General features: G+C 34.8%; 9 protein-coding genes across 16 annotated transcripts; 7 read left to right on the top strand and 2 right to left on the bottom strand.

The window, feature by feature from the left end:
• The first annotated feature begins 601 nt into the window (after nt 1-601).
• LOC114719590 (proteasome subunit beta type-1) lies at nt 602-3,897 on the top strand. The gene is made up of 7 exons (XM_028905107.1): nt 602-734; nt 812-919; nt 2,177-2,258; nt 2,756-2,885; nt 3,155-3,297; nt 3,384-3,470; nt 3,613-3,897. Exons 1-7 carry the CDS (start codon nt 688-690, stop codon nt 3,685-3,687), a joined length of 672 nt encoding a protein of 223 aa, XP_028760940.1. The 5' UTR covers nt 602-687; the 3' UTR covers nt 3,688-3,897.
• An 8,783-nt stretch (nt 3,898-12,680) lies between these two features.
• LOC114719587 (zinc finger HIT domain-containing protein 2) lies at nt 12,681-17,294 on the top strand. 4 transcript variants are annotated; one of them, XM_028905102.1, is made up of 7 exons: nt 12,681-12,811; nt 13,159-13,240; nt 13,560-13,916; nt 14,531-14,603; nt 15,298-15,451; nt 16,006-16,047; nt 16,275-17,294. In XM_028905102.1, the coding sequence occupies exons 3-7, from the start codon at nt 13,840-13,842 to the stop codon at nt 17,138-17,140; spliced, it is 1,212 nt and encodes a 403-aa protein (XP_028760935.1). In that variant the 5' UTR covers nt 12,681-12,811; nt 13,159-13,240; nt 13,560-13,839; the 3' UTR covers nt 17,141-17,294. The 4 variants fall into 4 exon arrangements, with proteins under 4 accessions (XP_028760935.1, XP_028760933.1, XP_028760934.1 ...); XM_028905100.1 differs by having other exon boundaries at nt 13,120-13,240; XM_028905101.1 differs by having other exon boundaries at nt 13,114-13,240.
• Nucleotides 17,295-21,330: 4,036 nt separating this feature from the next.
• Nucleotides 21,331-24,161, top strand: LOC114719626 (protein trichome birefringence-like 3). Its single transcript, XM_028905138.1, has 6 exons — nt 21,331-21,769; nt 21,898-22,138; nt 22,323-22,494; nt 22,595-22,794; nt 22,870-23,028; nt 23,694-24,161. Exons 1-6 carry the CDS (start codon nt 21,331-21,333, stop codon nt 24,022-24,024), a joined length of 1,542 nt encoding a protein of 513 aa, XP_028760971.1. The 3' UTR covers nt 24,025-24,161.
• Nucleotides 24,162-26,985: 2,824 nt separating this feature from the next.
• Nucleotides 26,986-42,787, top strand: LOC114719584 (uncharacterized). The gene is made up of 5 exons (XM_028905093.1): nt 26,986-26,997; nt 38,473-38,562; nt 41,933-41,994; nt 42,079-42,137; nt 42,411-42,787. Exons 2-5 carry the CDS (start codon nt 38,483-38,485, stop codon nt 42,444-42,446), a joined length of 237 nt encoding a protein of 78 aa, XP_028760926.1. The 5' UTR covers nt 26,986-26,997; nt 38,473-38,482; the 3' UTR covers nt 42,447-42,787.
• Nucleotides 42,788-44,146: 1,359 nt separating this feature from the next.
• Nucleotides 44,147-47,736, top strand: LOC114719583 (protein SCO1 homolog 1, mitochondrial). Its single transcript, XM_028905092.1, has 7 exons — nt 44,147-44,381; nt 44,557-44,745; nt 45,090-45,180; nt 46,272-46,484; nt 46,667-46,756; nt 46,888-47,020; nt 47,289-47,736. Exons 1-7 carry the CDS (start codon nt 44,226-44,228, stop codon nt 47,395-47,397), a joined length of 981 nt encoding a protein of 326 aa, XP_028760925.1. The 5' UTR covers nt 44,147-44,225; the 3' UTR covers nt 47,398-47,736.
• Nucleotides 47,737-48,605: 869 nt separating this feature from the next.
• Nucleotides 48,606-57,890, bottom strand: LOC114719582 (AMP deaminase-like). Its single transcript, XM_028905091.1, has 20 exons — nt 57,434-57,890; nt 55,854-55,990; nt 55,410-55,611; nt 55,085-55,263; nt 54,936-54,987; nt 54,711-54,838; nt 54,412-54,591; nt 54,025-54,092; nt 53,792-53,934; nt 52,929-52,990; nt 52,207-52,320; nt 51,683-51,823; nt 51,184-51,336; nt 50,732-50,785; nt 50,543-50,653; nt 50,282-50,455; nt 50,115-50,195; nt 49,586-49,684; nt 49,191-49,312; nt 48,606-48,666 (listed from the first exon to the last, which is right to left on the bottom strand). Exons 1-19 carry the CDS (start codon nt 57,786-57,788, stop codon nt 49,247-49,249), a joined length of 2,499 nt encoding a protein of 832 aa, XP_028760924.1. The 5' UTR covers nt 57,789-57,890; the 3' UTR covers nt 48,606-48,666; nt 49,191-49,246.
• Nucleotides 57,891-65,046: 7,156 nt separating this feature from the next.
• Nucleotides 65,047-70,869, top strand: LOC114719636 (chlorophyll synthase, chloroplastic-like). Of its 2 annotated transcripts, XR_003737925.1 has the most exons (16): nt 65,047-65,208; nt 65,444-65,488; nt 65,574-65,662; nt 66,431-66,518; nt 67,240-67,325; nt 67,422-67,508; nt 67,587-67,652; nt 67,723-67,806; nt 67,904-67,965; nt 68,415-68,490; nt 68,586-68,648; nt 68,770-68,851; nt 69,467-69,543; nt 69,697-69,744; nt 70,492-70,672; nt 70,766-70,869. XR_003737925.1 is itself a non-coding variant. In XM_028905148.1 (15 exons), the coding sequence occupies exons 1-15, from the start codon at nt 65,097-65,099 to the stop codon at nt 70,552-70,554; spliced, it is 1,128 nt and encodes a 375-aa protein (XP_028760981.1). In that variant the 5' UTR covers nt 65,047-65,096; the 3' UTR covers nt 70,555-70,832. The 2 variants fall into 2 exon arrangements, 1 of the variants encoding a protein (XP_028760981.1); XM_028905148.1 differs by having other exon boundaries at nt 70,492-70,832.
• A 1,808-nt stretch (nt 70,870-72,677) lies between these two features.
• On the top strand, nt 72,678-76,490 carry LOC114719642 (ERBB-3 BINDING PROTEIN 1). Of its 4 annotated transcripts, none has more exons than XM_028905157.1 (10): nt 72,678-72,779; nt 72,897-73,014; nt 73,217-73,301; nt 73,440-73,589; nt 73,695-73,848; nt 75,076-75,291; nt 75,376-75,512; nt 75,614-75,705; nt 75,791-75,970; nt 76,069-76,238. In XM_028905157.1, the coding sequence occupies exons 2-10, from the start codon at nt 72,924-72,926 to the stop codon at nt 76,146-76,148; spliced, it is 1,185 nt and encodes a 394-aa protein (XP_028760990.1). In that variant the 5' UTR covers nt 72,678-72,779; nt 72,897-72,923; the 3' UTR covers nt 76,149-76,238. The 4 variants fall into 4 exon arrangements, with proteins under 4 accessions (XP_028760990.1, XP_028760989.1, XP_028760992.1 ...); XM_028905156.1 differs by having other exon boundaries at nt 72,680-72,779; nt 72,894-73,014; nt 76,069-76,490; XM_028905159.1 differs by having other exon boundaries at nt 72,685-72,779; nt 72,903-73,014.
• A 4,643-nt stretch (nt 76,491-81,133) lies between these two features.
• On the bottom strand, nt 81,134-96,622 carry LOC114719593 (importin-11). Its single transcript, XM_028905108.1, has 24 exons — nt 96,446-96,622; nt 96,186-96,295; nt 95,958-96,030; nt 95,376-95,437; nt 94,539-94,680; nt 93,397-93,615; nt 93,211-93,277; nt 92,195-92,594; nt 91,339-91,486; nt 91,068-91,228; nt 90,452-90,551; nt 89,756-89,830; nt 89,500-89,634; nt 88,919-89,008; nt 88,049-88,231; nt 87,858-87,962; nt 86,893-87,051; nt 85,447-85,491; nt 85,099-85,320; nt 84,379-84,485; nt 82,570-82,626; nt 82,122-82,191; nt 81,792-82,041; nt 81,134-81,443 (listed from the first exon to the last, which is right to left on the bottom strand). Exons 1-23 carry the CDS (start codon nt 96,584-96,586, stop codon nt 81,880-81,882), a joined length of 3,033 nt encoding a protein of 1,010 aa, XP_028760941.1. The 5' UTR covers nt 96,587-96,622; the 3' UTR covers nt 81,134-81,443; nt 81,792-81,879.
• Nucleotides 96,623-104,287: the final 7,665 nt, after the last annotated feature.

Here is a 104,287-nt window from a genome sequence, read left to right as displayed (position 1 = left end):
AAAGATACGGGTCAAACTATATAATTTAATAGTGAATAATGATTGGGATATTTTTGCTATGAAAATAAACTTTCAAAGCATATAAGAGCTAAAAAAACTTTTAAGTGGTAAGCGCTCTTTCATGAATACCTTTAGGATATTTAATCACCTTATCCCATAAATAAATGCCTGTATTAATCAAAAAAGAGTTTTTTTTGGTAAATAAAAGTTTAGGTAAGTTAAGTCCTGAGGGTTCATTAGGACCGTACATGCCTTCAAGCTTAACAAATGCTTACAAAGGTACTCATAGATCGTTCACTAATAAGATTCTCATATTAATAGTGGAATTTGAACAGATAACCTTATGGCTATGAACCAATTTTTTACCAATTGCTTTAACTATTGTTGGTTATTCTTCCGGTCAAAAAAAAAAAAAACTATTGTTGGTTATTCATTAAAAAAATAGTTAAAAGAACAAAACAAAGCAAGCCGAAATGGGCAAGTTAAGGCCTTTATTTTCTTGGGTGGGCTCAGGGCCCAAAAGAGCCCCCAAGAAAAAAAAACCCCTGTACGACGTCGCTTATCCGTGAAAAGGCAAGACAGCATAGAAAGCAGAGCTCGCGCCCAGGGGAACCTCGGTTTCCTCCTCCTCAAGCCACTTGCCCTATTTTCCCCTTCCTTCTCACTGTTTTTTGCATCCTGGAAATCATGGTTAAGCAGCAAGCCAACTGGTCTCCGTACGACAACAATGGAGGGTACTCGCTTTCTTCCACTGTGCTTGTGGTGATAAAAGTTGACTTCATATCGTTAATCGTGTTCCTTCTTGTTTTAGATCGTGCGTCGCAATCGCTGGAGCGGATTACTGCGTTGTTGCTGCCGATACGAGGATGTCAACAGGTTACAATATCCTTACCCGGGATTATTCCAAAATATGCCAATTGTAAGTGTGTATACTTGCTTAATGCTTTATGACCTCACTATTCTTTTAATGATCGAAATTTCATTTATGGGATTTCGTTTTGTTGGATGTTGTTGAAAATGGGAATTTATAAATTCCAGTGATCTGGATTACCCTCTTCTATTTGAAGATTAAATTGGACTAAGGGGAGGGAATTTTTGTCCTGTAAAATTTTGAGTGATAGTGGGGGATTCTTTTGTTATGACTTAAATTTACAATTTCAATTGGGCAAATGGTCTGCTTGTGGTTTGGCATACTGGAAATTCCTGCTACTTTGATTCTTCGCGATTCGCTATTTGTTAGCAAAATGCAACTAATCCAAAATCATGTTATTTGATTTACCCTTGTATGATTATAGTTTGCATATGCAATTAATTTTAGGTTAATATTTCATGGATTTCTTTCATATATAAAGATTACAATGTCAAGAACGGTTGAGGAGTTGTTCACTGCTGGAAGTCTGCCCTTTAATATGTTAAACAAGCGTATTATTAATCATTTAAGTTGGAGCCAGCAATAATTTATGTCTTCCTAGCTAAAAGCCTAAAACCTTCTTGGTTTATTTTTTATTTGGATTATATGCACAATAGATAGAAAAGAAATTGGCAAATTGTTAGTCATCTATGATATATTTTGACAGAGAAAGAAATTATTTATGAGCAAAAGAAAGCAAGAAACTGATAATAAATCAAGTAAACACCAAACAAACACCAGCTCAGAAGTGCTATTGTAAATTCCTCGTGTTTTTGGGAGGGTTTATTGGAAATAACTGCACTCTTAGAGGTGCTATTGTAAATTCCCTTAACCCTAGGCCTATAAATAGTGGTACTCATTACTTGTAAGAGTGTCCAGACTTATTCGCCGAAATAAATGAATACAGTCCAAAGGAAAACACTTGTCTTAAAGGAACCCAATTACTTCAACAAGATTTAGACAACAAAAACCTTGGCAGTGTGATTTTGGATCTGTACATTGTAAAGGAATTTCTAGTTATAATCTTGAAGAATTCAAACACCAAATCATTCTGTTTGGCAAAGTAGATAGAGACCAATGCTTAGAACTTTTGAAAATATTGAAACCAGAGCTTCATGCAAAAAATGTTAATTGAAATGGATTGGGAAAAAGAACTTTGAACTCTTAGTTCTTGTAAGTTGGTATTGTTTACTCCATGGGTATGAAGGTGTTTCATGCTCTCTGACATGCTCTATCTAATTTGTTTTCTTTCATTTGACATAACAGAGCTGTCAAAAGTGTGATGGCCTCTTCTGGTTTTCAAGCCGATGTGAAGGCCTTACAAAAGAATTTATCTGCTAAGCACTTGGTGAGTCAAGATGTATAGCTAACTGCTGTTTCACGTGCTAAATTTTTGGAGACATATTGAAAGCCTCTTGTTTCAAAAGCTCAAGTTTCTGTTATGTGATATGTCAACTCGTTGCCCTCAAATGATTTTGACTTTTATTCCTTCTCTGTAACCAACGTGGAAACCAATCATGCTTTAGTCTCCCTCTTTAGAAATTAACTTTCTTTTATCATAAAGGGTTTGAGCACTTTATTATAATCAGGGGTGTTATATCAGGATCCAATCAAAGGAATCCTGCTCAGTGAAGTCAAGATCATTTTTTTTTAAGACCTTCTACATTCTGTTCTCGTGAAAGAATTACTTATAATCTGCGCTGTGTGTAAATATACATCCCCAACTATTAATGAGGTTGCAAGCTGAATTTAGTTATTAGGACATTTCGCTTAAATTGATTTGGTATTACTTATTGATTGTGATGTTTCTCATATTCATTGATCTTATTTCTCGCTTGGGAGCAGATATATCAGCATCAACACAACAAACAAATGAGCTGTCCTGCTATGGCTCAGTTGCTTTCCAACACTCTTTATTATAAGCGCTTCTTTCCTTATTATGCTTTCAATGTTTTGGGTGGTCTTGATAATGAAGGTATTCTCGTCTTGAATCCCTGTCCTTAAATTTATGCCCCTAAATTTATGTGAGAATCACTATATGGTTTCAAGGAAGGAATATAATGACAAAAAAGTCCCACAATGAGTGAGTAGCATGTAATGATAAGTTCCAGTGTAGGAAATGACAAGTCTATGTTGCTTACTTGTTATTGAAACTTTTTGGTGATTATACCTTCCTTAGGACCTTGTAGTAATTCTCCCTAAATTTGTTTCCTGATGGACTGATATACTCTACCCAACCAATAGGAAAGGGATGTGTTTTCACATATGATGCTGTTGGTTCATATGAGAGGGTTGGGTATAGCTCCCAAGGATCTGGTTCCACACTCATTATGCCATTTCTTGACAACCAACTGAAGTCCCCCAGCCCACTCCTATTACCTGCTAAGGTGAAATTCTTATGTTTGTGCTTTTCCTGAAATATTTACTGGCTCAACTTTCTTTATGACGTGGTCTACAATATATTATGATGTAGGATGCTGTTACTCCTCTATCTGAAGTTGAAGCAGTGGAATTGGTCAAAACTGTTTTTGCATCTGCAACTGAGAGAGATATTTACACTGTAAGTTTGTCTTTCAGACATGGTCCCTCCCTCCCTCTATATGTTCACACTTGCTTTCCTAGCTTTCAAGTTTACACTTACAACTAGTCACTATTCTACGCCACTTTAAACTTGTGACTTGTTTATAATGGATGTTTTACAGGGTGATAAACTTGAAATAGTTGTCCTGAATGCCTCTGGTATTCGCCGTGAATACATGGACCTAAGGAGAGATTGATGCTTTGCACAAAGTTTATCGTGCTGTTGTACTGGAAATGTTTCAAATGCTTTGAGGATTGAAAATGTTGTGTGGGCTATTCTTCCTGCGAAGAAAATTCAGAGAACTCTTAAATTTAATTAGCTCCATTTTGTATCCAGATTGTGCTGACTTGAAGCTCATAATGCTATCGAAGTCTTTATGATTAGTTATTTCCACGGGCGTTTAAAATTGGTTGCAAATAAATTAGCTATTCGTCTTGGATCAGTCTCCTCAGCTTATAATTGAAATAAGCAAACTTAGGCTTGTTAGTGAGATGAAAGTTAGGTCATCAAGGAAAAAGCATGAATAACCCTGGACACGATATTTTTTTTTTCCCTAAAATAAAATTTTAAGTCGTTATAGAGTAAAATAACTAACGTGAAATGGTTCTGCCAGTAGATTGCCAGATCTTGGGTGGATATTTGAATTATAAATTTCTGAATTATGTATATGATTTTTAAAAAAATTAAATTTCTCTTTTCATTTTGTCCAGAAAGTGTGAGCGTACATTTGTGTAACATTTTACCACGAACAATATGATTTATTCCATTTAAATATCTCCTTTTATTTTGTCCAGAAAATTTCTTGTAACATTTTTATTCTGAGATTAACAAAAAAGTGCAGCTTGAATGTTGATATTTCCATTTAAATAATTAGGGACTTTTTATATTTTTTTCTCATTATTATATTTTTTACTGGAGCAAGGGTTCTAGCAAAAAAATTAAAAATATTTGTAAATATGCCATTTAGCATCATAATGTTTACTTAGATGCAAAAGATTCTAAAATAGCACAAAAATGATACTGCCATTTATTTAAGCAAGTGTTTATTACTTTTAACTGTGAGTTCCACGTCATTTTAGTTCTTAAATTTAATTAACATTTAAATTAGCGGTTATGACAATTTTTATATCCTTTCAAAATTTTACTGACATGAGGAAAGCACACTAGTATTATATAAGGAAGTCGATACAACTCCTTCTGCCTGTAACTGATGGCAGAGTGGGGTTTATATAGACGCTCGGGGTCACTACATGACAAAGTCCTAATAGTACACCTCATTATGACGGGTAGATGTAATAGTAGACGTCATTATGACATGACATTTAATAATCACAACTACTAACTACCAACTACTCTCATAATGACACCTAATAATGGCAACTACTCCACTTATTACAAGAGGACGAAATAGACTACATGACAAACTACTTTAATAAAGTAAAAGTGGATAACGACATAAAGTAGGATTCTGGCGGGTCCCGCATTATCTTCAGAGTATCCCAAAAGGAGATTTTCTGATAATGATGTTCCCTAGTCTTTATAGATAGGCTCGTGGCTAGGGGATAGGTTCATGATGCCTTCTAGGTCAGGGTCATCTGAGTCATAGTGTCTCCTTGAGTAGTAGTAATCTTCGAGCTCTGGATCAGGGTCGTCTTGGTTAGGATCCTGGGATTCTCCTGCGAGGAATGGGAGTTGTGACTGAAAGCTTGGCTGAGGAAGATAGAGTCCTTCAGGCTGAGTGAGTTGAATTTGTGAGTCGTTGTCACCGTCATAAGGGTCTTCGGCGGCTTCTGTCGGTGGAGGGACTTGTGACCTATTTGGTGGAGGTCTGACAGCACTCAGGATGAAATCTCTCTGGAATTCTTCAAGTGTTGTGTTGCTGGCAGACGGTGAGTTTGGAGGGAAAGGTCCGAGAGAAAGACATGAAGTGTCTTCTCCCGTGTCAGGCTGGTTAAGTGCAGTTAATGTCTTCCCAATTTTTTCCATTAGCAATGCTTCCCTTCTTAGCCATGAGGGGGTGGTGACCTGGAGGATCAGACGGTTGTCTGTGTAGAGCCTCTGGTTAGCACTTATTCCATAGTTCCTGAAAAAGGTATACAGACAGAAAAATCTTTTTTGTTTGGGAGTTGGTAAGTCCCAAATATTATGTTCTTTGAGAATTTTCCAGAGTTTTCCTCTCCAGTAGGGAAGAGGAGCAATCATCTCAAAGAGTGTGGTAAGAGGAGAATTTTCATTCCTGATGTCATTCAGGTGATCATGGACGATTACAGCTGAGAAGGCTATGGCACAGGTATAATTGGCTGAAACAGACCAGATGTACCATAAAAGTTCTTCTGGTATGGGTCCTTTGATGACGGGAACAGTGAGGTAAGGAGCATCGGCATCAAAGTGCTGAGGATAAGGGTGGATTCCAGTATCTACAAAAACACGGTGGAGCCAGTAGAACATAGTACTTCTGGCAAGGTTTTGGACATCTGCTGGAGATTCAGGACGGGATCCAGGAGGGAAAATGGTGGCTCTCATTCTGTGAGGCATTTCTGGTTCAGAGATGGTTAGGATGAAAAGAGGTTGAGGTCTGGAGAGTGACAGGAGTTTTGGAGGCTGGGAAACTTTCTGAGGTCTTGTGAGGAAATCTGCTATGATGTTCTGGTGTCCTTTGAGATGATGAACGGTGAATTTATAGCGAGAGAACCAGTCTTTCCATCGGAGTAACTGGCTGTCTGACAAAGTCTTTCCCTTGGGATCAAGCATTCTTGGAAAAGACGTATTGTCCATTTCTACTCTGAATTGATAAGGACTGAGATGGAAGCTGAACTTCTCGATTCCTCTTTTGACAGCAAGGATCTCCTTGTAGGTAGCATGATAATGCTTTTCTGACTCCTTGAATTGTCCGCTTGCATGTCCACAGTAAAATCTCTTTCCATCTATCTCTTCAATTAGGACAGCTCCCCAAAAGTCATCACTGGCATCAGTCTGGAGAATTCGTAACCCTTTGTCAGGGATCTTTAAAGGAGGTGGTTGCTGTGCAATTCTTTTGAGGGTCTTGACAGCTGAGGTCTGCTCTATCCCCCACGCGGGAGGATTCTTTTTGAGAAGTTTGGACAGCTGGCTGGTATGATTTGACACATGAGGGATAAAATCCCGAAGATAATTAATAATGCCCAGAAATTGTTGGATTTGCTTTGTTGTGAGATTATCGTCTGGGAATTTGAGTAATTCTTCTGCAATGTGTGGTCCGGGATAATACTGACCATTTTCAAAATGCATTCCAAGAAACTCTATGTTGTTGACACCTATTTCACCTTTCTTTGCCGACAACATAATCCCGTATTTTTCAATTATTTCCCCGAACTGGGTTAATAAGAGTTTATGGGAATCCTCATCTTTTGAGAAAAGTAAAAGGTCATCAATGTAAATGAGGAGGTTATCAAGCATAGGTTCAAAGATTCTGGTCATGGCCTTTTGGAACAGTGATGGGGCGACCTTAAGCCCAAATGGCATGACAGTCCATTGGTACTGGGCGTTTGGAATACAGAAAGTAGTTTTGGGTCGATCTTTTGGGTGGATACCCAATTGCCAAAATCCTGCTTTAAGATCAAACTTGGAAAAGATTTTTGCATCTCTAAGATGGACTGTAAGTGAACTGGGCTTTGGTAAAGGGAATTTGTCATCTTGAAGGAAAATATTAAGAGGCTTATAGTCAATGACTAACCTTTTCTTCCCTCTTTTGATTTCTGATCTTTTTTCAACATAGAATGCCTGACAAGCCCAATTAGATTTTGTTGGTTCAATAAGGCCTTGTTTGAGAAGTGCAGCACATTTTTCTTTAGCGAGCTTGAGATCTTCTGGATTCATTCCTAGATGAGAGGCCTTTGTGGGACTGATGTCTTCATTTTTCTTGAAGGGGAGTTTTATAAAAAAACTCTTGATTTTTCCATAATGGAAAAGGATGAGAGAATTGTTGATGACTATCAGCACAAAATTTGAGAAGATGATCTCGAATATCTTCATATCCTGGTGGTGCCTGTTGGATCTCAAAGAGATTAGGAACTTCAGTATATGCACTAAAGAAACTTTTATATCTAATTCCTTTAGGCAAGACTTGAAGATTCCTAGTATGATTATAAGCATCAAATCCAATAAGAATGTCTTTTCCAGGGAGATCACTACCAAGAACTTTCATCCATAGAACACATCCTGGAAAGAATTGGATACCAATCCTCCTGCGAGTTATCCATTCAATCTTGAAGGGCTTTGAATCAGCAGTAAGGAAAAGTTGATCACAAGGGATCCATGCTTCAGGGGGAAGAATATCAGGATTCATGATGGTTCTGCATGCTCCAGTATCAATAAAAGCAATAACAGGAATTGGCTTTTCATATCTTCCTGGAAGAATATGAATCTTGACATTTGGCTTAGGAGTAACTTTGTTGTGATCTGGCTGAGAAGCCAAGGTACCAAGGAAAGAAGACGGATGTACAGGCTGTTCAAGAGAGTATAAATACCCTTGAGGACCATCATCTTCTTGAGAAAAGGATTCAGAATCAGTTTCTTCATCCTCAGAGTAAGGAAGAACATATTGCGTTTCTTCATTCTGAGCATCTTGCTCTTCGATCACAGATTCTATATCTTCATCTTCATTGATCATGAGAACAGTCTGCAAGTGTTCCAGCATTTTGACATCCTTTTTTGTCTTGTTAGGACAATTTTTTGCAAAATGTCCCTTTTTCTTGCATATGTAGCACTTATCAGATTTCTTTAAATAAGGTTTGCGCCCCCTGAAGTATCTTAGGAAGGGCTTTCTGGATCTTCTCCTGGAGTAAGAATTCTTTGGATATCTAAATCGACGATAGTGAGATTTTCTCTTGGTAGAACAAGAACAATCTTTATCATCTTTGCACTTTATTTTCAGATGCGATTTCTTGCAAGCATGCCTGAGCTTTGACTGTCCTTTCAGCATTCCTTTGAAAAACTTCTGTTGTTCACAAAGCTTATCCACAGTTGCTAATGCCAACTGATATATTTCTCCAATAGAAATGTCAGCCATATTTCTATGGAGTGTATTGATAGCTCTATGAAGTTCTGGTAGTAGTTCATCTGGAAGAGAGGCAATAAAAGTATGCCTGAGATTGACATCATTGGCTCCTCCAAGCATGTAGTATTTTTCAGACATTCTCTGGAAATGTTTCTGCAAGTCTCTTTTGTCCAAAGAACAACACTTCATCTCAAAATATTCTTGACGATGCCTTTTGTTAATGATCTGGAAGTCACCAATGAATTCCTTATGAATGAGTCCTAGGAGAGTTCCTGCATTATCAACTCTGGCTGCTGCTATCTTCTGATAATCACTGAGACTTTGATACCATTCTCTTAACGTTCCTGTTAGTCTTGAAAGAAATTCTGTAAGAACTTCCTCAAGAGTTGCATCATGTCTAGCAAGCTGTAGGTCAATCCATGCTCCGAACTCATGGAGTCTGTCTCTCCATTTTTCTGGAGGGAGGTCATCAAAAGTGAACCATGGACCTGTAGTAGGTTTATAGTCTGTTCTTCTTGGTTCAGGTATGTGAGGAATAGATGGTTCCTCATCAATAGGATCTTCAACTGTAGGATCTGGTTGGACCATTGCTACCTTAGAAATATCAGCATGATATGCCTCAGAATCAGAACTGTATTCAATAGAGGAATCAGACTCAGGTTCAGAAGTTCCATCTGTTGATGACTGATCTTTATCCACAGATTGGAAAGTGGCTATGGTTTTGTTTGGATCAGCAACTTCTTTTCCTTTTCTTTATCTGGAAGAGAAGTTTGTTTTGGTGGAGATGATGGTGGAGTTCTTATTACAACTCCTTGAGAGGATGGTGTTGGTTCAATAGGTTTAGTGTATGAGGATGATGGGTAGAAAAGTCTTTCAGATGAAGGGAAATGACGTGGTCGTACTGGAGGTTTGGGAGGAGGGTTTGGCTGGACAGGTGAAAGAGTGGGTTGTCGTGATTTTCTCAACTGTCTTAAAATAGGATAAGACATTTTGAAAACCTTGCTGTAATCAGATTCTCTGGGATAAGAAGGAGGTGATGTTGGATATGTGGGGAGTTGAAAACTAGAGGGGTAAGACGGATAAGGGTCATAGATGGTTTGTGAATGATCTTTAGCGATGTCTGACTCGATTCTTTGTAAATCCTTTCGGATTTGTGACAGTTCTTGCTCTTTCCTAGTAAACTCTGGTCCAATGTATCCTTTTTCGATAAATCTCTTCAGATCTGCATCCAGTTGATAAGCCTGAGAAGTTAGAGTCATATAAAGCTGTTTGACTTGATCAGAGACTTGGTCAAGCCTGCTCGTCAGAGTATCAGTTCTAAGAGTCAGCAGGTCAAGCTTTGAATCAATCTTTGTCAGAGTTCTATTCTGGCCGATCGCATTCTGGGTCTGCCAGTTAAGAACTTCTTCTGCTGCTGAGACTGGTCTAGCTTCACCAGTAGGAGAGATTTCTGTTGGAACAGAGAAAGGTCTTGCTGTAACCTTTGTTTCTCTGTTGGTTCTTCTTTCAAGAGGAGGAAAATCCTGCTCATACGGATCCATCATTGCTATACACGGGATGGATTGTTGGATGACAGGAATCACTGGATCTGGCTTCTGTTTAGGGAGGAGATTTTCGTGACCTGTTTCCTTAAGCAGATCATATAGAGATAATCTGTTAGAAGGAACAGTAGGGACAGGAGCCTTCCAGTTTCTAGCTTTCTGCTTAGGACCATGATCATCATCATCATGGTGATGATGGTAATGGCTGTGGGAACAAGGGGATGTATTCTTCTCCTTTTTCTTCTTTTTTATGGCATATCTGATGGGGTAAGACCATCCAGCTTCATCTTCATCGTCTGATGCTTCCCACCAGTAAGGTGTATCACACTCACAGTCAGGATCACATTCTTCTGGTGCATGATCCCAAATGAAGTGGCCATTTATGTGAGACACATAACATGGCTTGGCATTCTGGTCTACCCAAGCAATTGGAGGGTCTCGCTTAGATGGAAGATAGGCTGGAGTGATGGTCAAAATACGTCCAGAAGGTACAGAAGAACCTTCCTAGCCCGGCTTGGTGAAGACAGTTTTGACTGTGCCATCTGGAAGCCTTTTTATTTCAGGAGGAGTAGAAGTATGGACATCCCTTTGAACACCATGAAAGTGTTTTTCATAGTTGGTGATCCACTCAAGAGGCATCAACTGAGCAAGTTCTTCTTTTGGGATCTGTCGAGGAATCTGGATGATGGAGGTATCATCAGCTCTATCAGAAACCACATAAAGGGCATCTTTAGTGGAATTTGGAAAATGAAGATCAAGAGCATGATTCTGGAGTCTATAAATGACTTGATGATGAAGAGTTGCTGCAATAGCTCTGGGATCTTGTTCTGCTCCAACTATCTGGACTTGGATTTTTAGTCTGTCCGTCAAAGTTGGATCTGAAAGCTTGATGTTGAAGTCTGGAGCCATAGTAAGGATGACACTACCGTTGCTAAGAGTGGTCAGTACAGCACCAATCAAAGCATTACTGTAGGTAGTATAGGTAGTATCGACTAGAGCAACTTTAGCAGACAACTCACAGTTAAAAAAAAAAAACTAATTAGGTGATTGTTCGCTTGGTTTCCAGAAGGTTGGAGCAGAGACCCGGAATATAAAAATGCGTTAATATCCACCATCAGATTGATCCGATGGTTGGAAAAAAAAAAGATGCAAAATATGATTGAGGGAAAATAGATTGGGGATTTAGCTTCCCCGCCTTCAGTGATATCGACGGCGCGCAAAGTTCTCCGTGTCGGCTTCCGTTCGACCGCCACCGACGACTGCTAAGAACTATCGTTCTTGCGGAAGGACAGAACCGTTATCCGCCTCCAAGCCATCCTCGAAGGTGACAAGATACGAAGCATCAGCAAAGGCTAAAGCCACTGACAGCAACTAAAGTAAAGAAACCGTTTTGTTTAAACAATCTGCATGTTCCTTCGCAAGAGAGCGCATGAGGGAAGTGGTGAAGAGAGGACCAGCATTCAAAGTACGGGGATTGAACATTAGAAAGAAAGTACAGGGTTGAGTCAAGCAACTGAAAGGCTTCTCATAGGTATCCTTTTATATTCTGACCTTTTCTTCCCCTCAAATTTGAACTTGCTGGTTTGGTTGAAAACTGAGCTTCATTCGTTATTCGCACGATTCAATTCTGTGAGAATGGGCGAGGTTTTCTTTTCTTCATCTTCATCTTCTTTCCCTTTACGCTGTTTGCTCTGGTAGTTTGTTAACTTCCCGAAATATTTTGTCGAAGCAGTCGCATTCGCCTCGCCCGCAATACCGCGTGAGTGAGTAGAATTTGGATAAACCATGTCTGGCTGATGATTCTGTAAATAGCATTTTGCACATTCCTGATGAATTGTATGTTTGTATCTGTTTAGTTGTTAGTTTGATCGCCAATAATTTAAAATAGCTTCTCTTTTAGAGTTTTAGTTGTGTTCGTATTTATTTCCCTTTAGGAAGTGTTGCTCCTGAATAATGAATGTGTTTTCTATTGTACCTTGAGCTCATATCTTTGGAAGAAGTCTTCCTTTTTAAGCAGTGAGTCCATATTTTTTACATAGCGTACATTTTAACATTCAAGTACCAATTTCGAAACGATCTCGGTTCGAGGTAAAATGTCGTCTTCCTTTCCCCCAGTAATTTTTGTCGAGGTTTGACTGATACGAAAAACTGAAAAAGTATTTAATAAACCTAGTATACTAAAATTATTTATGGTGCAATTTTATTCGTGAAGTATTTAAAATGATACATTCATATCCAATGTTAATAGATCCGTTTTATTTGACCGTGAACTGACGACTCAATTTTGGTTTGACCAAAATAATCCTAGCTGGCATGCGTGACAATCAGCTGATGTGGATATTTAGATTTTTTTTATTTTATGTTTTATCTGAATAGGTTTTCGTTGATAAGCCGCCTCGTTCGGTTCTCAGCTTTCGACGGCTCCAACAATCGTCTCTCCAGTCCAACTCCGGCGTCGTTAGCCAACAGCAGCGGCAACTTGCCAAGATTTAAAGCCATGTCTTTCTGAGGAAATAAGGAACAATACGAATGCCTTTTATTGCCACTTAGGAATAAAGGATTGTCCGTTTTACCTGTTGTGGGGATTGGGTTAGCAAGCGGCCTCGCAAATCTCGTGCTGAGTTTCACCGGAGCTTGTATATGGCTAAAAGTTACGGAAGAGAAGATGGCACTTGAAGAAGGAAAAATCTGTCGGCTTATGCCGGATTATTGACCTTGGTGACAATGGCTTCAGAAGCTCCAAGGTATCTTTAGAAGTGAGGTGGGGGCCATAGCCCTATTTTGCCTTCCTTCAGTTGAGTCATTCATTGAGATTTCATACCTTTCTTTTTTCGATCGTTTTGGGGATACAACAGATTTTTTTCTCCTTCCCTGTTCCACTGTTTCCATACCCTTCCCCATTCCTGACTGGTTCTCTATCATAGTTTCTTTTGATTTTGATTCTGAACAGTGTATAATTGAATTTGAAAGGCATCTTCATCACCCGCACCAGTAAATTGCGCAGCTTTTTAATTTTTTTTTTTTTACTGAATTGCTTTGGTGTAAGTTGTAGGATTGAAATCATTTACTAATGGTGCTGGAAGTAGTACAGGGTGATGTAATTTCCTCAATTTTCGATATCGATGTTTCTCTGGAGGTGTTGGGATCATTCCATGGAGGAGTATAGTAACCAGGTAAGTGAAAGCACAGGTTCAGATAAAACACGCTTTTGAACCACCCAAAAAAAAAAAAAAATCCCAAATAGCCACATCAGCTGCTTATGTAACATGTCAGCTAGGATTATTTTGGTCAAACTAAAGCTGAGTCATCAGTTCACAGTCAAACAAAACGGATTTGTTAGGATTGGATATGGGTGCACCATTTTAAATACTTCAGGGGTAAAATTGCACTATAAATAACTTTAGGACATTGGGTGTATCTAGGAAAATACCTCGGGTGCTGGTACACCTTAACCCTTTTAAATGACTGCGTTGTCTTTTTTTTTTTGGGCAGCTGAGCGCTCAACTCCACTTTTTCATGCCATCATTCTTCTAGGGGCTTGGAGGGTTGCAGTTTGTCTATATCTCTGCGCACTCACTAATCAGGCCATTCATAGGAGGTCCAAGACGATTTAGATCTTTGTGCAATAGAATATTGCTATTCCTCAATAGTTTTGCATCGGCATTCGAATTGAAAATCATCGACTTGATCGGGCTATCTAGGGAGTATTTTGTTTCTTGCTTTGTGGATTCCTTTAAAGAAAAGCAAGCGATCTGTGCCTCGAGGTTTGATTATGGAGGATGAAACAATTATTGCTCACAAACCATCTGCTTCTTCCTCGCTGAACCCTTCTCGGATAATCTGTCATGTGTATGTTCATCCCACTTTTAATCAAGAATTATGCTACCAATTTTTGCTCTGATTTCAGTGGTTATTTCTTTTTATTTTTCTAATCTGTTAAAATAAAATTGAGCTGCCAACAAAAGAATTTACTGATGATATATTTCCATGTCTTCTTAATTTAGTGATTGTATTTAAGCCATAAATTTGACCAGTTGTTAAAGGGAATCGCACGGGTTGCTTCATATCGAGAGAATTTAGTTCTTTTCGTTTTATTTCTTTTCAACTAGACAAGTTGTGGACCACGTGGCTTACCAGTAAATGTATAATTTGATTAAAGGAAAAGTTACAAGCATTCCTGAATCTATGGCTGGACATCTTTCAGCGGAAAAATCTAAATTTTCAGCTTCATATAGTTTAAAATATAACCAAATGTGAAATTTGCAGCCTTTGATTGATTTGCATCTTTGAAGTTCCCTGTCGTGTTGGTATTTGCTGTAAAATTTAATCTTCTTTCTCTTGGGTTTATTTACTGTAAAAGTTAATCTTTTTTCTCTTGGGTGTCTTTTCGAAGGTTTCTTCTTTGTATTTGCGCTGATTAAATCTCTTCCCTTCCTTTTTTTTCCTTTTTAAAATTAAAACAGATGTCAGAAGCAGTTTTCACAGTACACATGCCCTCGATGTAATTCGCGATACTGTTCCCTCCAATGCTACAAAGTAAGCAGAGTTGCTCTAATGCCGATTTTGAGCTGGTTCAATCTTATGCTAATAAATCGTGTCAAAAGATCTTTCAATGGCCCTATATTATTTAACAATTGTGGCCCATCTAGTTATATGGCTTCTCAAGACTTTAGATCCTCCCAAATTTTTTTGCTTGAAAAAATTTTACTGGATGGGGAATAATTATGTTTAAGCTCGTTTGTATATTTGGTTATTCACTTTAATGATTGATAAGGTATAATATGAATTCCTTTATCTTGTTTCATCATTCTATTTCTCCTCTTGCGTTTGCCACATCTTACAATTTAGAAGATAGTGTTGGTTCCACTCTGAATATGTATAAGGTTTCTCTAGCCTGTGCTTGGCAGATGCCTATCTGACTAGATAATCGTTCTGTTGGTGTCACTGTTTGAATATGTGCGTATGTATCTGTTTTTCTGAACTTCTTTTACATTAGTGAATGTCAACAAGTCCTTCTTCTCAGATGAGGCTTTTGCTTTGGCAATTGGCTATTCGTTTAATGTATGCATATAGCATGAAATTTAGTCGATGTCCTTATTCTCCACTTATTCTCTCTCACACACACGCGCACAAAACATATATTCATATATGCTGTGACTTTTAATTATTTGGTTTTTTATAAGATATAATTATTGTGATTAGTGATCCTTAAACTTCCTAATTTGGACAGTCTCACAGTCTCCGTTGTACTGAATCATTCATGCAAGAAAATGTAGTTCAGGAGCTTCAGCAAATGCAGCGTGATGATGAAACCAAACGTAAAATGCTAGACATACTGAAAAGATATCATTCTGAAGAGGAATCTGATAGCATGGATGAGGATTGTAAGCCATCCGTATTTTAACTTCTCTTTCAGTCCTTCTGGGTTTGAAAATGGATGCTATTCACTTCTGATTGACAATTCTTGGTACAGGAAAATATATTTTACCAATTAAGCAAAAAGTATTGATGTTTCCAACTGTTTTATTTCTGTTTTTTTTTTGTTACTTAAATTTTTATAGTATGTAGAGTATTTCTTTAAATGATTGATGCCTATACTGCTTTAGGGTTGCAACTTTGTTGCTGATTGCCATGGTTGCAACTGTTTTGCTGATTGATGCACTGCAGCATTTGACTTCATGTTTGATTTCAGGGTTACTAAGAGCAAGTTGGGCAGTCATTTAATCTAAAAAGTTGTATTACTGTTATTACTTTGTGATTGATTAACTTGAAAATATGTTCTAGCTGTTATATTAGTTTTCTTGAGCTATCCTTAGTGCTAATAAAGAATGCTACTAATTTGAAAATATGTTCTATCTGTTATATTAGTTTTTCTTGAGCTATCCGAAGTGCTAATAAAGAATGCTACTAATATCTGATTGTTTTTTGGCTTTGTTAGGTCCAACTCTGTCCGAGGAGATTGTAGAGAAGGTTTTGTCTGGTACTTTCCATTATATTTCTCTATAGTTGTTGATGTCTCTGTTTGTTCATAAGTTGCTTGTTTATCTCCTTGCTGCTTTGGCATTATACTGCTTGTGGTCTGTCTTTCTTGAAATGCTAATATGTAGTAGGATCATCGAAAGTTTTTACTCTTTACAATTATCTTTTCTAATGCATTCCTCAGTGGGCTAAAGCAGTTATGGTTTCTTTTGTCTTCCACATCTACAGGAGGTGAAGTCAGTTTTGATGATTTATCCGCGGAAGAGAAGAAGCGGTTTCAAAGAGCTATTGCATCAGGGGAATTGAGCAAGATGTTTAAACCTTGGGATCCATGGTGGTTTAAGCTTTCTGCCAGAAACATCTCTTTGAGCAAGGAAGGAGCTCAACTTGTTCAACCCCTTTCAGAGGAGAAGGAAGATGTCCTTGGAAGTAATGAATGCAGCGACATCCCTCCTGGCCCTGAAGCCCCACTTCCTCCAGTTAGCAGTCTTAGTTCAAGAGAGCCATCGCCTCTTTTAACTGTTCACCTGCTTGATATTTTGTATAGCTACTGCTTCACTCTTCGGCTGTACAATGGAGACTGGAGGTCAGATGCTTTAGGGTCAGCAATGGTTGCATTGAGTGTTTCCTCTGTCTTGGGTCAAGGTGAGCAGCCGGGGAGTGTACTTGAAGCTCTCTCTCATTGTTTGGAGCAGGTGTGCTCTCCAGCTTATAGACACATGGGAGGGCTACAATTCGGTTTGAATCTTATTGACGATGTGATAAGTTTACTTTCATTGGGCAGTTCAGCTTTGTTGTGTGCCCTTTCTGATATGAACCGGCTGATTCAGTCAGGGGAAAAGGAGCTCAAATCAAGTAAGCCCAGAAAGCAGAGGAGGGATGAAATTAGAAGTAATCTTAAAATGGCACAAAGGAAAATATATTTCACCATGTGTTGGGTCCATGAGCAGCATGAGGAAGCTTGGTCTTCCTTGGCTGCCATTGTGAGAGCAGAAAAGGCATCAGTCATGGAGTTTGAATGGAGTAACAGTGGGGAAGGATTGAAAAGTAAGGCGAAAACCAAGAGCAAATGTTTGATTGAGGAGTTAAAATGACTGGGTTTGGCAGATTGCCGCCCAATTCCCTTCTCTTTCTTTCCTATTTCCCCGTATTTAGTATTTAGAGGATGCTGGTTATTTTACGCATAACCGTTGTAAATACTTACTTGGAAAAATCATATGAGAGGTACCTATACTTTTTTTTAATTTTTAATTTGGTATTTGTGTTTTTTTCGCTTAATTAATTTGGTACTATTGTTGTTTTCGCTTAATTAAATCATTTAATTTTACCTTTTTAGTAACATTAATTCTTATAACTTTATTCTATTAGCATTTTTAGTTCTTATGCAAGGGTAACAATGTTAATAGAGCAAAATTGAATATTTAAGAAAGAGAAAAAAAATATGGATACCAAATTGAAAATTGAAAAAAAGTATAGGTGTTTCTAATATGGTTTTCCTTTCTTACTTTGCCCGTTGAAATGAGATTTCTTGTATGGGTCTGGGCTGTTCGAGTACTCGGGTGAATTTGGCATTCTTGCGTCTCTTGGAAGACTCATTCAATGGAAGGATGAATCTGGACGTAGCTAAATAGTCATATTAGTTTATGATTGAATGAATGGCAAAAGCTGGAATGACCAATATGGACTACATTGTTTGAAAGTCTCACACACGCAGCGCTTACATGCAAAAAGTAATGAGAAAATTACACACAGATCCTATAAAAGACAATTAATTTTGAAAATATCCTTGAAAATCTCCAAATGCTTCCTAAGTCTCCAGGACCTCGGAGCAAAAAATTAAAATTGTAAAATTACCTACTTGCCCTCACCGAATGACAACATGCACAGTTACAGTCACAACCTATACAACAGCCAATCACAACTTACATTTGAGCCATTCACAACATGCACAAAATCCAATCACAACCCACACTTAACTGAATGACAATATGTACAGTTACAGTCATAACCTACACAACAGCCAATCACAAGCTTTTCCATTAGTGACGGCAAACAGGTAATTTCACAATTTTAATTTTTTGCTCTAAAGTCCTCGGGGACTTAGAAAGTATTTTGTGATTTTGAGAGACTTTTTTAGAATTAATTTTCTTCTGTGGGACCTATGTGTAATTTTTCTAAAAATAATTATTTGGAAGCTTTTTTTCACGATGGAAAAAGAACCCCAAGACTTCTCTTTTCCATGCCATACCTAACTTTATAGGTGCGCCTTCTTCAAATTGAGTCTGGACAAAAACGGAATAGATAAGTAAAGCAATTATCATTATATGATCAAAATTGGTTAAAATTACATTCTAAGTATGCTTAGAAGGCCAACGTTAAAAGGAAATTCATAAACTGTTTTTGTCAAAATCAATCTCTCTCTCCCACACAGGCGCGCGCACACAAAATTAAACTTTTAAGCTATGGAAAAGAACATGGTTTCTAACTTCATCCAGTCATTTTTCTTACTTCTCCTTCCATTCTAATTCTTCTGTAAATTCTTAAAACACGCTTGATTTTAACGTGTGTATGGATAGAAAGTATTCTTCCGGTTTTAAATATAAGACCCATTTTTATAGTATAATTTACACTACAAAGTCGGTCTTCTATTTAGGACCGGAGGGAAAAGAAACTAGAAGAAACGATTTTTAATCAGTAATTTTTCTATAGAGGAGAAGATGAGGGAGGAATTTTAATTATCATTCTAATATTCTCTGTAGTCTTTTGTGTATGTCGGCGAAAGTTCTTTTAAGTAGAAAATTAAAAACAATCTTTTTCTGAATTTTGTAAAATCTACAAGGAAACAGGGGAGAGATTTGTTTAATTTCTTTTGAGATATAAATTAATTGGCTTTGCGAGTTGCAACCCTAATTAAAACAAGATTGAGAACAAACAAAATTAAGGGGAACCAAAAAAAAAAAGAAGAAGAAGCCTGCAAATGAAAATTTGACACAATGGAGTTAGGTAGAATCCAGTTCTCAAGCAACAGGACAATCACATTGCATGCAAATTATAAACATCTTTTTTATGATTAGATGATGTTGACCTAGGATTATGTAAGAGGATTTTGTTGCTTAACAGTAATTTATGATGGGTTTGTATCTTTTTCATTCTTTCCAACCTCAATCTTCCAGTGTCCCCCAATAAGGTTGATTAAGGATTTTGTTATACTAATTTTAGATTAATCATTTATTTGTTGTTTGATTTAAGAATGTCAATTTATAGTTGGAAGGGTGAGACTTTGTTAGCGTAACGACTGTATTTTTATTTGTTGGAGTTGTAATGTCCAAATCCTAATTTCAATTCTTTTCAAAGCCAAGTTCTCGGGTGGCTTTCATTGGTAAAATTTTGTATCAAACACCAGAAATAGGTTCAGAATAGGAGCTTGATTGTTCTGATTTTAAATAACTTTTGTTTTGATTATTCAGTTGATATGACTTATATAAAATTATTAAGAGTAATTTTTAATTTTCATATACCTTATTTTCCCTCACTAAATTGTGGATCTTCCCTCTCAAATCTCCTCAATTTTCTTTTCCTGATTTTATTCAAGAACATGTATTTTGATATCTTGTCTTCCCTCACCCAATTCACCTCTTGACCTTATTTTTATGGTTTGGCTGAAAAAAAAAGGCTTTAAATTTTTTTTAAGGAAGCTTTTCTATATTTATTTGTTTATGTTCTTTTTATATCAATCCAGGCAACAACACTTTTTTGGCGTCTTTCCCTTTATTATAGCTACACACCAAATCAAGCGTGGAATGGAGTAAGAGAAGAGAAACATACAAAACATCACATCTTTCTATAGAAATTGGAAAATACTAAGGATGGATATAGCGGAACCTAAATTAAATTTGAATGGTAGAATTTTTATTTAAAAAAAAAAGAGATTGTTAAACTATAGATTATTTATATCTTTTTTATATTTGCAACTCATTTTTTAGAAAATTTATTTAAAGACCTAACTATCATTAATTTAAGTTTTTAATACTATTTCCGGTCCTTATTATAAGACCTAATTGACTAATTTGGAAAGATTAAGAAAATTAGTTAAGTTAGTTATTTGTTATAAATAAGTGTTATCTTTCTTAAAATACTTTCGTTAATCATGTATATTCTCTAGAGTTACCATTTCATGAAACCTTTTATATGTGCAACCATTTTAAGGACTACTTTGGCAAAAATGAATAAATATGAAAGATAAAGTGGATTAGGGTCTTATATTTAGGACTAAATTAAAAGTTAAACAATCTCTTATAACAAGAAACGGAGCTAGTATTTAAATGTCATTCTCCTTGCATGCACAATCTAGATTAAATGTGCATGACGCGCATCTCTGAATCTAGATGGACTTTCATGAATTGCACAAAATCTAATGAATAAATTAACCCACATTTTTCATAATTTTTATAGAATATTGTTTGCTACATCGGTATAAGATACTACTTCTGATCCTTAATATAAGATTTCGTTTGACTTTTATTTTGGTCTTAATTATAAGATTCCAATCCACTTTGTCTCTCATATTTATATTTTTTTTCTTCAAGGTAGTCCCTCTAATAATGATACTTCTAGCTAGTAAACTTGATTAGCAATGATATTTTAGAAAAAACAACACATATTTATTACAAATAACTAACTTAACTTATTTTCTTAATCTTCTTAAATTAGTCAACTAATTCTTGTAATTAGGACCGGAAGTAGTGTAAAAGTTATATTGTTTGTAAAATCAGACTATTCATGAGTTCTCAATAATGAATTTTATTTTTCAAACTTCACGCAACACATGGATCACACATTAGATTTCTTCTCTTTCCCCCCACATTTAATACTCCCATTAAAAGATGGGTATCTTAAGAAAAAAAAAATGCCATGTAATTTTTATATATTAATGAAAAATAATTAACTTAAATAATTTTATTAATCTCAGTAAATTAGCTTAATAGATTTTATATTTAGCACATGAGAGATTAATTCGATTGTAATTATTACGAAGTAATTAAAACAGTAACTTTCCTAAAATATAGAAGTCTTGTAAAACACAATAGTAACTGTGATCCTTAAAAATTATAATTTTAAGATCTTTTTCAATTAAAGTTTTCAAGATCTGGGTCACTAGGTGTAATTCTTCCTCATGAAAGCCCCCCAAATTGCATGTTTTCCTCCTGCCGGCCACCAGCATGTCCTACCTATTATGGAAAGAATGATGACAGGTGTATAATTGCATAGCCTCTACTTCATAATTATGATAAGTGAGAGACAGAGAGAGAGAGAGAGAGAGAGAGAGAGAGAGAGAGGTCAAGATGTTAGCCTTCTAACTTATGCCTCAACCTCCATTATACTTTATCATTACATTATTATATTATCATTCATAAAAACAACAAAATCACACTATGCTTTAACTTCACTCCTACTCCAATATCCCATAAAACCTCCCTCCCTCCTTAAACCCTTCTGTGCATTTTCCTTTATCATTCTGTTTTTGTCCTGCAAACAAGCTTCTCTCATTCTCTTCCCCATAATGAAACCTCCAAGAGGAACACTGTCTTTGCCCATCATTTTTGCAGCAGCATGTGTTCTTGTCTTCATAGCCATTTTCTATGCAGAGGGATTCAGGTCTTTCTCTTCCAGTTCCTTCTTCAAGTTCAAATGCTGTCATAAAAGGAAAGCCACCCCAAAATCTAGTAAGTTGCGGGGCTTTTATATCATCATCCTGTTCTCAGAGAAGACACCTGAAAATGTTTATTTTTGTAAAGAGAGATTCTTGATACTTACTCACGGGTATTTACTGAAATTGGTGATTGTGCAACAGATGATAAGAAAGCAGAGGAGGAGGTCGGGTATTCCTCGTTTACAGATGATAGATTCGAGTTTGATGCAGAAGAATGCAATGTTGCCAATGGGAAATGGGTATTTAACAGATCAATAAAGCCTTTATACACAGACAGAAGCTGCCCATATGTAGATATGCAATTCTCTTGTACAAAGAATGGAAGGAAGGATTCTCGATATCTCCACTGGGAGTGGCAGCCAGAGGATTGTACCATACCTAGGTGATCATCTCTCTCTCTCTCTCACACACACACACACACACACTATAATCATCCGAACATGCAAGTGAGTGTACAACACTTTATTTCTTAAGTGAATCTTTTTGTGTCTGCCTTCTTGAACTCCAAGCTTGACAAGCTTCAGGTTCTAATGTGATCCACATTCTGATATGACTATACTTGGTAGATTCGATCCAAAGCTAGCCCTCAAGAAACTTCGGGGAAAGAGGCTACTATTTGTAGGGGATTCACTGCAGAGAAATCAATTTGAATCTTTTGTGTGTATGGTCGAATGGATCATTCCTGATAATCAGAAATCTATGAACGAGGACCGTAACCATCCAGTCTTCACAGCCAAGGTAGCATACAATGTATTGAACTGTAGATTTACAAAGACGAGATATTGGTGATGCTTATCAATATACTGAATTTACTTGATCCTTTGTGCCTGATATACAGGAATATAATACTACTATTGAGTTCTACTGGGCCCCGTATCTTGTGAATTCCAACACAGATATCCAGATAATTGGTGATCCAAAGAAAAGGATAATAAAAGTAGATTCAATCACAGAGCGTGCCAAAAACTGGACAGGAGTGGATATCCTGGTTTTCAACACCTATGTTTGGTGGATGAGCGGCGTCAGGATTAAGTCTCTGTAAGTTTTATTTCAGCATTTGATGTGTCAACCAAAAGGGACAAAATAGGGTCTCATATATATTTACATTTGTAGATGGGGCTCATTTGCCAACGGAGAAGAAGGGTATGAAGAATTGGATGCGCCAGTGGCTTACAAGTTTGCTTTAAAGACATGGGCTAATTGGGTGGACTCTACTATTGATCCAAACAGAACCAGGGTCTTCTTTACAACAATGTCCCCTACACACACAAGGTTTCTTCTCAGTTTCTCTCTCGAAAAAAAGAAAAAACTACAGCTTACTTTCTCTAACAATTTATCTCATTTTAAGTCAAATAGCTCTGAGACAATGCTTCAACACCTAACGTGGAGAAACTTACAGTTACAATAACATTAACTTCATGTTTCACTAACAAGGTGACTTAGTTGACAAATAGTTGGGTTTCTTAAACATGTTGTTGGGAGTTTAATCCTTGACTATTTGTATGAAAAAGACCTTGTTAAGAGAGATAAAACTCATTTATGTGATTTCTGTGCCAGAAATGGATTAATTTTTGACTATCAGTTGAGAATACCCTTAATACCAAAAAAAAAAAAATCACTTATTTAATTTTTAGCTCAATTCTTAGGATTGTATATTGTCTGTGTCAGTGTAAAACATTACTTATAACTCAAGCAAATGAAATCAATCTTTTGGAATAGATCTAGCTCCAATTAGGTATAAATAATAAGTGTATCCTAAATTTTAGGCCAATTTGCCTATGTTTTGGGCCCTCGAGTCAGTTAGACTTGTGCAAGATTTCAAGCCTGCATAGTTCTGAGACAATTCTTCAAATACCTAAAAGTGCAGTGGCTACTGCCCTAGAAGCTCTTGATTCTAACAATATGATAACACAGATGTGCGTGCCTTTTGTTTACAGAAGTCAAGACTGGGGCAGGAAGGAAGGATTAAGATGCTTTAACGAAACAAAACCAGTAAGGAAGAAGAACCATTGGGGAACTGGTTCTGATAAGACCATGATGAGTGTGGTAGCCAAAGTGTTGAAGAAGATGAAAGTTCCCGTACAAATCATCAACATCACACAGATATCAGAGTACAGGATTGATGCTCACTCCTCAGTTTACACCGAAAATGGAGGAAAACTATTGACAGAAGAGGAAAGACTTGAGCCTAGCAATGCTGATTGCATACACTGGTGTTTGCCTGGGGTCCCAGATACTTGGAATCAAATATTTTTGGCAATGTTGTAACAAATATTAGCATATAGTAAATAAGATCTTTATCTCTCTCTCTCTCACTAATACCCATTTGATAATCTGCGTAAGGACAACCGTATCTGTAAATAATACCATTTTCAGATAGAAATTTATCAAAATATTTGAAATCACCACCGCCATCAGTTTGAATAGATTTAATTTTAGTGTTTAATTGATTTTTAGTCGTGGCTTTAAACTGAAGAAATACTGGAAAGGCATTTTGCTTACGTTTGAGTGAATATAACCAACAAATGCCATGTTTGGATTAGCAGTGGCAAAACTCACTTTTATTCCAACTGACTTTTGTAAATTTAAATTAGAATAAAAGTCAGTTAGTGGTGTGATTTATGTTTAGATTGGTATTTATACAAAAATTAGTTGAAAAAGTTAAAACTCATTTGGATGATTAATAAAAAGGTAACTTTAGATGTAAAACGATAAAAAAGGACATGAATTTTATTGAGGAGTAGTATTTTATATTATATGATATTAATATGATAATTTATTTAGTTTGTTTGATCTCTTTAAATTAGTCTATGGGGGTCTTATATTAAAGAGCAGAAATAGTGTATCATATGTATAGAATTTGATAAATTCAAGAAAAATAATACATTAAAACAATTAAATTTTATTAGGTAATTTTTTATCCTTAAAAAAAAATCAAATTATTGAGTCCAGATTGGACCTATTTAAATACTCTTATTTTTCTTCTCATTCTTGTTATTTTCTCTTTCCTCGTTGCCAACCAAAAAAGCTCAAATTTCAAGTTTGTTTGTAATTGACTTTTTCTCGAAAAGCTCATTTGAGAAAAAGCTTATCCAAACAAGCATCATTGTAAAAATAAGCCACCAATGCTAATTGCATATTGTTCCATGAACATTTGGACTTGCAAACGGTATTTCAAATACACGCAAAATCTTGAAAAATGATCCGTAAAGGCAATGTAATATAGTTTTCCATGAACTGAAAGAGAAGGCGCAGGCCCCAAAGACCAATTGACACTAATTCAAGTAGAATGTCGTAAAAAGTAGTAGAGAGTGGTGAATTCAGTTTGTGTGCTTTGCCCATGCAAAATGCTAAGCAAAAAGTATTACTGCCTTTATTTGAAAAAGCAAGATTACAACCTTTTAAAAGTAAAGGGAGCATAGCAAAGGGAAAGTGAAAGTGATACATGTGGTGCAACAAAGACAGATTTAAAGTTCCAGAAGACTGAGAGATGTGTGATGATAAAGAACTGGCTTGCAAGTGAGTCAACCATAAAGATGTTGAGGTTGAAGGAGAGAAGAATAAGCTGGGATGTCAAGGGTAGAGACCATATATCTACACTCGGTAGCAAAACATGTTTGGGATCCTGTTCATATTTTAAACAAAACAAATATGAATGAAACACAAATACTACCTCCGGTCCTTAATATAAGAATCTGTTTGACTTTTATTTTGGTCCTAAATATAAGACCCTAATCTATTTTGTTTTTCATATTTATATTTTTTTTTCCAAAGTAGTCCTTCTAACAATGATAATTCTAATCAATACACTTAACTAGCAAGAATATTTTAAGAAAGACAACATCTGTTTAGGACAAATAACTAACTCAACTTACTTCCTTAATCTCCTCAAATTAGTCAACTGGCTCTTACAATTAGGACCGGAGGTAGTATGAAATTATTATCAAGAGTGATTTTAAGAACACTAATAAGTAAATTATTAGCAACATAGGCATGTAAGATATCTTTTAAAGTTAAAGAGCCAATTGGTTGAAGAGTAGAGAGATAAGTGTAACCTCTTGCATGATATTAGACGTATGCGGATTGGTATGATGAATAGTGCCAGAATAAGGAATGAGAGCATTGGAAGAAGAAGCATTAGTAAAACAGTCAAGTGAGTCACATGACCAGACTTCAAGCGAAGTTGACAAATTATGGTTGGTTGGTTGGTTATGGCCTCTACTCCATGACCGACTGCAAGTCCAAGGCCCTCTACCACTGTGGAGGGAGCCAAAGAATGAGAAATGAGCCTGAGAGGATTGATTTGTTGATAGCATTGATGCCTGAGAGACATTTGCAAGCTTCAACTCACGAGAGATCAAAAGAATCCAATCTCACTTGAAGAAAAAGGATCTTGTTGGGAATCAACAGACGAAATAATTGAATCATATTCAAGGGGAGCCCGTTTAAAATAATCTCAACTTGATCTTTTTTAACTAACTCAGAAGCCAATTGAAATAAGAGTGTCAGCTAACGATTTTACTCCAAGAATGAACTCAAATATGGTAAGATTTTCCTTCTTAGTATTTTGAGATTGATATGATATAAATAATTAAGAAAGGGTACATTGTTTATTGGGGCATTATGCTTACCCCTATTTGTCATTTCCACTATTTGATCGTTTAGTATTTTAATCGAGTGTATGCACCGCTAATGATTAGGACATAATGATATTTTGAAATCTTCCTATTTCTTGAATTTTTCTCTAGTCCCTTCTTTCTAGCTTGACTGTATCGCTAGTATCAGAGCAGCCGTGATTCTGAGAATGGTAGACTGTACAAGGTCTTAGTTGCAGCTTAAGGAGGTAGAAGACAGGCTCCATTCAGATATTGATTGTTGATTTAGTTAACTAAAGTCCCTCTAGAGTTTCCGTGACCAACTCACTGGCATGCTGAGAATCTATAAAACCAAAGTAGTTATGGCAAAAACGATCATCGTAACAGAGGTTATCATGCATCGACGAGGTACACTAAACTGAATGCAAGCACTATTCTATTTTGGATAAAAAGCCGGATGCCCCAAAAGCCTTGTTAGCAAGCATAACACTAGATGGCGGTACCTATCACTGGTTCCAACACTTCAAGAAAGAGATGGGGGAGAGCGAAAATTTCAGAAAAAGATTTAGAATACCATTATGGCTTAATTATTAGCCATGCATACATTCAATTAAAATACTCATGTAGAAATGACGAAATAATGGAAGTGACAAGGAGGGGTAAGCATAATACCCCAAATGACCAATGTACTCTTTCCTAATTATTTATATCATATCAAGTTGTTTTTTATACTAATAGATCCGTGCACAAATATTTGCATGAAAGAACTTGTGGATGCATTTCCAAGTAGCACTAGAGGTTGAGTTGCCAACCATTTGAGGAAGCATTGAGTCCAAAATGGCAGATTGGAGCCATGAAAGAATCAATTGATTTTGCATGTACTAGAGTGTATACTCAGGTGAAATAACTCTTGGAGCAAGATCTTCAGAGGTCTTGAATCACGCCGGAGATTTGGTCTCAAGAAAATGGAATAGGCCGCAACCTCTAACAGCAGATTCTATTTCCTGTTTCTAGATGGGGAAATTATGATCATCAAGTTTGGAAGAAATTGGATGATTGAAAGAAACGAGATTGCCATTCTTTTCGCTTTCAAGAACTAAAAATTTGTAGGGGGATTAAGGGGGAATGGGAGCATAGCCATAGGTAGACGTACTAAAGTTGTGATAGCATGCGAGGTTTTAGAGGTTTTAGAGAAATGAGAGGGAGAAACGGAGAACTGAGTATTTTATATGCAATATCTTAATGTAAATGACTCATCAAGGCTAAACTAAACGAACCGAATGCTAACGGAACAATTGCTCTCCACTAATTATTGACAACTCATTAGTAACGGATTCAGTTTCTATACTCATCATGTGATGCTCATCATTTTGAACGGCAATAGCATCACTAATTTGAAGCAAGAAGCCTTAATTCAATGAAATGCATGGTTGTTTTAAAACTAGTTTTTTTTTTTTTTTACCCCAATCTTTAAACACTTTCACAAGTTCTGTTGCCCCTTTCTCTTTAGCCTTTACCTTCTCCACTCTCGTTTAAGCAAGGTACTCCTTTGGTCCTTAATATAGGACCAAATAAATTAATTTAAGTAGATTAATGATATTAGTTAAATTAGTTAACTTGATATGTTTTTTTTTCCCTTAAAATACCCTAAAAATATTCATTAATTATTCCTTTTCTATTTGATTATTATTGGGGGAATATCAATAAGGTTAAGTTGAAAAAAAAATTAATAAACATATGAAATAAGTTTTACATATATAACTAACATCAACTCTCCAACTCTTACATATATAGGAGCTTTCTACGCCATGCTAGTCGAATTACACTGGCCAAATCAGTCTTAGCTTCCATACCTTTTTACACCATGCAAAGAACTTTGCTCCCTACTACGTGTTGCCGTGATATTGAGAAAATTATTAGAAAGTTCATATGGAGTTATTCATATGATCATCGAGGAATTAGCCTAGTTAAATGGAGTGAGCTTTGCCAAACGTTAAAAAGTGGTCGTGGGTTGCTGAATCTTGAATCCCAGAACAATGCTTTCCCGTCTAAGCTCATTCACAATACTCTTCCAGTCATTAATATATTGAGAGTTGATATTGATTGTAAGACCTATTTCATGTCTCGGTCATGGTTCTCTTATTTTTGGCGAAATCTGTCCAAACTTCGGCAGATACTTATTTTCACATTAAATGGAATCCGGCTGATGATACAAAAATTAAATTCTGGTCAAACTACTGGATTAATGATTATGGCCCTTTGAAGCACATTTCTTCTGCTGCTCCTATCAGTGACGTTGTTCTCTCTAAGACAACATCAGACTACGTCGATGAAAATGGTTGCTGGAATTGGAACTTATGTCACCATCTTCTACCTTAGAATATTTTGCAGGAGATATCTGAAGCTACTTTGGATAGAAATCCAAAGGAACCTTTGTGCTCTTGGAACCTAACATCAACGGGAAAATTCACAATTAGATCAGCTTATCGAGCATTAGAAGCCCCAAAATGGAACAATGCAAAACATATTTGGACACAATTATGGAAGCTTCCTATGCCTTAATGTGTTCACAACAGAAGACACTGATCACGTCTTTAAAGACCTTGCCCCATGATCTGCGAATTGACTTCTTTGGTCACAACTTAGTGTCTTGGATGGAGAAGATGCTGCTCAACTCAAAACTGGACATCTCTTTTTTTTTTGGCCAAAAAAGTTATTTTATTAATATCAAAAAAATCAATACAAACACTAATAGCCAAGAGGCCAAAGAAACGCTCAAAAAAACCTATCAGTACAAACTAACTCACACCGCACCCTAGGAACAACTAAACAAAGACTGAAAAAGAAAACAACAAAAAAAACCACTAGACAAAACCATTAACAAACAAGCAAAAAACAACAGCTTATTAACCAATACCAACTTTGTTGAATTCCGTGCAAGCCTCTTTCTTGGATTCCTTCCCATCATTAGAGTCACGAGCTAAAACCACACCTAAAGAGGATGGGGCACAAGTCAGCCATTTATGCTGATACATCCTCCTTACTGCGTATGCTGCCAAAAAATCTGCAGCCTTGTTACCTTGCTTTGCAACAAGAGAAAAGGACACATCACTCATTAACTCTTTGAGGGAAAGAACACATCACCTCCCAACTTTGCCACTCACAACCCTCCACAGTACCTCTTCGAACCAAGTTAAAGAGGACCTCACAGTCCATCTTTATAACAATTTTGTAATCAAGGAACTTGCTTCTGATCTGCAAAGCTTCTCTCAGTGCCATGCATTCTGCCATGAATGGAGTAGTCGCCTGCACTTCCTTCCCCATTCCTCCAACAAACTTTCCTTCCCTATTTCGACAAACTATCCCAATACCTGCTACCCCATTACTTCGAAAAGCACCATCTATGTTTATCTTAATAAAACCTTCCTCAAGTGATCACCATCTCTCTTTCCTCATACACACCTCTTCATAAACTCTTTTGTTTTTACCAGGTGCCTTAGCCTTAGATTTCCAGAATTCGTCAACCTACACACCTACAAGCCTTACTGTTTCTGCAGCATTTGGTTTTTCACCTCTAAAAACCCAATTGCATCTTTTCTTCCAGATCCACCAGCACATAGTTGCAAGCAAGGACTTTCCATACTCATCCAGCAAGCTTTCCTTGCATAGCATCTCATAAAGCCAATCCCCACACCTCCTCACATTCCATTTACTGAACTTGAAGCCCAAAATACTCCCAAATCAGCACTGCTTTGCCCATGGACATAGGAATAAAAGATGCTCAATCGTTTCTCTCTCTGATCCACAAATTGGGCACCATGGATCTTGAGAGCAAGACCTCCTAACCAAAGCATCTTTTGTAGCAACAGCCCCTACTGCAATTCTCCACAAAAACTGCTAAATCTTTGGAGGAGCCAAAACCTTCCATAAGCACTTCCACAGTTGATTAGGAGTAGTGATTGATGTGCTTGGATCCTTCCTAACTCTTCCTTCATCTTTCAAAGACCTGGCTAATGCATAACCACACTTTACAATATAGCATCCATCCTTGCTATCTAACCATATGACACAATCTTCTCTGTCTCTTATTGGAATGGGAATTTTCAGAATCATCTCCCTTTCCATTTGTGTAATCTTTCTACTGATGCAACTGAGATCCCATTTGCTATCTCTAATCAACTCGGCAACTTTCAATTTCTTTTCAGCCTCAGTGATGCCATCTGCAAGCAGCTTGTGCCCCTCTAGCCTAAGGAGCCATTTATCTTCCCAAACGGAAATTCTCCTACCATTTCCCACCTTCCAAGCCAACTTTTTGATCAACAAATCTCTTCCTTCAAGTAAGCTTGACCATCCCCAGGATGCTTTCCTCCCCTTTCGGGCTCTCAAAAAATCACCATTCGGAAAGTAAATACCCCTCAGAATGCGACACCAATAGTCATCAAGCCTCATCAAAAGTCGCCAAGCTGTTTTTGCAAGTAGAGCTTTGTTAAAACACAGCAAATCATGAAATCCCATCCCCCCTTCACACTTCCTCCTTGTCATCTTGCTCCAGCTTCTCCAATGCACTACTCCTACTCCCTCTTTCGATCCCCACCAAAAATTAGAAATCAACTTATCTAACTCTGTACATGACTTCTTTGGGAACAAGAAACAAGTCATAGGATAGGTGGGTATAGAATTTGCAACTGCCTTGATTAAAATTTCTCTACTAGCAAATGTAAGAAGCTTCTGTTTCCATCCTTGCAATTTCAACCCAATCTTGTCTCTCACAAGAGCCAACAATGCTGCTTTTGATCTTCCCCACAATACTGGCAAGCCCAAGTAGTTCCCAACTTGGTCTGAAAACTTAATGCCAAGGCATTTAGAAACACTTTCTTTAACTCGCAGCGGAGTATTTATAGAAAAGAAAATATTTGACTTTTCTAAGTTCGCCATTTGACTAGAAGCTTCACAGAAAACATCAAGAATCTTCTTCAATACTAAGTAGTTCATCCAATCTGCCTTCAAGAACAGTATAGCATCATCAGCAAAAAAGCAATGGGATAAGACTAGGGCTCTTCTAGTAAGCTTAATACCTTGCAGCTCTTTTTTATTCACATGATAATGGATCATAAGAGATAAAACCTCTGTAGCCATTATGAATAGATAAGGTGATAATGGATCACCTTGCCTCACTCCACGCTTAGGGGTAAATGCATCAACATTTCTTCCTGCTATCTGAAGATTAAAAGCCACCGAGGTAACACACTCCATGACCCACTTGACCCATTCGTAGCATCATAGCCTCTAAAAAATCCCATTCTACATGATCATATGCCTTATTCATATCAATCTTCAAGGAAAATTTCCATTTACTTCCATGCTTCTTATTCTTCAAATAATGAAAAGCCTCATGAGTTATCACAATATTATCTTGAATCATTCTGCTTGCTACAAAAGCCCTCTCATTTGGAGAAATTATTCTGTCCATCAGCCCTTTCAACCTATTTGTTAAAATTTTTGCAATGATCTTATAAGAAACATTGCATAGACCTATTGGTCTAAAATGATTCACTCCCTCTAGTTTATCAACCTTTGGGATTAACACAATATTAGTATTATTAATCTCTCTCAAATCAGATCTTCCTTCAAAAAAATCATGTACCATGCCACAAACTTCTACACTAACCTCCTTCCATGCAGACTAGTAAAATAATGCTGAAAATCCATCAGGACCTGGTGCTTTATTGGCTCCTAGTTGAAACACAGCCTCTTTAATTTATAAGTCAGAAATTGCTTTCATTAACTGATTATTATCTTCCTGTGTGACCACTACCTCTACATACAACAGAGCTTGATCCATAGATCTTGCTCCAACAGGTTTGAATAGACTTTGATAAAATGCATTGAATGTTTTATCAATGCCACTCCTATCTTCAATCCAATTCCCTTCATCATCTTTAAGTCTCAGAATTTTATTCCTCTGCCTCCTTTGGATCACACTGTTATGGAAGAATTTGGTGTTACGATCACCACACCTTAACCAGTTAATTCGAGAACGTTGCCACCAAAACATCTCTTCCTTATCCCATGCTTCTTCTATCTGCCTGATAATGTCATCTGTCTCCTTTAACTTCTTATCAGTCATCAAACCTTTCTGACATTCTTCTAAACGACCTCTCAGATGGTCAATTAATTTCCTAAAGTTAGGAAAAGCCTTCTTGCTCCACTTAATAAGCTCCTTTCTGCATGCCTCTAATCTTCTCACAAGATCTTGCAACTTATTCTCAACTTCTCCTCTCACATCATTCCATCCTCTTCTGATCGTGAGCAAATAATCATCATGATTTATCCAATTTGCTTCAGATTTGAACTGCTTCTACACCCTTTCCTCCTCATAACAACAATCAACTAATAAAGCATGGTGGTCTGAACCAATTGGTTCAGTATTAAAAATCATTGCCTTCTCAAATTCCTCTCTGAACTCTACATTCCCCAAAGCCCGATCAATTCTTTCCCTCACAATAGCTCCTTGTCTTTTATTACACCATGTAAACCTTGAGCCTTTGAACTCTAAGTCCATCAAATTGCAATAAGATAACAGACTCTGGAAGCTAAGAATCTTCCTCAAGGCTCTTGGATTTCCTCCTTCTTTTTCGGACTGAGAAAGCAAATCATTAAAATCACCAAGCAGCAGCCATGCACTTTTGATATTGGTTGCCACCCTTCTTAATCTCTCCCATACCACTCTTCTCTCTCCCTCCCTTGGTGGGCCATACACAAAAGTGATCAGATGAGGTACAGATATACTTCTCGCAGAAACAGTCACATGAATCAAATTTTCAGATTTGTATAAGACAGTCAGGTCAACATCATCCTTCCACCACAGTACCAACCCTCCAGACAAACCTCTCGGTTCCACATAAATCTCATTGACCATGCCACATCGCCTCTTGATTTTTCTACACTTTTCACTGCACATTTTTGTTTCCATTAGGAAGATAATTATGGGACTGTATCTTTTCACCAAGTCCCTGAGATTTTTAACTGTCAAGGCTCTTCCCAAACCTTGACAGTTCCAAGAAAGGATCTTCATGGTGCCTTGGTGGCTGTTAAAGGCCAGCCACCTATACCCTCAGTCAAGCTACTTCTCTTTCTTCTACCTTTACCTACCTTAAACACAAAGACATCCTTGTCATTTCTCACAGGATCCACTTCTGGCATCACTTCATCTTCACTTCCTGTAACCATAATCAACTCCTCACTACCTCCTTTCTTTCTCGGTCCTCTTCTCATTTTTGCTTTCATTTTCCTCAGACTATTTGCATACAGTGAAATCTCTAGTTTTAGGCAGCATTCTTCCTTCACTACTTTCTTCCGTTTCACGACATCAGGCCTGATTTCCTCCACTGCCTCCCTCTTCAATCCAAGAATCTTCATTTTATTAATTATTTCATTAAACACATTCCCTGAATAAGGAATAATAGCTAGAGGGTTTTTATCATCCATCCACGAGACATCATCAAAACAATCAACGTCTTTATCCTTTGGTCCACCTAAGTTCCACTCAACTTCTTCACCTTTTATATCTTATGTCCACTAGGCCCTGCAATGTCAGATTTCACTGGGCCCTTCTTTGAAACAACCACAGATCTAAAACTCCTGAACCTCCTACTCGTCTCCACAAGCCCAAGCCCAATATTCACATTTTCAGCACTTGGACTGTGATAGTTTTGTGGAGCCTCCTTTGTCTCTTCAATCACTTTCCTGCTTCCACCTGTACTTCTATTCAGCTTGATACAAAACAGGTCATCCCCATTGGCTACTTGTGCATCCTCTCCTCTTTTTTTTTTTACCTTTCTGCTGCTTGTTTATTAAAGATGTCCTCCTTCTTTCTTCTAACATACTCAGCTTCAGGCCAATCTAATCTCACTATCACTAGAGATTCTTCCACATTACGACATATATTGGTCACTAGCCACGTCCTGTACCTAGGTTCATCAAGATTGTATGCAGATTTCATCCTTTCAACTCTGCAGATATGGTGATCATGGCTGATTTTTCCACTCTTCAAACAAAAACTCTGCAACTTCTCATACTTCACTATTATCCACGTGTTACTTCCATCTGGTTTTGGCATCCAAGACCCATACGCAAGTGCCTTTCTTAGATCCAATATCACTCTGGCCCGCAAGAAGCTTCGAAGATACTTGCCATTGTGATAAGGATCCTCAGCTATCACCACTTCTCCTACATAACCTCCAATTGTGAGTACGTTGTCCAAACACATTGCCTCCAACGGAACATTATGAATCTGGATCCAAATTGGACAACGTCCAAAATTGAATTCCTCATATGTTTTGTATCTTGATCTTTCCTGCAAGCTCAACAAATTTCCATTGATCGACCACGGTCGACCACGAAGGATCCTTTCATATTCTTCCTCCTTCGAGAATTTGAATAGAAAAGCATTATTAGCAACATCAATCACATCTAAGCCAGTGGATTGAAGATTCCATGCCTTCCGAACAGTGGACTCCACAGTTGCTCTAGTGTAAATCTTTTCAGCCAAAATTTTGCCAATGAGGATTCTAGCTAAATCTTCCTCCTTCCAAATTAGTGGAGCCGTAATGCAATTCTCTCCTCCAACCGATTGATCCTCCATCATGGAACTTCCTTACCTCCTCCTTAACCTCCGATCTCCTCTCCGATCAAACCTCCTCACCTCTAAGAACTCCAGATCTATCACTCTCACGCTGGGCGGAGAGAACTAGGAAACTCTCACACGAGTGCGTGGAGAGAACTTTTTAGATTTTGTTTTCTAATCTCTTGGAAAATTGGTTTTTGTCTTGTTTGTTGCAAGCTTTGGGAAGTTCGCGATCATTGCTTTTTTGCATATGAATTTTATACAACAGAAGGAATTTTGACTCACATTAGAGCTCCCGTTAACCCCATTGTACAGAGCTGTACTACCTATAGATTTCTTTTTGTAAATGTTCTTAACCTCCTCTGCTTTTGTACAGATTTTGCATTAATGACTCCTTCCTTCCTATTTAAAAAAAAAGAAAAAGAAAAGGATAAAAAAGTAGATTTAATCACAAAGTGCGCTAAAAACTGGACAGGAGTAGATGAGTCCGCATGCTCATCCCCCACACAGTGCCCCTCTCTCTCTTTTTTTTCATTTTCTTTTAAATAATTTTAATTTTTTTTCGTTTTACCTAGATTAAGTTGTATTTAATCTCCTGAAACATTTTATACCAGCACTCAATATTTTAAATCAATTGATTTTTAATACATCCACTGTATTTTTACAGTAGAAACGAGTATCTCAAATTAATTAATATTTAGTACATCTAAAATTCTGAAATATTTTTCAGTAACACCCAATATCCTAATTAATTAATTTTTAGTACATTCAGTAATTCAAAATATTTTTTCAGTACCACCAAGTATTATAAATTAATTATTTTTTTAGTACATTCAATATTTTAAAATATTTTTACAACAGGACCCAGTATTCTAAGTTAATTAATTTTAGTGCATCTAGCATGTTGACGTATTCTTTCGACAACACTCAGCATCCCAAATTAATTATTTTTTACTCCATCTAACATCCTGAAGTATTTTTCTTGTAATACCCTCTATTATAAATTAATTTTTAATGCATCCAACACCTTAAAGTATTTTTCTAATAACACTCACTAATTGAAAAAAAATACTCTAATATACTAAAAATTAATTAGTTTGGAATATTGAGTGTTATTGAAAAATATTTTAAGATGCTAAATACAAGTTAATCCAAATAAATAAAAACGATGTAAAAATTTTATGAAAAAGGGAGGAGGAGGAGGTTTCTCATCCGTAAATCCTGCTCACCGAATAATGAGTGGGGAATGCGGATTCATTGATATCCTAATAAGGCCTATCCAAAATTAGAGCCGGGAAAACGGGCCGAGCCCGTCGGGCCGGCCCTTTTAGGCCCTGAAATTATGAGGGCCGGGCTTGATATTTTTCTCTTAAAATGAGAAATAAGCCCTGGAGGGTCGAGGGCTAAAAAAGGGCCGGCCCGCGGCCCTTTTATAATTTTTTTTATTTTTTAATTTTTTTATATAATATTAATGTTATTAATTTTTTACATTGTTAATAATATTTCAAATATTTAATTATTATTATCATTTTAAAATTAAATTTAGTTTTAGAAAATAATTTATCCAATTAAATTTTTAAAAAATGGGTTAATTTGGACTTTAATAATAATTTGATTTATATTATATGCGTCGATATTTTTAAACTATATATATATTTGGTAATAGAATATTTTTATACTTATATAACTTGTGATTCTATAATTTGAATTAAAAATTCATGAGTTTTAACAACAATGTTTCTCACATTAAAGTAAAATAATAGTTATTTTTATTTTTTTAAAAAAATATGATAAATATATTAAAAAAAAAGTATTTTTTCTTAAATGGGTCAAAAGCCCGCGGGCCAACCCTGGCCCTGTAGCTTAAGGGCCGGGCTTAGCAAATTAGGATATTTTTAAAATTTCAGCCCTGGAGGGCCGGCCCTTTTAAACCCGCCAGCCCTGAAGGGCCGGCCCTAATTCCCAGCTCTATCCAAAATAAAGTAGTGGTACCTTCTCCTAGTTAGGGTCTGATCCAAATTAAATTGGGACTGACTGATATAGTTTTTCTTTTTTGTTTTGTCAGCGGACTGATTAATAACATGAGATGTTGGATGGTTTATTATAAAAAAAAAAATCAAATATTAGATATATTTTATGAATGAAATATAAGTAAGTATATATTCAGTTTTTTAGGAGTAATATAGATTCCGTTTAATATACACATATGAGTCACATTTCTATGAAAAAAATTTTAACTTATTTAATTAATTAATCTGCTTCGGGCCAGGTCAAAAATGTTAAGTTGCTTCTACTCCTCTATCCATAAATATATATAATACATCCCAGTTTATATTAATAGTAATTAAGTAGTAAGTATAATACGTTCTTAGAAATATTTTAGTAAAAAGACGATAATTGCCGGTGTGTACTGTGTAATACACCTCTAGTCTTATTTATAGGATTGAAGAAATTTTTTTAGTCCTATTAACAAGTCATTTTATTAAATTTTTAACACAAATATATTATTTTATCCTAATATTTATTATTTTTAAAAGATGTATATATTAAATAAGAAAAAAGTTAGAAAAAATTATATTTTAATAAAAAATTATTGCAGATTAAAATTTTTCTTAATACATATAAAATATATTCAAAATACTTTATAAATAAGATTAGAAGAATATACATGTTGGTTTTAATAGTATCTTGAATTAAAAAAAAGTAAGCCTGCTGACGTGGCCGAGCAACAAAAAGAAGTAGGGAAAATTGCACCAAAGTTCTATTTAAGAGAATTAAATACAAAAAAGTCTTTTAAATCATCAAATTATTCTGAAGTCCCAATGATCTTATTGTAAGAAAATTTATTTGTTTAATTACCATATTAGCCTTTTTTTTTAAGTTTGTATTGACAATTAGAAGAGTAGTTATTGACAATTTAAAGTGTGAGGATTGACAATTGTTGCGGCAGGTATTGATAACTCATGCATTGTGATGTGCTGAGAAAATATGATGTTAATACCTGCCATGATAGTTATTAATTTTTTCATCTTAAATTATCAACAACTGCTCTTTCAGTTGTCAATACAAACTTAAAAAAACAAATCGATAATTAAATAAATAAAATTATTATAATAAAATCTCTTAAAATTTTAAAACAATTTAATGGTTTTAAGAGACATTTTTATATTTAATTGGGACGTTATTGCAATTTTTTCAAAGAAGTAACTTGCGAACACGATCCCCCAACTCTAACTTCGGGAAGCTTCTAGTTTCTGTGTCTGGGACCGCCAATTCTGCAGCCTTTCTTCAGCGCCTTCTGCCATTTATCAGTCCGATCGATTCTGCTATCCCTGTTGGAGGTTCTCAGCTGATTACTGTGATTCCTAACGCTTTATACGCAGCGAATAAAATTCCGGGACAATCGATCTCTTCGTACACAAGTTTGTGTCCCCGCTTTCCCGCTATAGGGTCGTTCCCTTATTTCTCTGATTTTATCGAAACTGTAAATTGAAGCGAGGCAAACATGGCTGGTGGTGGGAATTTTATGCACAGGGTCATCTCCTACGTGGTAAATGAATTGGTCGTCAACAGTCTTGCTAACAGGTACCAGTCTATCCAATTCTTAATTTCGTTTTGCTTGATACGCACTTTTTTTTTTTTTAATTATTCTAAGCTTCTTTGAAATTGGTTCGTCTCCATTTAGCGAGTAACCATGAAACTGCGAAGTTGTGTGGTGCCAATAGAGACTTGATTGCTTTGTAAGATGAGGGACTTCGAGGGATTCTCTTGCCATCATAGGTTTTTCATGACACGGTGATAATTTGTACTTTGTCTCTTTGCACAAGGTGTTATAAGTTTTTTATGATAATATTCTAATTGCCAGAAAGTTAACAAGGTGGATTTAATTCACGTTGTGCTTGAATTTATGGGTCTGTTGTGGAGTCCAACATGTCTTCGCTGTAAGATTGTTATTTTACGTAATCATCGGATGTTTCAATCGGCTGGAGCTTAACTTTTTGGGGCTCAAGTTAGGACGAACCATTATCTGACCTGATAGCTTTGCTCACTTTAATCACTGACCTTCGCATTGATTTTTCAGGCTAACAATGATCTCAATTTCAATTTTTGAAACTATTTAAATTTCGCTAGCAGTATAACATTTCATTCATGGCAATATATGATGTTTGGACATTTTCCCCGCTTTCATGTTGAATATTATAAGACTGAAGTTGGTACGTGTTTCCAAGTTTTTGATAGCTAAGCCATGAAGCATGTCTTAGAATGGATGTGATGTATGTTTGTGACTTTTTTTTTTTTTTTGGGAAGAAATTAGTGATCAATCAATAAATCATGCTGTTAAGATGTTGTAACGTTATCCTTTTCCAAGCTCTTGACTACTGCTCTCTTGTAAACGTTGCCAATATGTCTCTGGAGGCTTGCAAGACCACAGAGATCTTCCTGCTCACAGTTATCGAGCGTTATTGCGTGGGATGTTTGTTTTTTACAATCAGTTCGTTGATGGAAGCTTCACGAATATCGTTGATGGAAGCTTCAGAATTAGGCTTTCAGGACTGAATGTACCTGAAAAGCTTGCTCCCTGAAGCAATAGTCTCAAATTCTCTAGTTATCTGCAGCGTAATGCACTGCTTCATGGCAATATATGATGTTTGGACATTTTCCCCGCTTTCATGTTGAATATTCTAAGACTGAAGTTGGTACGTGTTTCCAAGTTTTTGATAGCTAAGCCATGAAGCATGTCTTAGAATGGATGTGATATATGTTGGTGATTTTTTTTTTTTGGAAGAAATTAGTGATCAATCGATAAATCATGCTGTTAATATGTTGTAACGTTATCCTTTTCCAAGCTCTTGACTACTGCTCTCTTGTAAACGTTGCCAATATGTCTCTGGAGGCTTGCAAGACCACAGAGATCTTCCTGCTCACAGTTATCGAGCGTTATTGCGTGGGATGTTTGTTGTTTACAATCAGTTCGTTGATGGAAGCTTCACGAATATCGTTGATGGAAGCTTCAGAGTTAGGCTTACAGAACTGACTGTACCTGACAAGCTTGCTCCCTGAAGCAAGAGTCTCAAATTCTCTAGTTATTTGCAGCGTAATGCGCTGCTTCATTCACTGCAGTGTAGAGTTTGAGAAAATCTTTTTTCCTTCATGGTGAGTATTCAAGCGATGAGGTTAGTATGCATTTCCAGGTGCTTGAGCAAGCTAATCATGGAGCCAGTCTTGGAAATAAATATTCGTGGAAGGCTTTGATTTTACAATCAGCTTGTTGACTGATGCTTCACATTTAGGCTGTCAGGACTGACTGACAAGCTTGCTCCCTGGAGCAAAATAGTCTCAAATTGTCTAGTTATCTGCAGTTTAGTGCTTCGTTCACTGCAGTATAGACTTTGGGAATACTTTCTCCTTCGTGGTGAGTATTTAGGGGCAGAAGTAGGCATGCCTTTCCAAGTGCCCGGAATAGCTAATCATGGAGCCAGTCGTGGAAATAAATGTTTGTGGAAAGCTTTGTATTTACAGCTTATTGACTGAAGCTTCACGTTTAGGCTGTCAGGACTGACTCTACCTGACAAGCTTGCTCCCTCAAGCGAAAGAGTCTCAATTTCTCTAGTTATCTCCAGTGTAATGCTTCATTCACTGCAGTATAGAGTTTGAGAATTTTTTTTTCCCTTCGTGGTGAGTAATTAGGGGCCGAAGTTGGCATGCATGTCCACTGGTTTGACAAAGCTAATCATGGACCCAGTCTCGGAAACAATGGAAGAATTGTTTTTATAGTCAGCTCGTGGACTGAAGCTTCATGATTGAGCTTAAATATTTGTCAAAAGCTTGTTTTAACAGATAGTTGACTGAAGCTTCACGTTTAGGCTGTCAGGACTGACTGTACCTGACAAGTTTGCTCCCTGAAGCAAAAGAGTCTCAATTTCTCTAGTTATCTGCAGTGGAATGCTTCATTCACTGCAGTATAGAGTTTGAGAATATTTTTTCCTTCATGGTGAGTATTGCGGTGATGAAGTTGGCATGCATGTCCACTGGTTTGACAAAGCTAATCATGGACCTAGTCTCGGAAACAATGGAAAGCTGGTTTTTACAATCAGCTTGTGGACTGGAGCTTCATGATTGAGCTGTCAGGACTGACCATACCTGACAAGCTTGCCACCTGAAGCAAAAGATTCTCAAATTTTCTAGTTATTTGCAGTGTAATGTTTCATTCACTGCATTATAGAATTTGAGAATATTTTTTTAGGGGCTGTAGTTGGTATGGTGTTTGAGAAAGCTAATCAGTGGAGCCAGTCTTAGAAGTAAATACTCGTGAAAAGCGTGTTTTAACAATCAGCTTGTTGACTGAAGCTTCACGTTTAGGCTGTCAGGATTGAATGTACCTGGCAAGCTTGCTCCCTGAAGCGTAAGAGTCTCAAATTCTGTAGTTATCTGCAATGTAATGCTTCTTCCGCTGCAGTTTAGAGTTTGAGATTTTTTTCCCTTTTCATGGCGAGTATTTAGGGGCTGAAGTTGATAAGCATTTCCAGGTGTTTGACAAAGCTAATCATGGAGCCAGTTCTAGAAACGAATGCTATGTGTTGATATCTATTGTGCAACAAAGAACAGATACTTCAAAAAATGGGTCTAGTTTGTGTTTGGTTACACGAGTTGGCCGTTGAACACGAACAGAATGGTATCTAAATAGCACCTGTATGGCATGGTTTTGGTTGTCTCTACTCCCATGTTCCCTTCTACTTCTGCAATATTGAGCATCATTAAGCATCTTTCTTCTTAGCTTGATTGTGTTGTGTGCTATGTGATGCTATAAAGGCATATCGGGACAACTATAACTATATATTCCGTCATTGCAATCTGGATTATGGAATTCTTATTCCGGTTTTATACGGCAAGTTGGTAATTAATTAGTATTACTTCTTACTTCGTCTCATGTTGATGTTTACTTGTGGATTCTTAGCCCTGCATTTCAGAGATTTGCTGTGAGGACGTCAAAGAAAATCGAGGATGTTGCAAGTAAAGGTATGAGTAATAGCAAAATACCGACCATTGTTGGTTTTTCGCCAGTTGTATTGACTCAAATTCAAATTCTTTGTATTCTAACAGGAACTCAAATGAAGGAGGGTGTAGCTGAGCTGTTCAAGGACGTCTCTAAAGATATGGAGGTAGCTTATATATTGCTATTTTATATTATATATTGACTAGACTTCTGATTTACTTTGTCAAGGAACATGGTGGTTCTTTTGTCTAGTAACAACTAATGTACAAAAGATTCGTTATTCTGAGAAGTGAAAAACCATATTGTCTATGTACTAATATTGGAGAATTGCGTTAAGGGTAAAAACTATATTTTGTGAGTTTTGCTGTTACATAGAGCTTCTTTTTATTTTCAAACCTTGCACAGACCCGTATTAATAATGATTTTTTTTTTTGGGGGGGGTACTGCCAGTCGTTTAAGAAGCAGTAGGTGGTGAAGATGGAACGACAACTTCCTTAACCTCTGCCTCGGATTGTGCTGGTGGAGACAGACAAGCCTTCCTCGCCATCTCTATTTTTTTTTTTTCCATTTTAATTTAAGTTTGGGTTTGCTTATTTCTTGTGATCCTCAAACTCACCAGGAAGTAGTTCATGCTGCCTTGTTTTGTCATCTGAGAAAGAAGTTTCATGGGTATATTAGAAGTTCGGAAGAAGGATATGCATGAGTGATTCCTTTGTGTATCTGAAGTTCCGTTGTGTATCTTGTTCACAGTTCCAATTATCAAAGAAGAGGTTAGAAACTCGAATCTAAATAAATGCGAATCTCAGCTCAGTCACATTTGAGGTCTGAAGATGTGTTTAAAGACAAGTTCCTTTGCTATAAAGCCCACTCAAATTCAAATTAAACCGATAACATCGAGTTTTTTCATTAAAGTTCAATACTATCATCATTTATGCTCTAGTAACTAGAATGACAAATTTTTCTAATATAAACTGGTGAGATTTATAAACAAAATTAAATGGGTAAAGAGGAACGGCAAAACCCAAATGGTAATAATAATATTGAGCATTAAATGTTATATGAAATATAAGTTTGATCAAGTTAAAATTTAACCTCATCAATCAGGTTATAAATTATAATGGCTCTCTTTTAAAAAAGAAAGCAATTAGATGAAAATAAAAAGGGGAGTAGGAGATGATTAAACAACCATTTTTCTTTAAAAATGATCTTCAAAAAAATTGTGGAGTTATTAAAAAATGTTTATATTATTCATTTTTCTGATAAAGTATTTATTACTTTGGTTCTAATTATAAGACCTCGTTTATAGGACCGAAAGTAGTATATGATTAATCAATATAGTAATAATATAATATAGCAATAATAATAGTAGCTTCATAAAAATTTATCAAATTGAGAAAAAAAAAAAAAGAGAATTATAATTAAGTTCTAAAAGAATAATTACTAGCCTAAGCTACCCATAATGACAAGTTCTAAAGTAAAAAATGATAACTTTTAAAACTTATTTTATAATTTTTTTTAAATCTCATTGTAATTCTCTCAAAAAATAATACTCTTCTAGTCATTAATATATGACCTATTTAATTATTTTGATTAAATTAAAAAAATTAGTTAAATTAGATAATAATCATAAATATGGCATATGTTTTTTAAAATACTCTCAGTTTAAAACTTCTTTAAAAAACTGACATTTCAAAAAATATTTTAAATTATTTATTAAAAATATAAAAAGTAGAATTGATGTATACGTGCAATTAATGAGTAATAAGTTTTTTACTCACTTTATAAATACATAGATATATTATTAATGAGTAATAAGTATTATTATGGTATTTAATTATTTAATAGAAATAATTTAAAAAGAATTGATAAATATAAAAAATAAGATTTATATTTAGAATTAAAATTAACCTTCAAATTAAATATTATATCAAGAAGACAAGGAGTATATCAAAAGATAAATAGCAAGATACTACTACCAAGAGGGTATTTGGCAACCTCCAAACCATGGTTTCATAAGTATTTTTTTGTAAAACTAGACAAATTTTTACAGATATTTATTTTATAAACTGTAAAAACATTTTTGAAATCATAATTTGGTTTTTTATCTAAACACCTCGTCCAACACCGCCAACCTGGTGGCCGGTGCCCGTCGAATTATGTTAAACCCTTTCTGTCTTCGAGGCCTGAGGTTTAAGGTGGTGTTTTGTTACGCAGAGAGTTCGACTTCTTGTTTGTCCAAAGCAGAGCACAACTGATGGCGACTATAATATCGAGCAAGTCCAACCAATTTCGCTGCGTTGGTCGCATTCTCTATTCGCAGATTCTTCACCGGAGCAGATCCACTACGCTTTCACCGCCATCTCCATCTCCCAGGCATCTTCATTCTTCGAATCTCCCACTCCATCAGCTGGTTTGATTTTCTCTATTCATTGATAAATTCCTGTTGAAAAACTTTATTTTGATTACTAGGAGGAATATCAAGTTCTCTTCTTTCGTTCTTGGCCGAGTCGTTCTTCTTTGACGTGTATTATTTCAGTTTAGTTGTATTTATTGGCTATGAATCTCTCTTTATCTCGTAATCGTAGGTTGGACCTCAAGGTTATGGTAATGGATATTTGGTGTTATGTCAGAGATTTTTATCCAGTACTGCGGCTGGTAATGCCAATCAAGAAAGCTCATCATCCAATAGCTCCGCGAAAGATAATTCTGACCAAGGAAAAGAATCTGGGGAATCGAATCAGAAGGCGGATGCTGGAAAGCCCGTACGTGGAGGAGTAAGTATCTATTCCTCTAATTCTTCATGCTTTTTTTTTCTGTCATGACCCAATTGAAAACCGGGGGATTTGATTTCTATTGCGAAAGTATGTTATTCTAATGCAGGCATTGTATGAATCTTAATTCTGTGACCACTTTCCTAATGTGTTAGAACTGGAGTATGGCTCTTTCATGCCATCTTCCATTTGTTGGATATCATTTATTTGGGTGATTATATAGTGTTTTATTTTTCATATAATAACAAATCCACTCCCGGACTTTGAACAATCTACAACTTACGCATTTGGGAATTGGGATAAACCGATTTAGGGCACTTATGAGCTGGTTACGTTGTGATTTGCAGCCTGTTTCATGGTTGAGCTTTCTTTTACTGGTTGCCACTGGAGCTGGGCTGATCTACTACTATGATAGGGAAAAGAAGCGTCACATTGAAGGTAGATTACTATGGTGAGTTGAGTGTTTTCTAGTTATCACTGTGGAAGTGAACTATGTTGACATACATCTCCATTAAATGTCAAAAAACTTTAACAAAGCATTTTTAATCGTTGTTTAGCTTGACTTACTTTTCCTTTCTTTGATTGTGTTTGTATTTTGTGGGCTGCTGCAACATGGATTGAAAAGTTTGGATTTAATTGGATGGGCTGATGGGGAAATTTAAAATGAATGTCTGTACTCTGTACAATGCAAATGTTTCCCAAGTAACTCTGCCTTAAGTTTGTAATGAGGATCACTTCATAAAATATTGAATAAATAGATGTAGCGTGCAAGTAGGTAGAAAGAAATATTGCTTTATGAAATGCATGCTTCCTCCCAGTTGAGCTGGAAAGTGTTTTAGTTACAGCTGGAAATGGTTATTCAGCACAGACGTGTCCTCCCTTCTTAATGCCTTTCGTTTTGTCATGTGCGCTCCTACAGATTTAGTAGGGAGAAAATTATGCAAAATACCATTCATTGATGAAGGACATATAATTAAATTGCTTAATTGTATTCATCTGAGAAAGGCAATATATACAAATAGGAGGAGCCTTAGTCATTATGGCTCATAAACACCAATCATGCTATGACTGTGTTCTTGCAACATACTACACTGTCTACAATAAATGAAAGAACATCTCCTATTATCTTTTATTCTAACGATTAAAAAGTTGGAGTTAAGTTGTGTCTCTGTCCCTGCTTTAAAATAAACTTCATTCTTTAACTTGCAAGATCACTATGATGCTAAACCTTGAGGTGCGCTGACTGTTGCAGCTACGCTGTATATGACATAATTAACCTTGGATTGCCCCTTTTATGTACAGTATGCATGTCCTTGCACAGCTGCAGATTATTTGTTATCTGCAAAAAGCATCCTTCTTTCTTGGAACATGGCACACTGGTTGAAAAATAATTAGATCAGTGCATTTTCCATTTTCTTAAAATTTCTTTTAGTTGATTGTGTGCCATACATACTGTGAGTGTTTGAAGAATCATGGATTAATTTCTTTTATTGTTGTTCCTTGTTTAAATTTAACTTTCTTTAATGTAGAAATAAACAATGCTTCAAAGGCAGTTAAGGAAGGACCTTCTGCTGGGAAAGCTGCCATTGGGGGTCCATTCAATCTGATCAACCATGATGGGAAGCGTGTAACTGAAAAGGACTTCTTGGGAAATTGGACACTTATATATTTTGGCTTTACTCACTGCCCAGATATCTGTCCAGATGAACTGCAAAAACTAGCTGCTGCAGTTGATAAAATAAGTAAGTTGTGACTTGCCAACATTTCTATTTGATGACAATGAGATGTTAAATCTACTCAAAGTGTGGCATTGCAATGATTTGTGAGTTTCTATCTTATGTGCTGGCATGAACCTTCGCTTTAGTTGTGATCCTGTGATGCGGACCTGATGATAATTATATTTGTCTCTTATTATTTCCTGCAGAGAAGAAATCTGGAATTGAAATTGTACCGGTTTTCATTTCAGTTGACCCTGAGAGGGATACTGTTGAACAAGTACGTGAATATGTCAAAGGTACTTGGGTCATACGTCATACAATACATTTTATAAAGTTGCGTATAAAGGAAGCTAAAAGAAGAATAAGTAAATAAGATTGGTTAGTTATGCTTGTTTTTCTAATATTTTGTCTTAATTGTATATGTCAGAATTTCATCCAAAGTTGATTGGATTAACTGGTAGCTCAGATGAAATAAAAAATGTTGCACGTGCTTATCGTGTTTATTACATGAAGACAACAGAGGAAGACTCAGATTATCTCGTTGATCACTCCATAGTTATGTATGTATTATTCCTAACTTTAACGTATGCTGGATCACATTTTACATAATTAAATGCCCACGCTTTATATCACGAGTAAAAGTTTGATATTTTTGTTATTAAAAATGAAAGTCTTTCCTGTATCACCTATTCTTAACTGCTGATGGTTCTAGACCTAGTGTTCTACTATTTTTCTCCATAATTAATTGTATGATCCAGTAATGTATGCCTCTTAGTAGGATGATTTTTGTTGAATATTAATCTTTTATAACATGGGATTTCTATTCAGGTACTTGATGGGGCCTGACATGCAGTTTGTAAAATTCTTTGGGAAGAACAATGATGTTGATTCTCTTACTGATGGTATAATTAAAGAGGTAAAGAAGTACCGAAAATAACTTCCAAACCTGTACCACTCTGAAAACGTGGCTTCATGATACACCGGCTTCTTTTCCCTTTAAGGTGCTTCTAGAGAACTGAGTTTCAAATAAGCAACTTACTTGATGAAAAATGTTTTTAGATGTTGCCATTATACTTCAAAATTTTGAGATATAATAAAGATTAAATGTAAAGATCTTGTTACTCATGTGGATCTGGAGATCCAATGGTATCGGAATTGTCATATTCACCATTGTATTGGCCTTGTTTTATTGTGAGAGATCTTGTGGTGAATCTACTAGATGTTACGCGTAGTGAGAGCCTACATTTTAATTGAGAATTACTTTTTGCCCTTTTTCCATTGGATATAATTACTTAATGCAAAAGTACACTTTCTTTCTTTGGAATATGAGGGAAAGGCAACAGCCTTAAGAAAAAGATAACCCAACAAATCACTCCGCCTGTAAGCTTATTTGACAGATCATGGCTCATAACATTTCTACATTCAGTTGTTGGTTTCGACATGGTCCTCATATCTGCGTCTATTATTATGAGCATATAATGAACAAGCCAGTTGAGCATATTTGTTGGCTTCTCTAAACATGTGATCATGCGTCATAATTCAGGAAAAAAAGAGACAAACTTCATGCATTATTTTTAAGAAAAATTATCTTTTGCTTTTTAAAATTTTGACTTAGTTCCTGAATTTTTTACTTTTGAAAATTAGTACTTAATCTTTCTATCATTTATAATTTTGTCCTTCTCGTCCATAATTCATCGTGAGTCAGCACAAAATCATCCTATGTGGTTAAATGACCTGTTTGGTTTTTCAATTGAGAAATGTATTTTTGAGTTATTTCCCGCAATATTTTTACGGAAACGCAGAAACAAATAATCAGAGGAAGTCGTACTGTCACCCTTATTATTGTTGTGGTTACTGTGCTCATAACTAAAGAGAAATTACTGTACATCGATTGTAATAAATATGGGATCAAAATTTTTCAGAGCTATCTATTCAACGCGTGTAATTATTATGAGATCAATTTATTTTGATCACCAAGCCCAAAATATCTCGCTACGCTAAATTGCCTCGTAGCTGTGGGAGTTGGACGATTGATTTAGTACGGTGTTCTCGCGGGTGGCCATGTCCTCCGAGAAGTGCCATAAATTCTTCAGCCTTGGTGTGTGTATGTTTGTATCAGACACAACTGTTAACTTGGATGGGGTTATCTGAATTTCGTCGTCTCTTTTGATGCTGACGACCGGGAGCTCAGTTTAGACCTGTAAAGCTATAACCCAGAACAGATTCAATCAACTTCGGATCAACTTGGAAACTGACAATACTAAACGATCCAGGTAAACAAATACACGAATAAAAGAATGCTTAATATAGTCCACATTCCAAGAACTGCCTCTGATCCTTAATATGAGAACTAATTAATTAATTTGAGTAAATTAACAAATTTGTTAAGCTAATTATTTGTAATAAATATGTCATCTCTCTATAATACCCATACTAATCATATGTATTAGGTTAAACCATTATTTGATAAAACATTTAACATATGTAACTACCATAAGAATTATTGAAAAAAATGAATAAATATAAGAAACAAAGTAAATTTCATTTTATATTTAAAACCAATTTAAATGTCAAACTAGTTCTGTTTTACTAAATTAATAAGTTATATTTTCATTGAAAAACTTGATAATAAAGATTTTGAAAACTGTTTTCGCCCAAAAAAAAAATAGGAAAGAAAATTCCTTGGAACGGTGTCTCTAGTTGGTCCAAAGGGAAGTATGGATATATGACCTGTTCAAAAGTTGGGGTTGCTCGAAGCAAGGACGGAGCACGTGTCTCTAGGCATATTATACGGCTATTTCGGAGGCGATGGCCTTTCCTAAGTGAACCTGTTGCATCTCTCCTCTCCAAATCTGCAAGGACAGAAATCACATGAAGCTGCTTCACAATTGACTGAGATCATGTGATGTGTTTTTGAAATATATGCAACAATAATAATGGATCTTTAAATTTTGCTTCACTAATGTAGTTTACCAAACACACGCACCCCTTTTTCTTTAGATAACTTGTTTCAGCGTTGTTTGAAGGAGAATATAGTGCAAATTATTAAACCAAATAACGTGGGAAGTTGGCAAAAAAAAGATAGATAAATAGTTAGATATGGCCAAGCATTATCAAATCCATACCGTGTCTCGGAATTCTATCCGAATGTGAGGAACATTAGTTTTGTGAATGTCGTTTCCATTAGGCCCCTTTTCGTAATACTCCTTGCCAATCCAATGTGACTGAAAATAATGAACTGACCCATCAGTCTGCATCTATGGATTACGTACAGTCATCAAGCAAAAGTACAACTTCCAATTACTTCAACTATCAACTCTTTGGTTCGCTACACCATAATCTCTTCAACATGGACAAACAGACAATCCAACCTAACAAAAATTTAGTATGCATTCAAACCTGAAAGACACCACATGTTCACATGAGCGTTAAAGCCAGCAACTAACCAGAGTAGCCTACTTTTCTTGTGTTACTCAAATCGTTTGATTGTAATGTTAGGAGGATAAACACTAAAATTTAATCAACTAAAAAAACATCTATTCTCTTGAAAATACTAAAGCCTCGACCCCAGGTTTTAATGAAAGGGAGGGAGGCACTAGTTATGCCTTGGGATAGAAGATTTTATTCATAGAAGATTCAGGATAAAAGGCGCACCTTTAAGGCATGCGAGAAACCAGATTGATACACTGAATTACGGGCAATCTCACATAAATCGCAAGAGCTCAATTTCCACACCTGTAGATGCAAAAAATTGTAAACATTGTAAGTATTGTTCGTTTGTATGCCATGCAAGGAGGGAGATAGAGAACTCAGTGTCTCACAGAAGAAGCTATGCTATATTCCTCAACCAATGGTTCTTTCGTTAAGTGAATTTGAAGTGGATCATCAGTAGAAAGTGACACATTCAGACCCCGTGAGAAGAATGTTGGAAAGGGATTCCGATGGTAGTCTAAAAATAGGGAGTTATTACTCAAAGGAGACATAGCCAACCCAATCTGATAACAAAGAAAACACCACAACCAATCAGTTACTGCCAAAATGCAAAAACCCAAACCAAGTAATCGGTTGAAAAAAGGCCAAACCTGAGCTAGGTAATACAAGTACTGAAGCACAGGAGATTTCCTCAAATTAATTCCATGTGCAATGTTATGAGCAGTGAGGAAGGCTGCAGCTAGGTGGTCGATATCACCAGCCTGTATATAATATGATGATGTATCATATAATGTAGCCATGCAACACTGTCCAAACAAAGAAAATATACTAATAATTACCTCTCCACAATGAGGGCGGAATTTGATTGTTGTCATTCCCTTTGATTCACGAAGCTGAGAAATAAGCGTATCAGATCAATGGGTATACCAAAACTAAGTTATGAAAATCAATAAACGAGTTATCTTTTTTGGGGGGGGGGGGGGGAGGGAATGCAAATGAGTCTGTGGTCACTTGAGTAGGGCGAGTAATATATTTAGTGGGAAAACCCTCAAACAAGAACTACTCAATCAGAAGAAACTGATAAATGAATGATATTAATGACAATATGCAATTATGCTTTATAACTACATTAATAGATATTAGGAAGGGAGCTATCCATTCTGATTTTTCTGTTTGTAATTCTTAGCCCCTTCTTATTTTTAACTGGGTGGTGGCCAGGAAGGAGTGAATAGCTAAACACTTAAAGATAGATACACATATATGAAAGTTGTTCGGGCGAAAAGTTACAGACCTTATTTAAGGTGCATAGATTTGCATAACAGTAGTACACATAGTACGAATATGCTGGATTAAAAGCATTGGTCCATTGAGCAGGTGTAGGCATGTGCTTAGTTGGTCGTCTTTCAGGCTTACTTTCATCATCAACCAAATCCAGCCCGACAACCTACAAGTGCAAGGGGAAAATGCAATTAAATAAATACATGGTCAAATGATGGATACTTCATTGTTCAAGGAAAAAACACAACAAATAAAACATAACAAAAGTCACAATTAACAATATCGCAAAGTCAGAAGTACTAATTCACTCATTTAGGATGCCTCATGTTAGTAGCACCAAGCAAAGCTAGCTGTGAAGTCAACTTGTCTAAAGCCATCATTGAAGCCATTCACTTTTTAGGATGTTTCATACGTTCACAGGTCATTCAACAATGGACAGAATCCTAGTGTCAGCCTTGACAATAAAACTACCATAAACTTATAACAAGTCATATTATATGTGAATGCTTTACCTTTTTCAAGAAAACATGCAACTGAGGATGGGAATCTGGGTCCACAGTAACTTCAAATAATGGAATAAAGATATTGTCAAGAATGTTCTGGAATGATGCCACTATACCCAGTTCTTTGTAGACATTATACAATCGTGGAAGCTGAAGGAAAAAAATTAAAAAGAACTAATGTCAATCACAAACACAACTGCTTAAGCAAATTGAGACAGATGGAAATTCCCGAACAGTTTAGGTGCAGAGCACTTAAGAGGAATATCAAGGGCATAAATTCAGACATAATGAAACATTGACCCTGAAAACTTCATACCAAATGGGTGCACCATGCCTATATGAATTACATGATGTGAAGTTGAAATCCATGATGCCAACATTATGGGCGCTGAAAAAGGAGAGATATTCATGCACAAAGAAAACATGACAATGCAAGCATTAAAGACCATCTGAATTGATAAATAGGGAATAATTCTACGGCATGATTTTGAAAGACAGACTGTTCAGAGATCGAAAATGTAGCAAGAGAATACCTGAATTAACCAAACAACATTCTCACTGTACAGCTCATTGTTCACTATCCAGCTTGCCAGTTGGTCCCACTCACTTTGCTTCCTACCATATATTGATATTCGATATTCGGCCATCTGTGAACAAATCAGGCACAGGAAGACATATAAGGGCAAAAATCTATGCCCATGTCAAAAGAAGTATTAAAAGAAAATCACAATCAAGAAATGAAAATTTGTTTGCACACAATGGAAGTAATAATTGATTGCTTTTTTGGTCAGAAAAACAAAGGAGATTGCTTTTCCAGGAACCTTTTACTAGCATTCAAAAGTTTGAAAATGCGAGTAATTATGGCTGATCCACCCAATAGCCTGAACAGCTTCTAACCAAAGGATGATATCAAAACACAAACCAAACTCAAACAGAAACACCTACTCTTCAAAATGGTTTCATCAGCACTGACTGAAAATGAAGACTTAGGTAGAACATCTCTTTACAGAATACCACAAGTCTACAGAGAAATTAGGGCCCCACCATGACTAAGAAGAGCAGTTTTAAAAAACTACCTTCACATGCCTTTTATGGTAAGACAAATTGAAATCAAGAATTGAACATGCTTACAGAATGGGTGATGAGAAATTGAGGAATTTACTGTTGCAATATGTTAAAGGAGCAGATAACAACAAATTGAATGAGTTTATATTTTCAAAACAAATGTATAGCATGTAAGGATTCAAGAAAGAACCTGATATTTACAGGCATCAAGGTCAGAAAACACTTCTTTTGTCAGCTCAGCAAGGAAGCGACCTATTCAATGCAACAGAACAAAAAATCACATGAAAATAAAATATCCTTTCTTTTTAAAATAAGATGATCTAAATCATAATTCACATATACAATATATCAACATCCCAAGTGACAGTTGTAACATTTAGATAGCACCTATCATAAGTTACTCATCTATATGTCTTTGATCCATCCTCCACTATTTAATTAATCCACAGGTGGCAATCTTTTACCCCATATGTAAGATCAACCCTTATTGATATATGATATTTTCAAGCAATCTCACCCTCCTTCCAAACCAAACTATCCACATTGACCCAAGCCCCAACTTCTGTCTTTTAGTAAAACCTGGCATTTTATTTGTTTGAAAACTGAACAATACGATTCTGCACAAAACTAACAAAAGGGGTATCCTCTTAAGCAAAATCATTACAGTTCTCTAATTATATAATCAGTATTTGCAGGTTACTATAAACAGTCTGTAAAATTCCAACTCATTTTGTCTTCAACAACAAGATTATGCTAACGTAGAGGATCATACAGAAGACACACAAGCCAGGAAAAGAACACATTTATATTGCAGAGAATGGCAAACTAGAATCCAAAAAGAATGTCTTCTGCATCTGAAACTACTAGGTTGTGGGTAGAGTTAATTAAGAATTTAACTTAATCCACGATCCAATGATATTTTACAAAACCCTTGTTTGAAGTAGAATCTTCAAATAGAAATCAATTATGTAAATAGATTCTCCAAAACTATAAAGTTGTTCTACCACTGTAGTTCGAAGGAAACAATGGCATCCATTCTGTTAGAGAAGTTACCTTGAATCAAATTATCCTGCTTTAAGAATATCTCTCTAAGCCTACTTTGACCACACGGATTGTACTTCAGATTGAACTTGTCAAAGCGATGAAATGTACTCTTGTCTGCATGAACATCCAAAAGGTCCACGTTGAGGTCATGCCTGCTCAGACGAATATAAAAAGAGATTATATACTCCAAAATATAGCCAACAAAATTCAATTATTAGCAATAGCTATAGTTATAGTATTACCCAGTTAAATCAAGACTCTCAAAAACTTCTTTCAAGGTCAAATATGTCCCATCTCGAAATATGACAACCTGAATGAAGTTAGAATTTTTAATTTTATAAGGCTGCAGTGAATACTTTCTGTAATCAAAATTCAAAAGAGAATAACATAATGCATATCATATAAACTTCTGCATTTGATGGCAACCCTTTTGATGAAGCGTGCCCGCCCCCAATCAAAAAGTGTGGAGGTTGGCATCTACACATGCACACACAAAACAACAAAAAACAAAAAACAAAAGACAAAACAGAAAACAAAGAAATAAAACTGTTGTCAAATCTTAACAAAGGAAGAGTTTATGCAACATAAACAGCAAAAGTTCCTGCAAACTACAGAAATAAACTGATCACCTCATCTGGTTCTTTCCTCAACTTTGACTTTATAAACGTTAATAGATGTTTCTGGTTCATGCATGCTGAGTGATGTACATGTGTATCAACTTTCCTGACATTATAGAAGTCTCGATGTGGAGCACTTTTCTGGGCAAGAAACTCCCTATCCGCATTTAGCATCAAATGAAGCTTGAATTTCTGAATACGTACAAACACATTTAAAAAAGAAGTCAGACAATCAGGCAATTAATTATTAGTAATTCAAATAACAGTGTAGACTGGTTATAATCATCAATCTATAGTCTAGACATATTTACTTGTTCTAGAAGATTAAGCCGATGATGGCATAAAGTTCTAGCATTTCCTGCTGCAATGACTCGAAGCATGTGATGAAGATCAGTGAAAAATGTAGTAGCGTCGGCAACAGGGAAAAGCTCTTCCTTTGCTGCAAAAATTAAGCAGATGTGCCTAAGGATCCAGCCAGAGTGGGTGTTCTCGAAAAAACAAAACAGAAATAAAGATAATATGAAGAATACCCTTACAGTCTCTACAAGGGTAAACATGAATAACCCCATCTTGCATTTCAAAGTAATGCTGCAGCATATCAGAATATATTAATGACAAAGGAGGGTAAAATTGAGAGATCTTAGTCTTGACTAACGAAATACTTACAAAGAAAAGGATAACTCACATCAGACTTTCCTTCAGGAATGTAGAAGAATGGGTCTGGGTTAGGCTTCGGAGTACCAGGTTCAGATATAACTTCTTTCTCCCATGGAGCAATTGCCTCTTGGAACACATACCTTTTTCGCATTTCCAGGAATTCTTGAAGAATCACATATACTTCTGCTTCATCATGTGATGGAACCTCTAAATAGAAAACAGAAGAATTACAGTTTTCTAGATAACTCCCTAAACTTTCAATTACCTTCAGTGAAATTAAAATTTACTGAGGCCAAGAGAAACACATTGAAAACAATTAACTACATTCACAAAAAATGAACCAAAATTAATACCAATTGGAGTAATATTGAGTCGGGCAAAACTTTCATGCTCTGGCTCTTTTCTCAGAATGTCAGCCGCAATAGGGTGAGGCTGAATACCATGCAAATCACCAGAAACACTATGAGAACGGATCATACTTGAAGCAACAACAGACATTTGCTCTCCGTTAGCATTAACATTAAAACTCTCATATGGGTTTTCGCCCCCAGTGCCCTGCAAATAGGTAAAATTCTAATTCATTACCAGGGATCATTCAAACTTCTTTTTGGTACAAACCACTAAATCCTGGGATGAACAAAGTGCCACAAAAGAGTAAATGGAAAACACTAGTTTTAATTGCACGCCCATGGAAAGCGGCAAGGAGAGAAAGAGAGAGAGCTTTAATATGAATGCATACTTAAAGCCCATAAAAGACTTAAAGCATTCCCATTTGTGTGCAAATATCTAGTATCGACCTTAGCATTGTCAGTCACATTATCTTCGTCATCTGATGCTTCCCCACTTTCAAAGGCACTAGCGCTAGCAACAGGAGACCTGGGGGAAGTTGTTCTCAAAAGATTTTTCTTTCCGTCAACAGCATGCGCAGATTTTCCTGTAAAAGTACATTTAAGATTTTAGCAAATTACAAATATTGGGATTGACCCTTTAACCAGTGTGCCCTTGTGTTTACATGGATGACACATGAGCCAAAAAGGGGAAATGCTGGAGAAAGATCACACTGCAGTAGTCTAATATACATATACACGCACACCTACATAAATATACAAATGTTTGACACAGTGACGGTCAAATGTAAATTCATCGTAATTGCTGGGGACTTCGTAAACGTTAATAAGTAAGAATTCAACAGAACATACAGATTCTTTTACACTGAGTAAGCAATGGAATTTAGAAACTGATAATTTGGATTCTCAGACTGTATCTTGACGTGCATAGGATATCAATACCTGGACCACAACTACCTGACCTTTTCTCACTTCTTTTCTTGTCATTACTATTTCTTGGGTGAGGAGCGAGGGTCGGGAGGGAAGACAAGCTTATACCAAAAAAAAATGAATATGCAATATCCATGGAAAAAAAATTAGCTTTTAAGTAACCCTCAGATTTATTAAAAAATAAAATAAAATGGTTAATCAAGAAGAATGGTAATACTCTTCCCCAACAAAAATTGTTAAGCAAAAGGTTCGCTACATCATTCATAGCCATGTCCGTGCAGGCCACGCTTTTCACAGACAGTTAGGTGGAAACTGAGGTGATGTAGGTGAAACTATACATTTCACACTATCACTGTATGATTCGTCCTTTAACACCCAGTGTACCACAAATTGCTCCGAAATGCATCACCACATGACATCTTTACAAATTAATAATCCTAGATCATTCAGCCAAAGACTAGGAGATCTTGAAAAGAAATCGTCTATGATTATTTAAGAATAAATGAGGTTTCATTCCTAGTAATTTTAGATATAACTTGTATTTTCCAGTTACTTTATCCTTCTTTTTCTATCTCAACTAAATTACCATTCATATGTCATAGAAACTTATGAGCTCAAATCTGTGTCTCCAATTCCCTCAGTTATCAGGGAAAGAAGTTCGACGATAAGCACAATATAAATAGCGCTTCTGGATCTTCCAAGTTCCCTCAAATCAGCTTCGTTTTCCCCAGTTAGCAGTGAGATGGAGAAAATTCCAGCAAACAGCTTAAACAGGAATCCCTCTAGCACATACAATACATCAATCTCAAGTGTTGTTCTCATATTTCCCATTACAGTTCTAATTCACACAATTATTCATCAACCATGTGAATCCTTTATATCCAAGAGTAAGCCTTGAGACCTTAAGCAATTCTAATCCTGTTTTAACTTTAACCTGTACCTTTAGTAACAGCTCTAAGTAGCGTGACAGGGTCCTAAAGTTGCTTCTCCTGGAATGAACAACGACACTACGTCGACTATACGGCATTTATTATATGAAACATAGATGAATCACCGAATACACAGCCATCATCAATCTGACTACTCCAACAACGCCATACCTTCGCCAAGCATATGCAGCCTAGGCAGCCCATCAGGAACACCATTAACCAGCATCGTACCATTGCGCTTCTCCTCTCCATCTTTCCAGCCGGAGATTGCCATAGTATCAGGTGAGGACGCCGAGTCCCGCCGGTAACACCCGCTCCCCTTCCTCTTTGCACGAGAACGCCTCCTCTTGAAATGCTGCGGCGAATCACCGGAGGAAACATCATCTTTCTCCCTGTCTTTATCCACCGTCTTGGCAAACTCAAGAAGTTGAGTTAGGGTCTTCCGGTGCATATAGTAAGCCGACATAGACACCACGGAAGCTCCAACCAGAGCCGCAACGGCCAAATGCAGCGCATACGTATCCATGATCACACTGTCTCTATCCCCCTCACTGAATCATACAGTCTCGGGAATAGCTATATCAAGCTGAAGAGAGTGAATATTAAGAAAGATAAACCGCAGTGAATAGTCCAAGAAGAAGAGAGCAAGAGCAAAGAAGAGCAATGGAGGCAGCTTTGTTTTGTCCCCTCGAGAAGAGTTCGGATATTTATAGGAGAGCCAAGAAGACGACGAGGAGTGCAGCATCTCACTCCCAAATCTCAGCAACAGTACAAATATTAGTGTCTTATTTTTTTGTTCCCTAATAAATTGTTCTCGTCAAAAAATTTAATATCATTCGTAAATGCGTTAATCTTACTTCTACTTAAAAATTAATTATAAATTTCCATAAGAATAAAGAGAATTTGTTATCTTTAATACTTTCTCCAATCCTGAATATAAAACCCATTTTATAATATTCCTCCGGTTCTTAATATAAGACCTATTTAACTAATTTGATTAGATTAAGGAAGTTAGGTAAATTAGTTAATTATAAGAAAAGTAACACATTTTTCCTAAAACACTATAATCATCTTTCTTAATACTTCATCTCTCTCTTCTACTTGATTATGGTTGAGGGAGTATCCATAAGGGTAATTTAGAGAAAATAAAAAAATATGAGAAATGGGTCTTATATTTAAGATCAAAACCAACTTAAGAATTGGTTCCTATATTAAGGACCGGAGGAGTATATTCTAGGATGGGAGGAGTATATTCTAATTTGGATAAGATCAACAAAGCCAATTGCTGGCCAGGGAAAAAAAAAAAAAGAAGAAGGAAAGATCGCACAAAACCAATTAAGAGAAAAATTAAGGTAAATGAGAGACATTTGATTTTTTGTGAATATTATCATGATTTTTTTGGTCATGATTATAATTTTTGGTCACAATTATAAAAATTATTATAATAAATTAACAAAAACCTTAAAGATATTGAGTATAAGGAAGACATGGTTTTCTTATATATGAAATGGAAGATTATTGCTCTCACCATACGGGGCATTTTCTCACGTCCAGTTCGAAGATAAGGTTCTTGAGAAACCATCGACTAATTAAAATCAAGTATTTTTAATAATATCTCTACTCTTTAATATAAGACCCTATTTGATTTTTATTTTGATCCTAAATATAAGACCCTAATCTATTTTGTCTCTCATATTTACTCAATTTTTTCCAAGATACTCCTTCTAATAATTATAGTTCTAGCCAATACACTTAATTAACAAAGATATTTTAGAAAAGACAACACATATTTAGGACAAATAACTAAGTCAACTTACTTCCTTAATCTCCTCAAATTAGTCAACTGGTTCTTATAATTAGAATCGGAGGTAGTATTACTTATGATTACTACTCCTTTGGTTCTAAATATAAGACCATTTTCGTAGTGTAAATTACACTACGAAGATAGTCTTATATTTAAAACCGAAAAATTATTTGAGTATTTTCAAATGAATTCAATCCTATTCTATTCCTGAAAACAAGTTATGAAAATATTATGGATAATTACATAAAATATACTAATTTATTGAAGCCATAAATCAGTTTTTTAGAACAATTTGTCATGGTTAACCATCGCATGTTATACAGCGTTCTGTAGAATATTTCCTACCTTCGCTCTATCTATTTCCTGTTCACAACAACGTGCTTTTGATGAAAACAACTTTTATCTGATAGACAAATATGCATATATTATATGTAATCATATAAATAGATAGAAAAAATTGAAGAAACTAAATAAACAAACCAACATCAATAGGATCTACTGATTTTCTTAAGGGTATGATGTAAATTTGTTTTAAAAATTTTCACTCAGAAATACTGAGTACTTGAAAAAAATTTTAAGCCTAATGGTCATGGTTAGCTTTTCAAAAGTAAGAAACAAAATTATTATGATTTTAAAATTTTTGGAACAATATTAAATTTTAAGTGCTGAATATTTCTAAGTGAAAAGTTACCAGACAAATTTACATCTTAACATTTTTTTAATAAAAAGCTGCCATTCTAAAAAAATATGGGAAAATTATAAAATAATGATTGGCATTGCTGCGTAAAATTCCCGCCAAATTATTATTGGGTCCAAAAGCATACTACTTTTTGCCAGAACAAAGGTGGGACTTTTTCCCCCTTTTTTTTTTTTTGCGCTGAAAACTTGAAATATTGATAAGAAATGTTTTCTCGTCCAAACCAGACAGAGAAATAGTATTAAATTCAATACTAAATATTGACAAGAAAATTTAAACTAACTAAGTTGATTAAAGATTGAAGTTTTGTATTATTTGAAATGTTAGGTAAATTATATAGATATACATTAGAAAATACAAAACCGTTTTAAATAATAAAAAAATAATACAACTATAGTAAGTAATTAAAAATTATAATTGAATGATTTCTTAAAATTTAGTACCCATCTTTTTTTAAAAAAAAGTTATTAATTATTAGTACGTCTTACATGTAAATTTTGATGGCAACTCTATATCCTAAAGTATAATTAATAATTAAGATAATTTAGTGTAATTATCATTAAATAAACAATGATATCTGCGATGGTAATTTGCCTTGGACGGATCCCGTGAGGAATTTGAAATATTCGCACGTAAGAATCTCATGAGATGCGTGCGCAGGTGCTCTCGTGTTTGCCAGCACATGCTCCTACAACCTTCGGTCAGGCTGTTTTATTGTATTCTTATTATTCTAAATATAAGATTCTCTTTATAATATAAGTTATATTATAAAAAAATCTTATATTTAAAACTAGATGAGTACTTTTTTTTTTAGGTTTTTTATACTATTAACTCATGTTTTTAATATAACACTCGTAAATATTGATGAAATTACTAAATTATTTAATTATAACATATTTTATATAATACTTTTAAAATATTTATATATATTATTAAATTATATATCGATTTATAAATGAGACAAATTAACTTAAAGAAAAACAATAAATATAAGTACTTTAAAATAATTTAGTACCTTTTCAAATTAGTCAATTAAGTTTTATATTAAAAACCGGATATAATACTTCTGATTTTTTTTTTAAATTTAAATAACTGAATTGTGCAGTCTTAAAAAAAAATGGTCAATGTTAGTTAAAATAAAGTAATAAACATGTAAGGAATATGTATTTTTCTTTATAATATACTCTTATTTATAAGAAGATAAGCAAGAGAAAATAACTTAATAATTCAAAAACATCAAAATTACTATAAGTAAAAATGATTAGTTAGAGGTGTTTGGTGAATTTGTAAGGATAATAAGTTGGAAAAAAATTATTCTTTAAGTAAAATAATTAATTACTTGGATCTAATAATCAAACACCATTGGCATAAACTTTCAGGTTGCGAGAATCATGCCAAAATTTATAATTATGCTTCAAAATTTAATCTTTGGAATAAAATTCACAACCATTTTTGAAAGGACAGAGATTTATTTGATGCTGACGAGTATGATCATAATCTTAGCCTGCCTCCCCGACTCTCTGAACTTTTCATTAGCGAATCCTCTCACACATGACGTGCTGACCAGATATCATTTATTTACTTATTGATGTTTAACTTATATATTAGCTTGGGTTCTTAATATAAAATTTCGTTTAATTTTTATTTTGGTTCTAAATATAAGACTCTAATTTATTTTGTCTCTTATATTATCTATTTTTTTTTAAAATAGTCCTTTTAATAATGATATTTCTAAGTTCTAATCAATACACTTAATTAGCAAAGATATTTTAAGAAAGACAATACTTATTTATTACAAATAACTAACTTAATTTATTTTTTTAATCCACTCAAATTAATTAATTAGCTCTTATGTTTAGAACCGGAGGTAGTATTTTTTTTTTTTTGTGCTTAGTTGCAATAGTCATTTTTCTCCTTATATATATATTAAGCACAAAGGGCAGGAATAAATCCTGCCTGAAAAAGAGACTTAATTTATAGAGATCATCCAAGAGTAAAAAATGGCTATAAAAAAATTATGGCATCATCATTTAAACGATGTTCCAAGTAAACAAATCAATCAGTATAACTGTTATTTTTTTAAAAAAAAATCGATATTTTTCCACATTAGAGAAAGGAAATAAATCTCATTTTATCTAAGCCTAGCTACTTTAGAGGCTGTAAGTGTTGAGAATTCAAATGAATAAAAAAAACAGAAGAGAGGATGAAGCTGGCCGCTACTTTAAGAAAAGCTCTAGAGGGCATGATCCCAGTGAAAATCCTCTTTGAGGATTCTGATTTTGAGGATATGACCTGAATGAATGGTAGGCAGAATTGGTGGAGTTTGGAATCATATTCCTCACTAATTATTAATCCACTCATGATTCATGTCTCTACCAGTCAATGTTTTATATATATAGAGAGAGAGACACACACACACCAATAATTATATGTTTTAATATATATATATATCTTGGAAATAAAAAAATTACAATGAGCGGAATTTGGATGCTTATAACATACTATAAATGTCTCAATAATTTAAAAGAAAAATACATTAAAAAATAAAAAGGAGGAAATTACCATTGACGAAAGGGAAGGGGAAATTATAAATAACGCTTTGCATGGGTGCGACTTTGGAAATATAAATCCCATTTGGTACGAAGCATTGAAAATAAGTAATAGAAATTAAGATTGTGATTGATAAAATCTTTTAAAAGAGTGTTTAATATAAAAAAAATACTTATTATATGGGATTAGACAAATCCATAAATGTCAGATTGTGAAACACAATGAAGGAAAATGGTATTCCCTAATTTCACCTCTCTGAATTTGCCTAATCTTATGTAAAAAGTAATTACTCAAACTAACTGCTTTTTTAATAATTTTTCTCAATTACAATCTCAATTCATATTTCTTATTTTCAATATTTCATATCAAACAGGACTATAAGAGACTCTATGCTGGGAGATTCGAGGTTTGAGGAGCGGTACAGAAAATTTTAGAACCAGGCATAACTAGTTTTTTAATTAGAAAATTATCTTTTAACACTATTTATAATTATTAAATTTTAATATCAAATTGATTAATTAGGATGCATTAACTATTAATTTGCATGCATTCTCATGCCGCCAGCCCATGGTCTTTTTTAAATTTTTGGGTTATTGGGTAGCAACAATCGCCCTTCAGCCTCTTTTTTTTTAAATAGGACAAAAATGATCCAAAAGGGAAGGGAAAGTGGGATTTTCATAAGTTGGATTTAATATGAATATATAAGCAGACTTATAAAACTTTATGCAGGATAAAAAGGTAAGGGAAATTAATTAAAAATTTTAGTCTTACTTTTCTGTTTGTTTAAATTAAATTCATTAAAATAAAAATTTCTTATTACCTTAACGAATCTATAAATTAAATTAAGTAAGGACTGCAAAAACAATGGAAGTTTCTCAACAAATTTGTAATTTAGCTGCACCACTTCGAATGGCTTTAACTCTTTTATCGCGGCAAAGTTTTGTTTCTGATCCCACCTCTGTTCCACTTTAGTGTAAAAAACTTACTCTATTAAACTTTCCCATACTAGGATACTCATGATACGGCCAGTGAGGTTCTCTGGACAATCACCTGCCTCCTCCTCCACGATGTAAAAGCCTTATTGGGGTTGGGGGGAAAAAAATGGTGAAGCCTTATTGGGGAGTCCTTTTTTTTTTTTTGGTAAAATACCCTGAAGTTTGTACGCTACTGCTTTCCAATCTTAATACAAGAACCAACACGTATTAGTCTAAGTAAAAGGAACTTGGGCACTTTGAACATCACGTTTTGGGTTCGATCCTTGGAACGGTGTGTATAGAAAAAAACATTGTTAGGAGGGATCTCCGCTACAACGCCTGATAGTACCCTGAGAGATTAATATCTGATCGTTCGGGTGGGAGGATACTTTGAACAACAACAAAAAAATTTAATATAAGAGTTGGGCAACAAATTTATAAATATTAAAAAAATAGTTGAATTAATTATTATAATAAATAAATATTGTCTTTCTCAAAATATTATTAATCATGTATATTGAGATTAACTTTCATATAGAAACGACTTAACAAGTGCTGTCATGATATTGTGAAAAAGATTATTTTAAGGCAAAATAAAAAAATATGAAAGACAAAATAAATTGAGATATTATATTTAAAACCAAATTAAAAAACTAGTATAATGTAGTGCATTAATGTGAAATTATGCTTCACATCCAACTCTTTCATCATCTCTCCTGTATTTGGCTCAAAAAATGTTCATCCATCCTAGAATTAAATGACAGTTGTAGGAAGATATCATGTAATTCCTTAAAGTAGCCTCTTTAGTTGTGTCCCTGGGACACTGTAGGATTTAGATCAATCATTGTCTTAATTTTTTTTTTTTAAGAAATATTAGTGGGCATAAACATGGCACATTGTTATAAAAAAAATACGTCACGCTAGAATAAGTCTGACTATGATTTTTTGTTATATATAAATATATCGGTTAATTTTCCAAAATTATTTTTTGCCAGAATAATTTTCAAAATTAACATCCGTAGGATTTGAGAAAATTTTATATGAGAAAAAAATATTGAGTTTATAGCACAAGAGTGATAGAGACAGAATTAATAAGATTATTTTCAATGACATCGTCTCTTTTTAATGTAATAGAGTTGTTAATGCTTTCTCATCCTACATTATTTAGTTTTTTTTTTGTTCGTCTTCAGTATTGTAATTATAAAGACATCTTTTTTTCTCTTCTTATTAATATTATTTGATCTCTTTTTTTTTTTTGGGTAAAGAAGATCATGAGAATTAAATCGCACTAGTCTTATGAAGAATGAGCCAAGCCAGAATTGTATAATATATATTACTTTCTGTTTTTAATATAAGATCTCATTTAATTTGTATTTGGTCCTAAATATAAACATAAAACCCTAATCAACTTTGTCTCTTATATTTTTTTTTTAATGTAGTTCTTCTAATAATAGTAGTTTTAACCAATACACTTGATTAGTAAGGATATTTTAAAAAAACAATATCTATTTATTACAAATAACTAATTAAATTTATTTTTAATCTTTTTAAATTAATTAACTAATTCTTATAATGAGTACAAAAGGCATGAGGTACAGATTAGTTTTTCAACATTAATATCCACGTCATCTTGTTTTGACTATTACATGATATCCATAATTCCACATAAAGCTTAATTTCGATTTCCGCTGCTTGCTGTCAATGCTCGGCCAAATGCTTAATAACGCCCTTCTGTGCTTCTGCAAGCCAGTATGGGTCTCTTCTCTCTGATCGTGTCATCTTGATTCCCAAGCTCATATCTTCAAGGCAATGGCTTCTATACTCTGCATGGCCTCAGTTTCACCGCAGAAATTATCGAGCGCCATAAGCCGTCAAGTTCACACTCGGGCTTTTCTCGTACCACCCTCTTTCTCATTCCCTAGTAGGTCGATTATTAGCTCGATTTGGTTGCTTAGAGAGTGAAGTACTGAACTATGTAATGCTTAAAACACTCCTTTTTTCGGCTATCTGTAATATTTTCTTATCAAGTGTGGCAATTGTTTATAGTTCCTCAGCACTCAAACGCTGCCACAATTTGAGTTCTTTAAGCTGTAGCTGTTTGTTTTTCCGTTGGCTCTGATATTGCTTGAGGGGTTATATGAATATGAACAATGCAGGGCGGAGATTAACGATAACGGCTGCAGAGTCCGACGCAAATGAAGGTGTTTTGGGCTTTATGTGATGCTTTTACTTAATGCTATTGCTTTATTTATAGTGATTTTGAAATCTTTTGGTGGCTCTGAGCAGTTAAATCTCAGCTACGAGAAAAAGCTCCAGCTAGAACTGGTTCAAGTTCCGATCCACTGTTCGGTAACAAAGGAGCTACCCAGGAAACTGTGAGTCAATTTTTTTTTTTTTTTGTTTTTCCATTTTCCCCTTCACTTCTTTCAAATTAGTCATGATTAGAAAATGGGTTTGGAATTTGAATACTACCTTCATTCCTTATTATAAGAGTTTGTTTGACTTTTAATTTGGTCCTAAATATATAAGACTCCAGTTCATTTTGTCTTTCATATTTATTCATATTTTTCAAAATAGTCCTCATAGTAGTAGTTGTACATGTTAGAGGTTTTATTAAATGGTAATTGTAGCTAATATAAATTATTAGAAAGGGTATTCTATGAAAGATAATACATTTTATATTAAATAACTAATTTAACTAATTTCTTTAATTTCTCCAAATTAGTCAATTAGGTCTTATATCAAGGACAGGAGGAAGTATTAGGTGTGTGGAATGGCCATAATCAAATTAGATGATAATGCTCAACTGCACGGTTTGGTTAAATCTGGATGTGTAGGACAAGAGGAGTTTTGTTTTATTTTATTTTATTGGCCACTAATAGTTCTTGTTGTCATAGGGCATGAAATATGATTTATTTATGTTACTGTGGCCCACGATGACATGCTTGTTTATTGCTTAACATGACAGCAGGCATTACTAAAAGCCACTGAATTCCATTGTGATTTGATGAAATATAATGCAATTCTGTTATAATGTAGTATGCTAAAGTTCAATAATTAGTAGTACATACAATTGACAAAATGTTAATAGAGTATGATGCTAACGTACGTTGTTATAATTTGTTCTGTAATGTATTGTGTAGGATAAATGGAAGATTCGTCTTCAACTTACAAAGCCTGTCAGCTGGCCTATATTGGTTTGGGGTGTAGTTTGTGGTGCTGCTGCTTCTGGTACTCTATTTTAGCTCTGTGTGAAAACAGAAATTTGCCTGGTCAAAAAAATTTTGGTTCCATAGTTTATTATGACAATAGTGTAATCCTATGTACTGTTGAAATTAATTAAAAGGTAATCTGGTTGATTGGTTGTTAGTGGTTATCTTACTTATAATTGACTTTGTTGGCACTTGGTATAATGCACTGTTTGTGTGAAGAGTTCTTATACCAGGATTAAAAAAACCAGGAGAATGATAAATTGTTTCTTATCATCTTTAGTTCCGAAGTAACTGATAAGTGCCAACATTTAGCAAGAAAAGAATGCCTTAAATTCCTGGCTTTACATACTGAAGTGGATGTCCATCATATGTGCCACTGCTAATATGAATTGAGACGCCCATTTAGAGTTTTACGAGGTTTACCAATGAGCAGAAGATTGGGGCTTCATATTGCTCAAAGGCAACATTCTTTCAGCCACTGTTTAAAACTTCCATAAAAAATGTATTGTTTTTACACCTTTTGCCATAGAAGCTGTCAGTACCTTCAGCATATTCTCTTGCCCTTTGTGTTACATTTATCATGTCATTTTTATGTGTTTCATAATTATACTTTATGTATGACATTAGTTCTTTACAAACATTTTACAAACTTCTCTATTTTAAATTTCCACCTTTATAAATACATTTGTGCGTCTGATACAACTTTTGGATATTCTGAGGCATTATTGTTCACTTGGCAGGACAATTCAACTGGAATCTTGAAGATGTTGCCAAATCATTTGTGTGCATGGTGATGTCTGGCCCATTCCTTACTGGTTATACGCAGGTAATATTCTTCTTGACGTATAATTTTATCATCTCCCGTTGGATGAGGGTTTCAAAGTGACTCAAGCTTGAAATTTATGATTTTTTAATGTTTTAGACGCTAAATGATTGGTATGACCGAGAAATTGATGCAATCATTGAACCATATCGACCAATTCCTTCAGGGGCTATATATGAAAATGAGGTATGTTGTAACTCTGATATCAATTATTACTACTTATAATGACGTCTCTTTACATAATTGTTTATCAAAATTCTGCAGGTTATCACTCAAATATGGGTGCTGCTAACAGGAGGTCTTGCCTTGGCTGGCATATTGGACGTATGGGTGGGTACTATACACGATAGTCCTATGCTCAATCTCTTTTCCTGCAAGTCTAAAATTGTATCCTTTATAGGCAGGGCATAATTCCCCTATAGTTTTCTGCCTTGCCGTTAGTGGATCACTGCTGTCATCTATATATTCTGCGCCTCCTTTAAAGGTATTTTTTTTAAAGCAAAATTCCTTGTTTTCTTTTTCTCTATGTTTTCTACGCATCCTTTTTCTGATCATTGACTAAGTTCTTTATGTTTCTGCAGCTAAAACTAAACGGATGGATTGGAAACTTTGCCCTTGGAGCTAGATACATCAGTTTGCCATGGTGTCATACCTTCTGCCTTGATGCTCAATAGCTATAGAATTGTTTCCTGGTTGTCAAATTGATGACTAGCTATTCCATTGGTTTATCTCTCCAGATAAATGAGTTGCTGAATATCATTGGCGTTTAGCTTTTATTCACTAGATTCAAATTTTAGGCCAAAATGTGGGGGTTTTTATCAATATAAATTTTAGATATCATATTTTTCTCCCAGTTGAACAATCTTATAAATTTATTATTTCTGGATACGATTTGCATTAAGAATGAGATAACGGCAATTATAAGTTAACTGGGTAATCAGATCAATATTTCTTTCATTTACAAAAAAATTAGTCTTATATTCTGATCTTATTGATCTACTTTGAGGTTTTTTTTTTTTTTTTCCACTTTTTCTTTTTCTTTTACATTTGCGCCACGTTCTGCATGCTGTTTGATCAATGTCTTCATGACAGGTGGACCAGTCAGGCTTTATTTGGGACTCTTACACTTAATGCAGTCATTATCACCCTCTTATACAGCATATCAGGGGTACGTAGTTTATGCAACGTGGCATTTTGTTAGATGTGATATGTGTGTTCGAACTTTTCAGACTCGTGAATAATATTGTTGCTGTCACATTGTAGCTGGGCATCGCTATTATTGAGGACATCAAAAGGATTGAAAGGGATACAGCTGTGGGGCTTCAGGTCTCTCCTTTTCATCCTTCGCCTTTCATTTACTTTAATATGAACTTCTGATGTTTTGGAAGTTCTAATCAAACATACACATTGAAGTAGCTACTGCTGACCTTTCTATTCATTTGAACAGTCTCTTCCAGTTGCTCTTGGCACTGAAACTGCCAAATGGATATGTGTTAGTGCTACTGACATTGCACAATTATCTGTTGCTGGTACATTTACATCCCTTAAGTCTGAACAAAATAGCCACTCCACATTCTATAGCGCCTTCATTCTTAGTTTCTCCGTTGGACTACAACAAAAAATGTTAAAAATGTGTCACAATATTAATTTCACCTCTTTGGTATTTTTTTTTTTAATTTAATTGAGTGACTCATCTGCACCTCTCCTAACATATTTAATGCTTACAATCATGCCCCTTAATTTTGAATTTAAGAAACTTCCTCACGGCATATTCATAGAATTGCTCACAAATAGGGGCATTGTTATCAATATGATAATGTTTAGGAGGTTTCGTAGTCAAAATATATGTACTAGGATAGATGGCTCTAGAATATCGTTAGAAAAAGCTTGTAATATTTTATCATCAGGACAGAGTATCACTGTATTTGTTCATTTTGGAGCTAGTAATTTCATGGAAAAGAATAATCATGTTTGAGATAATTTAATGCGGCTCAACTGTTGTAAAAAGTAGTCTTTCTCTAGCACCCAAAAAAAAAAAAAGGGTAGTCTTTCTCATTATTTACCAAGACTTAAATTTTGGTGAACTAGAAATGAAAGTCTTGCTATATTTTGTGCAAAGAATTTATAGACACTTATGGTTGCAGGATATCTTCTTTGGATTAGTAAACCATATTATGCTTTGGCTTTACTTGCCTTGATAATTCCGCAGATCTATTTTCAGGTATAGCACAATTATCATTTTCGTTCACAGGTTTATAAAAGTAAAATGTTTGTAACAATACTGCACCTTATAATACACGTTAAGCTGTTCTTCCCTTCCACCTAAATTTTGTTGTGGCATCTTTGTAGTTTCTTATCATCTTGTGCATTTCAGTTTCAGTACTTCCTCAAAGACCCTGTGAAGTACGATGTTGACTATCAGGTATGCTTTATTAGAACTTCAGCTTCTAAGCTTCTATGCATAAGCGTGATAAACATGGGCAAAGGCTGTGATAGCCTAAAGGATAAACTCATGAGTACTCTATTCCGTCCCAGCTTTAGCATAGGTTATGTCATTAAATTTGATTCTCTATGATCATTTAGTCATATGCCTTGGTGCAGAGAGAAACACCAAGGAGTAAGATTGTGTGTGAATTACTTTTCCTCTTTACATCCACTTATTTTTATGTCTCCTCTTACCAAATTATATACTATTAATCTTAATTTGACCCCACAGGTCTAGATATGTATGTCGCTTAACAAGTTAAGCAGTGCAGCAATACTCAAGAGGATGCTCTGATAATAAGATAGGTGAAAGGTAGTATGATCAAGAAAGAGAAAGAGAAAGAGAAATGGGGGCAGAGAGAGATAGGAGACAGCAAAAGAGATAGGGACAGGGAACAAAGATGAGACACAGGAATAATGCTGAATGATACCCTTGTCGTTAACAAAATAATCGGATACACTAGCTTGGGGCACTGACTGAATTATAGTCCGTGATCCTCTGACCTAACGGCTATTAGCAGCCTTGTAATAATTCATTATTTATATAACACAATGGTATAATCTCATAGTCATTACTATTATTTTCATTTTCATTTTGAGTTTTCTTTTGTCTTTTTCCATTTTTTTCATCCGCCAATTTTTGGTCTCTAAACACGATATAAATGGTTTCATTAATTGTTTTCAGACAAGCGCAGTGCCATTTTTCGCTCTTGGCTTGTTGGTGACTGCTTTCGCAACTAGCCATTGATCTTCTGCAAAAGTTATCATGTGGCACGGAAGCAATTAAGCAAAGCTGAAAGTTAAGCGGGCTATGCACAGCTTCTTCTTTTACCACTTGTAAACTAATGTCCCGTTTGGCTATAAGGGTGGGAGCATTTTTTCTTTCTATCCTTTGTACAATATCTATTTATATTTCACCTTGCCGCTGAATGCTCATTGAATTTGAGGTTAACAAACAGATTCAGGCGAAGTTCGTGAATCATGATGCCAGTTTGGGATGTTGGTTGAAAAGTGATTCTTTATTTATCTTTTTGTGCAATATCTATTATGATTTTATGATTATCATTAATACTCCTCCGGTCCTAATTATAAGACCCAATTGACTTATTTGAGGAGATTAAGGAAGTAAGTTAAGTTGGTTATTTATAATAAATAAGTGTTGTTATTCTTAAAATATCCTTGCTAATTAAGTATATTGGCTAAAACTATCATTATTAGAAGGATTATCTTGGAAAAAAATGCATAAATATAAGAGAGAAAATAGATTGGGTCTTATAATTAGGACCAAATAAAAAGTCAAATTGGGTCTTATAATAAGGACCGGAGGAGTAACATTTATTTGCGGGTAAAGTAGTATTCAGCATGCTATGTTATTTCCCAATAGGTTCTGACATTTTGATATTATTTTCCTAGTACATCTTGCAACTTCTCATGTTATTTTTCAATTAAAATCAACATTATATTCTTATTTATAGTTTAGGGTGCGAAATGCACTATAAATAAGATTACAGTGTTGAAAACACTATGAAAATAACATCAAAGTGCGTGATGAATCATAGATAAAATTATGATGCTAGAAGTAACCAGTAATAAGATTACAGCGGTTGTTGGGTCTTATTTTACCCTTTTTTCTTTTCATTTATTGAAATAAAAACATAGTAGCAATTTTCTATTTTTAAAATCCTTTTGTATTATTTCTTTTTACTTCATTCTTCATATTATAATGCAAAAATAAGTTCTTTAAACAAAGTGTGCTACATTTGTACTCTAAGAAAGTCTTGTATAATTTAAGAATACCATATCAGCAACCAACAAAAAGTTAGTCTAGCGGTGTAAGGGTTAGTTGGATACCTGATGATAAGATTTTAAAAAAGTATTAGATACCAGATGATGATATCTGTACCACCATGTTCTTGGAATATCAAATTGTTTTGTACAACATTTATATTTTTCTTAATTTTTAAAACAATTTTATCATATATATGTTATCAAACTATCACTATTAAATTGTTTTGATCTCCATAATGTTAGCTGCTGGTTAAAAAAAAATGAAATACAAATGAGCTTAGGATAACTAACTAAGTTTAGTTTTATCAACTAGGATTATGTCTAGTAGAAAGAACTACACTCTTATAATATAACAAATTAATATTTGAATTTTTATTGAGAAGGATTTAAAAAGCCATTACTGTCTTTTTGGAAGTAGGCTTTATCAAAAAAAAAAAAACAACCCCATAATTATGTTTTTCATAGGCCTTCCTTTTTTTTTTTTACCAGCCCTTACCCAGGCCTTCAATATTTGTCAGCCACGTAGGCCTGCAACTTTGGGCCATTGCTCACTCCCAAGACCCTACCTTATATCGGCATAATCCAAACTTGAATTTAATGCTGACATAAAAAATGTCCACCAAGTCAGCAACTTAGCGCATTGCGTATTTTGATATTGAATTTTAGATAAAGCGAGGCAAAATCAGATCATTTAAAAAAAAAAAAAAGAAAGAATAATAGTGTTTATCATGGTGATTTTTATAAAAATAAATGGATAGAAGAAAATACAAAATTATTTGCTGGCAAAAAAAATACAAAATATATTTAAACCAGGTGATAAGGATTTTTCTAATTTAAATTCAAAATTTATTTGTCCAAAAAAAATCCAAATTTATTACCTGTCTAGCTCTCGGCGCACCCACGTAGTTGACAACAAGAAAAGAGCACTTCAAAGATCAAATAAATAATAAATAATTATTAAAAAAAAGAAAAAAAAAAAAAAGGCAGAGGAATGGGGAGAGTAAAACCCTACGCCGAGTTTGTAACGAGGAAAAATCCTATATAAGCCACTGCTGCCTCACTGGCCGTAACCCTAGTCGTTGTGAGCCATCTCTTTGCTCCACTCGACCGCATATTCTCAGCCTTCTCTCAACCCTTATTCTCTTGATTATCTGCCCTCAAATCGTCGTCAAGCACCTCCTTCGGGTGAGTGTTCCATCAATTTCAGAAGAATTTCATTTGGTTTTTTGGTTTCAGAATCCAATTGCTTAAGATGTTTCATTTTTCATTTTTATTTTTTGCTCATTTTTGGGTTTTAAGAAGTTATAGGAATTCAACAACTGAGATACCATGTCGGACGATGAGAGGGAGGAGAAGGAGTTGGATCTCACTTCTCCTGAAGTCGTTACCAAATACAAGAGTGCAGCTGAGATCGCTAACAGTATGTTTAACTTCCCTGGCTGCCTCTACCGGTTTCTTTGTACACAAAAAAGCATATCCGGTGGTGTTATTAGACACACTGGACAGATAGAATTCTCAGGGTTCAAGTGAACGTTCACTATTTCTCAATTTCTCTGCGCTTTCATTGCATGTGCCTGTGTCTTTGGATATGTATGCTGACGGACAACGGGAATCTCCTGCAGAGGCTTTGCAATTAGTTATTTCAGAATGTAAACCGAAGGCAAAGATTGTCGACATTTGCGAGAAGGGAGATTCATATATAAGAGAGTAAGTTTTTCTTTAGCCCATTAGATGCATTTCCGTTTCATGCGATGGGTAACGTGTCTGTTGTTTTTGTTATAGCTCTACGTTATGATTGTTTTTATACTGACTTAGCTTATGGGCTGTGATGTTTTTGTTATTAAGGCAAACAGGTAACATGTACAAGAATGTTAAAAGGAAGATTGAGAGAGGCGTTGCCTTTCCAACATGCATATCTGTAAACAACACAGTTTGTCATTTCTCTCCCCTCGCCAGTGATGAGACTGTCTTGGAAGAAGGTGATATGTTGAAAATGTAAGATTTTCGAAGCATATTTCTGTGAAAGATACTGGAAGTACGGGTGCTGCTTTTGGCTAATAGTGGAAAAGAGATGGTGATTGTTTCTTTGGTTAATTGCAGTGATTTGGGTTGTCATATAGATGGGTTTATTGCGGTTGTGGCCCATACTCATGTTCTTCAGGAGGGCCCAGTTACAGGAAGGCCAGCTGATGTACTTGCGGCAGCTAACACTGCTGCCGAAGTAGCCTTGAGACTTGTGAGGCCAGGAAGGAAGGTAATAATATGTGCGTGATTGATCTTGCATCTGCATCTGTATGACATGAATTTGTTTATATCCTATCACGTGATTCCATTCGTTCTTGGAAGTCATTTTTAAATGTGCTAGTCCCAAAGTCATTCTTAAAAGTAAATGCTGCATTTGAACCACTACATCCAACCTCTGTGGTGTGATTAAAAAAATGGTTGGATACTTAGATTTTAGAAATATTTTACTGTTTTCTTTCTCAGTCACCAATTGCCTTGATTGATTGTTTCGTGAATTATACATGAACTTGGTCTGTGTAGAGTCATGTTTATGTGGCATGTCACAGCATCGATTCACTTTTCTGGTGCTGCATTTATTTCAATTTGATCCCCCTCCCTTCTGTTATTTTGATCTCTAAATGATGAACATTCTATAAAGCCATGGTTAAACACCGATGAAGCTTCATTGTCATAGTTACACTGATAGAGATCTTTGATGATAGACTTCCAAATCAAATTATTTGTATGCCAAGTCTTGACTCATAATTATGTGCTTATGCATGCTATTTTGGACTTTTTTTTAAACTAGTTTCATTCCTATGGCGCAATAGATGAGAATATGTACAGGTTGAATTAGAAACTTCATCGCATTATATATGACCCTGGATGATGAACTCTTAAAGCTATGGACTATAGTGTCCAAGTGAGGCTTATGTCATAGTTACTCTGATAGGGCTTTTATTCTGCAAAATGCAATCTACTACCCCGGGAAACTGTGTTAATGTTGTCATGGCCTAGCAATTTATGCATGTTTCTTCCGAAGTCCATCTTACCTGCTTCCCAAGGATTGTATTGCTGAAGTTACTGTTTCTTCCCCTAGTGTGATGCTCTTTGCTGCAGTGAAACTGCCACATGCATTCATTTATTAGCTGTACAATAACTTGCAGCATTTTCTGTTCTACTGGTGCATATGTAGAATTGTAAGTGTCTGTTGAAGCTGTCATAGTGGCAACTTTGCCGAGGTGATCAGTACTTTATTGGTTTCCTCCTTTCCCTGTTGCCTAGACGTGAATTGGCTGAAGATTATTCACGGTTGTGCTGATTATTACATTGCCAGTGAACTTATCTATTTCAGCCAATATAGTACAATCTTAAAACATTGCCATTTCACTTTGGATGGATATGAATATCAATCTTTCCGGTATTCTGGTTAACTGTCGAACTGAAATGCTGAGATATTCATTTTTTCCCCCGACAGAACAAGGATGTAAGTGAAGCAATTCAAAAGGTTGCTGCTGCCTATGATTGTAAAATTGTTGAAGGGGTTCTTAGCCACCAGATGAAGCAGTTTGTTATAGATGGGAACAAGGTTGTCCTGAGTGTGTCTAATCCAGAAACAAGGGTTGATGATGCAGAGTTTGAGGAGAATGAAGTTTATGCGATTGATATAGTAGCAAGCACAGGGGAAGGCAAGGTAGGTTAATTGTCATATTTTACATATTACCAGTCTGGGGTGGTTTCTTGGGAATCATGAAGTGAAAAATTTTATCATTTGCAGCCTAAGCTGTTGGATGAGAAGCAGACAACCATTTATAAGAGAGCTGTGGACAAGAATTATCACTTGAAGATGAAAACATCTAGGTTCATTTTCAGTGAAATAAGTCAGAAATTTCCAATCATGCCCTTCACTGCTAGGTAACTTGGCTACTTCCCAAGATATGTTTGAATTATTTGTTCTTTATATAAAGTTTCTGCAACTCATTTAAAATTGTTTCCCTCCACCTTTTATATATCAGGGCTTTGGAAGAGAAAAGAGCTCGTCTGGGTCTAGTGGAATGTGTGAATCATGACCTCTTGCAGCCATATCCAGTTCTACATGAAAAACCTGGTGAAAATTTTTGACAATTGTGATTAGGTTTCACCTGGTTTGACTTTTTTGCAGCTTGCTCACGTGCTATATTGTGGTTTTACAGGTGATTGTGTTGCTCACATCAAATTCACAGTCTTGCTAATGCCGAATGGTTCAGATCGGATCACATCTCATCCTCTCCAGGAATTGCAGCCCACAAAGACGGTAGATGATCCCGAAATTAAGGCATGGTTGTCCTTGGGGACAAAGACAAAGAAGAAGGGTGGTGGAAAGAAGAAGAAAGGTAGACTGAAAATACAGATTTTGTGTTTACTTGCATGCTTGTATATATCTATAATGTTTTTCCTAATGCTATATGTCTCATTGCTTGGCTGTTCTCAGGCAAAAAGGGTGACAAGGCAGATGAGTCTGCCGAGGCTGAGCCGATGGAGACAACAAATGGTGCTACAACCCAAGAATGAGTCACTCGAAACCCTTATCTAGTTCTTTCTCGACCCTTTTCAATTTTGTTACATTATTCACCGAAATATACCTGTTCAGATATGATTTCGATATAGTAGTCAGATGGATTCTTGATTGAAATTTCCAGATGCGCATTCTCGTTGCCCTTTATGCTTTGTGCTGGAAGAGCATAAAAATCTAGTTGCTTGTGACCCTAAGAGCTTGTTTGATTGCTGCTTTAGAAATATTTCAATTTCATTTTTTTTTTGAAAAAAAAAATGTGCTAGGAAATTAGTTTGTGTTAAAATAATCCAACTGGTTTTGTATAAGCGATAATCTAATTCTAACTCATGCTTTTTCTATTTGGCATCACTTTCATTACAGTTTGCTGATACATTTTATGCTGTCTTTTTTACCTTGATTTTTATGCTAGTATAACTATACAATTAATATACCTTTGTTAATAAAGGTGGTGCATATCAAATGTGTCTTCTAGTTGGGACTTTTTAACAATTTTAGCTGATGATGACAATACTGTGGCATGAGCTGCGGCAACAATCTGCGCTCCATGTTTCCATGCATGGGTTGTCGTTGCGATGACGAATGTGCCAAAATGCTAATCTGAGGCCTCCCAAATGTTTTTCTACTATTTTTTTCATGGATGAAAATGATTTTTATTTCGTGGTCTGAAGTACTGTTGGGCAAGTAGTCTTGTATTAATCAGTGGGAGCAGTCTGTATAACTTAATTGAATGCTCAACACTAGTCTGTCGCTGCTCAATTTGGTTTCTCTCAGTTGGAAGTGAATGAGATGAAGCGTGAGGGTGCAAGAGCCATAAATTCTTTGCTGACACTTGGCCTTGTAGGATAGGTAGGAGTCCTCCTCTTGGCTAAGACCAGATTCTGAGCTTCGTGATTTCTCCATCGTAACAATTTTTTTTTGGGGTGCTAGTCGTAACAATCTTGGCCTAAATTGAATCATGCGGCTTGAATATAATGACTCTATTTTGGGGAAAAATATTGTTAGCGAGTTACGAATTTTACTGTCGTGTGGTTTATAAGATTTAATGCGTGGGGGATTGTTCTAAATCAACCTGTAGTCTACACTCAAACAATCTCAGAAAACCATGAAGTGCCAAACAATTTTATGAATCTGGATACTTTGTGATTATCTGAGTTTTAAAACAATCTGCGCCTACACTTAGCAATCTTCGGTTACTTGCATATTCTTCACTTGTTTAGAACATTGGCTCTTCACTGTCATTTGAAGTAGTCATAGTCCTTATTATTGTAAGACTTTATTTCTCGAAGATAACCTTAAAAATGTTCATAAAAAAGAGAGGAATCATTGCGCCTAATATGTAGCCCGCGGCCTGAAATATTTTTTAGTGGTTGGCACCCTAAAATATTTTGAGCAAAGTGACTTTTGGTACATATAACACTTTAAAAAAAAAATTTCAGCAGCATTCTGTTGCTCCTTAAAAAGCAAAGAAGTAAAGAGTAGAATTGTATTCCGTAAGTTCTAAATATGAAACTTATGTAAGTAATTTGGTTAGATTAAAAATAGTTAGGAGAAATACTTGATTATAAAACTTATGACATTTTTTTTAAAATATTATAATTGTGTTTTTTAAAATATCCTCCATTCCTTCCCCTAAATAATGATAATAAATAAGGGGGTGTGTGGGAAACTGAAAAAGTGTTTTTTAAAAGTATTTTTTTTAAATTGGGACAAATTTTTTTATATGTTTACTTTATATATTTATTTTGTATATTGTGAAATTATTTTTAAAATCATGATTTCGTTTCTATCTGAACAAGAATAATTCAAGAACTAGGTTTTATATAATAATTTGAGAGAATTTCACTGAAGGACCGCAGAACACAATTAATGTCAAAGAGCTCTCAAAACTTTCTGAAACCTCAATGCAGGATTAAGGGACCAAATTGAAATTAAAATTTAGAGTGAGATTACAATAATACCCCTCTCTTTTTATTTTATTAAAAAATAAATATTTACCGGAGTTACTGTTCTGGCCACTGGTGCTCAGGTGGCCACCGCCGGGGGTTCGGCCACCAGTGGCCAGAACAGTAGCTCTGGCTGGCCTCCGGTGGCCGAAATTTTTTTTGTTTAAAACAAGGTAGTCAAGGAGGGTTTGAACCCATGACCCCTTGGCACACCAAAAGGTTTACAACCACCAAGCCAAGCAACCCATTTAAATATAAAATGCAAATAAAAATACATATAACAAAACAAACGCAACTGTTTGAGTGTAAGTGAACAAGTAAAATTAGACGATTTACATGTGAAATTCAACAATTTATAACAAAAATTAGGTAATCTACGTATAACATAATAGAAGTCATAATCCCAAATGCAAGTGTTTAAGTGCAAATGAATAAGTGAAATTTGAAGATTTACAATAAAAGTTTATGGATTCACAATCCAAATTTGGCAAACACAAGAGAATTCATAACCCAAAATGTAAGTATTTGAGTGTAAGTGAACAAGTGAAATTCGACGATTTACAAGTGGAATTCAGCAATTTACAATAAAAATTAGGCAATTTACAAATAACATAATCGAAGTCATAACCTCAAATACAAGTGTTTAAGTGCAAATGAACAAGTGAAATTTGAAGATTTACTACAAGTTTATGGATTTACAACCCAAATTTGACAAACACAGGAGAATTCACAACCCAAAATGTAAGTGTTTGAGTGTAAGTGAACAAGTGAAATTTGACGATTTACAAGTGGAATTCAGCAATTTACAACAAAAATTAGGTAATCTACAAATAACATAATAGAAGTCATAATCTCAAATGCAAGTCTTTAAGTTCAAATGAGCAAATTCAGTGTATGATATATACACACACAAGTGCTCATACCAAAGGCCATGTGATTAAAGATTAATTTCCTAAAAATTAAGGACACTGTAGCATTGATTTATTTCTTTTCTTAACATTTTTAAGCATCTAAAAATTGTTAAATGATTAAAGTTATAAATTTTTTTTGAAAAATTCTAATTTTCACCCTTACCAATTTAAAGATTGTAGAAAACTCAATCATAATTTACATGATTTATGTTAAAATTGCCTCGTGATAAATATTTTCAATATTTGTGCTCATTTGAGGAATACATTGAGGACAGGAAAAATCATGATTAGACGTAACATTTTTGGGATTACGTTTTTCAGTTGATTTTAGACACCAAAATGTCAGTTTGAATCAAGATGTGTTTGAAATGGTCCTTGGGAAAGTGGGGAAAAAACTCGTAAGCCGAAAGTGAAGACGAAGTTAAAGTAGCTTTTTCCGATTTTAATTTGATTTTATAATTTGAATTTTCTAAATTTAATATCTTATTTATATAAATTTATGTCAAACTGACATTTTTATTAAAAAAATTATTCAAATATAAATATTTTTTCTGTTTTAATGTAAGACTTATTTAACTAATTTGATTAGATTAAAATAATTCAATAAGTTACTAAATTATGAGAAATATGATATGTTTTTCCTAAAACACTAAAATTATCTTTCTTAATATCTTTCCTCCCTCTCCTACTTAAGGAGCATCAATAAAAATAATTTAAAAAAAATTAATAAATTAGAATCCAAATAAACTTAACAATTACATCATACATTAAGTATCGAAAGAGTAACATAATACAACTTATTTTTCAAATCATGTTAGAACCAATAGACTGATTCGAAAACAAAACTTTTTCGGTATTGCGTATTTCAAGTGACTTTTGAAACCAAAATACCCCCGAGTCAAAATATAGGGTTGAAATGGTCTTGGGAAAAAGAACTTCTTTTATTTCTAATTTTTGGTTTTATGATTCGAACTTTTTCCTGTTCAAAGGAGGGAGTATAGTCGTGCCGTGTCTCGAACCCGCCACTTTCTGCATAAAGAATGCCTCAAAGCCGTGAGGAAAATGAGTCATGAGTTGTAGTTTCTAAAACTATATTTTTTAATATATCATATTACTTCTGATCTTTAATATAAAAACTAATTATTTTAAATAGATTATAAAAATTTATTAAGTTAATTATTTATAATAAATATGTATTATTTTTTCTAAGATACCCTTACTAATCATGTTTATTAACATTTGATGAAATTTTTAACATATGCAATTATTACAAAGATTACTTTGAAAAAAATAGATAAATATAAGAAATAAAATAAATTAAAATCTTATATTTAAAACCAAATTAAAAGTTAAATTACTTCTTATATTAAGAATAAAAAATAGTATATAAAACTTTATATCAAACAGACATATTTATAAAAACTAGTTCTTTTTTTTTTTGTCAGAATTATAAAAACTAATTCAAACATAAATTACATTACACTTGCTTTCCCTTACCCCAATTTTAATTTGCCAAAAATAGCTTTCATCTTGTTGGACCAGCGGCATCCTTTTAATTTGATTTTCGTTAGGGTTGACTGGGCTGTAACTTCCGCGTTCAGCCTTGTGATCTTTCTTTTTAGTCAGTGTCCAGTGTGTGACAGTCTTCTGTGTCCTTTACTTTTATAGTTGTTCTATGTTGTACTAACTTTTCAATATTTAATATATTTGATCATTTTATCAAAATGAAATTGCAAAAATTAGTTAAACTCTATATCACTTTTACAAACAATCTGAACAACTCGAACAGCCTCTAATTTCAAGTCTCATTTTTTGGACAACGTCTAATCTCAGTTTGCCCAAGTTCGTTGGCCAAAATTTGTGGAGGAAAATCTACCCAAACACAAGTTTTGCCCAACCAAAAACCAAACAGAGACTTGGCTTGTCCGTACCTTGTCTTGTGTTTCATCTTTTTGTAGCATTTCTTGTCTCAGTATTTACTTTGGATTGAGTGATGTGAAGCCCGTCGGTTTGATTTTTCTTTCCTTTTTTGGGTCGGAACATCCCGATCATTACTGGGGAAATTTTCTATTTCTTAATAATTTAAAACTAAATGAGACCAGGAAGGGGGGGAAAAGACAAACCTCATTGTATGCAGCCAGAAAGAATGGAACTTGCACTACATTCTCATCAAACCCATCACTCATTGGCATATGTTCAAAACACGAGACTGGCCATTTCACCTTTCCCTATTTTAACCGTGGGGGAAAAATTACCCGACTCAAAGCTGCTCCCTTTTGCTAAAGGAACAGCATGCTATTTACACAATGTCACGCAGCCAACTGGCACAAACAAATGAATATGAAATATTATCATGGGAAAAAAGACTTGCAAGCCGCTCTGAACACAACAGCCTGAAAGTCACCAAAGCCAAGTATCAAAAAGCTTCCATATCACCCTGAAATAAGCCATATTGATGTGTTACACTGCTAGTTGCGAGCTAACTGCAATATATCTGAAAAAAGAACTTATTGCAAGCATGGTAATCACAGTAATTGAACTTTAGGCCTCATAGAATTAGGATCTTGTTATAGCTCCCCCATCGCTTGGAACTTGTTATATCATTGCTAGATCGGGTCAGAGTTGTAAAATGAAATTTATCAATATCACCATTTCTTCAATTTTTTATTTGTTTCAAAGAGAGTGAGGCCGGCACCTGCATGCTTCTCATCTGCCCCAGACTGAAACAGGGTAAAGGAAAGAAAACAGAAAGAAATAGAAACCCTGATGTTGTAGCAAGGCGTACCTGTAACAGTATCAATCTAATGAGCTAGCAGAGATTGAGAGCCTCAACATGCGACTGCTGAACAACAACACCTCTGTGTCGCACCCAGCTATGACATCTTTAATGCCTGCTTCAACTGTGCAAAGGCGGATGGATGTATGCTACTCATCGCAGCATTAAATGACTCTCCATGAATAGAGGCACATGTTTGCAGATTTTCTCTAACAGAGGTCTCCAATGAAATGTGATTTACAGGGTCTGACATTTTGATCTAGAAATTCCCAAAATGCACACATAATTATTTATTCACTCCAAATGGGGATTTTTAAATGGTTCTCATAAATCTCGTACCTGTCTCTTTCTGATTTCTTTACCCGGTATACTGCCTTCATGAGGAGACGCATTAGAGCTCATGTCACCACTGTTAACAAATGACAGAATAAATAACTATGATTTGATTAGGTGATCTATCTATTCATCTATAATTCATTAATTCCACACTCAGTACCCTGCAACCATTTCCCTTGAACTAGTTTCTAAAGAGGCAAGTAACACTCAGACTTTAGGTCAAAAAAGGATTAAGATAAATTCAACCAAGACTGGATAGAGCATACATCACGTCAAGCCAGCCTCCAAGTCCCAAACATGAATATAAAACATAAAATTCATTGAGAAAAATACACTATTCAAACTCATAAAAAGTATAGCTGATCTTAGATTCTTTGCAAAGCATGAATCGACAATCTAACAAGAGATAAAATGTAAATAAAAGATTAGAGTTGAATTGCAAAGATCTAACCTCGACTCTTCATCAGTCAAGTCATCGTTTCCGCCCAAAATTACACTAGTGCAAACACTGCATGCGACAACATATAGATGCGTCATCTTATACTTGCAAAAGAGATATAGGATATTGAAAGGTGACTTAGTAATTGGAAGACCCAGAAAAATTAGTTAGTGGAGGCAAGATTTATACTTAGATAAATATTGATATTTTTTTAAAAATTATATTAACCGTAAAATTTATTAAAATTAAATAATCCTTTGGTCCTAATTTAGGACCCTTATACACGTGTATGTATAAGGGTCTTCTATTTAGGACTGGAGGAGTACTAAAGAAAAAATATGTAAAACATAAAATTATAATAACATGATATAATACAAATAAAATTTCACTTGATAACAATACAATAAATATTAGCCATTAGAATCATGCTCTTTTGATTTTTTATTAAGTAAAATTTATTTATCCAACTTCTTGCCTTGGAGTTTGAAATAAAAGACCTGGGAAATTTGAAATATCTCCTTGGTATGAAGGTAGCAAGGACAGAAGGACATATTTCTGTTTCACAAAGAAAGCATACTCTAGACCTATTAGGAGAAGCAGGGATGTTAGGGAGCAGACCAGCGAAGACACCCATGGAAACCAACTATAAGATGTGGTGAAAACTGAAGAATAAGAAGTAAACGAAGCCTGCAACCCTGGCTGATGAAGAAAGATATCAAAGCCCACTTGGCAAGTTAATCTATCTCATTCACACCAGGCCAGACATAGCCTTCTCACGTGGTGTTACATGTCAGTTCATGCATGAATCACAATTTACTGAATTCTAAAGTATCTGAAAGCCACACCGGGTAAGGGTATTGGCTTCAAAAACGGATCCGAAAGAGGAGTGCTGGTGTATACAAACACTGACTGGTGTGAAGCAGATGATAGACGGTCACTGGTTACCTCACCTTTGGATCGGGGAAATTTAGTAACTTGGCGAAGTGAAAAACTAGTTGCGAGTCTCAAAACCCTTTATAAAGGGACTAATTAAGCTCTTCTGTGACAAGCAGGCCCCGCTCAAAAGAGTGGAAAACCCTGTCCACCATGATAAGCATGTTGAGATTGATTGCCATTTCATCAAGGAGAAACTAGAAACCAAGATGGTAGAGGTGCTGTATGTATCCACTATAGCACAAGCGGCAGATTTGCTTACAAAAGGACTTCCAAGTGAAGAGTTTGAGAAACTCATTAGCAAGCTGAGCATGTTCACCTAGCTCAGCTTGAGGGCAAGTGTTGAACGGCATGTCTTTCCTTAGGCTGTAGTTTATTACTTATTCATTATTTACTTATTAGTATTTTATCTAGTATTTTATATTTTATCTCTTAAGTTATCTTTATCAAGCCAGATTTGTTTTAATTTATTTTATTTGAACCTTTTAGGGATTCGGATAGATTTGACCTAGATTATTATCTTAGCTAGGAGGCAGGCATGCAGCCTCAATTATGTCTACATAAACACTAGACAACCATCAATACATTTTTATCGGACTGAGAATTATTTTGTTCAGCCGTTTTCATCAAAGATTTTGAGAGGGCGATTGAAATTTGAGGTGACAAATAAAAAGTATAGGGGAATTATATGTCGTTTTTGTACTTTGTGGGAGCAATTGCTCCCATATTCTCACACATGGGTCCATCTCATACACCCAAAGGTCATGGGATAAAATCCTCAACTCGTCAGCCCATTTGGAGGATTACAGCCCTAAGATTGCCTGACGAATCTTGGCCAAAGCCTAATGATGTCCCTAAACATGATACCATAAGAAAAGAATGGAATACCTCAAAATTTGATCAAGTTTGTCAAGGACTTGAGGCACTCTCAATGTCAGAATTATGGAAAGGGCTAAGCCAAATGTCTTCTTCTGAATGGATGAAACATTATCTACCTGCAAATAATGTATGTAATCGAGACTTTAAATAAAGCACGCAACACCACAAGATTCAATTCAAACGGCAAAAATGGGATGGGATGGAAATAACAGTCATGATTCAAATCCTCCGGATGTAACAAAATAAATAAGCAAATAAAGGATGAAACAGATGATGCCAATCAGATTCTCTGAGTAGTTAGAGACCAATAAAAAAATGCAGCCAGGTGTTGGTTTGACCAAAACATACAGCAGCCTTAATACATATGAACAAGAGCGTTTTATCTAGAACATCCTCCAGTCAAGAGCAATTATATTGCTAAGCCTTTTCATGGTGGTTCATAAGATGATGTCAAAATGGGCAAGTAATAAAATCGAGGCAAAGTAAACCTAAATACGCCATGAGCTGATTATAGAATTAAAAAGTGATGCTTTTAGAACAAGTTTCCAACATTAAGTATCACTCAAAGAAACCGGCACATATCAAAAGTCACCTGTAATTACAGACCATTTTACAGCTGCAGTGTACTAAATGCAATTTTGAGTCAAGCACAGACTAGACATACCTGGACAAAATAATCGCAAACAACAAACGTGACAAGCATATCCATGAGATCCAGACTTTACCAACCTTGTCAAGCCATACATCAACAAGGAAAAGAAGTAGATTTTCCTGGACTGGGACACCGGCTGTCTGGAGGAGCAATAAGGTTGATGGATCTGATGTTAACTGGGCAAGCGAACTTGTATTCATTATCAAAATCCTTGCCAGGATGGCAGCTGAAGATGCTTTGACAGATGCTTTAGAAGGATCACGATCATCTCCTCCACTCAAACATATGATGATTAGTTTCTAGAAACAAAGAGATACAAATATTAAGTAGAGTATCCCAACAACAAATACGAAACCACTACTGAGCACAGGCTCAGTGTATGACATTTTAAAATAGCTTAAAATTGGGCATGGAACTATACTTACTTGTAAAGTGCTACTAATAAGTGCCGGTACTTCCATGGGGAAACACTGTAAATAGCAAAAATAAATATCATTTTCTAGGATTCTTACAAATCTACATAAAGACACAGTTAAATATGCTAAATAACTATCATCCAACTTATAAGACCAAGGATATTATTAAAGGACAATCCACCTAAATAAAAATTTGAACAAGAAAAAATCATTTTTAACTCTGAAAACACACATTGTGTTAGAGTACTGACCAAGTATTCAGCATGAGCTTTAAGTCAAAACTACAGATAACATATTACTTAAGTTAGATCCTCCAAAGAGCCCGATTCTAATCCAAAGAAAAGGAGTGATTAAGGCCTTGTTTGTTTTTGTTTTATGTTTTTAGAATAGTTTTATAAAATTGTTTTTCAAAACAAGTTTTTTTGGGGGGGGGGGAGCATGTTTGGATAATTGTTCTAAAAAATTGCACATGAAAAAAAATAATAATAAAAACTTGTTTGGAACAATTGTTCCTAAAATCACCTCGGAGAACTGATAGAACGTGAGAGACAGAATGGAGAGTGCAACGATGACAAAGCGATGACAAAGCGAGAGTCGGAGGACTAAGAAATGATGTAGACTAGCATGAGAGACAAAGTGGAGAGTGTAGCCGTGAGTGAAAAGGAGAATTAGAAAAAATAACAAAACAGAACAAAAAAATAGAAAACAATGAAACAAGTAAAAGTTGTTTTGAGTTTTTTTTTTTAAAAAAAAACAACAGATTTCTATTTTTTTGGGTTTTGCAAAACATTTAATTTAAACAACCAGATAAGTTTAAAAAATTGTTTCCATGACAAAAAACAAGGAGGCTCCAAGTCTTTTAGCATCTCACTTGGAAGTATAAGATGATATCAGTCCTGAGTAACTGAAACGTTTGAATTGCAGAAGTTGGACCACTAGGAAAAGAAGAATAGATGCTGCAATTAAACTGAAAGATCCAAAAGGCCAAACTAGCAGGAAGATTCCCAGTCTATCCACTTTGGTTAACCATGGGTTCCCCAGTCTTTTCTTTCCTTTTGTACTCCAACTAAGCACTGGATTAGCAAAAACGGTAATTTGTTTCTTGTTTTGGCTGCTTTACTGTTCAATTTTCCATTTTCTGGTTCAAGCAAGTGTCAACCAAAACAAACATATCTGATCGTTACACAGGACAGCAGACATGGCAAATGTTCAATATTCTATGGTTCCAGTGTTTACAACATGTGCATCGATAAGATGTTATATTAAGTTCCATTAAGTTTTGAGACTTTTTTCCACATTTAGCAAAAGATTAAGTAGGCAGTCATCATTGTCATACAGGCAACCAATAAGGAGGAAATATCTCCGAATTCCAAATATACAAATAATTTAAAAAAAAAAAAAAACCCAGTTGTTTATGATATTGCTAACATCTGTAAGGTTTTAAAAAAAATTTACCTGTATTAAAAGGTCAATTACAGGAAAGACTGCAAGTAGACCTCTGTCGTTAACATTCCCAACAACTAGATCAAGAATTTTAGCAATGCTTGAAGCATGGACACTCAGAAATTCATTTCCACCCAAAATAATGTAATCTTCAATTATGTTGACAGAAACCTGCAATTAAACAAATAACAATAACAACAACAACTAGCAAGGGTCCTATGCATTGCATGGATTCTCAGAAATGAGACGCATTATTAAGTGGCCATTAAGGGTAACTTGAGCTGCAATCCAGATAAATAATATAAAATTACCAAGGTAACAACTGAATGTTCAAAAATCAAGTCCAAAGCAAGTCATCAGATAAATCACAAGGAACCAGCTGAGAAGTCAATAACTTAAGCTATGATACTTCTAATACTTATACACAAATCAATGCATTAAATGGTTATATATATACCCAAATAGTGCATAACCATCTCAATAACAGTCAAATTGCAGGGGGGAAAAAATAAACAAACCAACAGTCAAATTTCAGGGAACCGGAAGGTAGCAGCATTAGTTTCCATAGATGGTACCTAACAATGAATTCTTTTACTTTCTGATAAGTACTCAAAAAGAAATATTTCACATGATAACGTCCTTAATCACACAGACCAGTGCCAAATGCGAGATTCAATTATACAATATATATTTCCTGTGCAGTATCTCTCTGGTCTCAAAATAAGTGTAATGTACAGAAAAGAGGAGGTATGCAAGAGGATGAATAGAATGAAGTTGAGATGTCATAATTTGAACATTATTATATGAGTTTAAGTGCAAGAACACTCTATCACTCATCATCCCGATCCAATTATGCAAAATGAAGCTTTCAAATGACCATCTCGACCTAGGGGGTAGTAGCACCAGCTCAAACTAAATTCTCCATCAAACATTGACAAAGCAATAAAGGTCAATATAATGACAGAGCCCAGTCTAACCTGCAAATGGTCAAAGCTTCTTTCCATGATGTCTACAAGGCGTGAAAAATATGACAACAGTTGAGGAACCATTGAAGGAGCATGAGAAAGTGTGGCCTCCCATAACTGAGAGATTATTAGGATATACTTTCATCAAATAAAATCCCACCAAATAGTATGTATTTAATATGATAAAGAGCGAGCAGGATTACCAGCATGCTATCCTCCAGAAGATTGAGTTCATCTGGGCTATTAATATCAATTCCATTGTCGAGAATGGGGAGTAATATGTTATAGCAAATGGGTGATTGGTAACCAAGTGCAACCACAAAGTTACGCAGAGCAATAAGAAGCTGAATCTGCAGTAAGCTTTCACCAGAAGATTCCTCCCACACCTTGTTAGAACAAACGCAACAGTGCACTGGGTTAAACTAATTCTATTTATTAGTCATTAGAAAATTAACAGTGTGAAAACTAAATTTTAATGAGCCGGAAACTAAATTTTATTGAGCTAAAAAACATGTGAATAATGCTTTTTCTAAAGTTCAATCTATTACATTCTCTCCCCTTTGAATGACTCTAAGTAACAGAACAAGTTATCATAAAGTCTGTTGTTGCTATCACGATACCCAGAATCAGATGAAGCATACATTTTAAAATAACCTCTGAACTTTCTTGTACTTCTTAGCAATCTTTGCCAGTGTAAGTTATTGTAATCATATTGTTATATCAAATTGGCCATATATTTTTAACAAATACCTTAGCTGTATCATAAATGACTTACCATCTACCACCTTCAGCAAAAGATAATGTTGTAAGCAAATCCACATATTATCACACCGATAAGAACACAAAACTCCAGGAATTATATTTTAAAAGATAATGCATATCATCCATGATAGAAGTTTAAACTTATCACGAACAAATAATGATTGGTTCCATATTGGTTGTTTCAAAGTTTCAATATGTTACTGTTTCTATCTAACCCCTTCCATGACCGGACATATATGAAGATGGAAAGCAGCAAATCTTGCAACCAAAGAAGTTTCATTAGAAGTAAAGATTAATTACTGACTTGTTACCTTTTGAAAAAATTGCACCAAATTGTTTGCAAATGGAATAACTTCACCAACATGTCCAATGAGGGTAGAGATCAAATTCAGAACTTGAACCTGGAAAAATAATAAAACAATAATGAGAAGTACAATGGACCACTTAAAAATTAAAGGATATTTAAAACCAAATAGTCTGTTGTTAATGACCTTCCCTTAAATCTAAATAACTAATAAAATTAGGGGGAAACTACATCAAGCAGAATGGCTTTTTCACTACAAAATGTATGCATATTGAAGCCTTACATATCTCAGTTTAAAAACATAATCATTTAATAAACCTTTCTTCTTTTTTTTGGGGGGGGGGGGATTGCATCAAGCAGATAGACTTTTTCACCAAAAAAATGCACATCTAAGCCTTCCATCATTTACAGTTTAAAAAAAATCATGCAAAAGATATCAAAATTGAAAGAAAGCTGCTAAGAGAATCTATTTATTTTTCAAGCCATACTACAGCTGTACGAAGCACAAGAGAAGCACAACATAAAGCCAGGATGGCTTCCCATCGCCCTTCCAGTACATGTTTTACTTTGCAGAAAGGAAGGTTTTACCTTGGAGTCAAATTCCTGAACTGCATCAAATAACTTGAAACATGAATCCCAACATATTGGAAGTAGATCAACAAACTCCTTTTCCGAAAAGTTTGCATCTTCTATATGTAAGCACAGGGAGCGACATGCTGCAAGCTAAAACAAATAATGCATGTGATTAGTAAAAGACATAACAATAAGATGCAAATATGCTAAAACTCAAGGCTAATTAATATTTTTCATTGGAATACAAAACTATGCAACACGCCAAACATACTTTGACAGATAAATCTTTGGTCTGCAATAATCTGATTAGAGCACAGTAGACGGGTCTTTTCGTATCATCTTTGATCTGGGAAGAATATAATAGTCACAATATAGTAAGTATAAAAAGTTTGTCTAAAACCAAAATACACACAATTGTATGGCACATAACAGGTTAAACTCATTGATAATTGTTAGATTTAACAAGATAACAGGATATATAATATGGCATTGTAGTAGTTACTCCACTGTTGTAGAAAATGTAATATTTATGTTAGAATTGTGAAACACGTTTAGGTTTTAAACATACTACCTCCGGTCTTTAATATAACTACTAGTTTGACTTTCACTTTGATCCTAAATAAAAGACCCCAATCCACTTTGTCTCTTATATTTATTCATTTTTTTCAAAGTAGGCCTTGTAGTAGTTGCAAATATTAAATATTCCATCAAATGGTAGTTATAGCTAATACACATGATTAGCAGAGGTGTTCAAAGTAAGACAATACTTATTTATTACAAATAGATAACATAACAAATTTTCTTAATCTACTCAAATCAATTAACTAGCTCTTATATTAAGGACCGGGGGTAGTATCTATCATTAAGACATGAAAGAGTGAATCTAATCAAAGCTGCTGTAAAATTGATCCACGAAAAAATAAAAGCTCATTCACTATGCGATTCAAGTACTTAATATGTGATTGACCTCAGAAACCCACTGTCCTAAAATTAGAGCAACTTTACGATGGATGATCCGCATGTTTGGATGGTCATTTGATAGTTCAAGAGATAATGCACCATTAAACCTGCAAATATTACATTTACAGATAGTGAAAGCATAATAAATACAAACATGATAAATTATGATGCTGAATTATGTGTTTACCAGAAATAAATCCAAACATAAAGTTAACAACCAACAATAAAAGAAGCTCCTGAACCTAAAAAAATCTCTTACATAAAACGTTACAATTAACAGAGTATTATTACATATATCAGGAAATTGAATAATAAAGTTCCCGAGCAAGCTTCTTTTTCCTGCATATTGATGTGTGAAATTTGTTTGAGAACACCGACAGCGCTCTCATTGAGTAGATATTCAAACCAATAAACCATAGATTGCATAGTGAAGAATGACATGCTGGAAAAACGCCATTTAAACAGTTTTTAGGAATTTGAGAACCCCGATTTTAAACAGTGCCCTGTTTTTGTTCAGGAGGCATTGCCACTTTTTTGCGTGAATTGGTCTAAGTTAATATAATATCGCCACCTTCCAAATTATAAACTAACTGAAAACAAGGGCATAGCAACATCAGAAGTACCAGTCCTTGAAGCTCAGGTAGTTTGAAAGCTCATAATAAACATAAGCGGCAGCACCATAAGCAGCATCTTTCAGAAGCAACCCTGGAGTGATCTCTGTCACTGAAGTTGGGCAACTATTCATAGCCTCTTGGAGAAGAGAAACTACAACAGGACCTAGCAGCTAAAGTAACATTCACATTCACACATACACGCATTAATAATCTAGTCACATTGAAGCATCAGAACAATTGAGATAACACAAGATAACCTGCCATGTTGAATGCCACCTACTTGGCTATTATTTTCAAATAACACGATGTACAATGCTTCAGCACATGGCCTCAATTTTTCTGTCCACTGAACCATATCCTGCTCGTGATGAAAAGACTCAGGGTTACGATACCATTCCTCCAAATCACTTGCTGTTAGAACAAAATACCTGTTGGATTACAAAAGCACTGTTTAGTCCAGAATCAAGCAGTATAAGAGGCAAAAAATCACCGAAGCAAATTTCCCTTTTCAAAACTATATCTTGGCAATCAACAAGTTTACAAACAATGTACAATTAACAGACTGCAGAGTCCCTGAACCTTCCTACTATGAACTTCTCTCATAACTCTTTTTTGGGACTTCTGTTTGGCAATTTAAATTGGCAACATCACTTTCATCACAAGACAAGGCGTACAATTTCATTACACTTTCAAATATATTAATTTCTATCAAATATTTAGGCAGGAAAGTAACAGTGTTTATAACATTGTCTCAATACTGATTGTTTCAGTCCTGTGCCTTCAGTGCCCTTATTTATCCTAATCTCATCATGAGCAGAATTAGAATCAACCCTTACATAAACGAGTAACTGTTCATATACACAGTCCTGGAAGACACAAATGACTTCCCAGATATGTCCAGCTCCATCATAGAACAATTAATACACACTCTAGCAGACATGAAACTCTAAAATGTTGGTTGAAAAGAGAGCCGATCTTTCCCGGATTAAAACTGAATTATTTCCGTTGGTTCTAGTTGCAATGAACTACCATGCATTATTAGGCCACGTATGCCACAACTTCACACCTCAGTCAGTAAGAAAATCAGGCCACCACAGTAAATTAAACCCAAGAAGGAGCAAAGAAGTGAATGCTACCTTCTTATCAACACATTACAAAGGAGGACAATCCTCTCATTGGGTAGAAGGGTCCTCAAAACACCACCAACCATACCGGAAATTTTTTTCTTCATCTGCTCTAGGGTAATTCCATTTTCATCCACAACCCGACCAGTAAGAGTTGGCTTGTATTCTTTACATTCCAGCATATTTTTCACCATCACCATACACTGAATAAGAAATTGTTCAAATGACAATAGATATGGCTCAGGATCTGTTATCTTATTTAAACTGAAATCTACAACAGATGAAAGCACAAGTTTATCGCCAAATGAGTAAGGGTGTCTGCCCTGAAAGGCAACCAAGATTTTCATCAATTTGGTACAAGCCCTTTTTGTAAATTCCCAAAATTTTGGAAATTCCTTTTGAAAAGATGAATCTGCAAACAAGAGAAAGATCCAATGAGTATGAGGGAAGAAGTCATACTTTTCAAAAACAAAAACGCAGAAAGTAAGGACAAGTTAACTTTTCCTTTCATTAAAAAAATTAAAAATCACGGGAGAGGGAGCCAATTTGCTGCATTCCTGGTCACGGAACTAAGGACTAAAGGTTCAGATGTGCATAAACATCATGACACATGCAGGATACTAAAAGTTTTCAGAACCAAGAAAGAGGGGGAGGGAGAGAGGGAGAAGGAGAGTGATGACAGTACACTGTAAAATGTTCATTGTCCTCTAGAAAACATCATTTTAATGATTTAGAAACCATGTTCACATTCTCTGCTTTCCCTGCAGTGCTAATTGTCAATCCCAAAAATGTACCAGTCATGAAAATTAATCTACAATATTATATCACAAGTATGAAAACGTCAATTAGAAATGACGATTCCACAATAACTGGAGCTTGAGATGCAAGATATTAATGTGGTTTAACCGTCTAAAGGAATTTTCATCAGTTTATGTTCATCAACGTTTTCTTACAATAGACTTGGGTATTTTGTTCATGAAAACATAAACACAAAGCAGTGACACGTGCAAAAGAAACGGAGGTCTCACAATATGGAAGGAACGATTGAATGGCGCTTAAGAGCACAGGAGAAACTTCCTTGACTGGTCGAACCTCCTACAAAACAGAAATATTAGGCGTCAAGTACAATAAAGGAAAGTAAAAAAGAAAAATATGCCAAACTACGAGAAACAGTAAACCGTGTAGGGAATAGACATAAGAAAAATAGATGGTACCTGAAAACACTTCGAATCACTTTGAAATCCTGAAATTATTAATTGGCGTATTATCTTTGAACATAACAACCATCTCTCACAAGTAAGGTAAAGTTCATCATGATGCTGCTCCCCAGAATTTGAATTATAGCTTTGAGAAAGAGTGGAGAAGCCATGTAATATAGTTTGCACATCACTTTGCCAAAGGCGCCAGCAATAATCAAAGAAATGGGATGATATCTGACAAAGGAGATCAGTCATATTTTATTGTTCTGAGAAGTGACAAGGTACTAAACAGTAATCTTAGGAAATCCGTGTTTGGACCATCAGAAAGCATTTTGATGCAGAATGAAACAATACAAAAAACAAGTGAACAAAGATTCAAAGAATCCAATATGTTCAAGAGTTCATCAGAGACTAGCTGCGACATAATATAAGGTTCATAAGAAAGAGCAAACTGCCCATAAGTCGTTTTTGCTTTTACATGCACACATAATCCTCCACCCTACGTGACTCTTGTACAGTTTTTTTTTTTTCCGGGTGATAACTCTTGTACAGTTTTTTTTATTATTAATACATTCCCCTCTCAGCGAAAGGGGGAGGGGGGCAAAAAAAACCTCTTTGGCCACCAGAGTTACAAAAAATTGCAACATGGCATCAGTATAAACTTTATTCAATACCATACTTTGGGAAGAGGGGCTCTTTTATGCCTTTTTTTTTTTCTCATTTTCTTGCCTAAATTTTATTCAGAGTATGATAGGTTGAATGTTATTCTCTCGTGATCAGCATAAAACTTCCCAATCCCATTCAATACTTGAAATTCAATAGATACACATAGGAAGAAGTGGGTTACACTCCAGTACATAAATCCCTATAATAGAAACAAAGAGCACAAAGAACCATTTTGCTACCAAGAGAAATTAGACTGGCTAAGGAAATTATGACTCCTATCAATAGAAAAGGTTGCCGTACCAAAATTGCATATATCTACCTGAATTCCATCATGAAAGAGAAAAAGAAGTTTGATACAAATAAAATACCGAATTACCTGGTTTGCAATGTGCGGGATAGAGATAAAGTTAGACAACATATACAGCATGAAGTTAGAAGAGAAAACGGAAGAAGAAAATATAAACAATAAAATTTTAAAAAATGAACCGTACCTCCGCAAAGTTTCTTTGGTCTGAAGTTAGGCGTTTGGTGGACAATTCCTTTAATGTCCTAAATAATATCATGAAGATTCGGTGGGATGCAAGAACATCTGCAGATTGAAGCTGATGTGCTAAAACAGAAAAGATGTCTGGCCTGATAAGTCATGAAATCAGCATATCAATATGTATGGCTTGCTTCATAAGTAAAGCATTCAAATCGAGCTCACAGAGTAGTGTGTGAAATTTTCAGCATAACTCAACCTTTGAGCCAACTATTGGAATAATTTATTGTCTTCAGTTTTTAATCTTTACGTCCTTATTCCTTATTAAGCTTCAAAACATTCCAGTCCATCTTCTCAATTGAGGATAACCTTGAGAAACCCTCATACTCGTTAATGCATACCAATATGAGAACCTGCCACTATTTTCATTTTAAGCTTCTTACTTTAGCCTTGGAGGATGCAGATTAGGGATTCCTTCCTTCTTAGCCGTAACAACTCCAAAAATCCACTCTTAAGTTCATAACTGCCTAGAGGTTCAAATTACAACAGCCATATTCCACTAGGTGAAGAGATTATTCACTCAGGAGTTCCTATATTTCACTCCTCAAATGAACCTTAAAAAATGTAATTTTTATTCTAGATGATTAATGGTTAATAGAAGTTAGAAGAACCATCTCACATGTACACATAATCTTGGACATAGAGGTGAGATTTGTCGTAGCAGTGTATTTAGTTATTTTAAATTCTTAAATTGTCATTTAAAAACAAAAAATAAAATTGTAATGATAGTATTATAGACTCAGTTAACAATCCTGGAATTCAAAAATCTAACAAATTCTGAATGTACCATTCTTTGGGATAATCAATCCGAGCAATTTTGGATATGAGCACAGCCAACATCTGAGCTATCTGCAGTTAGAAAATGAAAGGAGTAGAAGAAATAAATATCCGAAGCTCAATGCATGCAGATTACTGACCAATAATCATACCATGGAAATTATTTTTCTATCAAACCCAAGAAGGCTACAAACGGGATTCAGGGAGACTATAAGCTTCAATCTGACATCAACTATGACATAATAAAATGCATCTAAAATCCCACCTTGGTAAGACTAATCATGTTATAGTAACCAAAGGAACACTAATTCAAAATAACACTGCTTTTATTAAATAAAGGGGGTATGAATTAATTTATCATTGAGTGAGACGATTTTTAGGACTGTAACTAGTGAACTTACCATTCAGGTAGTGATGGGGTAAAACGCTAAAATATTTACACGCAGGGCCCATAGCCTGAAAATCATGAGAGATAAAACTGTCCCCAAACACTCCCCCTTTCCGAATATCTATGCATGTTCAGTTATTCACAGTCTCACCATCGAAGGGAAAAGCAATATTAAAAAAGAGCAACAGAATGTTTAGGAAGCACCTGATCATTCTCTTCCCTCAAGTGCAGCAATAACTTTTGCCTGAGATGTATTTTCTCCTCGTTGGTGATCCCCCTGAATGGAAAATGCCACGTTACTATCCACGGCTTAACAACCAAAACATGCACTTCACTTATCTTGCCTCGCTTTGCTCACGCTCATAGAGTAAGAAAACATATCTTAAACTAAAAGCAATAGCTATCAAATAAAAAATAAAAAAAAGAGCTTACGAGGAATCACGCCGGTGCCTCCAGTAGCGATTAATACTATTTTTAAAATACACCGAAGCCATCAACCGCACATCCACTTGAGATGCTAAATCCTTTGCGGTAATAACTTCCTACAGTTCCGTTCACAAGATGCTACAAACTCAGATTCCAAACACTTAAAAACATACATACGGTCAAGCAAAACCATGAGTGCGAATTGGGAGGGGGGAAAAAAAAACAACACAAAAAACCCTAGCAATATATAAATCGAGGAACGGTACCATGAGACAAGAACAGAAACCAGGCCTACTCTCCGATTGAGAGAGCGCGTCTTCGGCAGGTTTGCGGATTGAGTGATCGCTGCTCATAGAATTGGTAAGCAACGAGTACATGGCCGGAAGGTCGGAAGCTGAAAGCGCCATTACTAAATGAAGCTTATCTCTCCCTCAGATTTGATAGCCACCTGAGCTCCAAGATTGATTGAGCTACGAAAGCAGTGAGAATAAATGTATATGATGGTGGAGACTACAAAATGAACTTTGTTGAAGAGAGTATTGGTGGCGATTGAAGAAGGCGGTGCTTGTGATTGGGAAGCAGCAGGTGGAGGTGGAGAGAGACAATGACGGAGGTTTTGGCTCCCGGAGACCGTAGTGTCCTTGTCGTTCAAGGCTTCTCCTTCTCTCAGGCCACTGGGAACGAAGTGTCAGCGCGATTGCCGTCGTCGTTTTGAGCGTCGAGGCAATTTTCAACTGTTTTAGGGAGTGTTTTAAAGTGAAAGGAATTTTATCTAGTGAAAATATTTTTTAAAAACACTATCCAAACACCCGCTTAATTATTAAGCTTGGTTTAGTTTACTTGTAATTGTAATAGTCTCAGAGTTTTGATGCTCGGCGTCAGCTTATGAGGATTAACAAACCTTGCAACTTAAGAAATTACTCTTCCGACCCTAAATATAAGATTTATTTTGTAATTAGGACCAGAGGAGTACTTAGAAAAGTATTTATAAATTATTAGTCACTAATAAAACGATTGAAACATAAATTATCATGGCTGGCAAAAAATACCAGTTATCATAAAAATGACATAATCCTTAAAAATCAAATTACACACTTCTATTCCAAACATTGTGGTACTAAATATAGAAACTTTTTTTTAGTGAAAACTCAAAACTTAATCTACCATATTATGAGAGATTGGTCTTTTTTCTCGAGATGGGTAAAATCAAATCAACGGATTTCTCGTTGGTCTGGCCGGAAAGCACATTTCTCATGGGCTATTGGGCTAAAAAACCTGGGTTTGATTGGCCCATCAAAGCAAACGATGAAAGGTCCAATAGTGGGCCTACGTGTATGTGTTTAAAAAATAGGTTTTCCAAATGGGTTTTTTATACTACTAAAAACAGAGCCTTTTCCTTTTATTCCACCCAATTTTTTTGGGAAAAGATTATGAAGCTAAAATGGGCTCAATATTCTAATAGCACGTTTGGATCTCTTATGGCCCATTTGAAATTATCTATAAACAGTTTTTCAATCATAATTTACAGAATATAAAGTAAGTATGTGAGAGGAGTTTTGTCTCGACTTATGTAAAATATACTTATAAATAATTTTAAATGTGATGGCAAGAACCTCATGCTTGGAAAATCTCGTCTGTTATTGGTATATAAATCTTACATTTTGTAATAAGAATGTTTGAACAATCCGTTGTCACAAGCTCTTGTAGGCAATGAAATTGTAGGTACAAACTTTAGAAGGTTGGGGGACTGAAAGAATCAGTGAAGAGAATAATTGGTGAACTAGGATTGATACAAGTGAAGCCGCATGTTGCACAACATAGAAGCGTAGCCAACAGGGCTTATGAAAGTGAAACTAACATCTTATACAAGATGCGGCAGGCTTAAGGAGTGTTTGGCAACTTTCAAATTCACGAGACAAGCTCATCCACATATTTACTTTGTAAACCGTAAAAGCACTTTTGAAACCATGGTTTGGTTCCCATCCAAACACCCCCTAAATCCCCACAACACTTCCACACTTTTTGATCGTATTTATTAAAGTTTTTTAATATATTTTTTTAAACAAATTAAGAAAAATATTAAATATCATTAACTCTATTTTTAAATTTAACAACTTTTTGTTAAAAATTATTAACACTTTTTTAACTGTGTCCTTATTTAACATATGTATATATAGTTTCTAATGAAATAACGGTCTACTAAACAGTAATGAATTGTGAAGAAAAATATACTCTTTCGCCCTATAGATATTTTTTTTTATTAAAAGACAAATTTTATTTAAAGCAAGATAAAAGATTACATTCTAAAAGGAATGAGAGATTGAACGGCAGAAGGGAAAACAACTTCAAACACACATGTAACAGTTATAAGGCGGTTCTGGTAATAGAGCCGGTAATATAGGTTGGACCTGCGGGTTGAACCCGCCAACCCGCCAAAAGAGGCGGGTTAGGGTTGGCTTTTGGCCAACCCGCCACCACCTGAAAAATATAAGCCCGCACCGCCATAACCCTAACCCGCGGTGGGTTGGCCCGCCAACCCGCGGGCCAACCCGCGGGTTAACCCACCTATTTTTTTTTTTAAATAGATAACAAAGACAAAAGTAAAGCAATTTTTACTTCAAACTTTATTGTCATTAGAAATAATTAGATAAATAAGGTTATTCAATATTGCTCATTGGTTTCATTGAAAAAAAATGTGTGAACTTGTGTATTATCATGTTGGAAAATTGGACAATCATATACTATTTGTATTTTATTGTGTTGTAATTTTTATTTGGATGTTTCTAATATTTTGTATCATTTTTAGTATTTTTATTTTGTATTATATATAATTCCTAACATTTAAAAAAATAAGAAAATTTTTAAAAAAAACAAAAAAAATAAAAATAAAAATTTTGGCGGGTTGGTGGGTTGGCCCGCCAACCCACCTTAGCGGGTTAGGGTTGGCAAAATGCCAACCCGCCAGAAAACGGGCCTTTTGAGCCCGCATCGGACAACCCACAACCCGCCACGGGCCAACCCGCAACCCGCGGGTTGGCCCGTTTTACCAGCTCTATCTGGTAATATTCAATTGGAAGTTTTCAAAATGGTCCTAGTTTAATTTTGTTTTGATCTTAATATAAAACTTTAGTCCATTTTATCGCTCATATTTTTTTTTAAATGGCCCTTACAATAATAATAATTCTAGTTAATGCAATTGATTAGTAAGAAAATTTTAATTAAAAAAACATATTTATTATAAATAACTAACTTGACTAATTTCTTTAATCTACTAAAATTAGTTAACTAACTCTTATATTAATAATTAGAAATAGTATTACCCCCTTTTTTAACCAGATTTCATTAGTATCACCTAGATATCTAACTCAGAATGTTATTATTAATAATAATATCTAATATCATTTAACTTATAAGCAAATTTTAAGGAGAAAAAGAATAATTTCAAATTTTAAAAATCAAATCAAATCAAATTTTAAATATTAAAAATTATATTAATCTTTTTTAATGAGAAAAGTGTCTACATTTAATCTTACATATTGCATCTAAGATAGTTTAAATTTATTAAGGGTTTATTTGAAATAGTAATCAGAGTTCTTAAAATTAATTTTTTAATCATAATTTATAAAATAAAAAGTAAGCATGTTAAAAAATTATTTTGACTTTTTATATAAAAAAAAAGATCAAATGTGACTCCAAATAAATCCTAAAAAGTTATGCCCCGAAAACAGTAGAAAGAAGAAAAAGAGAGAATCTCGTACCATGCGGACCAATGCATGTCTGGACTGTCTACCAAAAGTCAAAACCAATAATGTGTCAGCTTTTGTTTCTGACTGGTGATTCTCCCGAAGACTGAGATACGGAAACGACTCTGCCTTCAGTATAGTAACGTAACACACTGGCTCCTCTCATTATTGTCATTATTGATACTACCTCATTCTAAACTTAAAAACTCATCTAATACCAGATTTTAATTTATTTTATTTTTTAAATTTATAATGTGTTTTGAAAAATATCTCTATTAATTATAAGATATTTTTACTCAAGTATAATTTTAATACATATGATTAAATAAAGATAATTTAAAAAATTAATACACATTTATTATAAATAACTAACTTAAGTAATTTTTAAATTTCTTTAAATTAATTATCTAATTTTTATATTAAAAATTTTGTATTAGAAACAGGAAAAAACTAGTACATGCAAAAATCTGATAAAAAAAAAGTACATGCAAAAACGAGCTAACAGACGTGGCTCTGGTTGTTGTTACTGAACTTTTTTAAATTTTCATATGATTTTGAATATAAGATTCTTTTATATAAAAGCATTTGATGTTTCAAAATCAATTTTTTTTGTCGGAAATGTTTCGTAATTAAGCAACTAAGTAACTGTCCTTATAACTAAATAAACAATCTTATTAAATTAATAAATTTTATTAAGAATGGCTCTTATAGCTTAGAAATATTAAATAATTGTTACTCCCCTAGTTCTAATATAAAACTTAATTAACTAATTTCAGTAAGTTAAAGATATTAGTTAAATTAGTTAATATAATATATATATTTTTAACACTCTAAGTATCTTCTTAATTCCCTCCCTCTCTTCTGCTCTTATTTGATTATTGTTGAGAAAATATCAAAAAGGTTAGTTTGTGAAAAAATTAATAAATATATAAAATAGATCTTACACTTAGAGCTAATATCAACCCCCTAATTATCCTACGTTAAAGACCGGGGGAGTACTAAAATTTTAATTTATGTAAAATTGTTAATAAACTCTCAATAAACCAAATCTTAAATCTTAAATATTATAAAAAATTAAAAATAAAACTATTTACTTCTTTGAGTTTTATTTATAAGACCCTTCTTATTCGTGTGTAATAAAGCAGTCTTTAGAAAATTTAGTCCAATAGATTTGGCTTAAAAAAAGAAAATTTAATCTAATATTAATGACTCATTTAGAAAAATGCAGTTTTAATAATCATTTTCTTATACTAAAAAAAGGCCTTTTCATTCGCAACTTAAACAAGGAAAAATCCAAAAAAAATTAAAGAATTAAATTAATTTTAACTGTTTTTTGAAATTTGCATAAAATAGTCAACTTTTGCCTTCAGTTTCCTATGTAAGAGCTAATTTGATCATAAATACAACAATTTAATTCATTTTATTTTTTATATTTATTTTTTAAAATTAATTTATCTAATCTATATAACTATATTTAATTTGAAGGTTGCCCATGCATATTGCGTTCATTGAATTTGACAAGTCATTGAAGACTTTACGCGACGCTAACAGACTACTGGGAGGAGGGAAGAAGCACAAACCTTGGCAGGCGATGGCCCTTTTACTGTTAATGGAATCACACCGACATGAAATGCACAGCGCATCGCGGCGTGACCCTCGTCTGTTCACAAAGATTCATTGGAATCAGTTACGGCGTTCTGTTTGCTTCCTGAAAAACCAAACCTGTGGATCTTCATTTCTTTTCCGTACGTTTTCATCATTACTTAGTGCCTCCCTCCTAGCTCATAGTTTCAGCCACCCATGTGCTGCTGAAAAAAATTTTCAGATAAAAAATCCGACAATTAATGTTCAAGACTTGTTATTTTTAAATAAAATGTTAATTATGAAAGAATATTTTTATCATATCTCTTGAATTTTTTTTTATCATTTTAAAGTGTTAAGTGCTTAAATTGAGAAATATTAATTTTAGAATTTTTTTTAGGAATTTTCCCCAAAAATTGTTTGCACACTTTCAAAGAAAGGTACCAATTCATTTGAACTTTAATGAATATTCTTAATTAGCGGCCCGTGTCCTTTACATTTGTTCCGAGATTTAGATCTTTAATTTAATTTAATTTTTTTCTCTCTAATTATCTTTACATTTTCTTGCCCATATTTCTCTCCATTCATAATAGAATTGGAGTACTTGTTTCACTGTTGAGCGTTCATAACATTGGGCATCATTTTCTCCAGTTTTTATCGTTGGCAAAAAAAAAACATTTTCTATTTTTTCTCTTATATTACCTCCTATTTTTAATATAAAAATTAGTTAACTAATTTGATTAGATTAAAAAAATAATTAAATTAGTTACTTGCAATCAATACGTATTGTTATTTCTAAAATACCATTGTTGATAACGTCTATTAGATATAGCTACCATCTAATAAAATTTTTAACACTAGATGAAATCCTAAAAAAATAGATACATATGAGAGAGATAAAATAAATTAAGATCTTATATTTAAAACTAACTTAAATATTAAACTAGTTTTTATGTTAAAAATATGAGGCAGTAAGTTTTAAAACCTATCCATCTTAGCGAGAGCATGGATGATGGTCATTTGCTACATAGTACACACAACTAGCATTCACTTTCTCATATACCACTGTCCATGCTTTCTTAATTAAATGAGTAACATGATTGTTTCTTTTAAAAAAAAGTATTAACATAAATTAGTTGCCTTAAAATTTTTTTTTCCTCTCATTAACTTCTAGCATATATTAATTACTCCCTCCTCCCAGTAAATGGGGCAACTTTTATGTTTTCCAAAGGGCGTTGTTGAAAATACATATTAGACATTTTTACTAAATTTTGTGAAGAGTAGTCTTGTGTATGTGCAGAAAGTGTGGTGAATACATACATATATTTATTAAATTCAGTAAAGAACCGCACATTGTTCTAGAAAGATTTTTGAAAAATCTTATATTATAGACAAAAAGTAGTGTGCATCCCTATATTTATCGGTAAAAACTAATCTCCCTGAATCGGTAAAATGTACTCTTCCCACAAGCTAGTCTGTTTTTATACACTACATTCGATTCATAATATAAAAACTAGATAATTAATTTTAAAAAATTAAACAAATTAATTAAATTAATTATTTATAACAAATGTGTTGACTTTCTTCAATTATTCTTATTCAATGTTGTACATTTCTTAGTTGGAAATACTTTACAATCAATATGAATTTTTTTAAAAAAATATTACAAATTTGAGAGACAAAATGAATTAAAGTCTTATATTTAAGACCTTCTACAAATTCTTGTACTCCTCCGATCCTTAATATAGGACCCAATTGTTGAGTTGGCTTTGATCCTAAATATAAGATCAATTTCTCGTACTTATCAATTTTCTCTAAATTACCCCTATGGATACTCCCTCAACCATAATCAAATAGGAGAGGAAGATGGGGTATTAAGAAAAATAATTATGGTATTTTGGAAAAAAGTGTCACATTTCTTGTAATTAACTAACTTACCTAACTTTTTTAACCTAATCAAATTAGTTAAATGGGTCTTATATTAAGGACGGAAAGAGTATTTATGACCGGAAGTAAAGTGTGTGTATACTCCCAATTGCTTGGTTAAAAGTCAAGTGAAAAAGATTACTTGCTTGAAAGATCAAAGGAGTGTTAACCTGTTATTAGCCGTCATGGACCTTAATTGTTTTTGTCTTTTTCCTTTTAAACTGTAATTTGGGATTGGTTTCAAAATCATAAAAAGAGAAAAATGGAAGAGGAAATTAAATATAGGTAATGGGAAGACAATTCAGAATGTTCTAAGAAGCATAAAAATTATAATAAATTAAATCGCTATGTCGTTGAAAATTCATTATTCACCCCAGAGGTAGAATCACATTTGGATCCTAATTTATGATTAGTTTGTTGAACATAAAATTCCAATGGCAAAAGTTGCTTTTGCATTGAAAGTTAGAACAGGAGTCTCCATTAGGAAAACGCCTGCGGTTTCAATACTCAAAAGACTAAAGAGACCCATAGATTGTCAGGCACTAATTAATAAGTGGGGAAAAATCCTTGTGGCGTTAGATTTTCTTTTGCCCAAATCGTTGACTAATAAATTGACTCGCTTTCACTTTTCTTTCTCCGTATGCCAGCCACGTCCCGTGTATCACACTGCTTGCTTTCGGTTCCTTACACCTCGGAACAGGTTGGTGACACAGTGCCAGTCACATTCCCATCCCCTTCCACCAGGGGACAAAGAAAATGCCCATTGGAAAAGACCCAAGTATTATTAAAAAAATTAATTTGTCGTATGACTATTTGATTGGTATTTCAGATCAATTCCGTTCTAGTTTGACGTTACTT

Source organism: Neltuma alba, unplaced genomic scaffold, assembly GCF_004799145.2.
Source record: "Neltuma alba isolate B1F8T4 unplaced genomic scaffold, ASM479914v2 tig00011927_pilon, whole genome shotgun sequence".
NCBI lineage: Eukaryota > Viridiplantae > Streptophyta > Magnoliopsida > Fabales > Fabaceae > Neltuma > Neltuma alba.
The sequence above is the reverse complement of the archived record's forward strand: the minus strand, read 5'-3'. Positions and strand labels throughout refer to the sequence as shown.

Excerpts from the sequence above, each read along its gene's own strand:
- LOC114719642 (XM_028905156.1), top strand. The coding sequence starts at position 72,924 with ATGTCGGACGATGAGAGGGAGGAGAAGGAGTTGGATCTCACTTCTCCT. Across the intron at positions 73,015-73,216 it reads TGCAGCTGAGATCGCTAACA|AGGCTTTGCAATTAGTTATT; the intron begins GTATGTTTAACT and ends AATCTCCTGCAG. Across the intron at positions 73,590-73,694 it reads GAAGGTGATATGTTGAAAAT|TGATTTGGGTTGTCATATAG; the intron begins GTAAGATTTTCG and ends GGTTAATTGCAG.
- LOC114719587 (XM_028905102.1), top strand. The coding sequence starts at position 13,840 with ATGGAGGATGAAACAATTATTGCTCACAAACCATCTGCTTCTTCCTCG. Across the intron at positions 15,452-16,005 it reads TGATAGCATGGATGAGGATT|GTCCAACTCTGTCCGAGGAG; the intron begins GTAAGCCATCCG and ends TGGCTTTGTTAG. Across the intron at positions 16,048-16,274 it reads TGTAGAGAAGGTTTTGTCTG|GAGGTGAAGTCAGTTTTGAT; the intron begins GTACTTTCCATT and ends CCACATCTACAG.
- LOC114719626 (XM_028905138.1), top strand. The coding sequence starts at position 21,331 with ATGATAAGTGAGAGACAGAGAGAGAGAGAGAGAGAGAGAGAGAGAGAG. Across the intron at positions 21,770-21,897 it reads GAAAGCCACCCCAAAATCTA|ATGATAAGAAAGCAGAGGAG; the intron begins GTAAGTTGCGGG and ends ATTGTGCAACAG. Across the intron at positions 23,029-23,693 it reads ATGTCCCCTACACACACAAG|AAGTCAAGACTGGGGCAGGA; the intron begins GTTTCTTCTCAG and ends TTTTGTTTACAG.
- LOC114719590 (XM_028905107.1), top strand. The coding sequence starts at position 688 with ATGGTTAAGCAGCAAGCCAACTGGTCTCCGTACGACAACAATGGAGG. Across the intron at positions 2,259-2,755 it reads ATTTATCTGCTAAGCACTTG|ATATATCAGCATCAACACAA; the intron begins GTGAGTCAAGAT and ends GCTTGGGAGCAG. Across the intron at positions 3,471-3,612 it reads CTGAGAGAGATATTTACACT|GGTGATAAACTTGAAATAGT; the intron begins GTAAGTTTGTCT and ends GATGTTTTACAG.
- LOC114719636 (XM_028905148.1), top strand. The coding sequence starts at position 65,097 with ATGGCTTCTATACTCTGCATGGCCTCAGTTTCACCGCAGAAATTATCG. Across the intron at positions 65,489-65,573 it reads AGAGTCCGACGCAAATGAAG|TTAAATCTCAGCTACGAGAA; the intron begins GTGTTTTGGGCT and ends GGCTCTGAGCAG. Across the intron at positions 68,491-68,585 it reads TCTTATACAGCATATCAGGG|CTGGGCATCGCTATTATTGA; the intron begins GTACGTAGTTTA and ends GTCACATTGTAG.
- LOC114719593 (XM_028905108.1), bottom strand. The coding sequence starts at position 96,586 with ATGGCGCTTTCAGCTTCCGACCTTCCGGCCATGTACTCGTTGCTTACC. Across the intron at positions 94,681-95,375 it reads ATTGATTATCCCAAAGAATG|GCCAGACATCTTTTCTGTTT; the intron begins GTACATTCAGAA and ends ATGACTTATCAG. Across the intron at positions 89,831-90,451 it reads TAGGACAGTGGGTTTCTGAG|ATCAAAGATGATACGAAAAG; the intron begins GTCAATCACATA and ends TATTCTTCCCAG.
- LOC114719583 (XM_028905092.1), top strand. The coding sequence starts at position 44,226 with ATGGCGACTATAATATCGAGCAAGTCCAACCAATTTCGCTGCGTTGGT. Across the intron at positions 45,181-46,271 it reads AAAGAAGCGTCACATTGAAG|AAATAAACAATGCTTCAAAG; the intron begins GTAGATTACTAT and ends TCTTTAATGTAG. Across the intron at positions 47,021-47,288 it reads GTTGATCACTCCATAGTTAT|GTACTTGATGGGGCCTGACA; the intron begins GTATGTATTATT and ends ATTTCTATTCAG.
- LOC114719584 (XM_028905093.1), top strand. The coding sequence starts at position 38,483 with ATGGCTGGTGGTGGGAATTTTATGCACAGGGTCATCTCCTACGTGGTA. Across the intron at positions 38,563-41,932 it reads GTCAACAGTCTTGCTAACAG|CCCTGCATTTCAGAGATTTG; the intron begins GTACCAGTCTAT and ends GTGGATTCTTAG. Across the intron at positions 41,995-42,078 it reads CGAGGATGTTGCAAGTAAAG|GAACTCAAATGAAGGAGGGT; the intron begins GTATGAGTAATA and ends GTATTCTAACAG.
- LOC114719582 (XM_028905091.1), bottom strand. The coding sequence starts at position 57,788 with ATGGATACGTATGCGCTGCATTTGGCCGTTGCGGCTCTGGTTGGAGCT. Across the intron at positions 54,839-54,935 it reads TGTTTACCCTTGTAGAGACT|CAAAGGAAGAGCTTTTCCCT; the intron begins GTAAGGGTATTC and ends TAATTTTTGCAG. Across the intron at positions 49,313-49,585 it reads GGATAGAATTCCGAGACACG|ATTTGGAGAGGAGAGATGCA; the intron begins GTATGGATTTGA and ends CTGTCCTTGCAG.